At 34.0% G+C, this 144,179-nt stretch overlaps 2 protein-coding genes across 2 annotated transcripts; both read left to right on the forward strand.

Annotated features, from left to right (window-relative positions):
* The first annotated feature begins 19,360 nt into the window (after positions 1 to 19,360).
* Positions 19,361 to 19,894, forward strand: LOC145263023 (uncharacterized). The gene has a single exon (XM_080119857.1). The coding sequence runs from the start codon at positions 19,361 to 19,363 to the stop codon at positions 19,892 to 19,894; it is 534 nt and encodes a 177-aa protein (XP_079975983.1).
* A 6,064-nt stretch (positions 19,895 to 25,958) lies between these two features.
* Positions 25,959 to 114,555, forward strand: LOC145260181 (very-long-chain 3-oxoacyl-CoA reductase-B-like). Its single transcript, XM_080118008.1, has 11 exons — positions 25,959 to 26,337; positions 43,506 to 43,552; positions 55,988 to 56,063; positions 58,156 to 58,266; positions 70,212 to 70,276; positions 77,510 to 77,554; positions 87,503 to 87,619; positions 96,891 to 96,956; positions 110,469 to 110,618; positions 111,919 to 112,079; positions 114,308 to 114,555. The coding sequence occupies exons 1-10, from the start codon at positions 26,142 to 26,144 to the stop codon at positions 112,027 to 112,029; spliced, it is 984 nt and encodes a 327-aa protein (XP_079974134.1). The 5' UTR covers positions 25,959 to 26,141; the 3' UTR covers positions 112,030 to 112,079; positions 114,308 to 114,555.
* The last annotated feature ends 29,624 nt before the right edge of the window (positions 114,556 to 144,179 follow it).

Below are 144,179 nucleotides of genomic sequence, written 5' to 3' on the forward strand. Positions count from 1 at the left end.
CAGTAAGTTGCTGGAATCCATATTAAATAGAGAAATAGTCAACCACCTTAGCAGAAACAATCTTCTTAGTGACACACAATACGGTTTCCGCTCTGCAAGATCTACCGCAGATGTGCTAATGGTTATATCTCACAGGATTAGTGAATCTCTTGACAAAGGCTTCCTTTCTAGGGCAATTGCTCTTGACATATCAAAGGCCTTCGACAAGTTATGGCATAAGAGCCTACTTCCCAAAATTTCCAGCTATATGGTATAACTGGAAATGTTTTCTCAATCATTAAATCATTTCTCTCTGATAGGCTCATAAGAGTAGTGGTCGATGGACAAAAATCAGAGGCCTGCTGTATTAATGCTGGAGTCCCTCAAGGGTCAATCCTGGGCCCAACTCTCTTCCTGATCTACATCAATGACCTCCCTAAACACATACTTAAATCATTCGTTGGCATCTATGCTGATGACATGACCATCTACGGCAGCACATCAAAGACTGTAAATGACAAAGTTCTCTCTGATTCACTCTCCTCTCGTGTGGTTCAGTGGGGGAAGTCGTGGCTGGTTACCTTTAATGCATCTAAAACCAAACTCCTATCTTTACATCATCAACGCTCTGATCCCCATCTGGCATCAATTGAAATGGATGGCTCTCGTCTAGGAGAAGCCCCATGTTTTGACAAGCTTCTGGGGTTGTCCTTTACTCCTGATCTGAAATGGAACACGTACATCAAGTCTGTTGCAAAGATCGCTGGAAAGATGGTGAGATCCTTCTACCGCTCCAGAAGATATCTCACTACTGATGCAATTCTCTATCTATATAAAAGCCAAGTACGTCCAAGGATGGAATACTGTTGCCATATCTTAGCAGGAGCTGCTAAAAACAGCCTATCCTGCCTTGACAGAGTACAAAATAGACTTCGTGGTTTAGTGGAGAATGCCCTTTTCTCTACCCTACAACCTCTCTCCCACAGAAGAGACGTTGCGAGCCTATCTTGTTTTATCGTTATTCTCATGGCAGGTGCTCGTCTGAACTCCAATCTCTGGTCCCCCCTCGCCAACCTTTCACGAAAAACACCCGTCTAGCTGAATCCACTGTGAAAAATTTCCCCCACTCTTTATCTGTGCCTAAATCAAAACGTGGATTCCATGAACAAAGCTTCTTTCTTAGAACTGCACGCCTGTGGAACTCTGTTCCATCTGCCTGCTTCCCACCTGACTACAACTTGGATGTCTTCAAGTCCAACGTTAGCAAATTCCTAATGAACCGCCCCCTTAAGTAAACACTTCATCAAATCTCCACACTAACGTACTGTACTTGCAATAACCCTTATCCCTGAGTGGCTTCCGGGCCTTGATAAGTGGTGACCACTGTGTAAAAAAAAAAACAACAACAACAAAGTATAAACTTTAACAGATTTATTCAACAACTTACAGAGCAAAATGCTAATGTAGAAGCGATAGGTGATGGCTAAAGTCTATATTTTGAAAAATATTTTTGTTGACTTCCCCAAGTGTCATAGTAAAGGCAATGAACCCCTCCTTTTTCAATCCAAGGGAAATAACTATTAATTTTTAGGTTGTAACTAACAATTTATAAATTCATCATATAGGTGAGAAACATGTATGGAAACTGGAATGGCCAAACACATTTATAAACAATTTATTTAACTAAAATAACAATAACCTTAAGGGATTTTTCCTCCTCTGACTAAGCGTAAGGCAGAAATTAATGGGAGCTCTTTGTAGAATCTGAAAATAAGTAGGAATCGAATTTCTTAAATACAGATATATATCACCGAAGTTAAGCAATGATGAGCCGGGCCAGTGTCAGTAGAAATTTCCATTGGTATTGGGGGGGGGGGGGGGTTAATACTCAGGGAGGGATGCATCCTCAGTCTTCATTAAGGCATGCATCTAGGAGAAGGAAAACTGATGTAAAACCTGAAGTCTACTCTCTTGAACTGATGAAGATTAGCAGTTGTATGAAAAAGTGTAGCGGGATCTGCACAAAGCCTTCACGACTGTAAACAAATCATCTGTGCTGATTTCTGAACAACTTAACTGTTGTGGCAGAGCTCATATGTCAAAATCAACGGGAGGATTCATCAGTTATATATATATATATCTACTATTATATAAAATCAACTTTGTCTATGTGTGTGTGTGTGTGTGTGTGTGTGTGTGTGTGTGTGTGTGTGTGTGTGTGTGTGTGTGTGTGTGTGAGAGAGAGAGAGAGAGAAAGAGAAAGAGGGAGAGAGAGAGGGAGAAAGAGAGACAAAAAGAGTTCCATATAGACTGCACAAACGCTAGGTCGGCTTTTATGAAATTTCATACAAATTTACTTTTATGTATCTGGCAGTGTTCTTAGATAGGTTTTGTATTGAAATGTCTATGATAAACATTGATAATTGATAATCCAAAAAATCCGATAAAAGAAGAAACAGGTGATTTTTACCAAATTTTAATCCTATACAGCCTAATATCACAAGTGCTTTTGAGAAATGTTATTACCACACAAGCAGAAAGGCCCAGCATGTAAAATTAACAGTATATTCTCTGAGATGACAGAGGCATGTTTAAAATTAACGTTTCTGTTTAGAGCACACTTGAACCATGATATTTGTCTTTTGCATTTTAAACTTTAATGCAAGCTGTTAGATATAAAAATAATTTTATCAAATCAACAGTAGGTTCTCTACAGTGGAATGTCGATTACAATGTATTATGGACAAAGTGCAGGCATGTGAAGTGACCGCCCAGTGCAATGCGATGGGTCTCCAACTAGAGCACAAGTAATCAATCGATTTGATTGAGAAATGGGTGATTTCACTGATTTTGATGGCAATAAAACTATCCGAGTGAGCAACATTCCTTGATCATCATTAATCCCAAACAACGTCGGGTCTCCTTGCTGGTAAATGTATATATATATATATAAATATATATATATATATATATATATATATATATATATATATATATATATAAACATGTACATATATATATATATATATATATATATATATATATATATATATATCAGGTTAAAGGTAGTCAAGAGTGATAACTAAGGAATTTAACAAGGTTATTAAGAGTGTTCAATAGAAGAAGAGCAAGATATATTCTAATAATTATTATTTTTATTAATATAAACAAATTAACATATTTGCGACACTGAATATGCTAATATTTTGGATAAATGATCAATTAAACCCAGAAGTCCTCGTCAGGCATCTTAATAAATGGTTGCTTTCCAAAAAAGAGACCAGTCCTCAAAACTGATTAGTTGCATCCCAATGACCAAAGGAAACAATCAGATTAAATGGATTACGGATCAGCTGGATCTTCTCAGCCATCTCACTGATTCCAACCTCTCATTCTTTTGGGGGATGTTTTTTGGGAATGTTCCTAGTGCTCATAATATGATTGGTGTTATCTTGACTCTTTTCATCTTCAATATCCTTTTCAGTTCTCAGGCCAGTTCCTTGAATTTGCTTGATTCTAGGTTTCCTTGATATTGAACCTGTGGTCTGCAGGAATGACGAAATCTACAATCTGACAGAACTTTTTCTTCTTGTTTACTATTATAACATCCAGTCTTCTTGCATGGATACGTTTATCTGTTTGTATGTCCATCTCCCATAGGATTCTGTGATTTTCGTTTTGCAGCTGGTCTGTGCTTGTAGCATTTGTTTCTTGCTGCAGTGATTAGCTTTACTGTTATGTGTTCTTCTAGTTCTTCTTTGGGTCATTCACAGTCTTCTACACAAACTAGTCCTCTTCCTCAATCTTTCCGTTTCACGTAGAATCGGTCAGTATCATCCTTTAGGTGTAGTGCATTGTGCATGGTCATGAGTTTCCTAGTCTTCTGATTGAGGTGACTCGGTTCTTATTTGGTCCAGCCTATGAATGGTCCAGAATATCTTATTTTCCTATGTGTTTATACTTTTTATTAAGTTCATACTATGTTGTTTAATTTCTAGGAGTGTACTTGTTCTACTCAAGTATTCTTTTCCAATTTTATCTATCATTTCTGTTGATTTGATAGTGTCTGCCTCCAAAAGTCCCAAATATTTGTAGATCTTATGTTCATTAGTATCCTCATCTTTGATTGGTTGGGTAGTTCCATACCATTCGTTGCCTCCAGTTTTTCCCTTCTTATAAGAAGCAGTGCACACTTTTCCATGCCGAATTTCATTTTGATATTCTGGCTGAAGATTCTTCTTGAGTTGTAAACCATGTTTAGTTTCAGAAGAATTTCTGATGGGTAGTTATTCTGTACAAGTCTTGGAGATGAAGAATTTCTGGGGCAGCTGTTCTGTACAGATTCTGGACTTAATAATTTCGCAGCCAAAGAGCAGAAGATCCTTCTCATGTTGACACGAAAAAATTATGATTATTTATTTTCAATAAAAGTAAGAAGATTTTTAAAGAAAAATTTGCCAAAAGGATGAAAAATTGGGGAATGGGTGAAAGGCCGGTCATGAGTAACTAATGCTGCCTAAGCTAACTTAGCTAGTTCCTACTTTCACTCTACTCTCACCACAATACTATACATCCGTCAGCGTATACATCCTTCTTCAATCACCAAAACTCATACAATTTTATATGTAAAAAGTCTGTGTGGGGGACGGAGGTGAATGAAGAAAAGAAAAGTGATATTTACAATGAAAAGAAAGGAAAAGGTGTAAGTATAAAGACCCTCCTTTTTAAACTGTCACAGATACATGACTGCCAGTCGAAAAACATGATGCGGGTATGATTGCTTTATTACTAACACCACTTATGAAAGCATTACAAGGGAACCCACATTTCTAGCAAATCGCATGACTGTCACTTAATTAAGGTCGAAAAAAGGGGGGGAGACCTAATGATACCTCTCACACACAAGCAGTTATGAACTTAAGGTGTCTAAAAATGAAACCTAAACTAAATTATAGACTTGACTTTGAGAACCAAGTCAAGGTTAATGTTTGTTTTTGGCACCCAAAATCCTCTAGCCTAAGGCATGTCCAAATACCACTTAAGTCTTGCACCATTTACACAACACACATGTGCAACAGACACCCACCTTTCAGCAAAGTCAGACGAGAAGAGTCTATCCCTTTGGGCCTTAATACAAACCTTCAAGTAAAAATGGAAGATTCAAATAAGGTTGAGAGGAGCAAAGTCCTCAACTCCGTAAATCACTTTCATATGAGTCCTCCATATCACATCCCTCATCATTGCTAGCAAGATCAGACATATTTGTCTTCTAAGCTCATCGATTACCGGGACTCAGTTGCTACAAACATTGATGAGTTCCATGTTGAAAGACTGTACGTTCAGGATGCGAACCATCTCACTCAGTGGCACAACGATGTAACAGTAGCAGAAGGCATGATTTAAAGTCGTTTCTTCATCACCACACTATTTATAAACACGCGAACTTGCCAAGCCAGCTGAGTGAAGTCTCTTACTAACCCAGAGAGCACTTTGGATTACTAACCAGGTCAAAGATGCCTCGTCGCTAGTGAAACACCCCAACCCAGGCGGCCAAGGCCAAATCAAGCTATGTTGCCACCCCATCAAAGCAAGCCTCTCAATAGTATCATTCCCAACGAAATCCATTCTGATATAATGCCTTTCATAACAATAGCAGGATGTCAGAGAGGTGTTTTTTCACCCTTAGAAGCACAACAGCACTCTTTATAGAAGGCGCACTTGCTTCAAGGCAACATGTGTGCCTCTCCCTCACCCGAGTCCACACTTCCCAAAGCTGGGAAGGCTTTATTAGTGTCTTCTTTCCAGAATGAATAATTAAGCACTGCACAAAACATCAACTTGTGTACATATTCGATCTAGGAACTACAGCTTCATTGTGTGTTGATGAATCTCCACATGTGGTATACTTATCTAAATCATCCCCACCATCTTTCTTTTTGCATAACAGCTTCAGAATACTCATGGAAAAGTGGTTGGGGATTGAGCCATTCTTCAACTATGAGTTAAATAAAACTGCCAAACATGCTCAAATACACTTCATAAGGCAGACCATTGATACCCTGGAGACTTGTTAAGGTCAACCTGCTTCAAGGCCTCGATGACCTCATCCTCTGTAATACCACCTTTGCACCTAGCCGTTTAACTCGCCGAAAGACGAGAAAAGTCAGCCAAATAGGTGCTGAACTTTCAATGACAGTTCCCTGGTAATAAGCTCCTGAAAGTGAGACCCACACACCTCCAGAATACTTTCATTTGTGGTCACGGTTTGTCCATCCGGTAATGTGACATGTGCAATGTGCCGATCGATTTTCAAAACTCCTCTGCACACAATTCTGTGGCCATGTTTGTCGCCTCATGGGGCATTCTTTTTAACCTATCCCTAATTGCTGGAGCTTGATGTTCCTTTTCTGTCAAGGAGGCAAGCTGAGCCTTAATTATGTTTACGTTAACACTATCCTCTTCCTCCACCGCCTGATCTAAACTAAACTCAAGTGTCGTTTTAGCCGCCCTAGATTCTTGGGTGAGTCATTTGCTAAAGTTGGCAGAAAAGGACCTAATGGCATCCTTAAGATTGGCCACCCACTTATTCCCAATTACAGGTTTAGCTCTATCTAAGCTTAGCCGAGTGCAAACAAGTCGATGGTCCACCAAGTAATCTATGTTATGGAAACTTGGACAATTTAATACTCCTACATCAATTTACCTAACTAAGAATCAGTCGATATAACTCGAAAGTTGTACCGTGCCGGACTATCTATCCAAATCCACACAACATCACAGGGCCTTTCATTTCGGAACTTATCAATAAGATCAAAGTTATCAAGAAACTCTTGAAAATAGAAGGCATCCTGATCGTTGTTAGTGCTCCTAGATGTAAAACCCAAGGAATCTAAATCGGCATCCAGAACCACGTTCCAGTCTCCCACTAACATAACAGTCTGGGAAGCACTCATAAACTGCTCAATCCAACAAAGGAAAGCAGCAAGCTCATTATGGTTATTAGGCACAATAAAACGAAAAGCCCTACCTTTTATGGTAACATCCAGAATACTTACTTTTCAATAAATAATTCACCACGTGGCCTTATAATTCTCCACATGATGAGCAACGTAAAAGACGTGTTAACACAAAAGAATTATGTGCTAGGATGCTAAAAGTTCTAAGTAGCTCCTCAGTTTTTAGAAGCAGGGTCATCTGGTAATTCCGATTGGTGGTGGTAGGAATATTTTTCAGGGATGTTTGGAAGTTAATTTTCTCCATGTTTAGGTAAAAACAAATCCAGCTACTTAGGAGAATGAAGTGGAAAGCTTTTTTCTTCCTGAGAAATTCAAATGAAAACAAGAATAAGGATTACCATGGTTTTAAAAATCGAGATTCGGCACCACATATCGACCAATGCTTTTGAAGCAGACATTATGGATCTTATTAGAAGCCTGTCTTTCCATAGGAAAAAGAATCATTTTCAAAAACAGTTGGATATTACCATTAAGAAAATCAACACCTCGGATTACCTTTACGTTAAAGCAGATAAGATACAAAATTTCTACAAACTAACTACACATGAATATAAAAAGCTTATTAAAGAAAATATTACAAAAAATTACAAAAAATCAAATATAGATATTTGCAAAAAGATTGACAAGGATAGTAAAGAAATAACTGATAGACTTAAAATTAGTAATAGAGTGGGAATTTTACAAAAAAAAAAAAACAGTCATATATTTTGCTTAAAGACCATAGGATAAATTTTGAAAATAAACCTACAACTAGGTTAATTAATCCTACGAAACCCGAAATTGGTAAATTAAGTAAAAATATACTAGAAAGAGTTAACTATCAAATTAAATCAACATATAAACTAAATCTATGGATTAATACAGCGGATACCATTAAATGGTTTTCCAATATACAAAATAAAAAGAATTGTACTTTCTTACAATTCGATATTGTGAATTACTATCCCTCCATATCTAAGGAACTATTCGAAGAAGTGATGGAGTTTGTTAAACTCCTGTCTGATATAAAAGACACTGAAATTGAAATTATATGGACATGTAGAAATACTACATTGATTAGTGGAAATGATCAGTGGTTGAAAAAAGATCAAAATGACCTGTTTGACAGTTCAATGGGGTCTTTGGATTCTGCTGAAATGAAAGACTTAGTAGGTCTATTCATACTATACAACTTAACCAAAGACATCAATGTCATGGATATAGGCTTGTATCGTGATGATGGACTGATGATCATCAAGGAATCCAACGGCCCTAAATGTGAAAGGACCAAAAAGATTATCTTAAATGAATTCCGTAGAATTAAATTAAAAGTGGATATTATATCAGATGGTAAAGCTGTAAATTTTTTGGATGTGAACTTTGATTTAAGGAAAGGCATCTACCAACCATATAGGAAGGAAAACTCAAACCCAATTTATGTACACCCCCTATCAAATCACCCAAAATCTATCATTAGGCATATCCCCAAATCCATTAGTAAAAGAATCAGTGACAATTCTTTCAATCTTGAAACATTTAATAAACATAAATATTTCTATAACAGGGCCCTTAAGGATAGTGCATATAAAAACATGCAAATTGAGTTCATAGAACCAACACACCCAAACACAAATACAAATAGAAACAGTAAGAGAAAAATCCTGTGGTACAATCCCCCTTTTAATCCGAAACTTAAAACAAATCTAGGAATGAAATTCTTAAACTTAATTAAAAGCACTTCCCTATCAGTAACATACCACATAAAATTTTCAATAAAAATACAATAAAACTTAGTTATAGCTGTAATGAAAACCTTGGAAAATAATTAAAAAACATAATAACAAAATATTAAACAAAAATAGCACATCCATTGCTACCGAAGGGTGTAACTGTAGAATTAAATCAAAATGCCCTCTTAAAGGAAATTGTCAAATTACTTCTGTAGTGTACCAAGCAACTATTTCTACTAAGGAAAATCCTAATGAAAAAAAATATTACATAGGAATGACAAATAACAATTTTAAAGAAAGATTTACCAGTCACAAGTGCTCTTTTGAAAATAATGAGTACAAAAATAGAACTTCCTTGTCTAAATATCACAATGAACTAGTAGAGCAAGGTTACTCCCCAATAGTAAATTGGAAAATTTTAAAGAAAGCTAAAACCTGTTCATCTTTAAACTCACCTTGCTACCTATGTCTTTATGAGAAATTATTTATACTTACTTTTAGAGAAAGAGGTAAATTATTAAATAAGAAGCACGAAAATTCAATTAATTGCAAACATTATAAAAACCATCTTTTAAGTAATTTAGTTTAGATATAAAAGTTAAATAAATTTAAAATTGTCACTGATTTCTATAATTTATTAAAATACTATTAATATACTTTCTCCTCGCCTGATTTCATTCTTTACTTCCCCTATCTTATATACCTGTGTGTCTATGTGTATATGTATGTGTCTATGTGTTTATTTTATGACCGTGTGTACTTAGATTTCTATATTTCTATATTATTTTGTATACCCTCCTTTGTTGTGTACTCCCCTACTAATGCTTATTCAATCCATTTGTATGCTTTTATATGTGTATGCATCTATCTGTACTCTTGCCAAATAATTTGTATTCGTATGTATTTCTATATATATGGTTTATGTGAATTATACATATTTATGTGTGCGTATATATATATGTGTGTGTGCGTTGTTGTATATTAGTATATGACTGTGTGCATATATTTGTGTATTTTTTTTGTATGTATGTGTATACATAAAATTATATATATATATATGTATATTTGTATGTCTGTTGGTTCTCTATGGGTATATACATATGTATTTTATTATTTTTAATTTTGCTACTATCTACCTGTGTGTCGCTACTTTTGAGTATTTTGTTGATTTAATTACTTCTTTTGCCTGAATATATTTATATATTTATATGTAAGTGTACTTGTATCTATGTTTTTAGTAATACTGTCTTGAATGTATTAATTTGTGATTTAATATGACTTTATATTTATACTTAACTAGCTTAAACTTTCAACTTAATAGTATAGAGTTACACCTTTACTTATATATATATATATATATATATATATATATATATATATATGTATTGTATTGTTTTTATATACATAAATATTAGTAGATTATTATTTATAATTATTAGTCCTATTTAATTTATTTAATCCCCTCTCTAGGCTAAATATGTTATATTAAAAAGATAATAAATATTAATTTTATTCTGTTTTATTATTATTATTATTATTATTATTATTATTATTATTATTATTATTATTACTATTATTTTTATTATTACTATTATTATTATTAATTTTAATATTGTTTTATCATTATTATTTTTTTCTTTTATTTATATATTTATTGAATAAAAACGCGAAAACTTTAAACTTATATAATTTAGTATAAAGGGCTTAATTAATTGTAGACGTATGTTTGAACGGCGTTGATATTACTCATGGACGTATGTGAGATGATAAATATATTGGTTGGATACATTCGCTGTCTTTTTTGACATGTTCATTTCTAACGCTTTGATTGTATTTTCTGTTTGTATTTGTAATAACGTGTCTCATTACTGAATTGTATAATTTTTCATAAATTGGTTGACACGGAGATCTTTTTCTTTTTCTTTTTCTATATACTGTCAACTTTTTAAGATTCCCTTCCTATTAGTTCTTACTTTCTCTCTTTCTCTCTTTAACTATATCTCATCATTCTTTCTTTTCCCTTCTAGTCCTTATTCGCTTTATAATAACCATTTATTTTTTTTAAATTTTTCTTCTCCATATTATATATATATTTTTTCTCTCTATTTTCTTTCTCTATTTATTTTCTTTCTCTATTTCTTTTTTTCTCTTCTTAATCACTCTCTCTCCATTATAATCATTTAACTTTATTTAAATTGCCCCTCCCTCTTTACATCTTATAATTAAAGTTCTGTGTTTTAAGTTTTTTAACTCCAACTTTTAAAGAGTTCCTAGCTAAAATAAAAATCCATTATTCATTGAACTTTGAATAGTCAAGTCGCTGCCTGATGATATCTGTTGTTTGATTGAAACAAGTGGCTATTTGTAGCAACGGGATGTGAGCATGTTTATATAACAGTAAACAAGTATATATATATATATATATATATATATATATATATATATATATATATATATATATATATATATATATATATATATATATATACATAAAAAAAGAGAATTTATTGTTAATTAAACAAAGCAAAATGTAGGAAATTTTCGGTAAATTAGAAAGAAATTATAGTTCACAAATTAAAAGTAAAAAAAGACAATTGTAATTTATGTAAGAAGTATTTGTAAAAAAAAAATATACAAAGAAAATTTTTTCAAAAAGTGATTTTTTTAAATAAACTTTTCTTTTATTTCAGTAAAAGTATTAGTTACACATAAATATGTTAAAGTGTTAATAAAACTACATGGATACAGTTTAACATCTCGCCCAGGACAATTCTTAATATATATATATATATATATATATATATATATATATATATATATATATATATATATATATATATATACTAGCATTGGAAGTGTATGCTAAGCAAAAAGAAACCCCCAAAAAACGGTCAATTTTTTTAACTTTGACCCCTATTATGACCCCTTAAAATTTATTGTTTTGGGCTCAAATAAAGTTATTAAGTTAGATCCATGTCCAAGGAACCTTTATCTAAAATTTTAAGTGTTTAGACCTAAAATTGTTGGAGGAGTTTGGTCGTTGAACTTTGACCCCTTAACAGCCACATTTCTGACCGAAAACCGATCACATAGATTTTCCCAAATCTCAGTACCCTGTATATCAAATTTCGAGTATGTAGACTTAAAATTGTCAAAGTTATTGCATAGGGAAATGTACACACACACACACACACACACACACACACACACACACACACACACACACACACACACATGTTCACTTTTATATATATATATATATATATATATATATATATATACGAGCAAGCAGTTAATAAAACATGTTAAAAAACACTTTGAAATGAGTTTAAAACATATTTAATCTGAAAAGGAAACACTAGATAAGTGGATAGTCCTTAATCCGCGGAGTTTCGAAGAAATACTTTCCTTCTCATCAGAGGGTAGGAATTAGCAAAATACGGGATCGGATTTTGCATGCAAAAGTATTTGATGAAACAACAAGTAAGTCAAAGATCTTACTTGAAAACAAAAAAAGGGAAGCAGAGGGAATATGGTGAAGAAAAAGGTGATTACACATGAATGGATAGTCTGGTGGAAGATAAATAATCTGGCTGAGATAACTTTATAAATATTAATTCTTTAATATTTATAATATACTTTAATTTTACCATCTTGGATCATTTTGGTAAATTTAATTGTAATTTTTATATATATATATATATATATATATATATATATATATATATATATATATATATGGGGTTGTAAAAAGTAATTTAAAGTCAAATCTCAACACGTTTAGAGGCAAAACGTTTCAACTTTATTTTTGCTGTAGGTTTTGTGAATATATCTGTGATATTTTGTTCCGATGCTATGTAATTTACAATGATAGATTCTTTTTTTTTTACTTCATTTCTCATGATTTGATATTTAATATTTTTTGTTTAGATCTTTGGTAAATTACTGTGTTCTGTGCTAAAACTATGCTGGCTTGATTATCACAATTAATTACTACAGGGGTTTTAGTTAATTCTGGTTCTAAAACAGTCTTAAATATACTTTAGGTAAAGTGCTTCTTTTACAGTATGCATGAGCACAATGAATCCCACCTCACATGTAGAGAGAGATACAATCAGTTGCTTTTTAGATTTCCATGAAATAATAGGCCCATTTTTTGATAATCCGAAATAATATCCAGATATACTTTCTCAATCTTCATCGTTTCCTAATCTGAATCTGAAAACCCTTAAAATTTTACAGGACTTGTTGATTTTTTAAATACTAAATTCTGTTCCTTAGTTCCTCTTAAATAACGAAGGACTTTATTAGCTCTGTTTAAATCCTTCATTGTCGATCTTGATAATTTTTGCAATAGTTTTGTTACTGTGTAGCATATATCAGGTCTCGTAGCAGTCATTAAATAGATAAGACTTCCTATCATGGTCTAATTTATTGTCAATTATAACAGATTTTGTGTCTATATTTTTAATATCATTTTCGACCGGTGTAGAGCATTTCTTGCATTCTTGCATTCCAAATTTTAATAGGATTTATTTAATCTGTTCTTAAGATCGATTAACATTATGTCACAGTAAATAAACTGTCATCAGCCATAAAACCAAAAATCAGTAGTTTATTTTGTTTTTGGTATACAAACAGGGGTCACTGATCATTGTTTGAATTGTTGTTCAATCATATAATCATGAAATACTGTATTCCAACATCGACTGCTTTGCTTTAGACTGTATAGTGATTTGTTAAGCCTCCACATGCAATTTTTCATTATGAATTCCTCTGAAAAGATAATATAAATTTCACAGTCTATTGGGGCATTTAAATAAGCATTTTTTACTCCCATTTGATGGATGAATGTTAAGGTTAGATTGGGATGCGATTTGCAATAAAATTCTGATTATTGTTAGGTTTGTGGTTGGTGAAAATGTAGAAAAATATTCTATACTGTAAATATGAGAGTATCCTTTAGCAACAAATCTAGCTTTGTACTATTCAACGCCTGACACCATAGTCTTTTTATAAAGACCCATTTTATAGAAATGACATGTTTATCCTTTGGGCGAGGTACTACCAAGTAGGTATTATTTTTTGTTAAAGCATCTATTTCGTTTTTCATTGCTATTTTCCATTGCTGACAATGTTCTGAATTAATTGCTTCATTAACGATTTTTGGCATACTATCCATGGAATAGCAATAGTCGATTTGATAATCTTTCAAATTGTTGACCACAAAAAAATCGAGTCATGTTCTACTTCTTTTGGGGTAACACTCGACTTTAACATCAGCATCATCACTGTCTTCATTATTAATACTGTAGTATCCACCAACAACAATTTCATTGTCATCATTTGTTTTATGAATTTGAAGAAATATTAATTCATCCTCTTCATATGATGAGTTTCTGTCTTTGAAATTAAATGTGTCTGCGAATTTTCCACATTGAATTCTTTTTATTTTATTTTTCTCTGGAAAAATACTAAATAGGTTGGGCCGTTTTTATCGTACCCAAGGAATATACTACTACTGGTATTAATATTTAATTGGCTCTTTTTATTTATAAATGTGAAGCAAGTTGAACCAAATACATCCATTCTGCTTGAATTTGGTTTTCTACAGCAGAAACCTTCATATGATGTTTTAGACTTTTGTTAAAGGACCGGTTGGATATTTACGCAATAGCCATAAGTGCATATCTCCAGAGCTTTTTGGGGAGTTTTGATTCAATGAGTAGACATCTTGCCATTTCAAAAAGTGTCTGCTATGATCTTTCAGCAGTTCCATTTTGGCGAGGAATTAGGGGTCGATTTTTCGATGTTTAATAAATAAAAGTTTGACATCTTTATTAGTGAATTTTGTACTGTTGTCAGAGCAGAATACACTTTGCTGCACCGTAGGAGGCCATGTCAGCTAAATATTTTTTAGTTGCTAGCAAGGTATCAGATTTGACCATTATTAAACCGGAATAATCGTCTTCAAAATTTAATGCATCCTTGAAGTTTTCTCTACCCATTGCTTTCACAGGACCGTTCAAGTCACAATGTACCAGTGATAGGATTTTCGTGCCCTTCTTGTCTGGTATCTTTATTTTTTATACTTTGTCATTTTTCCCATTGTACAAACGTTGCAGTTTGTCAATTTTTTTGAAGTTTTTATTTTCATTCTGTCAACCATATTCGGCAACTTTTTGATATCTGGAATATTGCAGTGCCCAAGAATTTTATGCCATGTCTGTAATTCATGGCAGGTGTTTTTGGTGGGACTATGCTATTTAAATAATATAGTCTTCCATTTTCTTTAATGTCGAATACAATGCCATTCAGGTACACCAGTTTTGATTTATTGGGGCTAAAGTAGTTTATATTTGCACCTTGTGTAATAGTGGGTTGTACAGAAAATATATTTTGTTTAAATTTCAGGATTAGAAAAGCGTTTTCCAGAATACAGGAACAAAGTTCACCTTTATTGTTCATTAGCGAGATTTTAGCATGGCCTCTCTTCAAAATGATAACATTTACTTGACTGCCATCAACCAGCTCTACAAAATGACTTTGAGGGTTAAAGTTGGGATCAAAATTGATAAAATCTGATTCCTTCATAATTATATGTTCCATTGCATCACAATCAACAAGAAAGTTGTTACTGTTTGATGAAGCATCAAACGTAAATGAAAATGTATGTTTGCTAACGGAGCTCTCCACATATTTAATGAAGTCCCCTTTGAAATTTGTGTATCTCCATTGGAAACTCTTGTGATTAGGTTGCCCACACAGCGCAAAATAATTTTCATACTTTTCTTTGGAGAAAAATTGTTTTGGAAAAATTGCGATTTTTATTCAAGGTAAAGGTATAATTAAATTTTGGTGTTTTTAAGTGCGCATTTTTAAATTTCATGATATTTGTAGATTCGTTTTTTTCTGTGATCATTTTCTCAGTTTCCTCATAACTCCTAAGTGCTACCTGGAATTGACTAAAAGTCATGGGTTTTTCTTTCTGAGTTATCACGGTGGTAAATGGCTTAAAATCACCTGGCAACCCTTTAAGGAGTATGGAGATTAAGAGACTGTCGCTAATAACTTTGCCGGACATTTTTAATGCTATTGTTTCAGCCCTTATAATATAATCTATAATCGTCTCGCCTTCCATACATTTTAGTGATATCAGTTCAGTATATTAAGAGATAATTATGGGGTTTCCTTTTGATAAATAATGCTCTCTTAATACGTTCAATGCTTTGCAGCCATCGTCCAAGTCTTCTCTTATTACCAGAGATAGACTTCTGTCACCTAAGCACTGTATGAATTCCACAAAGACAGTTGCATTCTTCGTCGAGGTCGTTTCTGTTTTCAGGTCGTGCTTGAATTATTTTGCGTAACTTTTGGATTCATAAATATCCAAAAAATTTCACTTGCTACAATTTGAATTTGGATTCTGATCTATCCAAGTAAAGTCTTCTGCTGAGCTCATAACCTCTTGAGTTTCAGAAGAGTTTCCAATGGGTAGTTATTTTATACAAGTTCTGCAGATGACGAATTCTCATTAGACAGCTGTTCTGTACAGGTTCCAGACTTTATAATTTTGCAGCCAAAGAGTAAAAGAGCCTTCTCGTGTTGACACGAAAAAATTATGTGCTGGGATGCTAAAAGGTTTAATTTTTATGGAGCAATTCTGGTTTCTGATTGCTTGATAGCAGAACGAGAAATGGTAAATAAATTTCCTTTAATGTACCAAGTCTGAATATTTATTTTTATTAATTTTTCTAAAAAATTATTTTAAGGGAGTTGTTCATCATTTTGTCTGGCGACCAGCTCGCTTCAGTGGTGACCCCTTTTCTTCAAACTTTGGTAGAATATGCGAGGAGCTGGACATTTCCAATTTGGCAGTTTAAAGACCTCCAAACAACTTAACAGTTTCTCTCGGCACAGGCCTGGACGGTTTTGGAGGAATACCACTCATACGGACCTATATGGGGCTTTTTTCTTCAAGTTGAAACCTGCATCTATTCATGTTACCTCGCACTTGATGACAACTATGGACAGTGATACCTTATCCGCGACAACGACAATACAGGCCGTTCTCAAAATTCTGCCTTTCTGGACACACGACCTAACGTTGTGGCTCACCCATGTGGAAGGACAGTTTTTTACTCAGCGAATTCACAGCGAATTGACTAAGCTGAACCACGTAGTGGCCGCACTCACGCACGCGGTGATGGCTGAAGTCCGCGACTTGATAATGACACCCCCAGGATCTATTTCCTATGACACCTTTAAGTCAGAGTTAATCAGAAGAACGACCGACTCCCAACAAAAGCGTCTCCGGCAACTGCTGATCGAGGAGGAACTCGGTGATCAAAAACCATCTCAACTACTGTGTCGGATGAAGCAATTAATGGGCGAAAACGTTCTACAGCCGGATATCCTCAGACAATTATTCATTAGCAGGCTGCCGTACAGTATTCAGATGATACTAACGTCCTTTAAAGACATCACCTTGGTCGAGGAATTGGCGGAGTTGGCAGACAAGATCATGGAAGTAACGGTCTCCGTAGCCCCGGTGCACGCACAGGCCTTAAAGGATTCCTTTCCCAAAACCTCAGGCACCTCCACAGATATTCGTGAAGAACTGGAGAGACAGGCCCAGCTAATTCAAAACTTAAGTGATCAGATTCGTGATATGAAGCTCAGACCAAGTAGATATCCGCGTCCGAGCAGACAGGACCGTTCTCGGCGACAAAGTAACAGTCGAAATGGTGACAGGCTGTGTTGATTCCACACACGTTATGGCGAAAAGGCTTTCCGATGCCACAAGCCTTGTTCTTTCGTGAAGAACGATAAACAAGCGGGAAACGGCCAGGCCAGGTGGTAGGGGCGGCCGATACCCCTGGCAGAAACCACATTTGTCGTACCTCAGACAAGAACACTGGTACACGATTCCTCGTTGATACTGGTGCAGAAGTCAGCATAATCCCCAAGGAACTGGTGAAAGAGAAATGACCCCAGTCGACTTTCTGTCTACAAGCTGTGAATCACTCATCTATTTGGGGAGAAATCGTTAACGTTAAACCTGGGACTCCGACGCACCTTCCAATGGATTTTTACTATCGCGAAACTGCCCGTTCCAATTTTGGGAGCGGATTTCTTGCATCATTTTGGCATACTTGTGGATGTCAAATGCAGCAAATTAATCGACAATAGCACTGGTCTTACCATGCAAGGGAAGATTAATAGAATGATGAAGATAAGCCCGGTCATATTGAAGAATGCTACGGACTCATACACAGACCTCTTAAAAGGTTTTTCTGATATAACACGTCCTGTTTTTAGTAACGACAAGGTTACACACAATGTTACCCACCAAATCCAGACCAGAGGACCTCCTGTGAGCGCGCGCCTGCGCAGACTCAAACCTGATTGTCTGAAAGTCACCAAGCAAGAATTTCAGCACATGTTGGACTTGGGCATTATTTGACCCTCTGACAGTAATTGGTCATCGCCACTCCACATGGTGCCTAAAAAGTCAGCAGGCGACTGGCGCCCTTGCGGGGATTATCGAGCACTCAACAGTCGCACGACTCCAGATAATTACCCCATTCCTCACCTCCAGGATTTTTCAAACTCTCTCCATGGTAAATTGATATTCTCCCAAATCGATTTCGTCCATGCGTACAATCAGATTCCTGTGGACTCTGAAGATATCCCCAAAACTGCTAAAACTACCCCATTCGGACTCTTCGACTTTCTACGAATGCCCTTTGGACTGAGAAATGCTGCACAGTCTTTCCAGCGATTTATAGACGCAGTCTTACGTGGATTACCGTTCATTTATGCATACATTGATGATCTACTCATAGCGAGTTTATCCGAGAGCGAACATGTGCAATATCTACAGCAATTGTTCCGCAGATTATCGGAATACGGTGTTATCATCAACCCTGGCAAGTGTGAGTTTGGAGTCTTTTCACTTTCCTTCCTGGGACATTTAATTGATTCGGAGGGTATCCGCCCTCTCCCAGAAAAAGTCCAATCCATTGTTGATTACCTGCCTCCCACTTCCCTTCGTAAACTCTGGCAATTCCTTGGGTTGATAAATTTTTACAGGCGTTTCGTTCCTCACTGTGTCGAAATCGCACAGCACTTAACAGATGTACTCAGGAATAAAAAGGAAAAAAATGAGCCAATCACTTTGAACAGACCGGAATTACACTCCTTCAATAAAGTAAAAGAACAGTTAACAGCTGCCACCATGTTGGTTTTTTCCCCACCCACATGCACCCCTAGCCCTGTCAGTAGACGCATCTGATGTGGGCATTGAAGGGGTATTACAGCAGTCCGTAGACAACACGTGGCAGCCACTATCCTTTTTCTTCAGGTGACTTCAGAATGCTGACACCAAATATAGTACCTTTGGCAGAGAGCTTTTAGCCACTTACTGTGCGGTCAAGCATTTTCGCTACATGCTAGAGGGATCCAACTTCATGCTTTTTACGGAACATAAACCGCTATAACCAAACCCGGCAAGCATTCACCATTACACCATTGCCTAACATCATTACAACCGACAGAGGTAGACAATTCGACTCTTACCTCTTTTCAGAACTGTCTCACCTGCTTGGATGTAAACACATTTGCACTACATCGTACCATCCAGCGGCAAACAGCATGATTGAGCACTTTCACAGGCAATTGAAAGCATCCTTCAAAGCATACTCTGACCCTAACAGATGGATGGAATACCTTCCTTTCGTTCTCCTAGGTGTTAGGTCCACCATCAAATCAGACATCGGTCTGGCCCCGGCTGAAATGGTCTACGGAGCCTCATTGACCTTGCCTGGACAGATGGTTGCACCAACCACCCCCGAACGCATGTCAGACCCAGCAAGTTTCACCTCTCGTGTAAAAGAATATATGGCAATACCTCTCAACATCGCGCCAAGAGCACAAGACGTAAATACGCATGTTCCCAAGGACATAAACTCATGGACCCACATGTTCGTCCGGAATAGTAGCGTGACTGCCCGTCTTCAGTCGCCGTACTCCGGCCCTTACAAGGTACTGAAAAGATACCCGAAGTTCTTCATAATCGAGATTAACGGCAGACGTGACTCGGTCAGTGTTGATCGCCTAAAGAAAGCGATTTTGACGATGTCGTACACATGCAGAAACCAAAGACTAGGTCTTTTTCGACAACCCTAACCCATCAAGCACAACCATTTCTACCAGATCGGGTAGACACATCTAGCGCCAACACCGATTCGCTGTTTACACTCAGTGACATTCTGTTCTTATCTTGTCTAGTAGGGGGTAATGTAGCGCCTATCTCGGAACTAAAATTTGACAGGGAATTTTTGATATGTTACCGTTTCCGGAGAGCTCTAAAAAAGAGAACAAAGAAAACTGTGGCGCAAAATTTGAGGTGTTTCTCTTCCTCTTTCCTTCCACTGGACTTCATGAGGTAAGACATGCTTTTCACTGCTGCGGCCTTTTTTTTTGCACACGCCCAAACCAAAGACATTATGATAATTTCTTCTAAATGAAACAAGAAAAAAATATTTTCTTTATCTCTTTGCTCCACTTTTTACACAAAATGCATTCACAAAGAAAAACATTAATTTCTCTTTTCTCTTCTAATTATTTTACACTCAAAAGGAACATTTACCCAGTCCATAAGGTTTTCTTTGTTTTCAATGGACACAAACATATGAATGTAACGGAACGTCGAGAAATGTTAAATAAATTTACACTTCCTTTAATGTACCAAGTCTGAATATTTATTTTTATTAATTTTTCTAAAAAATTATTTTAAGGGAATTGTTGGTCATTTTGTCTGGCGACAAGCTCGCTTCACCTTTGAATGATGGATATAGAAAGTAAATTAACCTCTCCGAATTGTTTTATTTACAAAAATATTTCTTTATTAAAAAAATTTGTTGAACTTTGTAGTGTGTGCAGAAGGGAATGCGTGTTCATCTCACGTTTGGGTGTCACCAATTTCTGCAGTGGGGGTCAGAAATTAAAGTGAGATTAAATTTCCTCGTCCCAAACAAATAAAAAAAAGAATGAGAATGAAACGTACGACACCTCCTTCTGATTTAAATGAACCGCATTTATTTTTTAAAAAACAACAATAAGGTGATTACACAAAGGTAAATAAATGAACAGAAAAAGTTGTTTTCTTTGTGAAACGGTGACTGAGGTAATTAAATGTTTTTTATGTAAAGAAGAAAACAGTTCTTTTTCTCGCTTACTTAGCGGGGAGATATACAAGGGTAAAAAGAGTCCATTAGGGTAACAAGTCCATCTCCACGCGGAGGAATTAATTGTTGAGCGTATGCGTGTTTAACGTCAAAACATGGATGGGTTGACATAGATGTTCACGCCATGCTCAAAAGGTTGACTGTCTCGTTTGGGCGCAAAATGCTCTTTTTATAGATCCAGACAGGCTCCAGACAGCATTGGATTCTGCTGATATTTTCGCGTTTTGAAATTCGTAAAAAAGATTATATTCTTAATTTTTTCATTGGCTATTTGTGTCACGTGACCTGCTTTCAACTACGTTCGCCAAAAATATGTTATTTTTACTTTTGTTATTTTGAGCAAAGTGTGTGGGCATATTTGAATTTGTGCCGTTGCTGAGAGATTGTTTTTTTCTCAAAATGCGCGGGGAAAAATTGCAATGAATAATGTCTCGTTATTGGCATGCGAGTGTGCGTGTGTGTGTGACTGTACAAATACTCCCCCCAGATTGAAAAAAAGATATAAAACTCTTTTTTTTTCCTTTTTTTTTTAATATGTCAAAATATGTTGAAGCTTCCTGTAGGCAAGGAAAGGTGTAAGAAATATCCGAGATGGTTGGTTGAAAATGTTCATGTTTACGCAATTATTCGTTGTTGGGTTGAAAGCGAATGCAAGTGAGTTTGCAGAGCCAGTATAAGTGAGTCTGTACCGAGGTTAGTGTGCATCGTTTGTGTTGATTGGATGTGTTGGTTGAATCAACGAACCACCAGTTGTGGAGTTTTTAGTGTGTGTGGAGCATCTAACTCGAACTGGTGTGAGTTCAATGTCGGTTGTTATTGAAGAGTTTGGCTTTTGTGCGTGTGGCGACTATCCATGAGGGTTCAGGTTTGTTGAATGAAGTCGGCGAACGTTCGAAAAATATTGTTTGCAGAGCTTTGACTTTTTCTGCCTTGTATGAAGTCAAGAACTCAGTGTCGGTTCATGTTGAGAGACATCGGTAATAAGTCGTTGTCGTTCCTTGGTTTGGCTGCGAACTGTTAGAGATCGGCGGTATCAATGGCTTGAATTGCATTGTGTAAGCATGCGTGTGGTTTATCGGCATTGTTGGAGAAATGCGACGTAGTCATGCTTATGCATGCGTGAAAACATATCGGGACTGCTTACGAATCCGAGGTGCAAGTGATACTGAGCTCTTTCTGAAATGTTGGATAACCGCTGGCAATGTAGGTACAATTCTGTCAGTTGGCGGTTTGTTTGACATGTAAGCTACATGACCATTATTCCGTAGGAGGTCTATGTGTGTTTTTGGTGCTAATTGGCTGTAGTCGGCGTTCGATTCGTAGAAAATTGAGTTGTTTAATCTTCGATTTTTGAGCAATTATTCGCAAAAAAACCCAGTAATTTTGAGAAAACAGTGTTGACATTGTTCAGGTGATCAATCGGCATACTCAGTGGGTCAGTACGAGTCTGGACGCCCAGGGATGAGTGTATCAGTGTGCATAATGCAGCTTACTCATGTTGGCTGGGGAACTTCAGTGGCGTGAGGTGAGATGAGTCGTTGTGAGATCCAGATGTTTAGTGTTTGATGAGCATCTTTGTGAGTTAATGTCAGAAAGAGTTAATATGCCGTAAGGTATTGCTGAGGGTTGATATGCCATAACATGTCGGTGTAAAAGGGTTGATATGCCGAAACCAGTTGAGCTTGACTTATTTCAAACATTGATATGAAGTCAAAAACTCAGTGTTGTTAAGATGATTTGTTGACGAGACAACGCAAGTCGCGTGTGTATATACGCATGTTCTGTCTGTGTGGATGCATGAAAATGAAATTATTGCTATTTTTGCTTTTAAAGTCGTGTGGTGGCTGGAGATATTTCTGAATATGATGAATATGCTCTCATTTTGCGTGATTTGGACGCCTTTGAACTGCCGGTCTCTGGTTTTCATGTCGGCGAGTAGTCGGTAAGACGGACGTCTGCGGTGTCACCAATTTTTGTAGGATGCAGGAGGGTGTGCGTGTCTCATTCACAATTGTAGGGTACAAAAGGAAATGCATGTTCATCTCACGGTCGGGTGTCATCAATTTCTGTAGTGGGGGTCAGAAATTTAAGTGAGATTAAATTTCCTCGCCCCAAACAAATAAAAAAAAAAAGAATGAGAATGAAACGTAGGACACCTCCTTCTGATTTAAATGAACCGCATTTATTTTTTAAAAAACAACAATAAGGTGATTGCACAAAGGTAAATAAATAAACAGAAAAGGTTGTTTTCTTTGTGAAACGGTGACTGAGGTAATTAAATGTTTTTTATGTAAAGAAGAAAACTTCTTTTTCTCGCTTACTTAGCGGAGAGATATACAAGAGTAAAAAGAGTCCATCAGGGTAACAAGTCCATCTCCACGTGGAGGAATTAATTGTTGGACGTATGTATGTTTAACGTCCAAATGCGGACGGGTTGACATAGATGTTTAGGCCATGCTCAAAAGGTCGACTGACTCGTTTGGGCGAAAAATGCTCTTTTTATAGATTCAGACAGCATTAGATTCTGCTGATATTTTCGCGTTTTGGAAATTCGTAAAAAAGATTCTTCATTTTTTTCATTGGCAAGTTTTTCATTGCTTTCAACTACGTCCGTCAAAAATATGTTATTTTTACTTTTGTTATTTTGAGCAAAGTGTATGGGCGCATTTGAATTTGTGTCGTTGCTGAGAGATTATGTTTTTTCTCAAATTGCGCGGGGAAAAATTGCAATGAATAATGTCTCGTTATTTGCGCGCATGTGTGTGTGTGTGACTGTGCAACTGCTTTATGCAAACAAACATATGAACTTTGCTGTTTAAAAAAATCTGTTTTCCTTTTTACGTTGACTTATCTTGCCTTTGGTTGCAATTATTTATTTTTTTATTTCCTCTTGTTCATTAGCAATAAATGTTCGAAATTTCTTTGAATTTTTTTTATTCTTTGAATTAAAAAAAAATACTTTTAGCTTAACTTTATATTTCACCATTTCGTTTTTTCTTGTGCCTAACTTTGCCCTCGTGGGGAGGCAAGTAAATAGGAGGTAATATGGCGACTGAAAAACGTTTTTTGACCACCATAAAAGCATTACAATACATTTAAACCCTGAAAAAATTCCGCCATGCACCCTTGTTGTTTTAAGTTAAGTAGCCAGCCACAAACTTTAAAAAAAAAATGCGCTTTCGTGCGCCCCTATTATCCCAAAGAACCAGCTATGTAAACACTTTGCAATATTTTTCAATAATTATTTAAAAAAAAATGGTAAATGTTACCTTACGCTACAACAGAACACAGATCACTCTAATTTGTTTTTTTAGGGGTATTCGAGGTCGCTTACAACGAATCTGATAATCAAAGCATGGTATGAACCCCTACACCTTTGGACTATTTTGTGCCATTTCACCGCCTTCGGTAGTGTTTTTCTTAAATGATACATTCGCGTGCGAAGGGGCGTAGTCAAGTGTCTTACCACATCACGTAGGAATCTTTCAAATAAGACAGTTTAAAAAAAAAAAATTTTTAATGTGGTTCATTTTATTTTTTCCGTCTTACGTAGTTTTTTAATTGATCCAAAAAGTTTTCACGAGCGGTTTGCAAAAACATAAGCACCAAACACATTTGTTTTTCGTTCTTTTTTTTTTTAGGGGGGGGGGGATATTCCATTAACAGGTGCTTCTTCTGCAGTTTAATTAACCGTTTTTCCGTAAGTAACGCGTCGACATTTACCATTTTACAATGTAAACAGAATCTTTGTGAAAAGGTAAATGTCGACGCGTTACTTACGAAAAAACGGTTAATTAAACTGCAGGAGAAGCACCTGTGAAACTACACAAGTCCTATAATTGAATGCCTCCACCCCCCAAAAAAGAACGAAAAACATAAAAATATATTTGGTAGTTATGTTTTTGTAAACCTCTCGTAAAAACCTTTTTTAGATCAATTTAAAAGCATTAAAACTACGTAAGGCAAAAATAAATAAATAAATAAATAAATAAATTTTAAAAAATAAATAAATAATAAATAAACCACAATTTTTTTTTTTAAACTTTGAAATGACCGCTTACAGATTATGGCATGCCAAGATTCCTACGCGATGTGACATGTGACACCCCATACGCCGTTCATGTAAGAAAAACACTACCGAAGGCGGTGAAATGGCACAAAATAATCCCAAGGTCTAGAAGTTCATACCATGCTAACGGTAAATTTGCGGTAGGTTTGATTATCAGATTCGTTGTCAGCGACCTCGAATACCCCTAAAAAAACAAATTAGAGTGGTTGGGGTTCTGTTGTAGCGTAAGGTAACATTTACCAAAAAAATTCTTTACAATCAATTTTTATTTAAAATTAAGAAATTATTTTCTAAAATATTTTGTTTATATATGCTTGCATTTTGTTTTTAAGTAAAATTAAGAAATTAATTTTAAAAATATTGTTTATATTCATCTTCATTCAAAAGGGTTACTTTTTGGTAGCTTCACCGGTTGTTAACCTAAATTTTGCGAATGTCAGAACGAGGCTCGTCTTATGCTTGCGTCACCGAAAAATTTATTAAAAAAAAAAATCTTTGATGTAGGTACCCGTCACGGAAAGAAAATGTCATATTCTAAAAATAACACAAATTGCTCAAATATTTCCAAAATATATATATATATATATATATATATATATATATATATATATATATATATATATATATATATATATATATATATATGAAATCATTTACAAGCCTGATTTTGATCTTGGTAGTTCGCATTGAGTTGTCTCTCCTTATTCATTAAACATGGCGAATCAAAACAACGTCTGGCTGCATTATAAAATCTGATTTTCTTAAGTTTTTTTAATCGCCTTACGTAATTTTTGGAATATGACATTTTTTGTTCAGTGACGGATACGTACAACATTAAGATTTTTGCGTATTTTTTTTTTTAATTTTTTAAATTAGGTTGAGTTCTACACAAGCACCAAAATATAATGCGTAGACGTGTAGGGAGATATTTACTAATCAACAAATACCCACGTGGTTTCAACGTGAAGTTTTCTTTACTCCTAGGCGGCGCTGCTGCGGTTGCTATACGACCTTGACCTTGCAAACGCAAACCCCCACGCCCAAACGAAGTGAGAGACTCTACACTTTTCATTTTGAAATAACTGAAACTTTTCACCTCGAAAAGCAAAAAATCAAAATGCATGAAGAATTTAGAAATTTCGTTCGAAATTTCCTCGGTCCAACGACTGAGTATTTCTGTTGTTTTGGATTTTTAGTCTACGGATTCGCTATGTGCCGTCTTATGACGTCCGTTCTAACGTACGCTTCCCAGTCCGTGTTTTCCCACTATCTCGGATGGTTATCCAGACTTCCTAATCTTGGCGAATGGGCAGGTTGGTTCATTATTTTTTATTTTTTTTTATTTCCTTTATTGAATTTATTCTATCTAAAAATAAATTTGAATTAATTCAGTAAGAAAACGAAAAGGCGAATACAAAACGTTGACACTTCATCTGTTTTATAGTTTGTATGGAGGCATCAAAGGGCCAAAATAAACATAAAAGTTGAACTTTTTTTTTAATAATAAAAAAAAAATTGGCAAATGTGTATTTCAGCGGCGTAAATTATTTGACAGACAAAAATTTATAAAAATTATTTATTTTATATAAAACACATTATTAGACCCTAAGGCTGAAATACCCGCCCCCATTAATTTTTTTTTTTTTTTTTTACCTGTTTTAGACTAAATGTACAACAATCCAGGCCGCCATTCGATTAAACTTGGCTTGCCAGATTGGCCTTTTTGAGGCCAAATTTGGCCTTAAAAATGCCAATCATTAGAAATGCCAAATTTTCAAAACGTTGGCGGCCTCCTCCCCAATATAAACAGTAAAATCTTCTAAAAATGTTAAATGGTGTTCTAATCGGTAAATGTTGGCGCGTTACTTACGGTTGATTAAACGTTACTAATGCAGAGAGTGATCCGCGCTATTTTTTAAATCCTGTTTCCACGTTTAATTAAAGTTTTATGTTTTTTTTTTTTAATTCAATTGTAAGGTTAAAGTACAGAATAGGTACAAAACAGTAAACACCCTCCCCACAGCCTCCCCTCCCCATGTTAAGAATGGCTTTTAAAATGATAACGTTATTATTTCAGCACGGATCACTCTCTGCATGAGTACCAATTAAACTGCAGAAGCACATGTTAAGCCACACAAGTATTATAATTGACCCCCCCACCCCCCAAAAAACTGAAAACATTTATAAAATGTTTGGTGCTTATGTTTTTATACCTATTTACTATGCCTCCCCACGGGACAGAGTTAGACACCAGGGTCGTTTTTTAACGTGGAGTAAAGGTGCAAAAATAAAAATTGTCTCAGTCGTGAAGGATTTCTCCCCCACTGAAAGAGAACAAGAAATGGAAGTGCAGCATCTGAAGAACAGATACTACACTTTGAGATATTAAATCTTTTATTCATGTTAAAAAATACAGAAAAAAAAATCAACGATGAACAAAAAACTTAGGCACATGGCCACCTCAAAAGGGGGGATTTTGGGGGTCGTTGGTCATCCTTGTCACTCCAGAACTAAACAAAGTCAAAAGTTTCTCCCAGCTAGTATCTTCTTTCACCATAATACCGCATTCACCCTTTCATATTGGGGGACGTCCTAGTAACTCCAAATTTTTAAAACTTTTTTTTTTTTTTTTTAAACATTTTTTTTAAAACATGATCTTGTCCCGAAGGCCACGGCACATTTTGTAAACCGCTCATGAAAACTGTCTAAAATGCATTAAAAACTACGTAAGACAAGAAAAAAAATTCTAGGGATGTAGCTAGCTGTAGGATTGCATGGTGTGTCCAACTGTTCTTTCTGGTATATGTTTCCAGGACTTGCTGTTGCATTCAAATTTCAACTTTTTACAGAGCGTCCAGTGGAGATATACACACTGTGACCTATCGCGTATACTTTAAAATTTATTTTATGTTAATCTGTTTTAATCGCGTTTCTGTATTTTTTGTAATGTAAACAATATTTTTGGTTCGTATGGGCTACCGTAGTTTTTCTTACCGGCACTCATTTTCACTTTTCTTTTCGGATCCGCACGTTTTCTTTTTAGACCTTATTCTGTTATCTCCTGCCATAAAAGCTGGCGTTAATTTTTCTTTTAATCATGTAAATTCGTTATCTGGAACTTTTCAACTGTAAGATAGCTTCTATAGTGCATTTTATAGTGACTGTTGAATTTCTAATAGCCGCTACCAAATAGAACGGATTCTCCTCTTTTACCAAACGTTTTAAGTTTAATTTCGTCGGTTTCAAACCTATATAAATTTAAAGGTGAAATCGGGGGCTAGTTAAGATAGTCGACAGCTCGATTTTTTAAATTAGCCGTTTCAAGCGAAAACAACAGTACTTATTTAACTGTTATGATAAAAATAGTAATATATCCAAAAATTACGAAAATTCATCGAGTAGAACTACTGTTGTGTTTGCAATCTCCAAGGTGTTTACATCTAGGGAAAATGCAATTTCCCTCAATTTTCCGTAAAAATTACTTTTAACTATAAATAATTGCCATTCGGGCATATTCCTCGAGATATTTCAATAGAAGTGCAGCCAGCACATTTTTTCCACCCTAAAAAAATCCGGTACTTGTACAGTTTAGTCAAGACATTAAAAAATGAAAATATCGAAAAAAGGTTATATTTCACGTATCCGTTATGGAACGAAGTTCTCCGAAAAAAAAATTCACTTAATTTCATCAAGTAGTTTTATTTTATTTTTTTTTTTTTACATCGAAAAAAACAATTTATGATACCGAGCAAAAGGTTCGATTTTTAGGAAGAAAAGCTAGAATTAAAGATGGGAAGGGAGTGTCGGCACTTTACATTAAGTTATCTCCCCGTGGCATGTTGTTCAGCTTCAGCAAATTTCACAATGGCTGATTTCAACGTGCTCTAATAAGAACGTGTTTTTCCGCTGTAAAAAAAACCTACTCGATCAAATTAAATAATTTTTTTTTTCGGAGATCTTCAGTACAAAATGGATACGTACAATATAACCTTTTTTTGATAATTTCATTTTTTAATGTCTTGACTAAACTGTACAAGTGCCAAAAATACTTTAAAATGACCACTATTATAGGTTTTCGGGGTTGCTGAGAACGAAGATAACATTTAAAATTCCAGGAAGCAAATAGTCTCCAAGATTTAAAGAAATGATATTAAGCAATGTAATTCTTTATGCTGATATGCACTGCATCAGTGATGCAGTAGTGCAGTGCTAGCAGTGTCAGAAATTTCGTGAAAATAGTGAATAATTCCACCCCATCTTTCCAAGCTTATAACTCCTCGAAAAATGTAATTCAAGCCCTAATTTTTTTTTTCAATTAAAGGAGTAAGGACCAAGGTTTTATTTAAAAAAAAAAACAAAACAAAACAATGTGTTTTTTTTTTTTAAAAAAGGTTTTAAACTTCGGACTTTACAGGTAAATTTCTAAAAAACTGATTTTTTTTTTTGTTTTAAATTTGAATATATTATTTATTGACCTTTTCTCTTCAATTTGTGATATATAAACCTATTAAACATAAATTAATTATTTACTTTTTAATAGACATTTCAAAATGAGAGGCGTAAATTATTCGACCCCCTATCTTTCTAAGCTTATAACTCCTCGAAAAATGTAATTCAAGCCCTAATTTTTTTTTCAATTAAAGGAGCAAGGACCAAGGTTTCATTAAAAAAAAAAAAAAAAAGACAAAAAGAAAAAATGTGTTCTTATAAAATAAGGTTTTAAACTTCGGACTTTACAGGTAAATTTCTAAAAAACTGATTTTTTTTTTTGTTTTAAATTTGAATATATTATTTTGACCTTTTCTCTTCAATTTGTGATATATAAACCTATTAAACATAAATTAATTATTTACTTTTTAATAGACATTTCAAAATGGGGGGGGGCGTGAAAATGGGGGGGCGTGAATTTAAAAAAAACGTTTGTCTAAAATATTATATTCGGTTTATTGGAAAGAACATAAAATTTCACATTGACCCTGAAAATATCGTAAAAATAGAATCAATAGAAAAATTTTGATAGATTTTTAAAATTTAAAAATATTGAGTTTAAAAATTGAAAAATATTGAGTTCGGAAAATTCATTACTGTTTTAAAAAAAAATAAAAATATTTTTATTACTTTTAAAACAACTGTAATAGTTTATTTTGGAAGTATAATCCATAAAGAAAATAAATAACCCACTTTTAACAGAGAAATTACGAGATTTTTATATTGTATTCGCAGTTTCGTGTTAGGGGTGTCAAAAATTCCTACAAAAATTCTGATACTGCTAGTGCAGTGCACTCACTGCACTGCACTGACTGCACACTGCAGTGAATGCACTTACTGATCCGCGTTATTTTTTAAGTCGTATTTCCAAGTTTGATTAAAGTTTTATGAAATATATTTTTATTCAATTGTAAGGTTAAAGTACAGAATAGGTACAAAACACCCTTCCCGCCCCATGTTAAGAATGGCTTTTAAAATAACGTTATTATTTCAGCATGGATCAATAAGTGCACTGCATGAGTACCTAATTCTTTATAAGTGGTGGTGATTGTTGTGCGCGGAAGCGCGCGATATTTTCGCCGCGTGTGCGGCAAAATTATGCGCGCTTGCGCGTACCACAATGGCCACTTACATTGCTTAATATCCGGAAAACTACTTATTTGCGGAAAATTTAAATGCGATATTTTATGTTATAAGTGGTGGTCGTTGTTGTACACACAAGCGCGCATATATATATATATTTTTTATTGCATGAAACCTGCGGAAAAGTATCTTTTCAGTATCGTGAAAACTACTTTTTGGTCCCAATTTTAAATACGATATTCGTTTTCAACACACTCGAAAACAAATTTTTTTTAGATGAGTTTTATGATGGGTTACTAGGCCACAATTACCCATTTTTTGTTAAATTGTGCTTATTTTACATCGACTAACCTCCCCCACAACAAAAGGTGGCTCAAAAGTGGGTGCTCATTTTACGTTAAATTAGAGAAATAATTCCCCCATATTTTTGAAACTATAATTTTTTCACATCTTGGAAACTTCTTGTTTCCTGGAATTTTAAACTTTACTTTCGTTTTCAGCACCCTTGAAAATGTATAATAGTGGTAAGTTTTAAGGATTTTTTTGTAGGATGAACTGAAATGTCTCGAGGAATATGCTGGAATGCCAAATTTTCTACTTGATGAATTTTCGTAATTTTGGGATATATTACTATTTTTTTACATGACAAATACTGTTTTTTTGCTTAAAACAGCATATTTAAAAAAAAGTCGATCTATCTTACCAAAAAGCACCTAAAATCGATTTTGGACACAAGTATTTTGTGAACAAAATGAAAAAGTATAAATATATGTTACAAAAGGTAAGTTTTTAGTTATGTTGACACATACAGGCCCCATGTCAAAATATAGATGTCATCGCTATATGTCACATGACTTGTGCTTAGGTAAAACGCGACCTCAGGAAATGTCTGAAACTGCAACGAAATCTGCTTGAATAGTTTTTACATATTGCTTCAATTTTGACTTTTTTAAAAGTGAAATGCGATTTTTTTCTGACTTAATTATTCAAAAATAAATTTTAAGGTTTTTAACTTAAAAACAACAGTTACAGAGGAAATGGAAATTAAATGGATATTAAAGAAAACTGAGATGACGTTTTTGTAACTTCTTTTTTTTTTTTTTAAATATTAAGGTTTTTTTTACTTAACGATAATTATTGGGTGAGTTTCTGCCAGTTTTTTTTTTTTTTTTTTAATTTTGTGCAAAGAAATTTCACATAAGAGACAGATCCTAAAGCACACAAAATTTGCAATGCTAAGACACCTACCTTTCATGGATTTCTCTATTCTGTCGTTGCTTGCATAAGTGATATACTTTGCGTGCTGATTGGGCGGGTAGAATCCTTCTCTCACCCATCCTTCTTGACTGAGACAAATCAAGAATTTGGGAGAATAGTGATTATTCTTATCACCATATTGGTTGAAACGTTCTTACAAAGTCCATGACAGGGATTGTGACCATTCAGTAATTCCTCATACAAACTTCCGACCGAGAGCAATTCAAGCTCCCCACAATGGGGATTCAGTCACAGAAACCAAGAGTTCCTGATAATGCTCTCTGCTGGATAAAATGGAAAGGTTTCCGTAGATGATTATTTTGCATCTTTTACTTCGATGTCAAAATTGTAAACTTGGGAATCAATTCAAATTCCCCACATTGGGGATTCAGCCACAAAAAGCATGAGTCTGAGATGCTTTCGGCCAGAATAAAGCAGGAAGAGATCCCTTGAAATGGAGACGATTAAATTATGTCCGTTCAGTTCGACAGCAAATTAGAAAATAATTTCTTGTGCTTCTTTGCAACTCTCGAGATAACCAAATGTAAAAAAAGAAAAAAAACAGAAAACATTCAATACAACTTCTGAGATGCAAAAGCAGAAGTGCCCTAAGCATTTGCCCATTTCAACAAACTCCCCAAACTAGATGTAGTGAGTCTATTCACGAAAGTACCCACTGATGAGACTGACAGTGGTATGGGATAAGCTGACATCGGATGCCTCACTGAAAGAATGCACTTGCATCCCAATTGACAATATAATGGAGATGTTGATCTTCTGTGTAGAAACTACATACTTCGTGATGGGATCTGATATATCGGCAGGAAGAAGGTCTGGCGATGGAATCATCATTGTCCTTAGTACTGGCCAATGCATACATGGAATACTTTGAGGAAATGGCATTAGGATCAACATCACTAAAGCCAACAATGTGGTTGCGATATGTAGATGACACATTCATACTCTAGCAGGAAGATATTCAAACATTATTATACCATGTGAACTCGGTCTGTCTGACTATACAGTTCCTGATGGAAAAAGAACATAACAAATTATCGTTCCTAGATGTGCGTATAAATCGCACTGGTTAGGGGTTTATGTCATGTGTATACTGAAAGCCGACTTTCACTGGACAGTATCTAAACTTCAACTGACACCATCCATATAATGTAAAGAAAGGAACAATCCATTGCCTACAATACCGAGCAAAAGCAATGTGTAATAACATCAGTGCATATCAAGAGGAGATGGACAGTTTAAGAGAAACCCTCCACCGAAACAACTATCCAGAGAGCATGACATTAGCTCCAAGAAATCTGGACCAAACACAAAAGAACACCACCCAGAAACTCACCACAGTTTGTATACCATATATGGAGAGCTTGTCTGAAAAACTTCAACGAATATGTAATCCATATAGCATCAGGACAGTATTCAGGAGTGATTCAACTCTCCAGAACAGCTTGTGAGAATCAAGCCCCTTACAGAAAAAAATCATGATTAAGAACTGTGTATATGAAATCCCATGTGAATGTGGAAAACTATACAGAGGTGAAACGTGTCTTCCGTTGAAAGTACGGTTAGAAGAACACCGAAAAGCTGTAGTGTGTGGAGAGACTGAAAAGTCAGGTATAGCTGACCATATCTGGAAGGAAAAGGGAAACCATCTACCATTATGGGACGAAGTAAAAATTCTAGATGGAGAAGAACAGTGGAGAGTAAGATGACTCAAAGATAATGATACTACACTTCACCTTTTCTGTGCTCTGTCAATAGAGGAGAAATCCTTCATGACTGAGGCAATTTTAATTTTTGTTTCTATCCAGAGTGCCCCATTTTGGGGAGCTGGACTTCCCCACATTAAAAACCGACCTTGTATCTAACTCTGCCCTCGTGTGGAGGCAAGTAAATAGGAACAGTGGTTGTAGCCAGACAAGTGTTTGTTTTTAATGTTTTATAGAAGAGTGGGGGGGGCATAATTTGAAGCTCGGTGAAAAACTTGCCATGAAAATAACGATAGAGCAGAGATAGATTTTCTATTTCTCTTCTGTGAGATAGAGGGAGGAGAGAAGAGACATAGACCACAAGATTTCAGAGCCGGTTTTTTACCTTGTGAAGCAGGCCTCTACATTTCAAGAGATTTTTTTTTTCCAAGTGGTAACTAGAAATAATGAAGTGCTTATCTGTTGGCGATTGTATTTCTTTTACTGACAATTTTCTAAAGCTCATTACTGAGTGAAAAATATTTTATCAATTTTTTTTCTTTTTAATAAAACGAATGTTTAATTTAAACAGTAAAAGTTTAATAGAACAATGAACAATATACTTTTTTTTTTTTTTTTTTAAACAAAAGCTGTTTAAAAAAACATCTGACCATGAAGAGAGTTGGACTCAGGATAGATCCTTGAGGCATATCAGCATTGATACTATAAGCTTCTGACTTTTGCCCATTGACAATTACTTGTATAAACCTATGAGAGAAGAAGGATTTAATGGTTGAGATGATATTTCTAAATATTCTGTAGCTGGAAATCTTGTGACGAAGACCTTGATGCCAAATCTTTCAAAAACCTTTGATATGTCAAGAGTATTGCTCTAGAAACGAAGTCCCCATTAATAGATTCACTGAAATGCACTTTGAATTTAGAGAATAGATCAATTATTGGCCAAGATATGGCTTTTTTTTTCTTTTCTACATAAGAAGTGTCAAATTTGTCTAATAAAACTCGTATGCAATCATTCACTAATAGTAATTTCATTGTGATACAACTCCTCAGTGTAGCTAGATGTAACAAGTATACTAATCCAGAGATTTAAGCCAACACAAGTCACTAGTAATCATGACAACAGGTATCCAATGCTCTACCAATAGTCAATAAACCTGCTAGTAGAAATGGAAGAAATTATTTTTCTCAGACTAAGGGATAAGAGGTGGATGTAGTTTGCTTGAAGCATTGTATAGTATGTAGTTAAATAGAATGTTTAGAACGCAGTACAGTGCAGAGGTAACGGAAAGACACAAGCTTAAGCAGGTGAAAGTTTTATTAATACAATTTACAAATACATGTGTACATATTCATATATTTCTATACACATTATATTTATATTTGCGCAGTGGTCACCTGGGAAAGTCGGTCTGGTGGTATATCCGTGTTATGTAATATTTCGAGAAAGATCTCTTCGTCAGATATTTATTTGACTTTGGTTCAAACATGCTGTTGTAAACAATAACAGTATCGCGGCAAACAATTGCCCGGAACTTGTAGATAGCATTTTAATTTAATATGGTTAGGTTTTTTTTTTATATTCATTTCTTTATTTTTATTTTTATTTCTAATAAATATTTGACGAAGAGATCTTTCTCAAAATATTATATAACACGGATATACCACCAGACTGACTTTCCCAGGTGACCACTGTGCAAATATAAATATAATGTGTATAAGAAATATATGAATATGTACATATGTATTTGTAAGTTGTATTAATAAAACTTTCTCGCCTGCTTCAGCTTGTCTTTCCGTAACCTCTGCATTGTACCACCTTCTACACATTTTATTTGTTTTCATTTTTACTATGCTGAAAACAAGAATTTTTTTTTTACACATACACACACATAAATACACATTATACCGGTTGTGATAGGAGCAACTGGCTTAATAAAAAAAAAATCTTCAGAAATAGAAGTAATCATTGGAAGACCGAGCTGTAACAAAATAGAGATAGCAGCCACAGGGGGAACATTATCTGTCCTTCAAAGAGCCCTTAGATATAAATTTAAATCATAATGGAATCAAGAGTTAAGTCCGAAGGGAACCCTTTGATCTCTTTAAATGGAAATAAAAGAAAATAAAAAATAAAGTTTGTGTGTTTTTCTCTCCCCTTTCTGCATATACTCTCTCACTAGGCACGGGCAAAAATGGGGGGGGGGGGCAAAGATAGGGGGACCTAGTTTTGAAAGCCGATTTATCATAATTTTTTTGTATGTTTCCGACTACGTTTTGATTTTATTTGAAAGATAAAAGACTAAACTTAATTTCCAAAAGGAAAAAAACATTTGTACATGTGAAAAAAAAAAAGTTATGGAAAATCTTTTCACGGCAAACTAATCAATTCAGCTAAATTTTGAAGTTAAATAAATTCATTGTAAAAATCCTTTTAATGATAAATATTTTTCTGGCTCTATTTCAAAGATAATTAGTAAAGTCTTAAGATATTGAATTAAATAAAAAAGAAACACCTTGTTTGTACAAAACAAATTAATTAGCTCAAAAACCGAGTGATTCTGCCGTTCGCAAAATGCAACAAACAAAGTTTTGTAAACACGGAATGTATGGAAGCCCAAAATTTCAGCCAGTCGAAAGACTGTGAAAATGACGTCATGTAATTAAAAGGGAGGAAGGGGGATGCTAGTTTTCTTTCTTTTTTTCCCCAGATGTGCATCCGTACATTCCTATTCTGAATTTTTGTATAATTTTTTCCATTTTTTTAATTATTTTTCTATGTTCTTGTTTGTAAATTAAATTTTAAAAAATTATTGTTCATTATTATATAAAAATTGTTATGCCGAAAGTTTCACATTCTTACAAGAAAGGAAAATATTAAAATCTTACATATAAAAATTATGCAAAACCTGTAATTTAAAAAAAAAAGTAGAAATATTTTTTCCTATTATAATTTTTTTGTGTGAAAATATTAAATAAACATTGCTTAATTCAATGATAATATTGGTAGTTCGAGAAATTCATTTTTTTTTTTGAGTTATATCGAATTCATTAATACAGATTTTAGGGGCTTTTATCGTAATGTTCCTGTAAAAATTAAATTTTTTAAAAATTATTTTTTACAATGCTTTATTTTCATAAAAAAAGCAAAAATTTTTAATTTTTTTTTATTACTGAAAGCCATAACTTTAGTAAAGGTATTTTTTGTTTAAACAAAATAATACATTTCCACTAAGATTAAAATAAAAATTGTTGGAGTATTGTTGTCATATTTGGGCTGGTGCATCTGCTACTAGTCTCTCGCTCCTAGACAAGGTTCAAAAGAGAGTCGCGAATCTGATAGGTCCTGAACTGTCAGGTAAACTTCAGCCTCTGCCACATCGAAATGTTGCATCCCTCTGCCTGTTCTACAAGTACTTTAACGGTGAATGCTCTGACGAATTGCAAGCACTTGTGCCCCCTCGACGTAAATACCTCTGACAAACCCGACAAGCAGCTAAATCCCATCCCTTCACAGTAGAGATCCCTAGATGCAAGAGAGCCTTCTACTCCAGTAGTTTCTTCCCCAGAACAGCTAGACTTTGGAATTCCCTTCCGGGTCCCTGCTTCCCCGACTGTACTGACATGCAGAAGTTAAAGTGTAATGTTGCTGCCCAACTCTTCACCTAGTACCACTGTACCCTAGCCTCCTACATCAAAGTGGCAATGTGCCTTGTTTGGGGTGAAAATGTAATAAAAAATAAAAGATAAATGGTTTTTTTTCCAGGTATAATAATTTTAAATTGCTAGTTACCATAAGAGAAAATAACATACAATTATACTTTTAGTGGGTAAAAACAGTGAAAAGATTGATTTACTTAACAGTGGGTGTCTGAAGAAAATGTTTTCAAAATTTTCAATACTTATCATGTTGAAGTCTTTTTTTTTTTTTTTTTTTTTTTTTTTTTTTTTTTAACACAACAAAAAAAAATCGAGTGGTCAAAAGTATTTTGGATACCCCAAACTATTGAAATTGATGTCTCTTCTGGATTAGTTTCTGAATTTCATGACAAAATTCTTCATACAAACGTGGTACAAGCATTTGCAAAACCTTATCAAAAACGTGGTTTTGTGATCTCTTTATTTGCTTAAAACTCTTAAAATATATAGTGTACATTATTATTTATTAATTCATTTGAAAAATATATTTATTTCTGAACAAAATGGTAGTATTTTGAGGACTTAAAAGTGCTTTGGTTTTTAAAATATGACTATTTTAGCAGAATCCTCTTGAAATTTGTGATTATTCAGAGCGTTTCATCTTCCGTATGTATTGCTAAAAGAAACATTTCTGAATCTCTACCCTCCCCACAGGCAGAACTTGAATCTTCATGCACATCAATTTCTTTTAAAAGAGGCCTGAACACCAGTTTGATTTTAGCAATGAACTTTTCTTTTTTTTGTTTTGTTAAACAAAGTGTCACCACTTATCAAAAGTCGTCAAATTACTCGAAAAATAGGGGTTACATGAATTTCAGATGAATGGTGAGACAACACAATGATGATTGGTAACAATTGTTATGATTGGACAGAATTTGATTATTTAGTGTTGCAGACAGTACGGTTGATTTTTTTTTTTTTTTTTTTTTTTTTTATGTATTTCTCAACTGTACGTCAACGGAGTTGTAATCCGGTGAGTTGAAATTGGTGAAATCATGGAAATTCTCTGACAACTATTGATTTTCTCGTAGATGTGACATGAATCTGAGTCATACTGCCACATGTATGGCCTTTTCACAACTACCTATTCCACTGATCACTTAACAATGGACAGCAACTCAATATAGTCATTTGAACTGCGTTTAAGTTCCTTTTCAAAGTTCTGGGGCAACATGATATAGTGTTTGCTGGAAACGTGCTCAAAGGTATCAAATTTGAGTGAACATGATCTTCATGACGTGTGGAACTTTGTACAAATTGTAGGTTGATATCTGTTCTGTGTATTGTTCAGCTTGTCCTGAGAAGACTGACAGTATCCCTGGCTACTTTTTTCAATAGTTTTTGATTTCGTAAGGCGGTTCTCTTGCAGGTATGTAGTTTCTCTTGTGATTGTTGCATTAGATGTTATGAAGATGATTGTTCAGGAACCAACTCAACATCCGTCACTCTTGCTAAGGTTTGGGAAAAAAAAAGGCTAATTTTTTGCTCTCATGATAGTTCGTTTTGAAAATGCTAATTTTGTATGAAGGCTTGGACTTAAAACAATTCATAAAGGGATAGAAGAGCTAGATGACTTTTGCTTCAATAAAGAATGACTTCCTGTTTCTTATACTTGTATATGAATTCATTGTCTTTTAATTTTGACTAGTTGAAAATGATTGAATTTTTATTTTATTTTAAGGAAAAAAGTTGTTTTTTGCGCTTCCGTCTCTCCACTTACATAGAGGGCTGTTAGCCCTCAGGTTGGACAATTATCTTGATTTAAGCATTTTAAAGATATTTTTGGTTTAAGTTTTTTGTGCCACTGGCTACTCACGTCCATGAGAATTTAATAATTCACTGATGATAGAGGTGACAGTAGCTAAGTGGTTAATGGACTGAAAACCTGAGTGTGCCAGGTTCAAATCCTGCTCATTTCATAGAAACATTGTCATCTAACCCATATCCTGACCTTGTGTCTGACCTTCTCCTTCAGAGAAGGTAAATAAATTAATCGCATCCATAACACATACATACATACATACATACATACATAATGTTTTTGTAATTATGTATCTCGGCTATTTAGTAGGAAGAATCATGGCAAGTGACGTTCTTTCTTTTTAACTTAAGATGCATTTAAAAATTTTTTTTTTTTATATTAACAACATAATTGCTAATCCTAGTTACAAACTGAAGGTCAAGAATGTTGGTGTTTGAAAAGAAGAGTATCTTACACAACGCTATATCTGAAACTATGGCATGCCGAGGTGATGCCTGGGACCAACTCCTTGATTGTATGCCTCAGAAACTCCCATTATTAGTTTTAGTACTGAAAAATATTAAGAGAAGGGGAGATAGTTTGATTTAGCGACCTTTATGTATTATTTTGCATGTTTTTTTTTTTTTTTTTTTTTTTTTTTAATTATCCTATCTTGTTGCATGTAGAGGTATTGATCAAGACCAACTTATTGGTTGTATGTCTCAAATATTCAAGTCAAAGTCCTAGTACTGAAAAATATAAGAAAGAAAAATAGTTTGAATATGATTGAAGCCCTGCATCCCCCCAATTTGTATATACAAAGAGTAGGTATTATTTTATTACTAATCGCTTGAGGCGCCCTTACCGGGGAATGCCAACAGGCCTACCAGGCATTTTTTGCAGGTCAGTGTCTCTCCTCTGGCGCGCTGACTTCTCAATCCCACTTTCCACCACTGCTGTCACAGTTTTTGCAGTGGGAGACAACTAAGTACCCTCCCATTTTGATATTTGATCCTGTCATTCTGCCACACTTCCTCCACTCTCCATAGCACTGATTTCATGTCACCTGAGCATTGGATCATTACAAAAGTAAACAAAACATGCATTTTTAAAAATTCTGATTTGTAGAAAAAACAAACTGAGAACAGATGTTCCTGACGTACTGCAGGCCACAAAATGGTCACGATTGCTTAATCTTCATACATTGAGGAACACAAGAGAAAAATGCTGTTCTAGAAGACAAAGCAGTCAGCACCTTTGCTACAGAATTATCCCACAGGTGCCTTATGCGGGTTATCCTTCAGAGTTTGGATCTGATTGATGAACCATATCTGGACCCTTGAAACAATTACATGATCATGTTCTTTTTCACAAGCGATGGACGATCATTATTATTTTAAAAGTTCAGAATAACCTTTTCTTTTTTTTTTTTTTTTTTTTTTTTTAATTTTCAAATAATTAAAACACTTATTGATTTCTTACAAATGAATACTTTTAACCTTTGTGATGTAAAAAGAAATTAAAAGCAAAAATATTACTACTTTTTCATCCTGTCTCAATAATTTAATGACGTTAATTTAGCAAAAATTTATTGCCTTTTTTGAGACATTTACTTGTGTTTTACTCAAGAATGTCTTTAGATAACCAATACAGCACAATTTTTAAAAATATATTTTCTTTTTAAATTAAAATGAACTTCGTTTCGACAATATACGTCTTCAAAAAAAAAGTCTACATTGTATTTGGCTTCTTAACTTCTAAATTCAATTCAAATTCACACAACACTTACATTGAGAAAAAGAAAAATCTAATGAATTTCCTGCGATCTTTCTGATTGGAGCATTTGAAAAAACTTTACTTTTCTAATGATGTCATGCCATAAGCAAGGAAAAAGAAAAACAAATTTTCTAGTACGGCTTCTTATAAATTCTAATTCAAATATGTTTTATTTTTGAAATTTTGAGATGAGAATTCTTCATATTATTTGTATTCTTCGGACTACCGTTCTCATCTTGATCGTTATCCTCAGAATATTTCGGTCAATGGAACCTCAGACATTCTTCAGGTGTATGTTGCCAAACTTTGAAATCTTTCTGTCAAACTTTGTAATCTGCATGAAATTTCAAATGGAACCCTTTATTTTCATCCATGGGGATAGCAGAGACCTATGGCATAGTGAATAAAGCATTTGGTGAATTCAGTTGTAAGTTCTAGAGGTTGTAGGTTCGATCCTCAGTGCGGGCAGCATTCCAAATACAATTTCGAATTATCAAATTATTTAAGACTAGCCTAGGTGCCGGCATTACCCAGTTGTTTGGAGGTGTGTGTTGAGCGCAAAAAAATAAAAAGTCGTAGTAGGCAGGCTCGACCGTGAAGGAGGAAAAGAGTGTAAAAAAAAAAAAAAAAAAAAAAAAAGAAAGAAAACCTGGTGTCTTTGCCGTTGCGTCCATCACCAAACCGGAAGTGGTGAAGGTTTAAATTAAGGCTAGTCAATCAAAAAGAGGGGATAACCTTCGAAAATATTCAGCGAAGAAAGCGATCCCTCCCTGTAGAAAAGTGCCCAGTTAAGGGTGAAGGAATTAATGTTTTTAGCCAATTTTTCTATATTTGTTGTTCGAAGGGCCAAGCTTCAAAACGATACCAATCTCATGAAAATTTGTCGCCTCTGTCCAAAATTTTAGCAGACATATAAACATACATACATTTAAACAGGCAGGTGAGATTTATATAATAGATTTCTACCCAGTCATGGCTGATGGAATGAGAGCATGTGACCCTCATGGATTAAAGGGTTTTTTTTAAAAATTCTTTTTGGACTCCCAAGTTTGACAGAAAGATTCTAGAGTTCAAGAAAATACACCTAAAGACCAAAATGTTCTGAAAATAACACTAAAGATCAGTCATCTGAAGAATACAAATAATGTGAATACTTATTTTTTATTGCAAGAAAAATAAGTAAGTTAGTGGGTTTTTTGGTTTTTTTAAATGGTTTCTGAAAAATCAATCTGAAAATACACAAAACCTGTTCCTTTAAGCTGATAACATAATTGGGTTATTCAAAAAATATGCAATCCTAATTTAAAAATCTGAATAATTTTTATTTGTCAATCTTATTGATTTTATTTTCATTCTATATTTGTATTCGCTATAAAAAAAAAATCCTATTTGTCCAAACCGAAAGATAAGTCTGATTAACTTGGTTTCGGCTGTTAATTCTGAGTCTGGATTAAGTTTCAATCCTTATTGTGAATAATAATCCTCACAAACATTTATTCATACAATTTAAATCCTTTTTGTTATGGAAGACCTTAATAATACAAAATCTTATGTTTCTCCAGCTCTCTTGAACGGTAGCCCAATCTAATAGTAAACCACCGATGAGAAATATATATATATATATACTCTCATTAATAACATATTGGTGCTAGAAGAAAGGGGGGGGGCAAACAGGGGAAGAGATAGAAGTTAGACTTTTTCCCAAGCCAATATTGTGTGGCCCTGCTAGTTAAAAATATGTTTTATAATAAAGTATGCTTGCAAGATTGTATAATATTGTCTGGGCAGAGATATAACACAAAATTAATTTTGATAACATGAAAAAAATAAAATTAAATTTGAATGAGATTTTGTTTTTCTGATCAAATACTAATTGCATAAAAATTCTAAAGTAATTTTAGCAAAAGTTGATGTTCAATTTAGGATGAGCACTTCTCATTGTAAAAAAATGGCTATGAATTTTGTAACAACTCCATTCTATATTTGATTTATTTTTTGTCCTCTTTCAGTGAAGGAGAAATCTGTTTTTGAATGAGTCCATTTTTATTTTTGTTCCAATCCAAAATGCCACGTTTTGGGGAGCTGGATTTTTCCTCACATTAAAAACTGAACTTGTGTTTCTCTCTCTGCCCCCCCCCCCCACCTCTCATTGGGTGGCAGGTAAAAAGGAACACAATTATGCCAACAATTCTGCAAATTTTTTTTTTTTTTTTGATTTTTTTTAAACAAATTGATCATGACTTTAACAAAATGGACTCTTGTCTAAACCCACAACTTCTGTCATGTAAGCTCTATTTCTTACAGTTTTCATTATTGCAATATATTTTAAAATGTTTTTGTGTTCATTTTTTTCCATTTATTATAGGTGCTTTTATATGAATCTATCCTTGCATGAGTATTGTAGCTAATCTTTTCCATGAATCGCACCCAAATTCTTAAATAATTTTTGCATTCAACATTTAATTATTAGTCTAAGGGTGCCTTAAACATTCATAATATGAACCTGTCATGGGATGGGTATTTCTGTTAGTCTCTTTATAAAAAAGCAATCAAACTATTTTTTCCTTGTTAATGAATGTAACTCAAATTCTAAACCTTGATGCAGATAGATTAACCAGTAAATCTACAACTGAATTTATTCAATTTCAAATCCTTTACAAATTGTTTTCCTTAGTAAGTTTTCCTATTTAATTTGATGCCACTTTTTTTCTAGTCGTAACGGGATCAACAGATGGTATTGGAAAAGCTTATGCTGAGCAGGTAAGAAGTTTTGTCTTTTCTTATTTCAGATTTTATAACCGCAACGTCTTGTCCATACTTCTGTATGAAAGTGCAACTTGGCATCTTAAAATCAGCCAAGACAAGAAATTAGATATGGTTGATTCCAAGTGACTTAGAAAGAATCTAGGGATCAAATGGAATGATTAGCAATACCCATGAAAAAATTGAAATAGCTTAAAATATTTTAATAATGGCATTCAAAGAAAAAGAAACTAAGAATTAAAAATTTTTTTTAAAATCCGATTAAAAATAAGGAAGTTGTGACTTTTTGTGTCTCACGTGTTTGGGTATTTTTCCTCTTTAAGATCCTATACGTTTCATCACAGTTTTGACAATACTTTACCAGTAAAAATGCCATATCTTTGTTAAAACACAAGATTAAGCATTGAAATTTGCCATGTAAGTATATTTTTGTACAATGAATCAGAATATGCCCCTGAAGATCTCCAGAAATTAATGGTTTTCAAATAATTTGCATAAATGAATAATTAACATAAATATGCTGCAATTCCTTAAAAATGCCATGTACCCATTAAAAGAAAAGAAGTTAGAGCACTCAAAGTTGAATTGTAATGCATTTTATGTACAAAAAACTGAAATCGAAATCCAGGACTGTTTTAAAAATGAATATAAGCAATATTCCTTTGGTATTGTAGATTAACACCTTTCATTACTCTCTCCAAAGCCATCTGACCACCTCTCCAAAATATGTGATTTTACCTTTTTAGACAACTACGTGTGAACACCCTGAAAAACTTTAATGAAAAATAAACAAAATTATTTTACAATTTAATGCAAAATGATTCCCCATTTTGAGCCATTCTAGCGTTTTAGAGAAGTTAACCATTTTTTTCAATGAGAAATAAATTCTGTGCATCTTTTTTTTTCTAAAGACAATTATGTGTGGTTTAAGAGGGTATTTCTGCAATAATTGGAAGATGGGGAGGCTTGCCACTCTGCCTTTGGGTTAATAGTTGGTCTAAGGGAAATTGTGTCAACATCCTGAAGACTTAATAGAAACAAACAAATACATAAATTTTAGAATTTAGAGTGGGGGTTTCACAAAGATTTAATCTAAAATAAGTCACCATTTCAAGACAATTCTAGCATTTTTGAACATTTGACCAAGTTATTATTTTTATGGGAGATAAATCGTGTACAAGGGTCTTTTTTAGCTGCTTATATGTAGCTTACAGAGGAATTATTTTTAGTGGGGAGTATGCCACTCTAACTTAGTGTTATTGTTAGGACTAAAGAAGGTTTTAGGAGGCTTGCCACTCATACCTGGAGTTAGAGGTAAGATTAATGCAATTTTTTTTTTCATTAAGAGGGTGTTTGACACTCATATTTATGGTTTGTGGTTCATAGTTAATGGTTTTTGGAAATGTTATGGCTTAGATTTTGAGCATCAAATTACTTTGAAATATGTAAATGAGGGTGTGAAACTTTACAAGAATTAAAGACACAGGCAAAAATAAATTTTATTTAAAGCAAGTGACATCACTCTAACAGAAAATGGACGTTTTGGAAAATTATCAAGTACTTTTTGCCCACCTATTTAAATATCAAAAAACTTTTTGCTAAAGCTGACAAATACATCACAAATTTTGGATGAATTTGATTTTTCTTTTTCAATTACATTTCTTGTTCGAGTGACACATTATTTCATTAAACTTTCCAGTTTAAGACGTTTTTTATTTCTCAACTTCACACTCTGAAAATCCCCAACAAATTATTTAAATATTGATTTTGCATTTTTTTTTTTTTTTTTTTTTTTATGTAATTAGGTAGATCAGTGTCCATCTGATTATAATCCGCTGAAAAAATTGTAAAATACAGAAAAAAAAAAAATGGGGGGGGGGGGGGGGTACCGCTCGCACATGTGAATAAAATAATTTCACATTTTCAGTTGTTCAAAACAAAACACTGTTTAATTCAGTTAAAATCTAATGCAATGGATAAAGGGACACACAAGTTATACATTTAGAAAGCTTATTTTTGTCTTTTCAATCATATAAATATTTTTTTCAAATTTGACCAGAAATAATGCTGGACTGGTTGAGATTGCTTTAATTATATATTCTGATAACCAAATAGCTCTAATTAAGCTAATTATGTTTTCATAAATAAATAGCTGTAACTAAATATGTAAGAACATTTTTTTTATAGTCATATTTAAAAACATTTTTTCAATTTGTTTTGGAATAAAAATTAAAAACCATCTATTTACAGCCATGCCATCACTAATAGTATTGCTGCTGCTATTACAGATAGTTTTTAGATAGTTTTTTTAAAATAGAAATGATTTTTTTTTTTTTTTTTTTTTTTTCCGGTATGATAATTTTAAATTGCTAGCTACCACAAGAGAAAACATAAAGTAATACTTTTAATCGATAAAAAACAGTAAAAAGATAGATTTATTTAATAGTGGGTGTCCGAAGAAAGTTTTTTTTTTTTAAATTTTTAATACACGTCATGTTGAATCTTTTTTTTTTTTTTTTTTTTTTTTAACACAATAAAAAAAACCAGTGGTCAAAAGTATTTCAGACACCCTAAACTATTGAAATTGATGTCTCCTCTGGATTAGTTTTTAAATTTCATGATAAAATTCTTCATACAAATGCAGTACAAGCATTTACAAATCTGGGGGCATCTTTACAAAACCTTACTGAAAACACCGTTTTATGATAGCATTTTTATCACTTTATTTGCTTTAAAACTCTTTAAATATATAATGTACATTATTATTTATTAATTTATTTGAAAGTATATTCATTTCTGAACAAAACGGAGGTATTTTGAGGACATAAGATGCTTTGGTTTTTAAAATATGACTATTTTAGCAGAACCCCCTTGAAATTCGTAATTATCAAAAGCGTTTTATCATCCGTGTGTATTGCTAGAATGAATAATAGGACTGTGACCACAGAATATTCTTTTCATTCTTTTGACTCTCAGGTATATATCCAACACAGATACACTTAATCATACGAGAACCACATCCGTCTATATAAAAACTTATAAGATATTAACGGATGTATACTCAAGAATCAAAACAATGAAAAGAATATACTGTTGTCGCAGCTCTAATGATTAATTACTAACCAAGAAGTCATAGATTGCGCTGACCAACAGGTAGTATCGTCCATAAACATAAATGTCTAGGCTAGCTTGGCCATACTTTAAGATTGGCCCCAGAGAAAATTGCCAACCAAATAGTATTCAAAATATAGAACTGGCCCAAATGGGATAAATTATAAGTACTACTAAATACTCAGAAAGTAATATTGTTAGATAGTTCAATACAAATAATAAAATCACATTGTAAAAAACAATCTTTAATTTACTTCTTCAGTTTAGTACCTCTTGACAGACAATGTTAAATTGCCCTGTTTTTTCCCTTTTTATGCAACATTTCACTGACTTTCTTTGAAGGAGAACTGCTGTACATCAAAATTGGGTAGAGTTCCTTTCTCACATCATTACAACAATGACCATATATTATTATAATGGTATTTGAAAACAAGGCAAGATCCAAGGGAGATCACTCACATTCTTGTCCAGGGTCGACAGATTGGTCTTTTTAAAGCATAATTTTTTGAATTGAGCCTTTTTTGAAGCAGTTTGTATTTGGCCTTTTTTCAAAACATCATATATAAACTAAGGAAGGAACATGCAGGATATTATATCGATTAAATAATAGATAAAATTGTATCATCTCGCTTTATAGTCTCACAATATACTGAAAACCGACACATAAGTGCAGTCAATATACATCAAAGAGGAGGTGTAATTTGAAAGGCACTGCAATGTTCATTACTAACTAGATAACTCTGTAAAATATGAATGTTGCTGAATAAGGTCAAATCAAATTTATTTGGCAAATAAAATTAGAGTGCAAACATATTTGCATCCACATACAGTTTAAATATTTGTTGAAACTCGATTTAAGCATGGATGCAGTAGTCATCATTATAACCTCCTCTGATAGGTTGTTTCACAGGCTTCTGTAAACATTTGGAAAGTTCTGACGAAGCTTCTGTAAACGTTTAAATGTATAACAAATACTGACCCCAGACGTGATCTTATTTTGTATGAAGTTGTCAAGTAATTTCCTTCTCAATTCAAAATTGAAAGACATATGATTTTTTTTTTTTGATTGAACACTAGTTGAGACTGTATTGTATGTATGTATAGTATTATCTGTCTCCATAAGAGGAGGGTTAATTCAATTCTTACCTTTCCAGATATTATGTATGCTGATAATCATAAAAGATCAACTAGTCAGAATTCTGCATAACTGATTGCATTATTTACAACAGTATTCTAAAAGAAGGCTTAGTGTTATATTAACCATAACTGCATAATTTTTATTCTGAAAAAAAAAAAAGAAAAAAAAAATTATTTGGCAAAGTGAAATCTGATTTGTCAGTTTGGACTTCTGAAAAAAAAAAAAAAGTAAAAACTGACAAATCAGACTTCACTTTGCCAAATAATTTTTTTTTTTTTTTTTTGCTATGGCATTTGGATAATTTGATGTGGAATGTTTTTTCTTTGCCATTTGAAGTCTACATGATTCAACTCGCTACATGATTCAACTCGCTTCCATTTAACTAAGCACTAAAAATATTTAAATGTTTAGAGGTTCGTTCTGTCATTATGGTATTTTCAGTATATATTTTTTTACCCGAGAAATATTTATATATAAAACAAAAATCTTGAACGTCTCCCTGACCACCACCTTTTTAAAAATGGAAATTGCTTCAGACAAGGCATGAAGCCACTTGATGTAAAAGGCTAAAAAAGAAAATATGATTTCAAAATCAAAAGCTAGTCAAATATTATATTTAAATGATAAAAAATAATGTTAAATGGCCATTGAGATAGGATGAATTTCTAGCAGATCAACGGTTCTATGGTATTAAAAGTTATGTTGTTCGACTGCAGCTATGCGGATGATCTAAAGACAACGGATAAGTGTAGACAGGTGAGTCAGATGCCACTGCACTGGGGAAAGTAATGGTAACCCACCCCATGTATTCTGCCAAGTTCAAAATCATGTGATGTTTTCAGAGGAATTGGACCAACAATGGATCGAAGCCTATAGAGAACACTAACATGATTTCATCTATGGCATGAGCATGCCACGATATAAGAAGACCATACTCCTCACTATTTTATAATGCAGACTCTTACACTTATGTATGTAATGAGATAGACACATACTTATATACTTCCACTGGAATATATATACATATATATATTGTGACGAACTGTGCCAAGCAACACCGGAGAAAGAAGGAAGAAACAAAGCGGTGTCCTGAGCCAACGATGCAGTGGTAGGTATCGCCATTACCTCATGGTTAGGGATCATATAGGCAACCAAAATCCAGCAGACACCCGACCTTCTATTTTTAGACATGATGCATGATTGAAGTCAAGAATTTGAAATTTTATATTAATTACAATACCAACCTTTTTATTGTGTTTGTAATTTATGTATTCCTATTTGCTCGTCTCCCTATGATGGTAGTTATAACAAGGTCAGTTTTTAATGTGGGGAAAATGCACTTCCCAAAAAGCGAATGACTGGATTGAAATACGAATTAAAAATTGTCTTAATGTAGAAGGACTGAGACTGAAAAGATATGTAATATCAGAACACTTTAAATTATTTATTTGTAAAACAAATATAAAGATAATTCAAATTTCAATGGCACAACAATAATCAAATAAACAAATTAAAAATAAATAATGAATAATGAAAAAAATGAAAACGATAAAAAAATAATTTTGTAAATTTATAGAAGTGTAAACCTATTTGTTAATAAAGTTTGAATTGTAATTTTCTTACATGAAACGAAACCAGTATCAACTGAATTTCTAGTTGATAATATCTTATTGCTAACAAAAAACAACGTCTACACATAGACATAAAATTTCGATTTTATATATGTTCAAAATAAAATTAGAATTTTGTATCAGAACAAACAAAACATTCTATTTTATAAAAATTTGTTATGTTGTAAAAAATATTTCAAACTTTAGGGAAAACAATCAAGTATTTGTGTTTTTGTTTAATACTAGCAGTCGAGTGTCCAACCTCACCAATTGGAAAATATGCTTAATATATTTTTATTCAAGCAAATTTCGTATTTATTATTACAGAGCCAATTGTCTAATGCATATTATATTGTACCTAATATATAGTACTGATTTCAAAAGTAAAAAAAAAAAAGACTTGGATGCTATTAGCTAGAATCGAAATCAAAACATTTAGTGTTTCAGCCATGTTCACTACTCTTTGAGCTAACCCAACAGTTATAAAATTAAAATTTGAAAGTTATAAAAGTAAGTTTTTAGCTATGATTAGCTTATACATGTGTTAACTAATAGAAATGTTGGCAAGTTGAAGTGAATATTTGTTATTCATTCATCCAAACAAAGATTTTACTCATTATAAATCATCCTTGGTGTAGGATTACTGTTTCCTTTTAATCTCAATGTTATAAGATTTTATTTATTTTATGTGCGTATATATATATATATATATATATATATATATATATATATATATATATATATATATAGTAATTTATAAAATATATATATGGCGATTAAGCTACACTGAATATTCGGCGTTTCATCCACTCTAGGATTCGTCAGGCTTATGCGCATAAGCCTGACGAATCCTAGAGTGGATGAAACGCCGAATATTCAGTGTAGCTTAATCGCCATATATATTTTATAAATTACTAACTAGCTCTTCCTACATATTGAGCACTTTTGAAGTAAATACTTAAAGTTTACGCATAAATCTATACTTTCGTATATTAATTTTATGCGAGTAAATGAAGTAGTTATATATATATTTGTGTGACTGTTCATTTCGAAGCATTTCCTTTATCTTCTTAGACGTGACTTATTACAACAGATAAATGAGACTTCTTGGACAAGTCTACTTTATGGAGGTGCGGTTTAGCTGGCTTTAAATGAGTACACTGCATCTCATGTTGACAGCTGAGTCCTTGGCTTTGCATACTCCTCCAGTCTCATATCCAGTGTCAAACCCCAAAATTGCACCATGTCTGTCCTATCTAAGTCTTCAAGTGGATGCTTCTGCACTTTCTCAAATTTGTGAAGATTTTTGTGCAGCAGCTAGGTCTCTCAACTCTACATCAGTATTGGATACGTCAGCACTTGGTATATATTCAACTTTGTTATTTTATTTCTTGTTGTGGTAGATGACGGTGGTCTAGTGTTTAATAACATGAACTGACAACCTGGGTGTACTAAGTTTGAATTTAGTTTGTTCCACAGAAATTGCTCTCACTTAAAATGTTGGCAACTTTGACATAGTCCATCTTGTAATCCGCAATGTCTTTCTAGAAAGAATTCTGATTAGAAAAATATCGGAATCTTCGGATTCATACAATATGATGATGATTTCTTGTTGCAACCACAATCTATTTTGGAGAAAGCAGAAGACTGACTAATACGATAGGAACAATAAGTAACCGATAATTATCTATAGTGAGACCAGGTAGGATTAAAGGAAAATTCCATTTGTGTTTTTAGAGTCTGAAAAATTTAAACCTTATTGAAACTTATTTGAATGTTCATTTAACATTAACTTTTATAAATAAACTAGTAGAGTTACCCAACATTGTGAGGGGCCATATAAAACTAGTGTATAACATCTTTATATTAAAACTTTATCTTTACTTCTTTCTTCATCCGTTTATTTATCTTTCTCCCCCCCCTCATTATTCCATCTTTCTTAATCCTTTCTGTATCCTCTGTCCAACCCATTCTTCCTTGTTTAAATGTGCTGAAAAAAAAAATTGTAATTCATATACTAGAGATATCCCTTTTAAATGTAATACTATTTTCTCATATGGACAACAAAGTAGAAAAAATATTTTTGACACCCTTACTCAGAAATAGCTTTTGTTAAAGAAAGAATTCTATGTGAACTGTATACAAGATGAAAGCCAAAAACCAAAACAATTGGTGCTGTCAAGAATCTTCTGCTTTCTCCTGTTAATTCCTCTAAACTGTACACACTGACATAGTAGAAAACTTGATGATTGCAATCCATTCAAATTTGATGGCTTGCCTGCAAAATTCACGTTTTTCTCTCTTTTTGTTTCATAATCTCCTTCAAACTAATATTTACGAACCAAGTACAGACACATTAAAAGATTGTTATTTCATTGATCTTCATTTCCATACGCAGCTCTTTCTCTTGCCGTTTTGTATGAATTATGTATAGCCTGCCTCAGAATTAATAAATAAATGCATGAGAATATCGTATAGGAATGATTGTATTAAAGTCTACCATTACTTGGGTTGTTAGTGACACCTGACAAATTGATTTAAGGCCAAGATTACCTCCCTTGATTTTTGACCTCATCATATTCATCTCCTTCTACTGATGTTGATCATAAGCCACCAGCCTCTCTCTTATTCTGATTCCTCCTTCCCTTCTTGTTAGTACCTTAGTTTATTTATAAAATTTATTAGGTCCTAATATGACAAAGATATCAACATTATTTTTGTGTCTACGTATAAGTTGCAAATGAATAATAAAAAAAAGGACTTGAAATTAGTTTGGTCGAAGGGGACTTAAAAAATTATTTAAATAAGCTCTTTATTTAGAATGGATCCAAAATAAAAACAAAAATACTTGGCATATGTCACAATAATAAAAGTATTAATGAAATACAATCTGATTTCCTATTAAACGTTTTTTTTCCTTTTTCTAAGGAATCTATACTATATTAAGGTGTCTCTGTCTAATGAAAAGAAAGCTCTATATCAAAACCGAACAACTATTTAAATTGTGTGTGTATTGTATTTAAATGAAGATATGTTTACTGATATGGCAGTAGTTTTAGTGAGAACTCTTGAAATATGTACAACTTAATCTCTGTGCAATTTTAAATGAATAAATGGGAATTTAAAAAATTTTTTTATTGTGCCATCAAGATGGTCTACTGTTATTTAAACCAATAATACAACAGTATTATTTGAAATACTTGTATAGTACAAATGAACGATTCAAAGGCAACTATTTTTAAACAATTAATAATGAATGTTTTGTGTTATACATTTGTAATTTTATTGTTCTACTTCTATTCTCTCTCTCTCTCTCTCTATATATATATATATATATACACACACACACACTTTATGATCCAGTCAATGATGTAGCTGAAAAGAACTGGATGTCAAAGCAGAGGAGAGGAGCTAGTGTTCCAGGCGTATAAGTTAAGCAGAACTTATCACTGATCTTGGCTTCACTGACGAGATTGCAGTATTAGGTAAGACATAGGCAGATATCTAAACTGCACTTGATGTATCAGTAGCGCAGTTGGCATGAAAATTTCTATCTCAAAAGCAAAGATTCTCTTGGCTAACACCCTTCTAGCACATGGAGTCACTATTACCCTTAATGGCAAAATAGTTGAAGTCGTTGAGACTTCGACTATCTCTGTGCCATTTTTTTTAGAGGACAGGAAAAAGATGAAATCTCAATTAGAATCAAGACTTGCTCTGCTTTGTGTCAACTTCCTAATTGTCTTTGGTCATGAAAATAAATCCAGCTAACAACCGAATGTCGCATCTTATTTGCATGATCCTTCTCTACAACTGCAAAACTATTCCCCCGCAAGTAACTGATGTTCAAAGGCTGAAAGTTATTAGTGATATCTTCAGCATATTCTCAGAATTTGTCTTTCCGACTATGTTCCAAAAACCACAATCTGCATGTGATTTAAGCTTCCTAGACTTGAGGAAATATTTCTTATCAGAGTTCAAAATAGACTTTGTAGCCTAGTGGGAGATGCCCTTTTCTCTTCCCTGCAACCTCATTCCCACAGAAAAGACGTTTCTGCTTTATCCTTATTTTCATGGCAACTGCTCGTCTGAGCTCCAATCTATGGTCTCTCCTCGCCAAACTTTCACAGAAAACATTAATTTAGCTGAAATCACTCAATAATTTCCCCAACTCTTTATTTGTGCCTAAACCTAAATGGAGATTCCATGAACAAAGCTTCTTTCTTAGAGCTGAACGCCTGTGGAAGTCTGTTCTGTTTCCTGACTACAATATGGTTGTTATCAAGTCCAACGTAAACAAGTTCTTGATGAGTCATCCCCTTAAGTAATTCAATTTACCAAATTTCAACTACTAATGATTGCTATGATATTGTCCCATTGACTACTGTACACTCATTAATTCTTATCCACGAGTGGCCTTCAGGCCTTGATAAGTGGTAGAAAACAAAGGCTCTGATGGTTTGGGCACACCCTTTGTCATCCTCCAAGTGACCTTATTCACAAAGCATTAGCATAAACACTGCTACTGGTATAGCACAAGAACTGTCAAAGGCGACTTTGAAGCTGTGACCGGCCTTCACATCTTGGATGTGCAACAATGGAATTGTGAATGGCTGAAGTATGCTGAGGAATCTGCATTGGACAGACGTGGACGAACTGCCTTAATTTTTAATGCAGCGAATTCACTTGGAGCCAGTTCAGTCCACCTCGGGTGAATGCTATCACAAGTCTATATAAATATGCACTCATTTCATTAATATTAACAGTAATTTAAGTGAGTTAATAAAAAAAAAAAATGGGTAACTTATGAGAAACCCTTAAATTAAGCTAATATCGCTTGATAGAATTCTTAACAATAAGCATAAGAATAAAAAAGGGCAGGAAAGAATAACTCACTTTTTCTCTTGTTCTCAACATTTTTTTTATTCTTAAATTCAGTGATTGTTCTGATCATTTAGACAAACCATTTTTGCATCTGTGCTTCCATGTTCATTTCCGGCCTTTTGAGATACTGACTTGATTTTCAGCAACTAAATCTTGTGTTAAAAAAAAAGAAAGCTCCCACTCATGCACACCAATGCTCAGACGAATTAATTTCTTTTTGTTTTCACAAAAGTTTTTATTTCGAAGATAAATTTGTGTAGACGTCACCTAAATGTAAATATCTGTTTATACAAATATGTGTAAGTTTTAGTGTTGTGTTTTTAAGGAACTTATGAATTAAATTTTAATGAAATATATATATATATATAACTTGAGTTCCTTCAGCCATAATCGAAACCAAAACTTATGAAGAATTTTATAAAAAAAAAATAGATTACTTGCCATCAGTTATAATCAAAACCAAAATGTATGAAGAATTTTTGGTAAAATTATTTATTACAAGAAATGGAAGTACATAACAACTAAACAACCCGGGTGTAAGGGTGACACAGAAAATAACACACACACTATCATATTAATATATAGATTAGAATTTTGTACTCTGCTTTTAGAGCCTTGTCTAATTTATATCATATGTTAATGTGCAACTTATGCTCTCTTTCTCGACAAGAATCGCCATTCCCAATGCTCTGTGCCCTGGTCTTATTTTCTTTCATCTTGTCTCCTTCCAGTTTTCTCACACATTGGCGACCGCCGAGTAGGTGAGCACAGATTGATACTTACACATTGTACGACCAGCGATTTCCACAAAGTTGGCCTGTGCTCGCTCAGTAGCTGACGGAAATGACTGGAAAAAGCCAAGTGTTTTTCCTCAACTTTTAAAACTCTATGAAAAAAGATAAACTGAATTACAATGGTAAAAAAAAAAACATAGAAATATAATAAATCAAAATATAACATGAGCCATAAATAGTAAAGTGTGGAAGTACCTCATTATGTTGAGAGATGAAATTTGACCAATTATTAGTGCTTGGGACGATATTGAAGATTTGATTTTTATGCAAGATGGAGCTCCTCCACACTGTTATTGCTGTTCGTAAATGTCAGAATGGCCAATTCCCTGGAAGATAAATTGGTCGTTACGATTGACACGAATAGCTGATCAGAAGACCTGACTTAACACCCTATGACTTTTTTCTCTAGGGCTGCCTTAAAGAGCAAGTCTACTCAATCAAACCAAAAAATTTAGAACTTGAAGGCAGAATACGTGAACTAATAACTACCATTCCACAAGAGTTTCTTGTGAAATCAGTTGATGCGATTCTTGGTTGACTTGAAAAGCTGGTGGCAAATGAAGGCGCCTATGTTTAAATTTAAATAAAACTCCATGCATTATACTTTCTTCTCATATTCATTGTATAAATTGTATTTAAAAAATATTTTGTATGCATTTTAAAATATAAAGTTACTTTACAATCACCCTGTATATTGATCTTTATGCTTGGTTCTTTGTCCCAGTGACTGTCACCTTGATTAATCATCTTATTGGTTCACCGACAAGAAAGAGATTGGACCTAGTAATTCACTCCTGTTCATCTGTTTGCACTTTTGTCAATAACCATGCCTTGGATTTTTAAAAATGTTGCACATTCATTCATTAATGTCTCAATTTTATCCATTCTATTTCAGTTGGCTGCTCTCGGTTTAAAAATTATTTTAATCAGTCGGTCACCTGACAAATTGTCTACCGTTGCACAAGAAATTGGTTAGTAGTTTTCTTATTCTTATTTTTTTTTTCCGCGTTTCAAGGGAGACAACTCCTACGCCCAGAAACGTCATATGGTGATTTGTCTCCCTTTAATTATTACTGACATCAGCATTTATGTAAATTTCAATTGACAGTTTTCTGAAAATCTTTTGTGAAATAATTTTTAGATTTAGACCAACGACCCCCAAAATCCCCCCTTTTGAGTTGGCCATGTGCCTAAGTTTTTTGTTCATCGTTGATTTTGATTGTATTTTTTTAACATGAATAAGATTTAATACCTCAAAGTGTAGTATCTGTTCCGGCAGATACTGCAAGCAAAGACCATATGTGTGGGCAACCTCACATATAAGACCTTGGTCAATGTAGGGGCAACCCTTCATACCAATTGTCACTATCCAACTCCCCTACTCCCCGGGGAGTTGGTCCCTATTTCCCCTTCACTCCTCACATTAAAAATCGGCCTTGTGCCTAATTTGCTCGGTGGAGGAGCAAATAAATACAGCTTTTCTTGGCCAAGATCAAAGTGTAGTATCTGTTCTTCTACATGCTGTATTTATGTTTGTAACTTTTCTGTATTAATTTAATGTAAAATGATCACCCACTTTCCAACCAGTCAGTCTCAAAGCCATTCAAATCATTCTCCAGATCGTTCAAGTTGTTTTTGAAGAATTCCAGTTATTTTTTAAGCATTCAAGTCATTCTTAAGGTCATTCAATTCATCCTTAACTTCATTAAAGTCATTCTAAATCATTTACTTTTTATTTATTTAAATCATTTCAGACCATTTTTCAGTCATTTTAGTTTATCTTTAAGAATTTCATGTCAATCCTACATTCACGCGTTCAGTCATTACACGAGAGCACGCGACTAATGGCTATCGGCCTTGTTTATGTTACTGTAAATTAAATTTCTTTTAATAGCATTATATATATTCTAATTTAATGTTGTTTTTGGATTATTGGACAACTGTTCTTATCTTTGATGTTATTCTCACAACATTTTGTTCAATGTAAACTAAATTTCAAATGAAACCTTTTATCTGATACCTAGGGGTAGATTGTCTAGCTCCATCAGTCATATTTAAGTAGAATTGTAAGTGATTATTAATTATATTCTTAATATCATCTACCTTTTCAAATTAAATAAAATCTGGAAGAGGTACATACCTGTGACAAAATGAAAATATCATATTCCAAAAATCATATGAAATAATCAAATAGTTTTATTTTTATATAAAAAAAAATCATTTTTAAGCTAGTAATAGTGATAACAAAAATCGCACAAATTTGAATTATTATTAAGTTATTTTCTTTTGTTTCTTAAGATTGTTTTTAAAATGACAGGTGAAATGGTCACTCTTCAGATACTAATTAAATTTTATTTTTTATTTGATCAATTTTGTGATTTTTGAAATCTAATATTTTTGTTTTGTCAGAGGTACATACATCATACAGATTAAAAAATATATATTTTTTTATAATATCGGGAGAAATTCTGGACAAGGATTAAAATTTCATGCAGATTCCAAAGTTCTATAAGATGAACCTGAAACTGTTTCATTAACTAAAATGGTGTGAACATAGCATCCAATATGAAAACAGTAGTGAGTGTTGTAAAAAAAATGATCAATTGTTATTTCAAAAAAATTCTTAAACAGTTTGATTTTATCCAATGTGAAGATTTCATTTAATTCAACATTTCATTTTTGTTTCTATCCTACATTCGTATTAACAAATTTAGTTTCTGTTTATTTTTAACTAATTTTGTAAATTTGAAAATATTTTTCATTTCTATTTTACACACATTTCTTTGAAATATTTTATGAACTGGTGAGTTTTTAATTGATTTATTTTTAATTTTTAAATGATCAAATGTGAGTCAAACAAATCACATTTCACAGAAATGCTTATATATGCTTATATATGTATACATTGATTTAATATAACAGTTCCAAATTTTTTTGTAAGCAATTTTGAATTTTAGTTTAGTTGATGATTTTTAATTTTCTGAGTTAATTTTAATAACCATTCATGTTGTTGTCTAACTATTTTCAGCGTTTTCATCTGTATTTTCTCATTTTCTTTTACAGAAGAAACTTATAAAGTTGAAGTACGGACGATTGCTGTTGACTTCTCGGATGATGAATCTATCTACAATAAAATTAGATCTAAACTTCACGGTCTTGACATTGCAATATTAGGTAGGTATTTCTGTGTATATGTGTGTGTGTATGTATATATATATATATATATATATACTAGCAGGGGTTACCCGGCGTTGCCTGGGTGATCCGAGGGGTAACAAAAAAAGTCACCCCTCTGGATTTACATGCTTGGTGCCGGCCTTCCCCCTTCAGGGAGAGATAATCCCCAACCCCACCTTCAGGGAGGAGGGTGCCTGGAGGCTTCTCCCCCCCCTCCCCCCAAGAAAAAAGTCACCTCCTCCTGGCCTCTTCGCCCCCCCCCCCTTTGGGGGGACACCGGCTCCCTCCTTTGGGGGGAGAAACTGCCAAGCTCCCCCCTTTCGTGTGAGAAAATGCCAGGCTTCCCCTTTTGGTGGGGGGATGGTGGCGTGGCCTTCGTTATAAAGATGGCCGGCCAGCTGAAAAAATAACGTCATCGCCGAGGTCCCAACAAGCAAGATATGTGGAACTCTTAGACTGCCAATAATGAACAGTAATTTTTACAGACAGCGTTACAAAACTTCAAAATTGGATTGAAATAAAGAACACGATGATTTATACTGAAACTCATCTAATATTAATAATAAAAAAATAATTAAAAAAACACAAGTTGTTTGTTTAAGTATTATAAGCAATTGAATATTTCGTTGTATTATAGATTTTAAAGATTAGAATGTGTTCTTTAATTACTTATAAATTACATTTTAAAAAAGTGAAGGAACACGATTTGATTTGTAGTAAACTTGAAGTTTATTTAATATAATTAAATGAAAATTATGCATGTAAGATTATGAATATTTGAAGCAGAACAAGCAAAACATTTGATATGAGTTAAGACAATAAACAAATATTAAAATTAAACTATTTTTTTAATCAAAATGAATTTTTTTAAAATCAAAATGAATGTTTTTTAATCGAAATGAACAATATTTTTTTTTTAAATCAAAATGAATATTTTTTTTAATCAAAATGAATATTTTTTAGGGTTTGTATTACTGTACACATAGATTCGAAAAAGTTGTCAAAAAACAAATATATAACAAATAAATGTTATCAAAGGAAAGATAAGTTACTTTTCTACCAAACTGAATATATTTTTCGTATTTTTATTCAATGTAACATGTTTATTCAGCTCGAAAACCATACAGTGTTTACCGATGTATTGGAAAATTCAAGATGGCGTCTGACTCCCTCTTTAACACGGTAAGTTTGGGAAAAGGTATTATAAATAAAAAACTGGATAAAATACTGTTAAAAACTCGCTCGATATATGTTACTGTGACATAGATTCGGCGGGTTTTTAATAGTATTTTTTCTAGTTTTTTATTCATAACACCGTTTCCCATACTTACCGTGTTAAAGAGGGAGTGAGGCGCCATCTTGAATTTTCCAATATATCGGTAAACACTATGTTTTTTGAGCTGAATAAACATGTTACATTGAATAAAAACACGAAAAATATATTCAGTTTGGTAGAAAAGTAACTTATCTTGCCTTTGATAACATTTATTTGTTATATATTTGTTTTTTGACAACTTTTTCGAATCTGTGTACAGTAATACAAACCCGAAATGAACAGTAAGACCACGAGTGAATGCGCGTTTTTTTTTTTTTTTTTAGTTTAGTTTCATATATATATATATATATATATATATAAAAATAAGTATTTTTAAATTTTATCTTTCTAGCTTTAAAAAAAAGTTTTAAAATTTTATCAGCCGGCATAATTTATTTTTAAATATTGAAAAATTTCAGGAAAATTAATTTTTGCTAGATTTTTAAAACGTGTGTCAACAGCTTAAAAAAATCGTCTCTTCAAAAGAACGTGTTTTAAAGAGGAGGGTAGTGAACGTGTGTGTGTGTGCGTGTGTGCGGGGTAGTAGTACTAATAGTCTTGTGTTGTGTGTACGTGTGTGCGGCTAGCGCCAGAATGGCGGACGTGGTGTCGGAGGTTGGATTGTGATGGCTGGTGTAAGTTTCGTAATTTTGTAATTTGTAAATGGCAAGTTAGGGAAAATATAGACCCTTCCAAGATGAACAATAAATAAGGGCACATTATTTTATGGTAAATTTAAGAACGTAGGAAACATAGTTTTTTAGGAGATGTGATTATTGGATTAACCAATCAGAAATTGTCTGTGGCACACACATCTCTGTTTTTATAGATATATAGATATAGATAGATAGATATATATAAGAAATTTATTACTGTGAGTCCAGAATGAGTTTACATATTGTTTCAACTAGAGGAAGATCCTCAAAGAGAGGAAATATCCAACTAGCATTGTCAGAATTCATAGATGGACTAAGTTATAAAATCAAATAAGAATGGAAAAATCGTAGATGAAGGGGAGTTAGAGAAGAAGTGGGGAGTGGAGGGGAGAGGACGTTGGAATTTAAAGTAGTAGGAGTGTATACGATAAGAGAGGGGTTTATAATTATTGATTATGTGTTAATTCTTATTAACGTTTTTTTTAGTTTATAACGGTTTAAAATTAAAAGACGCTATTTATATTTATAACGGCATAAGTAACAGTTAATTTAAAGGATCACCATGGCAACAGGTTGGAGAGTTAATGTTAGTGGGCATGGTGTGGTGGGAGGAGGAAGGAACGGGTTGAAAATGGGGTTTAAAGTGATTTAGCCGGGCAGGGAGAGATTGAAAGATATTTATTGTTTATAAAAAAGGAAAAGAAAAAGAAACGGAAAAATAGAAGGATAAATTAATGAATTATACGTTACAGGTTTATTTTGATAGTATAATGATAGGTAAGAATATCAGTAAGTAAATAAAACTCTATCAAACTCCTCTGCCAATTTCGGGTATAAACACTTGAAATTTTATGTAGGTTCCTTGGACAAACTTTTTAACTTGATTTGAGCCCAAAACCATAAATGTTAATATGTCAAAATTGGGGTCAAACATTTGAAATTTTACATAAAGTATAGGCAGACATACAGCAAGCTTTTTAATCGGTTTTTGGCCAAAAATTTGCCTACCAAGGGGTCAAAATTAAAAAGATTTGACCTTTGCAGTCTCTAGCAAACTATTCAGCAAGGGTCAGTTTGAAAAATTAATTTTTTTTTTTTTTTTTGCGTTCCTGAGGCGTGTGATTGATATTATTGGTACAGTCACAGACTATGGAATCTGCTATTTTTATATTAAACTAACAAAAATAAAAAAATCTGTATGATATGTATACCTGTGAAAAACAAATATCATATTCCAAAAATTATGTAAAAGTAGTTTTAAATTTATAAAGAAAATAATTATGTAAAAGTAGTTTTAAATTTATAAAGAAAATAATTTTGAAGCGAATTTGTGTTTTCCAATGCCCCCACCATGCACATGTTAAGAATGGGTTTCTAAAATCTTGCAAAAATTTTGAATTATCTGGAATTACTTCTTGTATTATTTCAGCGGGTTTTTAAAATGGTGCTGCGAGATAGTCCCTCTTCAGTTAGTTATAAAATTTGATTTTCTTTTTTTAAGAATAAAACTATTTGATCAATTTACGTGAATTTTAAAAGACAATATTTTCTTTCCATCATGGGTATATACTTCATACATGTTTTATTTTTGTTTTTTAATACAGTGGAAATTCTGGAAAAGCACTAGAATTTTATCGGATCTATTCTGATAATTATTGCACTAGTAGTGGTTACACATGTGAAATATAAGTCTGACATGCTGGGTTCAAGATCAGTTGTGCTACTGAATTGTTTTTCACTAATATCTTATGAAAATATATGAATCCATATACCATTCCTCCAATTATAGATTAAATAATAGGGTAGACTTGACTTTTAAGCCTTGGTAGTGCAACTAGTCTAATAACACTAGTCTTCCTCTGCTTATCCTGCCATTGTTTCTAGTCATTTTAGACTTATTACCATTGGACTTAAGCAGTGCCAGTTCAAGAGAGGTGCTACGCTTGTTTTGCTATAGATTCTACATGATAGCACCCTTGCAGAAAATATACATTATCATCTGAGACTGAGAGACCAATAAACTAAAATGAATTGGAACAAATACTTTAAGGTCATTGCCAAGGTTGCTGCAAAAAAGTTGGGCTCCTGCTACCATGCTAGAAAATTACTTGCACTAGAGAGCATCCTATATCTTTACAAGATCACAATTCATCCATGCATGGAGTATTGTTGCCACATCTGGGCTAATGCATTTACCACTAGTCTCTCATTCTTACATAGGGTAAAAAAAAAAGACTCTAATTTAATAGGTCCTCACACTGTTGGCCAAGTTCCAGCCTCTGTCCTATCGCTGCAGTGTCGTATCCCTCCTGTGTACTTTAATGGAATGCGCGCTGATGAACTTGTAGCACTTGTGCCCCCGTGACGTTCATACTCCAGACTAACCTGACAAGCAGCAAAATCCCACCCCTTCACTGTTGAGGTTCTTAGATGCCGGAAAGCCTTCTCTTCAAATAGTTTCTTCTGTCAGACTGTTAGATTTTGAAATTGTCCCCATTTCCTTCTCTGACTGTAGTAACCTGCAAAAGTTTAAATGTAATGTGAATAGATATCTTGCTGCTCAACTCCCCACAGGCCCCTGTCAGACATGATCCCAAATAGTAGCTTCTTACATTTTCAGGCAATATGCCTTGTTTGAGGTGACAAAAATGAAACAAAAAAATCTTTTGGTAATGTTATGAACTTGCAACTTATGGGTACAATAGCAACTTGTGTTCAATTAATCTTATACAATTAATTTTATGCAGTAAATTGTTTATCATATTTATTTTTATAGAATTAAATCATCCAAAACAGGTTGATATTATGTAAATGACAAGTCAAGATCAAACTCTTTGTCTGTATAAATTGTAAAAATACTTGTCCGACAATAATATTAATTCTTTATTTCTCCAAATGGAATATTTATTACAGCTTTTGCAAAGAGCACTTGAAAAAAAAAAAAAAAAAAAATTGTTTTTTTTTTTTTTTTTTTTAAAGCATGAAATCAATACGGATTGTTCTCTATACATTGATCTTACTGAATCATAAATCTTTCTGGTCTGCGCTATAGATTCCAGCATCTTTTTCAATGACATGAAAATTAATATCTGCACACACACACACACACACACTGTATCGTGCTTTTCATTTACAATGGTTCATCATTTGCTTTAATGTCTGCTCTACGTGCTGGCATGTGTTTGACGACCTTTAGAAATTGACAAAACTAACCTATTTCTTATATTATTTGCATTTCTCATCTTGAGTGTTATTTTTACATTTCGGTTTATGTAACCTCTGATTTTCTCCAAATCTAAAACTCTACATATACACTTGACAATAAACTCCAATCTAATGCAAAATAAAGTGATGAAATTATGCAAATGACCACATCCAGATACTGATAATTTTACAAACTCAGATAGTGAAATGGAAAAAGTAACCACTTACTATCCAACGTATATAATTTTTGAGTTGATGACAAATTCATCACCAAACTCTCATCCTTCATAATAGAAAAATATCTCATAGCCGTGGTCCCAAATCAAAATAACATTTAACAATACCTTGATAGTAGAAGTAAAAAAAAACAAAAACAAAGTATGTTGAAGTAATTTCCAAAGGGAGTTGTGAGAAACCCAGATAACTGCACAATAAATGATATCAAACAAAACTTAAAAAAATAAAACAGTTTATAACAGATGTAAAAAGAATAACTAAAGAAAAATGGTTAAGAATTCAACACCAAAACATACATCCTCAAATTTAACTTTCTCAAAACTCCAACAAAAATTAAGGTCAGTTACATAATAATGAAAGTGGATATCTATATTCCTAATCCGTAATTCACTTAGATGTTATAATTGCCAGAAGTATGGGCACGACAAGAACTAGTGTACCAGAAATAAACTATGTAAAAATTGTGGAATTGATGAATCTAACTTCCAGGAAGCCACTTATCAATGACTGAAATGTGTAAACTGCTAAGGAGAACATTCATGACTCAAGATTCTTTGAAGAATGTAAGAAAGAAAAAGAGGTAACAAAAATCCAATACAACCAGAACATCATCTTCACAGAAACCCCCAAAATTGTTGAGAATACCCATTCAGCCCGCTTTGCTCAAGAGTAACTCAACCATTGCAAGCTACTTCTAATTCTGAATGTCAAAAATGTAATCACGTCGTAAGAAAACTAGCAAATATGAGTATGAATCCAAACAAACTCCTGAACTTCATGAAAGAACTAGACAGCCATTTAACAATCTAAACAATCTTCACCCCAAAACCCTACTTATGTGAAGGAGTCCTTGTCACAGCTTACCAAATGTGACCTTTCCAGGTCACATTTGGTAACAGGTGTGAACCTTCACACATATGTCCTTATCGTCTTACACAGAGAATTCTCTGCAAGTTGGTCAGTGTCGATTTCACCTTCGGGTTGATATGCTGTATCACGCTGGAAGTGAATAGATTTTCATGCACACAAAAGAAAAACAAACTCGGATGTCTCTATTCTACGAGTAAATTCAAGTCAAATTTACAAAAATATGATATAACTTATATACAATTGTCCAGTGTTGATTTCTTACAAAACACGATTGAATCTTACTCTCTGTTGTTTGCGGTAGCGACAGACGGTGGAAGGGGTGTGGCAGCAACCCTTCAATTAGTGTTAGGTTCTCTCAAGACTCAGCTTCAACTGACTAATTTTGGCGGGAATATTTGCTGATATACACAGTATCGGGGTAGGGTAGGTTGTTCTCTTATACCAATCACAACTGGATACGTCATCTCCGAGGGAATTCCCGATTCCCATTATGTGTGCTTGTGATTCTGCAAACACTCGCAGTTTCCGGTTCTCACAATCCCCGTGACCTCTCGGCTGGCCCCAGAAGCAAAATTATATTTGTTATGTTCTCAAAACGACATCAAATTGTCACTTTTCCACCAAAAATAAAATGTATATGTCATTTTCACAAAAAATATTAAAATTCACAACTTAGCTCTTCCTTCTTGCAAGGTTGGCCGCCACTGTCCGGACACACAATAATGCTTAATAATTAGTACAAGCATAGTTGTCTGGCATCCTTCAGCGTTTCGGGAGTCTTAATCCCCCCCCCCCTCCCCAATGAGGAGCCCTACCACTCTCGGTGGTGGTCATGTCACATTCCGCCCCCCCCCCCTTAGGCTCATTGGTTTCTGCACAAATGAATGAGTCTAAGTAATCCACCCACACCATCTCCGTTCCATCATCCTCTCACTGTAGTCAATACCAGCTGGATTTCATTCGTTGTTTCTCCTTTCCATTGTTGGTGTACCTGTTAGAAAAGAGAAGCATATATATATATATATATATATATATATATAGTCCGAACTCGAGTTCACAATCACCCCACAGTGGCTGGTTCTCCACACCAGCTTGTCACGCGAGCCATTCCCCTTCTGGTTTTGAAAGTTCAAAAAGTCAATTCAATAAAGTCAAAAATTCAAAAAGTTGAAAAAGTCCAAATTCCAAGGAAATCCAAAATTGGCAAAGTCTCTTGCTTTTACCAAGATTATAGCAGTTATACAATCCCCTTCTCTCTCTGTTCAACACAATTATACAGATTTTTTTTCTTAAGAATCATGAGTCACTCGTTTTTTTTTCAACTACAAGATAGTTATAACACAGTTATAAAAGTTACTCATGATTTTTTTTTTTTTTTTTACAAATTAAGTCACCCGTTTTTTTTAATAACCCACCATAGGGTTACAGATTTTTTCTCTTCAATAGAATTAGAAGAGTCACTTACTCAGAATTTTTCACAAACATTATAAAATTCAAATTTTTTTTTTCCATGCATTATGAAAGATCTCTTTTTTTCTTCAAGTTACAGCGATAATTCAAGAATCTTCTCAATTAAAATTTATAAAAGTCACTCAGTTTGTTTTTTTTTTCAATCAAAAATCCATAAAAGTTACTCAATTTTTTTTCAATTAAAAATTTACATTCAAATATTTTTTTCATTAAAAATTCACATTCAAATTTTTTTTCAATCAAAAATTTATAAAAGTTACATGGGTTTGTAGTCTACTGAGCCTATTCTGGGTAATTAATACCCGCTTTTTATTGAACTAGTCTACTTCCTCTCACCTTTACCGTCATGATCAGGATCTTTCTTGGTAGTTTATGGGTCAGTGCCCTGCAAGAATTCCAATAAAACAAAAGAAGAGAAAAAGAGAAGAAACAATCAATGTCGCTCTCAATGCACCCACATCTCATTTTCTGGAGGAGTCTCGATATGTGTGCTGCCTTTCCCTGGTTGCTCATCAGGAACTGGGTTTTCTTTAGGTGGGGTTGAACTTGAGTTACCTCTGTCATCAGCGCAGACAGCCTGGAGATGCTTCTCATTGTCTTTCACCCTTATTCATTCTCTTACACACCACACCACTGCCACATCTTATCACCTCTACTCTCAGATATAACTGCCCCTCCCCCCTCATGAGTGTCAACAGTGTGTCCGAGAGTCACAAACGCTACCCCGCCGCTGGTTGATCCCCGATTAGGCCCTAGTCGAGAACCACCCAACGCACATTACGGGGACACGCCCTGCCCCCCAGATCAACCTGAAAATCAGCTCGAAGGTGAGAAAACACAAAAAGAAATAATTTTGGTTATTAGCCCCTTGGTTCATCGCTAAAATTGCTTTGAATGTATTATTTATCGATTTCTCAATCCACCGCTTTTCTATAGAGTTTAACAAGTAGACACCTTAAAATAAGTGGAATAAAAAAATGTTCTCTTAACACTACATTCATCACATTCGCGCAGGGGTTTCCATTCACACCCACAGCTCTATCCATTTTCATTAGTTTATTTTTCAGCTTGTTTTCGGATGAATTTAACTTCTCGTCCACTGAAGGAGGAATCCTTACAGACTGAGGAAAAATTTTTCCCTCTCAAAAATTAATTTAATCCTCCCAAAATAATACTCTTAATTATTCTCGATTAAATTCAACTAACATCTGTTTTTATTCACGAAAGAGAAATCCTTCCAGACTGAGGAATTTTTTTTTTCTTCTCAAAAATTAATTTAATTTTCCCAAAATAATACTCTTATTTATTCACAATTAATTTCAACCAGAGCAGAGTGCAGCCTCGGCTTTTGTTTGCTGAAGCAGAAATCCTTTCAGACTGAGGAAATTTTTTCTTCTCAAAACTTACACAACTAAAGATATACAAGAGCAGCAATTAATGCCATCACAAGGCTCTTCAGTAGAAAATCTATTACAAAATATTCGAGTCCCACTGAAATCAAGATCATCAAGAATCTCAAAAAAAAAAATACAGCATTGTTGTATGGAAACTACAAACAAGACTCAGTATGAATAGCTCTCACCCAAATCTAAATGTCACAAGTCACATCAACAATCCTAATCCAGATACAAACAAGAAACAAAAACTGTGAATGATATGCCAGAGATATGAAAGATATAACACCAATAGAAAAAATTTAATTGGAAGAAAACCGTCCAAATACCACAAACAAAACCCACAGAAAAAAACCCCTCAAAAACATGATCTGACACTGTCCTGAGTCAAATAGAAACAGAAAAAGTCTCCTGTTCTGCACACCTCACTTTATAAATGAATTGAGTATTAGTATTTTTGTAAAAAAATTTATCAAAATGGATTCATGTCAGTGAAACTGTCCAGAAAAGATCTGTCAACAGAAAATAATTATTTGTAATCTGTCACCTAGAATGCGATGGCGCCTCTGCTATTCTGCACTTTCAACTAACCATTTCCGGGTTAAATTCGACACGCTGCTGTTTAAGCTCGCTATTTCACAATTTGAATCAACTAAGTGTTGGAAAAATTGACTTTTTATTTAAATTATAGGATCTCATTTGCATAAAAGGTGATAAGAAATCTTATTTTATGAAATCACCAGCAGAAGCAGTAGCCATTTTTTTTTTCTTTATTCTTTTTGTCTGTCCCCAGACACTACAAGCTGTAGAAAATCTGGTTTGTACCAATTTTTAAGACATTTAATCACATTTAATTATGTCTGGAGCATGTAACCAATGTTCAGAAAACTAGTAAGGGGCCTTCTGGAGTTTTCCATCTAAACTAGTTGACCTAGCTAAGTTTAGGTCTACCCTACTATTTTCTCCATAGGAGGAGAAGAGATAGTTTCATACCTTTCCTGCACATATTTGTAGAAAATAATTTTACAGTCTTTTAACTTACAGTGCCTGGGATTCCCAATTGGTTACCCTTCTAAGTACTATGCAGGCTGATCATTGCTTAATTGTAGTGATCTGGCAAAAACCAGTTTTGCAACTTGTGTAAGAATATGCTCTCTGAAAGAATCACCCAAACTCTATTTTATGGGAATAAGAAAATCTTAATTCTGACTTAATTGAAGTGTTTTATTAAAAAGCATAACCAGGAGAAGGTGAATTTTGACAACCAGTTTGTCTTGTATTGGAGAGAAAAAATAATCTAAGACCAAATTATGTATTTTCCTGATTACACTCTTCAGTCGAACACAGATAATTAAAATCAATTTATTTTTCAATTTTTACATGCTATACACAGAGCTGGTATTATGACTTATGTTGGTGCTGTGACCAGAATTTTGAATTAATTTATTCAAAATTGATTTTATCTTTGACAATGCTGAATAATATTTCTGCCTGTCTTAGGCCAGAGGTAAAGATGTTGCTGAGAATTCGTTTCTCATGTAGATTGGTATATTTTTGGTGAACAGAATCCGAACTATATTTTATTCACTTTAACTAACGGCATTCCATTTTCTTACATCTGAGTTGCTTTGGAATTTACATGGAAGTTTTTAACATGATAATGAAATAATAAAAAATTAATCCATAATAATCATAAAATATTTAAAAATTAATAAATTTCTTTTGAATTCAGTGCAAAAAAAAAAAAAAGATTGTCAATTGTGAAATTAAACACTTGAAATGTTGAATGAGCCTTATTTAAAACTTTAAAGAAAGTGAATTTTCCGATAAATGTTGGAGTTGGATATCACCAACAAATATTAGAAAGAATTTAAAATGCTGTATTAAGATTTAGTGAATTTGCTATTTAGTCAGCCAATATTTGTATATTGCAGCGTTTATATCAAGATTCACTTGCATTTGAAATAATGACAATTTCATCTATTATATAAATCTCACCTGTCTTTTTAAATGTATGTATGTATGTATGATTGTCTGCCTAAAACTTTTGACAGAGGCAACGGATTTTCACAAGATTGGTATCGTTTTGAAGCTTGACCCTTTGGACGATAAATATCGAAAAATTGGCTAAATACATTAATTGCTTCACCCTTAGCTGGGCACTTTTCTACAAGGAGGGGTTGCTTTTTTGCCGATATTTTCTGAAAGTCATCCCCTCTTTATGATTGACTCAATTTGAACCTCTGCCACTTCTGGTTTGGCGATGGATGCAGCAGCAAAGACGTCACTTTTTTTTTTTCTTTCTTTTTTTTCTTTCACATTTTTTCCTCCTTCATGGTACCAGTTCAAGCCTGCCTGCCTACTACCACTTTTTTTGCTCAACACACACCCAGGCAATGCTGGGCACCTAGGCTAGTTTCTTTCATAGAGAGGAATTGTGATGCAAGTATTTATTGAGTTTTGGTTAGGCACATAATCTGTATCCTAATAAGATACCGGAAAATCATACTTGTATAAGTATAAAAAAAAAAGTAAAGAAACTTATTTTGCCATGTAATTTACACATGTGTGAAAAATTTTCTCAAATCTAAGATGTTACATTATTTGAACTCTAACAAGAATAAAAAAAAATGACATCAAAATAATTCACAACAAAGTTTCAGCAAGTTTTGGTATTATGCAAATATTATATTTTTCTTTATTTTAATAGTTTCTTTTTTCAAAATGTATTTTACCCTGACCTGACAATGTTGGTCCTTTTTGGATTCTGAAAATATTTTCTTGTTTTATTTTCAGTGAATAATGTTGGGATGTCGTATAACTTTCCAGAATATATTACAGAACTGCCCAACAGAAATGAGGTAAGTTTTCATCTGTTTCCTTTTCGTCTGCCTCCCTTTTTCCCTCCTTTTTTTTTCTTCATCTCTTTTTCTTTGGGTTTCTTTTTCTTTATCTCTCTCTCTTTTTTCCTCATCTCTCTCTTTTTTCTACTTTTTCCTTTTTTTTTTCTACTTTTTCTTTTTTCCTTTTTTTTTTTTTTTACTTTTGCTTTTTTTCAACTTGATTTTATTTGATCATATAATTAACAACTTTAGTACATCCAGAAGTTAATATCACTGAAGAGGAAAGCTAAAATAAATGATTATCTCTTCAGTAAAGACAAAAGTTGTAATTTTATTTGTGAATAGTTGACTGAAGTCGGAAAATACTTAAAATATACTTATAAACTTTACATTCTTGGATTTCAATATGACCCTCCTGAACCTGGTTACAAAACAACTAATCAATATTCATTGCTTTGGGTAACATTACAAGTTGATTTTTCCTTTTTAGATAATTGTTATTTTATCATGTAAAATTGTGCTTTTTCTGATTATGCAGTCAAATCTGATGTATCTCTTTATCATAAGCCATGAATTATAAATTAAGATGTATACATTTCAATTTTTAAACTGGCGCATGGTATCATACAGTGGGTGTCTATTCATGAACAAAACTAAGTATTATAGAGGTATTTGAATATAGCTTTATTGGGAGTAGGTATTTTCCTGCCTCCTCACCAAAGGAGAGCTTGATCTGGGTTGTAGCCATTGAATAACTAAAGAGCATTCATGGCTGGTATATACTACTCCCCTCAAGGAAAAGAAAAAAAAAATGAGTAGATATGAATTAATCTCAGAAATAAATCAAAGAAAATTTTTCATATAGATTTTAGATTTCTGTAAAAGATGGAAATTCTCATAGTCAACCAGAACTTATGCATTTTGGGACCAGTCCAATTTTCAATGCTGTAAATCATCTTTATCTGGCCCAAAATATATCCCTATTTTCTGAAATGCAGCCATAAATCATACTCTACATGAATCCACGATGTAGCTTTCACAGTACCAGGATACCAGTAATCCTGATAAACAACAACTATATATTCAGTTGATGGCAATTTTTTTCATTTCTATTGCGTTGTTTTACCGAAAATTCAACTATGTAAACAAAGAAATAAAATGGTAATATTTTTTTAGCTTGTTTCCAGCTTAATATTTAAAATGAGAATATATATGGGTTTTAGGGTATGCTGTAAACAAATATCACATTTAAATTTTCTGCAAATAAGTAGTTTTCTGGATATTAAGCAATGCCATTTCTTACGTTATCGCTATTGGCGAGCTTTGTACGCGCGAGTGCGCAAACGTGAGAAACTATGCGCAAATGCGCATACAAGATGGCCACCAGCAATAACATAAGAAATGACATTGCTTAATATCTGGAAAGTTACTTATTTGAGGAAAATTTAAATGTGATATTCATTTTCAGCATACCCGAAAACCTTAAGAGGTAGTCATTTTAAAGAAAAATGTTAAAGTGGAAACAAGGTAAAAATTTACAAAATGCATCACAATGAAATTCTTTATCAAACCATCTAATTATTATTAATGTTATTAACATATCCTCATTTAAAAAAAAAGATCTGGTTTGTTTTACAGATTCGAAAAAATGGTCTTGACAATGAGTTAAAAATAAAAAATTATACAAAATACTATTAGAAACCCACCCATTAAATGTCACAAGGACATTTATTGGTTGGAGTTCTGACAGTATTTTGTATATTTTTAAGTCATTGTCGAGATTTCAATAACATGAGATACCACGTGGCTATTTTTCTTGTGCATGTGTAACGCTCGACACTAATTTTCGAAATAAACAAACATTTTACTTTTAAATAAATACACTAAAAACATATCCAACTAGGTAGAAGAGTAACTTATCTTGCCTTTGGTAATATTTGGGTGCTTATACACTTATGTTACTGTGCTATTTTTTTCAAATATTATTTTCAAGTTTCACAATATCTTTTTTTAATTTTTTTATTGTTAGGTGAAAGTACAGAATAGTTAACAAAACACCCTTCCCTCCCCATGTTAAAAATGGGTTTCTAAATGATAACATTAGTTCAGCATGGTAGCATAAGTGCACAAGTACCTTTTTTTGTTTTTCTTGATCACTAAAAAAACACACCTTAAGTACAAAAAACACACCTTAAGTACAAGTAAGAATTTATAAATACAATGATAGCAGAAACACATGCACTTTGTACATTTTTTTTTTTTTTTTAACGCTTTTAGTGCATTGTACTAAAAGCGTTAAAAAAAAAAAATAGTATTGTTTGGAAATCAAATTTGAAAAACGTGAAAATACTTTTTTTAAACTGACAAAGTCAGAATAAAAAGTGAAAAATAGTTTTCTATTTTTAAGAGAATACAAACAAAACTTGTTAATATGCTAACTGGAGGCAGCTCAGCGCTGGTCAGCGCATTAACGCATAGTGAGCCGTTTCCCCCGTTAAATTCTATATTCTGTAATTTCTATAAAAGATAACATTTTAAAGAAATTTCCGCACAATTAATAATTATCAAATATTTACATATTATACATGAAAATAATTCTGAAACTATTATTTATATGAAAATGGATGATATATACCGATTTATCTTATCAATTTAAAATATTTTTTGTCAACTTTGCTTGGTCGTAACTTTGTTTCCTGTGGTTGAAAAAATATAAATCAAAGTGCAGTAGAGGTGGACTTCTATATTTATATAGCCTGTAAAATTTCAGCCATATCCTATCAAATTTGACCCGGCGCATGTGTATCCAAATGTAATGTATGAATTGTAAACATAAAAAAAAAACTGTTTCCTTTTTTCTTGTCATTTTTTACCGTTTTTTTTTTTTTTTTCATTTATAACTTGGAACATAAAAGAAAAATAAATTATCATCATTGGAATGCTTATTCTATTCTCTTTCCATCAATGTAATTCTTTTAAAAATTGACCCACAAATAAAAAAGATATGACTTGTTGAAGCAAATTAGGCAGCATATGCTTGTAATGCTACCTTAACTCTTCTACATCTACTAACACAAAACTTGTCATTCATTCTTCCAATTAACCATACCATCAAAATCTTCTGTTATACACACATCTATGTTTATATTCAGTCTTTCTCTGAGGTCACTAAGACGAATCCTATCATTAAGACTCGTATTATAAACCTATCATATCATTCGCATATTGTTTTTCTCCATGCAACATATGCCATCAGGTTTCACTTCCATACATCACACTGACAGTAGTAACATTCTGCTGATAAACTTATTCTATCCATTATTAATTCTTATCATTACACTAGCACCTGCTCCACCGTGTGCTCCAAACAGATGGGAATAAATGTCAGAAATCACAATGATGAATCTGAACCATAAATATTTCCTTCAACAACCTTTTAAAATTGAAATGAATTGATTTGTTTGTTTTTTTTCAACCCTTTTTGTGTTATTTAATGCCAAACCCAATGACTTTGAGTATAAAAACTTTTTTCCAAAGTTCTTTATATCATCAAATACTTATTTATGGTGTTTAGTATGTTTTTTTTTTCTGTCTTTGTAGAACATAATTGAGCTTTACAAAGGGAAAGGAAAAAAAATAACATCAATGTTTGGTGCATTTAAGTCAGAAAGCTGATATCTTCAGACCGCCTGATCAGGTAGCATCAGAAAAGTTAAAATAGGATTATCGGTTAAAATGAAAGATACCCAGATAAGATGCTGCTGCTGAGTAATGGCAGAAGTTCTGTATAAACTGAGAATATGAAACCATCTTTTCTATTCTTTTCTATAACTATTAGCTAAAATTGGTTTACATACATGACCAGCAGTGCTATCAGGCGTTTTCATAGAAAATGTCACATCTTTTTAACGTCACATTTTGTTTTGAAAACCTCTTTCTCAATCTCTACTTTTCTTTTCATTAACCACTCCATCTTCATACTTCTAACTTCCACAACATCTGGAAACTTGTTGAATATAATTCAAAGAAAAAGCTGGCTGACCTAGTGTCAATATTTTTTAAACAATTAGAAACAATAAGAAAAAAAGTTTGCTTTTTGGGTTTTTTGTTTTGTTTGTTTTTTATCCTCCTCCTGCATTTATTTGGCTCCTAGTGACCCAAAAGGTAACAGGATCAGTTCATGTGGAAGGAAGTGATAAAAATGAGCTTAAGAGTGATAAAGTCCTGGCCAGAAGTAGATTAGTTTTTGAATTTATTAAAGCCATCAAATGCATACCTGCATGTAAAATTGGTGTTAAACTGGATTTGCTGATGTTATTTAATCTTACAGAATGTCTGTTTAATTAAAATTGTTTGATTCATCTTTCTAACCGGCCAGTTCACGTGTGTTTGAGGTGTTTTTTTACGTATTTTCTTAAATGATATTTAAATAAAGTTCCAGTGAAACGTTTGGAAAGCTAACACCTGCCTCCGTTTCAAAATGATTTAATGATCAAAGTCTTCTGATTTAGAATTCTATTTTTCCGAAAACTGTGTTATCCATCCAAGTGTTTTTGCCACAGCTGGTCATGATTAACTTTAAATAACTAATTTCTCTTCAGTTTTCATGTTGAGATTTGTATTACAATCGATCTGAAATGTAATGACCATCCTGAAAGGTTCCGTTACATCTGCTCTGCATATGTAATTGTTCTAGATCATCAACAAACAATTACCAATTCTTGGAAGAATGTATATCTTTGTTGCTTTAGAGTCACGAGTAGGGCTGTGACAAGAGAATATTCTTATCATTGTTTTGACTCTCGAGTATATATCCGGCACAGTTAATCAATCGAGAACCACATCACTCTATCTGAAAACATAAGATCTTAACTGATATATACTCGAGAGTTAAAATAATGAAAAGAATATTCTCTTGTCATAGCCCTAATCATGGGTTGCTTCTTTTGTATGTTGTAATCTTTATCAATTAGAACCATTCTGTAAATGTGATTGCAATATACATATCATTTATATACAAATAGGTTGAAGTATAGGAATTTTTGCCATCTTTGGTGTAATGAATATGAATACATCCTGGTTCCTCCTCACAAGAATATAATGGCTGGTGTAAATACGGACTGGGAGAGCTGTTGAAATATACATGAAAAAGTGTAACATTTAAGGATATTATCAGCTACAACTACAAATATATGTTCATGAAGGTGACTCATTTAATTATATTACTCAGTTATGCATGCTAAACCACACAGCTACTTTAAACAAATATATATATATATATATATATATATATTTCTTCTTCTTCAGGACATATCAGTCTTGTATATCAAAACTGTGGTCTGATTAGGTAAAAATAACAATGACGTTTTGAGTCAGCCCTGCCCTCTTAAATAAAAGTCACTTAAAACTAAAGTTTTTTTTTCTTGATAAAAAGCACAGATGAATCTAAAAATAGGCCCCCTCCCCTCTGTTTGCATGTTGAGAAATATGCTGTTACTATAAGTGTTAATATATTGCTGATCAGAAATGATCTAAAATATAGTCATGTTTGTAATTCTTGACAATATAGTAAAGTAAAAAAAAATAACATTTGGAATATGAGGTCAAGTAATAAAAAGGAGAGGATCAGCACTTTTGTGTTTGTGTGCAAACTCTGTTTTCAGAAGACATCGTCATATTTGGTTTAACGTCTATTTTACATGCTGACATGTATCAAATAGTTTTGTCAGCTTTAGCAAAAATTGTTTTTCTTTTTATATTTAAATAGGTGAGACAAAAAATACTTGATACTTTTTCAAAGGTCACAGTTTCTGTTTGTGATGTCACCTGTTTTGAATAACATTTATTTTTGTCTGTTTGTCGTAATTCTTGTAAAGTTTCACAGTGGGTGTCACACACCCTCTTAACAAAAAAAACTCACTTAATCCTACGTCTAACCCCAGATACGAATGGCAAGCCTCCTCCTAAAAAGCCTTAGCCCTACCAATAATGCTATGTCCGAGTGGCAGAGCTCTCCACCAAACAAAATTCTTCTGTAACCTACATGTAAGCGTAAAAAAGACCTTTCCTTAAAGAAAAGTGCACATGATTAATCTCCCATAAAAAATAAATTGGTCAACTGTCCTAAAACGCTAGAATGGTCTCGAATTGGTTGTGAAACCAACCTCCACTCTAAATTCTAAAATTATTTTTGCTTTGTTTTTATTAAGTCTTCAGGATGTTCATACATAATTTCTCTTATACCTATTATTAACCCAAAGTCAGAGTGGCAACCTCCCCATCGTCTCATAATTACACAAAGACCCTCTTAAAACCACACATAATCACCTTTGGGGGGGGGGCAGCCCAGGATTTATCTACCAAAGTTAAAAAAAAAAAAAAAAAAAAAAAAAATGGATTAACTGCCCTAAAATGCTGGAATGGTTCAAAGTGGGGAAGTCATTTTACATTAAACTCTAAAATAACTTTTGTTTATCTTTCATTAAAGTTTTTCAAAGTTTTCACACGTAATTGTCTATAAAGGTAGAATCACATATTTTGGAGAGGTGGTCAGATGAGGAGGTGTAACGGAAGGTATTAATTTACAATAATACCAAAGAAATATTGCAATATATTCATTTTTATACAATCCTGGATGTAGATTTCAGTTTTTTGTACATAAAATGCATTACAATTCAACTTTGAGTTCTCTAACTTTCTTTTAATGGATACGTGCCATTTTTAAGCAATTGCAGCATATCTATGTGCATTTACTTCAGATTATTTGGAAACCATTAATTTCTGGAGATTTCCAGTAGCATATTCTGATTCCTTGCACAAAACTACACTTATATAGAAAATTTCATTGCTTAATCTTGAGTATTTGACAAAGATATAACATTTTTACTGAAAAAAGTGTAAAAAATGTGACAAAATGCAAAATAAAGAGGGGAAAAATATCCAAACATGCAAAGTCATAACTTCTTTAATTTTAATCGGATTTTAGAAATTTAAGATTCTTTCTTTAGCTTATCAAACTCTTTCTATTTATGTATTATTGAAATATGTTTCAATTTTTTTCATGTGTATTGCTATTATTAGACAAAATCAATAGTTAACGTGTTGAGAATATGTAAACACCCAATAAATGCAGATATTTGTTTTGAGAGACTTTGCAGATATACAAAATAAAACCAACATTGAGAAAATTGTGTATGAAAAAAAATGTTGAATAATGAAAGGATGTATTATTTTGTTTATTTCTTCTTTCAGACTCTGAGCACATTGATCAAATTAAATGTTACCTCCATGACAATGGTAAGTTCTAGTCTCTTTGGTTAAAAGGTTGTTTTTTTTGTTTTTTTTTTAAATTTTTTTTAGAAATTCACTAAATTAGCAGGAAATTGTATACGAATGCATAAAAAAATATTAGACGCGCAGTATACATTTTAAATTGATTAGGTTGAGGCTAAATCTTCTATATTGTAAATTTGCAATATATAAATTAAATTGTTTTCACTGTATTTTTGCTTGGGAGCACATGGTGTAATTCGATTGCCTAACAGCATATTATATAGTCATAGCAATTAACATTGTTTCATTGTATTAGTTACATTGTTATGCAACCATGCGTGTGTATGTGAAATAGCACTAACCCTATTTGGGTTTTAACTGGCTTCCTCTGAAAGAGGAAGTTCCATAGGAGTATGAAATTCACAAGCAGTCCCAGTTGCATGTATATCCCCATTAGGGGTGATGATAATGTTAGGTTTTTGCAACTCTTGCAGGGAGATGTCGACATCCTCCTACATACAGCGCCTGGAATTCCCAAATTGGTCACTCATTTTAGTAATGACCAGGTTCAACGTTGCTTAACTTTGGTGATCTGACGGGTGTGTGTGACACCATCAACCCTCTGAATGCTAAAGTCCACATGTACATTCTATCAGAGCTATCTTTCAGTTCATCTTACTCTCGAAAGCTCTCACAACATGGTCGGGAGACGATCTGCTTTCTTCTGTGTCAAAGTCACAACAGTCTCCTCAATTCTGATCGTTGCAAAAACGCATCGTCATTATGAACTAAATATGTATCCATCGTTCGGTCCTTTTGTTACAGTCGTTGCTCCATCCTGACCAAAAATCCCATGTCAAGTTTCTTCTGTCTATCCCAGTGAACATCTTCGTATCCATTGTCTACTGATAAACCCTACTTTTTTTTTCTTTTACTTTCCAACACTTGGGGTGGAGATGCCTGTAATATCACAAATCAGCATGATCTGATCTGAAATCACAGTACCAAAACATTGCCTCAAACAGCACTAAAACAGGTCGATGATTATAAATACCTAGGATTCTTTATCACATCCTCACTCAAAGATTTCAATGTGAGAAAGAAGATGGCATGATTCAAGCAAAATATGAACATCACATCTCGGCAAAAACACCAAATTGAAAATTTTTAAATTTAAAATGCAACTCACCTTTCTCTATGATTCAGAAACATGGACACTTTCCAAAAAGTGGGAAACCTGCCTGAATGTTACATATTTCCTGGCTTCTCATAAGAGCCCAAAATCTTTCATGGAAGACTCATTCAGCCAAACAACAAATCTACGACGAACTTCTATTTGCATCATCTATTGTCAAAGCAAGATGTGTTCAATTTGTAGGCAATTATTCTAAAACAAATGAAAATATTCCTTCCCTACCTCTGCGGAATCCTACCTTCCACTCCAGAAGTCGAATGCTCACGTATCCAGATATCATCAGGACTGGTTTACCTGGCATAAACTCCATCTCGGCTACATTTGAAAGATGATGTAATTAGCATGTATATGTGTGAGATATGTTATATATATATATATATATATATATGTTAAACTCTCAGCTAAAAAGAATAAAAGTTGTAAAAAGATAAAATGGATACCAAAATAGATAAAATAAAAAGAAAAGCAGACTGTCTCATCACCACAATTTGCATCGCTGTGCTTTTACAAATACTTCAATGAAATCTGCTCCAATGAGCTTATTGCATTTGTGCTCCTCCACATAGATACTCCCAACGAGTACAGCAGCAACATCCCACCTCTTCACTCTAGAGGTCTTCAGATGCCAGGAAGCTTTCCACTAATGGTTTCCTTTCTTCGAACTGCAAACTTTTGAAATTTTCTCCCCCCGTTTCCTGTTTCGCCAAGTCTACTAATCTGCGAAAATTTCAGTGTAATCTAAACAGACATCTTGCTGCTCAACTCCCTATTTAGGCTATCCATGTAAGTATGACCCCTAATTCATAGTAGTCCTTTACATCTCGGTGGCAATTTACCTTGTTTGGAGTGAATGAAATAAGCAGAAGTTTACTATCTACGTTTCACCAAACTAAAATCATCAGAAAATTCTGTCAGAACTAAAGCCGAATCATAAATATCTATATCTAAATCAAGCTGAGTTTTACGTCACACTTACATTGATATTAAAAGCCTACTTTTCTATTTAAAAATTATTAAAACTAACTTGATATTCTCAGTCATGGATATGCGAACGACTAAATAAAGGTTAACTAATTGCATATTCTCTGAAAAACAAACTTTCATTAATTTTTTTATGTTTTTTATTGGATGATTGTTTTAATTTAACTATTATGCTCAGTTCTATTTATGCATATTTTCTACATTCTGCTTAATTGCGTAGCATTTAGAATGAAAGCATTCAAACAAACACACACATATATAAATATACTAGCAGGGGTGCCCGGCGTTGCCTGGATCTTTGGAGGCGTAAAAGAAAAAAGGTTTTGGTAGGAAGGTAGGCTCGAACGGAAAAGAAAGGGTGAAAAAAACTGTCATCTTACCGCTTGGCCACAACGGGAAAGGAACTGAAAAGAGTTTTAATTTAATGATTAAAAAGTTAGTGACAGGTGCGAAAATTCAAACATCACGCCATAGGGGAATGAAATCCTGCCAGTTTTCCCAAGATGTTGGGGAAAACCAGCTCCCTATAAAAAGGAGTGTCCAAATGAATAGCAATTGTCTGATACAAGGGGTTTACCCTGCATTGATCAAAGCTCATTGCTTTTCTGGATGTGCCTGGCATGAGTGCCAGGGAGGTTTGTTTGCTATGGATTCAGTTTCTCTTATATATGGAAAAGCCAAACAAACATGCGGAGATTTAAAATAAAAACGCAAAAATAATGTGTAAAAGTCGCCCAAATTAAAGATATACATGATTTCGTTCATAGATATTATAATCTAGGTAGCATATAAAAAGTTCTAAGAAACAGTGATCTCCCCCGAGTGTCTCCCAAAAAAGCCTTTGCTAGACATACACAAAAAAATGCACACATGCTAACACACATTTTTCTTTTATTTATATATATATATATATATATATATATATATATATATTAGTGTTGCGATGAATTATTGGAATCAGAACTCGGAAAAATCTTAACTTTTGGGGGTATCAGATTTAGTATCAGAATTGGAAAAATTTGAGCCTAATTTCCAATTCCAAAATGATTTTTTTTTTTTTCTTCAATAAAAAAAAATGAAAGAAACACAAATTTATTTATTAGAAGTTGTTGATTTACAACAAGATTAAGGGCCACAGAATGGGTTAGAAATCCCATTCACAAATTTAAGTGATTCTCAGTTGAATTTATTTTATTGGTCAATTAGTGTAAACAAAGCAAACATTCGAGAGTCAACTTGCTCATTCCCTTCGTAAATCTTTAAAAATTTTCGTGTATTGACTTGAAACTTGATATATAGATGATTTGAACCTGTGGAACAAATTTAATTTGTTTTAGCTGGTAAAAATAGCTATTGATGGATCAATATTAAAAAAAAAAAAAAATAACATTCACCTTGGAAGGAGTAAATGGACTAAAACCTGTTACTTTTGTGCGGCAGTTATCGATTAAACAATGTAATTTTTTGCAATTTGGTACATGTTTGGATTTAGGTCATAAACTAACAGATTAGGCTGGAAAGCTATATTTTGGTTTCGATTCTGGCTGATGGCATCCAAGTTATATATTTTTTACTTTTGAAATCACTACTATATGTTGAGTGCAATATAATAATTGATAGAGAATTGACTATAATAAATTTGAAATCTGCATAAATTAAAATTTTAATTCAAGCGTATCTTATGACTGGGCAACACTGAGTCAACGCCTCTATCCACTGCACCACAGGCCCCGAAGGGAGATCAATCACGGTTGAATTTTTTGGTCTTATAAATCCACATTTATTTATTATCTGATCTTCCATGGTCGGGTCCGTACCGAATTTTATATATATTTTTGAATTGGAATTCATTATTGAGATGAGTATTATTTATTAATTTATCTTGTTAAGTTTTGAGACATTGTGTTGAACAAAGATGGCGACGTAGTTTAGATCAGTAACCAAGATGGCAGCCAAGAATCAAATGCAGTCCGTGGCGTAGTTAACGGCGAACTGATTGAATCCAAAATTCGACAATTTTCATAATTTTTTAAACGTTTTCATTGGTTGTTTAGCACAGCCGGTGGTTATAAAAATGATTGGCGAATCCATTCGTCTCATACCCCCATTAGGAGTCAAAAACATTTTACACGCCCCCTTTTTTTTGATATAATGGAAAAATCCTTTTGGATTCAATTTTGGTTTGACTTGAGAAAAGGAAAGAAAAATAAATAAATAAAAATAAACAATTAAATGAACAAAGAAAAATAAACAAATAAAATAATTGTTTTTTTTTTGTTTTTTTTTTCTTCTGGTTTTGGGGGAATTTGTCTTTATTATCATTGGTCAAAAAGAATTATTAATATATTGGTATAATGTGTGTAAAAGGAAGCCATTTTTTTATGAGTTTTTTTTTTTTTTGATATATATAAAAATAAACTCTTTTTAAATATATATAAACATACAAATAGAATACTTTTCAAATACATATAAACATATGCACAAAAATTCACAAATATACATTTTTTCTTTTGTTTTTTAACAAATGTTTGGCAAAAAAAGATACAAAAAAGAATTATTTGACAAATAGGAAATTTACAAAAAGGTTTTAACAAGTGACTTTTTTTTTCTTTTTTTTTTTTTTAAACAAAAACTGGAAACATTATGTTAGGTATTAGTTGGTTAATTTGGTTAGTAAGGTAGAAATGGTCGCAGTTTAACTTCGTGGCCGGGATAATTTACAATTTTTTTTTTGGTGTGATTTTGACTATTCATGCTTCTCTTTTGGGTTTCTGAAAAGAGCTTTATTCCAAAAAGTTTGGTTATAAAATGTCTTAATTTTATTCTTTTTATAGGTTTAGTGAAAATGTCGGCTATATTATTTTCAGACATCACATAAATAAGAGTAATAGATTTTTTCCTTATTTCATCCCTTATAAAATGACATCTGATATCAATATGCTTCGACCTTTGATGAATCATAGAATTATTTGCTAATAAAATACTGCTCTGATTATCACAATGAATTACTGTAGGTTTTTTACTTAGATCTGGTTTTAAAATAGATTTTAGAAAGGTGTTCAGAAAAATTGCCTCCTGTGCGGAATGAGTAAGAGCCACATATTCTGCTTCACAAGTAGAAAGGGCAACAATTTGTTGCTTTTTAGTTTTCCAAGAGATCATAGGTCCAGTCTTTGACAGTCTAAAACAATACCCCGCTATACTTTTTCTATCCTCAGTTACCCCATTCTGAATCTGAAAATCTTTCTAAATTTAGAGGATATGTAGACTTTTTAAATATTAAAGACTGTTCCTTGGTTCCTTTTAGATAACAAAGGATTTGTTTTGCACGATTAAAGTCTTTAATTGTCAGTTTCGATAAGTTTTGAGATAGCTTTGTTACAGTGTTACATATGTCAGGCCTAGTTGCGGTCATCACGTAGACAAGGCTCCCTACCATTTCCCTGTATATTCGATTATCTATGGATTTTGTTTCGGTTCCTATATTTTTATTTATGTTCATTTTGACGGGAGTTGAACGCGGCTTACAATCTTGCATTCCAAACTTTAGCAGAATTTTTTCAATGTATTGTCATTGGTTCATAGATACAGTTTCATTTTCACAGAAAAATTTTATACCGAGGAACCATGACAGTCATCCAAGATTGGCCATTTTTAATTTTTTATTTAATTCATTTTTAACATCTTTTAAAGTGTTGTCACAGTTTGAGGCGAGTAATATATCATCAACCCAAAAAACCAAAATCAACAATTTATTACCTACATTTTTGGTATACATGCACGCGTCTACGGGGCATTGTTTGAATTCCTGTTCTATTAAAGAATTATGGAGTGTTAACTTCCAATTGTGTGCACTTTGTTTTAGTCCATATAACGATTTATTTAATTTCCACACCCAATTTTTATTTTTCATTTTAAATCCCTCTGGAGAGTAAATGTAGATTTCACAGTCAATCGGAGCATTTAAATAAGCATTTTTTACATCCATTTGATGTATTTTTGAATTGTATTGAGCGGCAAGTTGTAATAAAATTCTAATTATTGTTAAATTTGTCGTTGGTGAAAATGTTGCAAAATATTCCACTCCAGAAATTTGTGAAAAACCTTTTGCAACAAATCTTGCTTTAAATGTTTCATTGCCAGAAGCTGTGATTTTTTTTTTTTTTTTTTTTTTTTTTTTTTTTTTTTTGAAAAACCCCAGCGTGAAGAAATTATTTTTATCTGTTGGTTTTGCCACTATTTCGTATGTGTTATTTTCAGATAAAGCTTTCAATTTGGATACCATAGCTTGTTTCCATTCTTGGTGATTTTCTGAATTAATCGCCTCATAACTTTCCGGTGCGCTGTTCAACGAATAACAGTAATCCACGGCATAATCTTGTACCTTTTAAATTTGTAAGAAATCTGGCCTTTTTCGCTCCCTTATTGGGTATCGACGTGTCTAGTTAATATTTTCGTCAGAAGTTCTACTGTAATTGTCGTCGTTATTAATATTTTCATTGTGATCGATTAAGATGCTAGGTAATATTTCACGTTTTTCATCCACTGGATCGCCATTTTTTAAATTTAATGTATCATTGAATTTTACACATCTAACCCTTTTTATAGCATTTTGCGTTGGAAAGTAGATTAAATATGCCGGACTATTTGTATCATAACCTACGAAAGTACCTTTTTCGCTTTTAGTATTTAGTTTACTGGTGTTTTCTATAAATGCAAAACAATCAGAACCAAATAGATGCATTCTGTTAATTTTAGGTTTTACACCGCAAAATGCTTCATACCGCGTTTTTCCTAACCTCTTATTGAACGATCTATTTCTGATATATGCTGCTGCCATTAAAGCGTTTGTCCATAAACTATGCACTAATTTCGATTCGATAAGTAGGCATCATGTCATCTCAAAAGGGGTTCGCCATGCCCTTGCAGTGGTGCCATTTTGGAAGGGGGAATACGGTGCTGATTTCTCGTGTTTAATAAGGTGGTTAATTAATAGAAATTCAAAGTCTTTACTAGTAAATTCAGTCCCATTGTCGGAGCGAATACATTTTACTGAACCGTACGGGGCAATATCAGCTAAATATTTCTTAGTGGCGAGGATAGTATCGGATTTGTTTTTTAGAAAATAAACCATAATTAAACCGGAAAAATCATCAATAAAGTTCAAAACGTACCTTAGATTATTTCTCCCCATCGGGCTGATCGGACCTGCGAAGTCACAATGCACAAGTGAGAGAATTTTCGTAGCTTTTTTGTCTGGCGTTCGGCTTATATCTTTTGTCATTTTCCCCTGTGCACACACATCACTATTTGGGAGATTGTTTTTTTTGGACAAAATAAATCAAAATTGATATACCCCAATGTGTAAAATGTTTTTGACTCCTAATGGGGGTATGAGACGAACGGATTCGCCAATCATTTTTATAACCACCGGCTGTGCTAAACAACCAATGAAAACGTTTCAAAATTATTATAAAAATTGTCAAATTTTGGATTCAATCAGTTCGCCGTTAACTGTGCCACAGACCGCATTTGATTCTTGGCCACCATCTTGGTTACTGATCTGAACTACGCCGCCATCTTTGTTCAACACAATGTCTCAAAACTTAATAGGTTATGCGCCCAGTCATCGTCTTTTCTTTGACGGATCGGAATCTAAATTCGAATTGTAGCAGGTAAAAAATAACATTCATCTTGGCAGGAGTAAATGGACCTGTTACTTTTGTGCGGCAGTTATTGATTAAACAATGTAATTTTTTGCAATTTGGTACATGTATGGATTAAGGTAATAAACTAACAGATTAGGCTGGAAAGCTATATTTTGGTTTCGATTCTGACTGATGGCATCCAAGTTATATATTTTTTACTTTTGAAATCACTACTATATGTTGAGTGCAATATAATAATTGATAGAGAATTGACTATAATAAATTTGAAATCTGCATAAATTAAAATTTTAATTCAAGCATATCTTATGACTGGGCAACACTGAGTCAACACCTCTATCCACTGCACCACAGGCCCCAAAGGGAGATCAATCACGGTTGAATTTTTTGGTCTTATAAATCCACATTTATTATCTGATCTTCCATGGTCGGGTCCGTACAGAATTTTATATATATTTTTGAATTGGAATTCATTATTGAGATGAGTATTATTTATTTATCTATTGCCGACTATTATCCTCATCTCTATTAGTTGTTGTTTCACAATGTTTCGGCCAACTATTCCTCTGGCCTTCGTCAGGTGGTAACCGCGAGGATAATAGTCCGCAATAAATTAATAAATGATACTCATCATCAGGAAAGTGGGATTTGAAAAGCCAGAACCCTAGAAAAAGAGCACTCTAGCTGAACAAAAATTTCCTGTGCAGCCCTATTAGCATTACTCAATAGGCTCACTGTAGATGATTACCAATATAAACTAAACCCTTCTCAAAGGGTAAGAAAGCAAAGCCTGAGAAGGTGAACTTAGAGCTGATAGGACTATATCTCAGACTGATGGAGAATAAGCCATCCTCAAAATTGGCATGGATTTGGACTGTCTGATTTTGCTAATTGACCCCTAAATTGTTGAATTTGAACTAACCTTCAAGTTTTTCTCACTATCTGAATTGGGTGAAGCTCTGATAGTAATCTTTTGACATTTTATTTTAATATATAATGTTGATTTTATGATGTATGATGATTAATCCTGTCAAATAATTCTCCCCCGACAAAATTGCCTCTGAGATGGGTATATATGCTGATGACACTACACTCTATGGCAGGCACGGCAGGAAGATGAATGAACACATTTCTAAAGAAATGGCAGAAACACTAGAGGAAGACCTCCAATCTGTGGTGGAATGGGGACAAAAGTGGTTGGTCGCGTTCAATGCTGCCAAGACTAAACTAGTTTCATTCAATAATTACAAGAAACCCTCTCTACCACCTATAGCAATGGCCAACGACTCTTTATCTGAGAGTACATCTTTCAAACTCCTTGGCCTAACGTTCACAGGAAACATGAGTTGGAACAATTACATTGAAGGCATTGCCAGGGCCACTGCAAGAAAGGTGGGCTCTCTCTACCGTGCTAGACAACTACTAACACCCGAAAGTATCCTGTACCTCTATAAGGCCACCATTCGCCCATGTATGGAGTATTGCTGTCACATCTGGGCTGGTGCATCTGCTACTAGTCTCTCGCTCCTTGACAAGGTTCAAAAGAGAGTCGCAAACCTGATAGGCCCTGAACTGGCATCTAAGCTTCAGCTTCTGTCCCATCGACAAAATTTTGTATCCCTCTGCCTTTTCTACAAGTATTTTAGTGGTGAATGCTCTGACGAACTGCAATCAATTGTGCCCCCGCGACGTGAGCACCCTCGATAAACCCGACAGGCTGCTAAATCCCACCCCCACACTGTAGAGATCCCTAGATGTAAAAGATCTTTGTACTCCAATAGTTTCTTCCCCAGAACCACTAGACGCTGGAATTCCATTCCAGGTCCCTGCTTCCCCAACAGTACTGACGTGCAGAAGTTCAAGTGTAACGTGAACTGACATCTTGCTGCCCAAATCCCTACATAGTACCCCAGTAGTTGTTGCCCCTGATAGTAACCCCCTACACCAAAGTGGCAATTTGCCTTGTTTGGGGTGAAAATGTAATAAAAAAAAATAAAAAAAATTATAGCATGGTCTAATAGAAAGAGAGAGTCGTTACTTTCCATTAATACTGCCTCTTCCAAAATTGGTTTTATTTAAGAGAATATATATGTGAGAGTTTATCAATATGTAATTATTTTTTCAATCTAGATGACCAGCATAGTTTTGCCAGATATGGTGAAGAAAGATTGCGGCATAATTGTGAATATCTCATCGGCCTCTGCAGCTGGTCCATGCCCACTCTTGACTGCTTATTCAGCTTGCAAGGTAATCAGTTTTTTTTCTCTTAATTTTTTTCTCTTTTTCGTCTTGTAGTTTTTATTGTTTTCCTCCTGTTTCTGAAAGATATTAAGAACGTTGTTTCATAAATTAGTGCTTAGATAAAAAAGAAAATAGGATATTTTTTTTTTGCACATTTGACAAATGGTTTCTTGTCCAGAATTCCTCCTCTATTAAAAAGTAAAGAAAAATCTGTATGATGTATGTGCTCATGATGAAATGAAAATATCATACCCAAAAAGTCACTGGTGCTACCAGATCAGGCTGTCTACTGGCTTCCTGAGATGAAATGCACCTACATTGATGTCCTTTTTTGTTTTTCTATTCTCTTTTGTAAAACTTGATTATGTTCTACAAAAACAAAAACAACAGCCCCCTTCCCTCCCTACCTCTTTTTTTCTTCCCCTACTTCCCAACTAACCCTGTCGGTGGGGCATTAGAATACACCGACTGCCCCCCTGCAGAGAGTAAAAGTCTCTCAATGGGGTCACCTGTTGACCGTAGGTGGCAACCTGTAATGTCCAAAGACGGGATCCTGGTGGTTGAGCAGGTCATGTTCAAGGTCCTATTAGGATATGAGGTGCAACACGCCACTTTGACCCTTACTTGGGTTAAGACAGGCGGTTGGATAGGCCCGATCCAATCAATCAGTTGGTCATGACTAGCACTAAATCAGACAAGCACAACAAGAAAATACGCTCCCTAGATTAGGCAAAAAACTGATTTTAGTAAGCGGTGGCTGGAAGGTCAATCAACTTGCTGAAGAATGGATAAAACACGGCTGGAAAACCAACATCTTTTCTAGAAATGAGGCCATTAGAAAGGACGAAGGAAACACGGGTGCTTGAGTCCATCAACAGGAAGAGTATACTTCTCCTGTATCCTTGTTGTGTTGGGGCAAATGGCCCCCCCCCCTCCAACACTTCCCAAATAGGGCTCCGAGGCAGGTGGGGAGCAGGAGAAATAAAAAAAATATTTAAATGGCAAATAAAAAGCCTAAAAAAAGAAACCATTGTGAAGTTTCAGACAAATCTAGTTCAGATTCAGAAAAAGAATCACAAAACCAAAATCTCGTTCAAAATCTTTTTTCATAATTATTGAAGCAACCGAAGGAGAGCCGATAACAAGTGTCTCCCTTCAAAATAGAGAAAATAGTCAAAAAACTAAATAACACTACTAGTGGAAGTAGAAAGCCAAACACATATCACAGAAATCTTAAAGTGGAGACTTTTTAACAAACAAAAAGTAAAAATCTATGCCCACAAAACATTGAATACTAGTAAAGGAGTAATCAGGAGTTTAGAACTATCGCTGCGTTCCTTGGAAGAAATTAAAATAAACCTAAAAAAATCAAAACGTTATCGATGTAAAAAGGATCCAGATTAAAAAAATATGGTGAAACCCTCGATACAAACTTCTATATTCTAACCTTTTAATACCCATCAAATCCCAAGTAACATTAAAATAGGATATGAAAAAATAAATATAGAACCATATATACCGAACCCTCTCAGATGCTACAATTGGCAAAGGTACGAACACCATCGAAACCAATGCACACGCTCTCCAGTATGCATAAGGTGTGGAGAAAACGAGACCCACACAGATTGCCAAAAAGGCCATAGTGCAAATTCAAAAGAATGTGACAAATGGAAGAAAGAAAAAGAAATCATCAAAATAAAATATACAAAAAATATAACCTTCCAAGAAGCTCGTAACCTGGCCGGAAATATAAAATATTCAGAAATAACAAAGAAAAACATACAGCATACCACCGGACCAAATAACCAAACAACAAAAGCAGACCTATTAAACATCAAACAGAAGACATTATGAAATTACTTAATGAAGTAAAGGGAACTCATGGAAGAATTAAAAGAAACAAACTATAAAATAAATCAACAACGAAAATAAAGATAACAAAACTTCCAAGCCAAAAAAACAGAACCAAAAAACTCAAATTAAATCAAACAAAGAAAAAGAAAAAAAACTCACCAAATGAAAACAACCCTCATAAACAAACGAAATGAAACACCATCATCACCCAATAAAACGAAAACTAAAGAAAAAACAATTAACAAACCAAGATCTAGATCCCAATCAATCTCAAGGGGAGGAAACAAAATAGGAACACTGGAGGAGATGGAGGTAGAAGACAAAACACCCCCAGACAAAAAAAAAAGACACAGAAGAAGAATAACACAAAACTTAAAACCAACAACCAATCATAGGGAAAAAAAATAATCCAATGGAACTGTTGTGGTTTGAAAGCAAGTATGAATGAACTACAACTATTTATAACACAGAAACAACGTACAATAATCTGCCTTCAAGAAACCTTTCTGAAACACGACAGCATCAACATCAAGAACTTCCAAACATTCAATTACACCCATAATTCCGGAGGCAGAGCCTCAGGGGGTGTGTCAATTCTGATCTGAAGCGACCCCCTCTCCCCCTTAGTAAAGTAAATATCACTACAAATATCCAAGCAATTGCCATCAAGGCCACTCTGCACAAAACTATAACAGTATGCTCTACATATATCCCACCAAATGAAGATATAGACAAAGACAAATTGAAAAAACTAATCGATCAACTGTCCAAACCCTTCATCCTGTTAGGTGATTTTAATAGCCACAATATACTATGGGGGTGGAAGGGCATTAACAAAAAAGGCAGAACAATAGAAGAGATCATTAACGAAAACAATATATGCTTACTTAACAACAGTTCACCCACAAACATCAGCTAATGGAAATTACTCCGCCATTGATATAAGTATGTGTGACCCCAAAATATATTTGTATTTCAGTTGGAGTGTGCATGATGACATCTGTGGCAGCGACCACTTCCCAATTCTAATCAAAACCCCCGAACCCAGTAGTCAAAAACATCCACAATGGAACTTAAACAAGGCCAACTGGCAAATATTCAAGGAAAAATACAAAACTAGATTGAACCACATCGAAACTATCCATGATACAGTGGAATCTTTTACCAAAACACTGCTAGAAATAGCAAATGAGTGCATTCCAAAAACCTCAACAACCAAAAAACACAACAGACCCTGGTTCAACACTAAATGTCAGTCAACAAGCTATCAAGTTACAGAAAGCTTCCCTAACCAAAATTCCAGAAACAACCTACTACTCCAAATCTTATAGAATACAAACAAAACATAGCTAAAGCCCGTAGAGTTATAATAACAGAAAAAAAAAATGCTGGCAAAATTACGCCAGCAAACTGAATTCCTCCACTGAACCAAGAGAAATATGGGAAATGATCCCAAAAATTGCAGGTAAACAACAATGCATACCAATCGAACACCTCGTCATAAATAACTCTAGCACAACTGATGAAAAAAATATAGCAGACTTATTAGCTGAAACTTTTTCACAAAATTCTTCTAACCAAAACTACAGTACAAAATTTACAACAATCAAACAAAATGCAGAGAAATATAAACTCAACTTCAAATAAAAAAACCTTGAAAACTATAATAAACTCCTTTCACTAACTAAACTAGAAGATGCCATCAGAAGATGCCATAACACTGCTGTAGGACCAGATGAAATTCACTACAAATTCCTGACACAACTACCTACTGAAACACTAAAACTCCAATTAAAAATCTTTAACAAAATATGGATAGAAGGCGAATCCCGAGATATATGGAGATTAACCACAATAATAGCAATCCCCAAACCAGCAAAAGAAAACTCAAACCCGCAAAACGACCAATTTCACTAACCAGTTGTTTGTGTAAAATAATGAAGAGAATAGTCAACGACAGACTAGTGTAGTACTTAGAATCCAACATTGTCTCTAACCTATAGTGCGGCTTCTGTAACAAAAGAAGTACAATCGATTACCTGATTCGCCTAGAAGCAGTTGTAAGAGAAGCATTTATAAGGAACGAACACCTCGGCAATCTTCTTTGACTTGGAGAAAGCATATGCCTTTACCTGGAAATTTGGAATAATGAGAGATCTTAACAACCTCAATCTAAAAGGCGACCACAATTTATAAAGTGTTTCTTATCAGATCGCAAATTTCAAGTCCGCATTGGATCAACCTATTCAGATACCAACATCCAAGAAGAGGGAGTCCCACAAGGGAGTATTCTATCTGTAACTTTGTTTAGCATTAAAATAAACAACATATTCTATCTGTAACTTTGTTTAGCATTAAAATAAACAACATATTCTATCTGTAACTTTGTTTAGCATTAAAATAAACAACATATTCTATCTGTAACTTTGTTTAGCATTAAAATAAACAACATATTCTATCTGTAACTTTGTTTAGCATTAAAATAAACAACATATTCTATCTGTAACTTTGTTTAGCATTAAAATAAACAACATATTCTATCTGTAACTTTGTTTAGCATTAAAATAAACAACATATTCTATCTGTAACTTTGTTTAGCATTAAAATAAACAACATATTCTATCTGTAACTTTGTTTAGCATTAAAATAAACAACATATTCTATCTGTAACTTTGTTTAGCATTAAAATAAACAACATATTCTATCTGTAACTTTGTTTAGCATTAAAATAAACAACATATTCTATCTGTAACTTTGTTTAGCATTAAAATAAACAACATAACAAAGTGTCTAACCCCCAGTGTTGATGGATCTTTATATGTGGATGACCTCCTGATATATTTGCAGGTCAAAATATATACATACCATAGAACAACAATGCCTAAATAGATTAAAAACGTGGACAATAGAAAATGGATTTAAATTTTCTGAAACAAAAACCAAATGTGTACACTTCTGCCAAATGAGGAAACTCCATAACGACCCTTGTTTGAAACTTGAAAACACAGAAATTCCTATTGTAGACTGATATAAATTCCTAGGTTTGATAAAAAACCGACATTCATCCCCCACCTGAAGAACCTGAAAACAAACTGCAATAAAAGACTGCAGCTGCTGCACATTATAGCCCACACAGAATGGGGTGCAGATCAAAAACCCTTCTGAAATTATACAGTTCATTGATCAGATCAAAACTTGACTATGGGCGTTTCATTTATCGGTCGGCCAGAAGAACTTACTTAAAGACACTAGACCCGATCTACCACGGAGGGCTGAGACTGGTACTGGGAGCCTTCAGAACGTCCCCAGTGGAAAGTCTACACCTAAAGGTCAATGAGATACCAGCAGATATAAGGAACCATAAATTAGCTACCCAATACTATACTAAACTAAAATCATGACCAAACAACCCTGCATACAATGACACATTCCATCCAAGACACTGAACTATTTGAAGCAAAAGAAAAAGCTATAAAACCGTTCAGTCTATGAATGAAAACGATATTACAAGAATCAGAGATAACAACCCAAAATATCCACGATCATACACTATGTGAAATCCCACGTTGGATACCAAAAATGATCTTCGAACTAAGTAAACTCCCCAAAGCAAAAACCCACACTAACATCTACCAGGAAAAACTGCACGACATACTTCTAGATTACTCCGATCATCTGCACATCTACACAGATGGCTCTAAGCACCACTACAGGACAGCATGTGCAGCTGTTCTGAATGGAACAACTCACCAGAAGGCACTACCAACTGAAAGCTCCATTTTCACCGCAGAAGTTTGTGCTATTGACCTTGCTCTCAACATTCTAACAAAAAACAAACACAAGAAGTTTATAATTTTCTCAGATTCGCTCTCTGTTCTATCATCATTGAACAAAATAAAGCTTGAGAACCCACTAATCACCAAACCATTGAATAGACTAAACTCGATGACTACCCACAAAGTGGTAATCATGTGCTGGATTCCAAGCCATATCGGAGTGAAAGGTAACGAAAGACCAGACTTAGCTGCCAAATCAGCTTTAAACCTAAACCCTGAACTCATCAATATTCCTTACACAGACTTAAAATACAGAATCAATAAACTGTTCTATGCAAAATGGCAACAGCGCTGGAATAATAGCATAAATAGCAAGCTCTTCCAGATTAAACCCACCTTAGGAGAATGGGGACCATCCCCACAAAAATCAAGAAAAGAACAAGTGGTTATAGCCAGAACACACATTGACCACACAAACCTTACTTACTCCTAAATACTTGGGCAAGAGTAACCACCACAATGTCTAACCTGCCAGAAGACCTACACAATAAAACATATCTTTGCGGAATGTGGAGCCTACACTACCGCGAGAAATCGCTACCTAAAAAACAACAATATGAAAGACATTTTTAAAAACACCTTCACAGACAACATTCTCATTTCTGAGAGATACAAATATACCAAAAAATATAACATCAAGGCCTTACAAAAAAACAAACAAATTTTCAACTAAAACAGATAAAACTTGTTCCCCCCCCAAAAAAAAAAGAAAAAGTACTAAGCAAACAAACACTATGAAAAAATGAACCAAAACGATCGTCAACATTAAATGACCCAATGAAGGTCGATATGCTGGTTAAATAAATAAACCAACCACTAGACGATCTGAAAACCACCCCTGCTCAGGTGCATGCTATCATAAAAAACCTTGACACCTCAAAAGCATGTGGACCCGATCTTATCCCAGCTGTGCTATTAAAAAAGTGCTCAGCCGAAGTAGCTCCAGTTCTCTCCAAACTCTACAACAAATGTCTTAATGAAGCTTGCTTTCCGGGCTGTTGGAAAACTGCTTCTGTTGTACCAGTATTCAAGAATTCTGGCGAAAGGACAGACCCATCAAATTATCGCCCCATTAGCCTCCTCCCACTTTTTGCCAAAATATTTGAGACCATAATTAACCATGCTCTAGTCCATCATCTTACAGATGCTAAACTACTGACTGACAAACAATATGGATTTAGACAAGCCCGTTCCACAGCAGACATCCTCACCGTGATCTCTGAACGTATATACCAATCACTGGACAAAGCGGGGGAAGGCAGAGCGGTAGCTCTAGATATATCTAAGGCTTTTGACAGGGTATGGCATGAGGGTCTCCTCAGGAAGATTAGATCTTACGGTATCACTGGTAGAATACTTAACATAATTAAATCCTTCTTAGATAAGAGAAAAATCCAGGTAGTCCTCGACGGTCGCACATCTAAACAATATGATATAAATGCGGGAGTGCCCCAGGGTTCTATCCTTGGACCTCTATTGTTCCTGATATTCATAAATGACCTCCCCGACAACATTGCCTCTGAGATGGGTATATATGCTGATGACACTACACTCTATGGCAGACACGACAGGAAGACAAATGAACACATTTCTAAAGAAATGGCAGAAACACTAGAGGAAGACCTCCAATCTGTAGTGGAATGGGGACAAAAGTGGTTGGTCGCGTTCAATGCTGCCAAGACTAAACTAGTTTCATTCAATAATTACAAGAAACCCTCTCTACCACCAATAGCAATGGCCAACGACTCTTTATCTGAGAGTCCATCTTTCAAACTCCTTGGCCTAACGTTCACAGGAAACATGAGTTGGAACAATTACATTGAAGGCATTGCCAGGGCCGCTGCAAGAAAGGTAGGCTCTCTCTACCGTGCTAGAAAACTACTAACACCCGAAAGTATCCTGTACCTCTATAAGGCCACCATTCGCCCATGTATGGAGTATTGCTGCCACATCTGGGCTGGTGCATCTGCTACTAGTCTCTCGCTCCTTGACAAGGTTCAAAAGAGAGTCGCAAATCTGATAGGCCCTGAACTGGCATCTAAGCTTCAGCCTCTGTCCCATCGACGAAATGTTGCATCCCTCTGCCTGTTCTACAAGTATTTTAGTGGTGAATGCTCTGATGAACTGCAATCACTTGTGCCCCCACGACGCGAGCACCCTCGACAAACCCGACAGGCTACTAGATCCCACCCCCACACTGTAGAGGTCCCTAGATGTAAAAGATCTTTTTACTCCAATAGTTTCTTCCCCAGAACCGCAAGACTCTGGAATTCCATTCCAGGTCCCTGCTTCCCCAACAGTACTGACGTGCAGAAGTTCAAGTGTAACGTGAACCGACACCTTGCTGCCCAAATCCCTACATAGTACCCCAGTAGTTGTTGCCCCTGATAGTAGCCCCCTACACCAAAGTGGCAATTTGCCTTGTTTGGGGTGAAAATGTAATAAAAAAAAAAAAAAAAAAAAAAAAACCAACAAAAAAGTCATGTAAAGTAGTTTTATTTTTAAATTAGAAAGTCAAATTTTATGATTAACCGAACAACAGTATTCTTGTCCATTATTTAAAAAAAAAACAAAAAAAAACATAATTCAAACTTGCAAGATTTATGTTGCAATGTCTATGAATTCCCATTAATTGATTAAAAATAATTTTCTTTATAAAAAATAGAATTACTTCATTAACTGATATGATTTTTGGAATGATATTTTCGTTTTGTACATGCAACGTACAGAATTTTTCTTTATTTTTGTTTTTTAATACTGAGAATCTGGACAATATCTGACAAAATAATATCAGAGTATGTTTTACAAAGAGTTTCCTCACCATTGTACACAATCATTGCAGTTGAGTTTTTAGCTAGAACACAATTTATGTTTGATTATACTCATCAAAGCACTTTTCTTATAAATTATTTTTTGTTTTATTCCATGCAAATCAAATTCAAAAACGTTTAAAATAAAATTCTAGATTTTAAATTTTCATCTTTTTTTTTTTTATTATTATTATTATTGTTTGATTTGAAGAATTAGATTCATCTTAACTCTTCAAATTCTTAGATATTCCAAGAAATTATTGCAATATGTTTGTTTGGAGGAAAATGATCCCATTTTTATTTTTATTTAATTAAAAAAAATTTAAGTTAAAATTTTTTAAATATTTTTATCTTATTTAAGGAAAAAAATTGATTAAAAAAACAATTTCTTAATTGTTTTATTAAAGAAAAAATTACACGATATTAAATCCTGGTGAGTTTTTTTTTTTTTTTAATGCCCATTTTTGTAAATCCCAAGAATAATGCAATAATTTTGACATTTTGAGGGGATCGGTCAACATTTTCATGGTTTCTCTTATGACTATTGTCTTCATCAACAATTATATTTACTTTTTGTGTTTCCGCCAGTTTCTTTTAGTTCTCAACGTAACTAAACCTTATTTTTATTTAAAAAAGTTACCTCCCTTTGAACTTAAAAATAAATTTCGAATAAAAAGGGAGATAATTTTAAGTTATTTCCCTTGTTTTTCTCAAGTCGTGTAGAAAAAATAATTTTCGAATTTTGGATTAATTTTTTTCTTCATCTGTTTTTTTTAGGCATATGTAAAATATTTCTCTGAAGGATTGTCAGCGGAATATAAACATACTGGCATTGTTGTACAGGTAAAATATTTTTCTGTTTTATAAAACTTTATTTGTGTTATTACAACTATTTTTTATGTTTTTTTTTAATTCTGTTCTAAAAATATCGTTTTTTAAACTTTTTTCTTCATTATTTTGATAATTTTAAAAATATTTCATTTCTAGACAAATTTATTGTTTCAATTGTATGTTAAATGTTATTACTGTAAACAATGGCGGATTTTGCAGATTTGTTACTGATTTTCTAAGGGAGATAATTCGCAGCTTTGTTACTGATTTTCTAAGGGAGATAATTCTTTTGCAAAAATTGTCTCCCTTGATTTTGTTCAACTTGCGAAATAAGATAAATACGATTGCGAAATGAGTCAAAAACAATTAGGCACCGCCAAAACTGGGGGGGGGGGGGCAGGTCAGTACTTTTTGACGGACCGTCTTTTTAAAAATCTACCAAAAATCAGGTAATTATCCGATCAATACGAAATTTTCAGCGATTATTAGGAGAAGAATGAATTTTATAACAGTGTACTTATTTTTCATAAACGATATTTATATATATATATTTTTTTGCTTACAATATATATAAAAAACAACAGATGACGTGACCCCCATCATTAACGTTAATGATGGGGGTCACGTCATCTGTTGTTTTTTACCTGATAATTTTTAAATAAAATAGAATTGCATTGCATGGGTCCGAGCTCTGATGCGGTAAGTGCCTCGGCCTAATATCATAGTCATTGCTTAATATAGTTTTTAGCTGTGACCTAATTCCTTGACCTAGTTTTGTATTTTTCAATCGTCGCTGACGCTGATTCCCTGATGCCTCCTTTGAATTTCTTAAACGATCCCATGTCTGATGGTCGATCTGAAAGAGAATATCGAACATGCGAAATAATATTGAATCATGCCAATGTCATATCAGTTCAAGATGCAGTATTATAAGAACGATTTGAGTTTAGTGTATATATATAGTTTATTTACAATAGTTACATCAGTGTCAGTGCGGTTTAGAAAATATTTACAGAAGTCTATGTGATCATTGATCAGTGTCATTGATAGAATACTTTATCAATCGGAGTCACTGAGCACTTCTTCACATTCTAAAAATAGCTGTGACGTCGGCCCTCGTCCGTTGATTTGTCGTTGGTATATTGCTAATGTGTAGTTTATTATGTTTTTTTTTTTTTTTTTGGTGTGACGAAGTCGTCCTCCTCCGGTTCCTCTGTTTCTGAGTCGCTGAGCACTATTACTCCGGAGATGGGAGAGTCCTCTATGGCTGTGTCCTGAGACATGGTTGGTGCTGCGGGGCTGGGTTGGTTTGTTGCTGTAGGACATCTGTGTGCCTTGCAACCGTGGGTTTTACAGTACTGCGTCGGCTGGTTTTCGTCAATTTCGCATGCCTCAGTCATCCAGTCTTCGACGTCGGAATCGTCCGAGATGCGCAGGTTTTGTACCTCCTCTCCTCCCATGAGTTCTTTGAACAGTTGTCTTCGCGCCTTCATGTAACCCGCCTGTTTGTCCGGTGAGAGGCCCTCTACTGCCTGGACAGTGAAGTTTGTCGATGCGGCTGGTTCGTCGATATCCTCCTCCTCCTGGAATTGGTACGTCTGGTTCGTATAGTCCATCACGTACTGTCTCCAGACGGTCAGCCACATTGTCGGATTGAGTTCTCGGACTCCCCATCCCTTTAGGGCACGCATGGGCCTCTTGGTCTCGTAGAGGAACATTCGGTTGTGGTCCCATATGTGTGTGCCGTGATTATGAAGCATTCCTTTTGCTGATTGGCCGTGGAAATGTCTATTGGGCGGTACAATGGTGTGGTATTCGTAACTGAAGTCCGCCGATGTTGCTGATAGTGCTTGTTTGTGGGTGGTGACTGGGACCTTCTGCGGGTGGATAAGTGCGTCACAGACTATTTCAATTTCTAGCATGTAAGTTATTTCGAAGTTGAAATATAAAATACCGGCGGTGCTGTTCGGGCGCAGTATCGGCGGAACATGTATTAGTACCATTTCTGGTGAGTCCTCGTTTGTGTAGAGCACCTTGTTAATCACTGTTCTGTCAGACATTGTTGTGCAACCGCTTGTTTGTATGTAAGTTGTCGCCCCGATGTCCACTTTTCCACTGTCCTTCTTGCCGGCGTCGCTCGTGTTTGTTTTTCTCCCTCTTTGGTGATCGAAGTTTAAGTCCGACACCTCTGTTTGTACTAGGTCCTCCTGCACTTCCTTACGTTGACGTTTTCGTGCACCCTGGCGGACGTTGTCCTCAGCTTTTCTCAGTATGGTACCGTAGGCCGGCGCGGTCGCTACCGATAAACCGCAGTCCCAGGCCGTTTTGACCCCCGAATTTAACAGGTTAGTCATTAGTACCGGGTTTGATATCATACCTGCCTGTATTGTGTAGTTGCCCTGCATTGTAGTGTTGGTTAGTGGTCGTCTTAGTAAACTGTGGTTTCGCCATACGTGTGTGAATGAGTCACCCTGTCGTAAGTTTTTTACGTTTGGCATTTCTCGCCAGTCGTGCAGGTCGATCATTTTCACCTGTGTTTTGTTTACTGAGTCCGAGAAGTTTCCAGTGTTTGGGATCGCATTGATTAGTTCGAACGGTGCCATGTAATTATATGTGTAGGTTGGTAACTCTGCGTCTGCCCCTACCATGGGTTGGATTTCTGAGAAACCTTTGTTTGGGATTTTAGATATTCCTTCCAAGTTTCCGTAACCGATATATGAACCGTTGTCGATGTAGATGTCGAAGTAGGGTTCTGGGTTTGGTACGAAGACTTCCTCGTTGTTTTTTGTCAGCCATTCACCGCATGTTATTTTCGATATTTTAAATCCTTGGCTGACGATCCTGTACGCTGTCGCGTTTGACATTATCGCTTCCCATTTCGGCGGAGTTACCCAGGTAGTTAGGAAGTAGGGTACTATGTAGTCTTTAGATACCGGCTGTGACCATGAAAACCGGGCTGCTCCGTGTATGCCTTCCTTTGGGTCAGTGTCGTAGATCTGGAATATAGCTGCGCAATCATTCATGTTTGTCGTTTTGACCTGATTTTTGAAGCTCCTCTGTAAAACTACTCGTCTTACGTTGTTGTTAGTAATGGTTGGTAGCTCTCCTCCCTCCTCGTTTCCTCCCTACGCTCCGCTGCCGTTGTCGTTCGCGACAGTGCTCGCCTCCGAATCGACTTCCATACCTGCTTCGCAGCTAGCAGTGTAAGTAGGATCAAGTTTAATTCGTTTAGGTGGGGGATCGAAGTAGTCGTCCAGTCCCAGGTAATGCTTTGCTCTGAGTGCCCCTCGCGATAAAGCTCCCAACAGACCTGTTCCAGCAGAGTCCTTGTAGAATTGGTCATCTGCTTCTTTGGTCTTACCTTTTCCGTAGTTGAAATCGTGTCTTTTTGCTGCCCAGTCTAAGCGATTTAGGGGAGGCAGGAATTTTTTGTAATCGAGGTCAGTACCAGGCCCTAGGAACCTGTGGTATGGTACCGTCCACTCCGCCCTCTTCGCTTTCTTCTGGTGCCTTACCGGTGGCATTGTGGTTATATACGTTGTAATTGCGTCATTTCTATTTATAGATTACAATTATTGCGTCATTATGACGTCATCATTAGTGAAAATATTATATTAGTCGCAGCAATGAAGTAGTGGCACTACCCAAATTATTTAGCAGTCACAGGTCTGACGTGCAAACCTCTCGTAATTTCATCAGTCACGGATTATTGTATCGTATTCATCAGTGACTGAAGTCCTGTTTTGAAGTGGGAACAAATATGCTTAAAATAATCATCTGAAACTGAAATCAACATATTGTGTTGTTGTAAGGGACAGAATTATAGATTAAAAAAAAACAAAAAAAAAAAATTGTTTGCATACCTTATTTTGACGTCTGAATACCAGAACTTCGATTGTGTTTAATTATCCCGCTTTTGAGTTTTGAAGTGTGAAATTCGGTGAATATGTTAAGTAAAATAATTAATTTAAGTTAAGCAAAACAAAAAAAAAATTTTTTTAATATTTATACGAAAAAAGCTATTTTAAAATTTTTGATGAATAAATTAACAATTTTTTTTTAGCGAGCCGAATAATGCATGACCATTATTAAACAGGGCATGCTTTGAATAATCGATACCAAAAAAAAAATTCGATAAATATTGTGCCCTTTGTGTTAAAAATAGCATCATTTTTTTCGATCCCGTTTGAAAACGTTTGCCGCCTTTCGACTACGGTGGACCAAACGCGCTGAAATAATTTTTTTTTATTCTGCTTTAAATTGCCCCCCCCCCCCCCATTTTGGGGAGCCTGGCCCCATACACATTAAAAACCAAACGCATACAAATGGTCACCCATCTGGTACTGGCTAGCCTCAGCTTAATAATACATTGAAATTTTCGTCACTGAAAAATAAGTTTTTTTTGGCCTGTTTGGTCTTCCATAGTTTGCTTTTTATCAAACGAAAACGTAAACAGAGTCGATCTGAACTCTACGTCAACGCGAAATATCTGGTTACCTATATGAATAAGTGGAATTATTTGAAATTCAGGTACTTATATTATAATATTTTTGCATATTCTCTTAGAAAATCATCCTAAATCTTAGTTAGACAATAAATAAATTAATTAATTATTTCAAAAACCCTTTTTTTTAAATATTTAAGTACGTTTTTTGTGCAAGACAAAAAATGTCAATTGTTAACTTTTTGGGAAAATTTAACATTTAAAATTGAATTAAAAATAGTAGAAAAAGTTTTACATTATTCTGTTTTCTATATGATAAAATTCAGGGTTTTATCTTTCTGGAAAAAAAAAGTTACTCAGAAATAATGGATTTTAATAAATGTAATTTCGTTTTAAAAAACAACAACAACTTGATTTTGCGGCCATTTTTGGCGGTGCCTAAAAACAATTTATTCTGGTTTATGTACTCGTAATATATTTTTATTAAAAGCAATTTCATATTTAATAGAAAATATAAACATTTGAAGTTATGTTAATATTAGCCATAAGTAAGTTTCAACTGTCAGCCATATGTAAGCAGAGCCATGCTAAAACTATATCAGTTATTTTACTTTTAATACAAAACCGTAAAAACCTTGCTAGTGTGTATGGAATATATTTTAAAAATAAATATTAATTCAACTAAAATCAACTTGAAGAGATTTTTTCAGGTCTAAAAACTTTTTCTTTATCTATTTCCTTCCTCATGGCATGGTATCACTAGAAAAGTTATGTGTGGTCTTTCATTGATGATTATCTATTTTTTTGTTTTTTGTTTTTAACTCAGAAGGGTCGTGATGGCATAATGTAAGCATAGTGTTATTTGCATTTGGTTTTACACATGCCAGCTCAAGTTCCTGATTAAAGCATTAAAAAAAATCACACTTCTAAACCTTATAAATTCAAATAACGTATTGCTTTTATCAAGGAATGATTTCTCATATACACAGGCGGCAAAAAGAAAATCTGCACTTGTATTTTTTCAAAACTTGTAAATTTAAGCTAAATTTAATGTAACTGTTTAAACAACCAATACCTCATTTGATTGGCCTTTTATTCTTCTATAGTTTTATCTGTTCATATTTGACTTTTAATTGAAATATTCTAGTGTTCATAGCAATTTAAAAAAATAACTTCAAATTGAGGAGGCAAAAAGAAAGTCCGCAGAATGGAAAATTGTTATTTAAATGTAATTTTAGGACATTAATGCAACAGGAACACAATGAACTAGTTAATATTTAGTAGCATAGCCCTTCTGCAATTTGACAGCCTGCAATCTTTTTGGGAATTCCTTGAATTAGACTGCAGCAATACTCCGGGGAAAGGGCATCCAACTTTAATTTTTGTCTAAAGTTCTTCCAAATTTGAAATTTTATCATTGCGTATCTGTTGCTTGATTTATTGCCATACATTTTCGATACGATTGAGGTCTATAGATTGTGCAGGCCAATCCAAACACGGAATATCATGCTCTTCCAGGAACCTCTTGACATTTCTAGCTGTGTGAATGAGAGCATTATCCTGCATGAAGATGGGATTATCATCCAAATTCCGACCAAAGTAGGGTAGAAAATGCTCAGTCAACATTTTAATGTACTTGGTTGAATTAATTCGACCTTGCAAGCAAACTATAGGCCCTGAACCATTGGTACTAATAATGCCCCACACCAAAACTGAACCTCCACCACCTTGCAGCGTTGAAACTGAGCACCTAGGATTAAATTCTTTGTCTTTCCTATCATCACTGCTTAGCCTATTAAACTTGCTTTCATTGCTAAAAAGTAATTTTGACCATTATGAAGAGTCATGATCTTCATTGCATCTGACAAAGTTCAGAGGGCGCTTTCTGTTCTTTACAGAAATCATTGGCTTGCGTCTTGTGACATATCCTCACAAATTAAATTTCTTTAATCTGTTCTTGACAGTAGAAAGAGAGCACTTTTTAACAAGATTGCAGTGTTGTTGGATTTGGGGAGCCGTTTCAAATTTGTTTCTTAGGCTGCGGATCTTGATAGCATTGTCTTTCCTGTTAGAAGTTAGTCTAGTACGACTAAATTTAGGGGCATCACAAACACTGCTGGTGTTTTGGTGCTTTTGCACAGTCTTTTGTACCGTTTTCTCATCACATTTCAATCTGCTTTGGATAAACCAGAAAGGTGGAGATTAATGAGCTCCTGACGATCACTAAGAGAAATTCGTGGCATATGGACTAATGTTATGTTGTATAACCTGGAACAACAACAATGACGATTAGAGATGCTTTGTTGCTTGTTAGTGGATATTTTAAACTGATTTAGAGGTGATAATTTAAGCTGGTGTTAAGCAAATTTGTTGCTGCTGACATTTTTTCCTCCTCAATTTGAGGTTATTTTTTTAAATTGACATGAACTACAATATTTGAATTCAAAGTCAAATATGAACAGGTAAAATTATAGAGGAATAAAAGGCGAATCAAATGAGGTATAGTTTGTTTGAACAGTTACATTAAATTTAGCTTAAATTTGCAGTTTTTGAATTTTTGAAAAAATTATAAGTTCAGATTTTCTTTTTGACGGCACTGTGTGTGTGTGTGTGTGTGTGTGTGTGTGTGTGTGTATATATATAAAGCCTACAGAAATTACAATTATAACTAAGTCTTGTTAATTAATAGAAACAGTGATTTTGTTAGGTGAAATGCATTGATATGCTTATTTTACTGAACAAAACAGAATTCGAAAAGAGGAAGGTCAAAGAAATCGATAACAATGGATGTCTGCTGTTTTATGGTGCCGAAACATGGAGAATCTGCAGTGACCATTACTGCTTTTGTTGCATCCTAAGAATATGCCACTTCAAGCTCGTCTCCAATGCCAGTAAATATGCCCATTGCTGAAAGAACAAGGCCGATAGCAATTAGTTGCGTGCTCTCGTGTAATGAATGAATGCGTGAATGTAGGATTGACATGAAATTCTTAAAGATAAACTAAAATGACCGAAAAATGGGCTGAAATGACTTAAATAAATAAAAAGTAAATGACTTAGAATGAATTTAATGAACTTAAGGATGAATTGAATGACCTTAAGAATGACTTGAATGCTTAAAAAAATAACTGGAATCCTTCAAAAACAACTTGAATGATCTGGAGAATGACTTGAATGGCTTTGAGACTGACTGGTTGTAAAGTGGGTAATCATTTTACATTAAATTAATACAGAAAAGTGATCCCCCACTTTATATCACAAAGTTACAAACATGAGTACAGCATGTAGTAAGAACAGATGCTACACATTGAGATATTAAATTTTTTATTCACAGGAAAAAAATACAATTGGGAAAATGAACAAAAAACTTAGGCACAAGGCCAACTCAAAAAGAAGGGGGGCGGTTGATCCATCTCGTCTCTGTTGTGAATTTTAAATGATTTTTCTCTCGGCCAGCCTCTTTTATCATGGTGACCCCTTTAAATTTGTATTTATGTGTGTGTGGTGGGAGGGGGGGGTTGTCTACTTAAGCCCAATTTTAAAACATTTTTTATTTATATAAAAAAAAACAATCTTAATAAAATTTCATTTGTGTCGACTTGGCCAAAAGGGGCAAGAAAAGCTTAAAAAGCTAAGAACAGCATCTATTAACAACAGACCTTTGATCTTAACCAAAAAGGCCAAGCACAAAAGTGTTACGGACAGACCGACCAACAGAGTGACTTATAGAGTCGCTTGCACGCGACTAAAAACATCAACTTTTCAGACATCTTCCTGAACTTGGTGATGCTCTACGTCATTCTGCTGAAGAGTTTTAAATTTAATCCATGGTGCCAAACGCACCTCAAAACTGATTAAAGCAGGGGAAATCAAAATCATGGAATCTGACTTTCAGGCAATTTGTAACCTTATATCTACAGTCAATGTGTGAAATCATGAGTTGCTGGATATCACTAGATTAGATGTTGAAAATTCTGCCATGAGTATCTAGTGCTATTAGATCAGACTGAAGATATTAGCTTCCTTGCCTAATATGTAACAATGTTATTGTTTCTTTCCTTTCTTTTTATAAAACTCAATCATGTTCTGTAAAGTCAAAAACAAAAGCAATTTTACCTTACAAAACAACTAAACACAATGAATATTTATTTGAATATATAAAGAACTAGAAGCATAAAACTTTTTCCAAATTACTGAATTCAGCATTAAATAACACGAAAAGAGTTGATATGCCATAAATCAAAACAATCAAACTGCCATGAGTAACACTCATATACTGTCATAGAAAGAGTTGGTTCCTGCTGTCTTTGGGGAGAGCGAACACATTAACAAATTGACATGAGTGTATAAAAGCTGATATTTCATAGCTATCTCCTTTTCATGCATATTATTTCCATGGAGTATAATGAGTTAATTGCAGCATTGTGTATTAAAAGATTAGAGTTAGCCATGCATTTTAGCAGTGACAAATAATGCAGCATCTACTCTCCTTTTGCTGGCAGTTTTTAAACTGAAAATCCATTTTGATTAACTTCAATTTATCGATTTTTATTGTTAATTGTTTAAACAATATTTTTTTAAAATTTCCTTTCAAATTATTTTCAATTCTAAATCTAACATTAATTCTAGCTCCAGTTGATTAAAAAATAAATTAGGCGGTTAGTAATATATTGAAAACTAATGTAAATTTCTCATTTTAATCAAATCTGTTATACAATATTTTGACCACTAATTTTATACAATTTTGAGTGTTACTGTTAGTGTGTGTGTATGCATATAGATATATATATAAACTCTGTGTATCGCTTTATTGCAGGTTAATATTTATTTAATTTTGAAATTGCTATGAAATGCAGAGGTGAAATTTGGTACACTGGAAGGGCATAACAAGGTGCCTTATTTCTCTGATTTTTGTGGAATTTGAACAAATATTTTGGAAGTTATGCTATTTTTCTATTTTCTCGTTATTTTAAGCATGTATCACTTTATTGCAAGTGTCTAAAAATGTATATTTTCAGTAATAAAACAATGTTCTAACTTCATATTTCCATTTATATGAAATAAAGAACATATCCAGTAACAATATTAACCAAAAACAAGAATGAATTTAAAATTAAAACGGTAAGTTGAACTTTACAATCAAAATTTATTGTTCGACTGAATACTCCAAGAAACAATTTACAAAGTCCTTATTCCGCAGAGTTTCAAAGAATGCTATTCTTATTCTTCTCATCAGAGGACATAAAGAAATCAGCAAATTATATTTGTAGCAATGTTAGAATTTGCTAGTTAAGGCATTAAGTGAAACCGAAATTTATTGTAGTTATAAATTGCCAAATAAAAAAAAAGAAAAAATATTGGATATGTAAAAAACTAATATAAAAACAAACCGCGCATAATATTTCAGCTTGAATGAAACTCCTCTTTAGTTGATCCAAAATGCAAAATAGTTCTTTAGATGGAATGTATTCCAAAATAAGTCCAGCGTGACGATGCCTATAATCCGATTGGAAAGTTTTTCAAAACAGCTGAAAGAATGAAAAATAAATATATATAATGTAATTATCGATGGACACATGGTTCATCGTTTATGACATCAGCATGGCCGAGCCTAGCAAAATTCAAAACCAGGATCCCAGAGTATGAAGCCTGAAGTTCCACCACTGAGCTTACTTGTGCTAGTGTTGGAATGTACCAAGTTTTTTTTAAGATGTCTTTTATTTATTTTTGTTTGCGATACTTTTGAATGAATTGAATAATTTATATGAAAAGATATAAAAGAGTATTTTAACTTGATGCTAGCTAAAAATAATTTCCCCTTTTAGTTTTTTAAGTCTTGATAATGCCAACTATGCTAAGGGAACTCCAATGTAATACCTGCAAACAAGTAATCTGATATTTGGCACACAATGTGTCCCTTAAACTCCATCGTTTACCTTTTGGAGAAAGGGTTTTTGCCCTCAGATCATATGATTCACACACAGGGGTCATATGACATTTTCTGAATATAACAAACAACACTAGTCTCTTTTTTAGCCATCTTTATTTATCTTGCACATGTTTGATGTCTATTTACAGCAAAAAATACTGATGCTTAGGAAATATAGTGTGAATTTAAATGGTGGTTCTTGGACAAGTGTCCATATATCACCTAGCATCTGGTAATGAGTTGACTGGTCAGAAGCAATCCTCTGCTTCGACTTGTCAAAAATAGGAGAGACTTCTTATACTGTGTGATGTCACAGTTACACTTAAACCTATCAAGTCTCAGTATCCTTTTGTTTCCACCTCATATTAAACTATAATAGAAGAAAAAAGAAAATGTTGCATATTTAATTGCACTGGCCATATTTTGTTTTTACTTTTAAACTAAAGATCAATAAGAAAATTATATTAACTGGGCGATGAAAAATGACTTCTTTAAGTTTCTGGTTAAAGTAATTTTATTTTATGAAAAAAATAATTTTTTTAGCGATTAATGAGAACTTTTCAACTTAAAAAAATAGCTGAGCAAATATTTCAAAAGTTAGAAGTATTTGTAATTATCTCCCTTGTTCTGTAAAATGACATTGAGAGATTGGCAATCATTATTAATTAAATTTTTTTTTTTTTTAATAAAATTACTTGACGAATTAACATGATTTTTTTTATGTATGATATTCTTTTCCATTATGTGTACATACATAAATATTTTTCTTCACTTTGGTTTTAGTATTTTTGTTTTCCATTGGGAATGGGGTATTGACTTGCATTGGCAGAAACTAGGCCATTTTGGTGGCCTTTGACTTGTCATGCTGAGGTATACATCCTGAGCAATCCTAGGAGGTTCACTTTCCTAAGCCTTACTTCCCTCTTTAGAGTGAAGTAAATTTATTGCTAATTCCCTGCAGGACTCTGACAAGAAAAGCTGACTGGACTGCCTAGGCAAGTTTTAGGTTTAGAGGAAGATGAGGAGAATCGCCAGTGCCCTTTAGGGTACTGCCGATTCTCCTCATCTTCCAGTGTTGTCGCATTTTACTGTTGTGGGGGTGGGATAAATACCATCATTGGTGGCAGTACTTTAATGTGGTTACTAGTGCCAAAACCTTTTGAGATTGTAAGTACGTAGTTGAGGAGTGAAAATCCACTACTAGTGTAATCATTTTTTTTAGTTTGGCTTTGATAATTTTAGTTTTTGTGATTTTTGAAAAAACTTGTGCGACACTATTTTTCGGACATGACAAAAAATCCTATTTTATTAAGAGCTATGTTCATGTATATGTTGCTGTATGCAAATTTTCAGCTTGTACACTTAGCTGTCATCATTAGAATCAATTACGTTCTATTTTACTGGCAAAACAAGTTTAATGAGGTAAAATGCATTCAAAAGAAGTTGTTTGTTTGGCATGAAAGAAGCGGGAAGATGGCCTCAGCATCAGAAGGATCACCATGAATTTGAAGGTGTCGAAATCAACGGTCAAATACATGCTGAAGACGAGCTTCGAGTGGAAAAAGAAGAGAGGATGGAAAAGATCAATTAACAAGAGGAATGAAAGGACAATGAAGAGGACTGTGACACGGCTTTTGACATCTGGAAAAAAAGTTACAGCAAGAAAAGTGAAGGAGAAATGTGAATTGTATGTAAATGTCCGAACAGGACAAAGAACGCTACAGAGGATTGGTTTGAAGTATGCACAGACTAAGAAAAATATTACACTAACAAAGAAACACAAAGGAGCAAGACTGGAGAGTGCTAAAAGGTTAACAAAGCATGTTGACTTTAAGAAGATTATATTTATTGATGAGAAGCGTTTCAAGTTTGATGGGCCTGATGGATGGTGTACTTGGTTGAGAAGGGGTGAGCCTGTTGTACTGAACAAACGACAGATGGGAGGAGGAGGAGTTATGGTTTGGGGTATGATCTTTGCTAATGGAAATATATGGTTAGGGTGGCTGAAAGGATGACAGGACTGCGAAGACTACAAACAGTTGCTGGACAAGAAAGCCCTACCAAAGATAAGAGAGATGAGGAATGATTTCGTTCTACAGCAAGACAATTGCAGCATCCATGTGTCAAAACTCGTGAAAGAATAGATGGCTAAAGTAAATATGACTACTTTGGAATGACCTGCAAAAAACCCAGACCTTAATTTAATGGAAAATGTTTGGGAAATGCTTGCGCAACTTGTCTATGATGGACCTGAAATAACAAGAGGCTCAACCATAGGAACTAAAAAACAACTAATAGAAATACGTAGAGATGTTATTGTGCATATGTTTGATCATTATGAAGAGAGATTGATAAAAGTTATTGAGAAGAAAGGTGATATTACAGACTATTAAGTTTTTCAACAATGTCCGAAAAATAATGTTGCGTGTGGTTTATAAAAAATGATGAAAATTAAATATTTTTTCTTACCTAATCGAGTTTCTTCCATTTTTATTACAGGTATTGTCTTTATATGTTTATGCTATTCTATTGAAGGAATTTCTCCACTCTATGGTACTCGGAAAGTCGAATACTAAAGTGTCCGAAAAATATTGTCGGGCCCTTATACTTGCTGCTTGTGTTCAATTCATATAACAATCTTTGCTCTCTAATTTGATTCGATCTGTCAACAAATTTAGAAATGTTTCACTTGTAAAATTCTTTAAGTTTTGATGTGAAATATAAATCCAACTCATGTTCCATTTTCTTGTGATGTTAATCTAAGGCTGCTTGAATGGTTTTGTAATCCTCAAAATTAATGGATAATCTGAGGGATTTAGGTCAGGAGAATATGCAGGATGGGACAAGATTTTCCAACCAAATTTTCATAGATCTTTGCTCAGTAGTGCTGTGTGAAGTAGAGTATTTGAAGATGGAACCCTTTCTGTTGACTGAAGAAATTTGTTTTCAGGTCAACATGGGAGAGAATAATGCAACAAAAATATATGAACGATGCTTTAATAATCTGAAAGAAAAAAGTTATAAATTAATCATACGTTTAAGTAATAATTTGTATAAATTAAATTACAATGGTTTAAAACAACACATTAGAAATTGAGTGGAAACTTTGACAATTTTTTTTTGTTTGAACTTTTTTTGTTCCTTGTTGCAGTGTTTGATGCCGTTTTATGTGACAACAAAGATGAGCAAGCTGCGCAAGTCTTCTGTAATGGTTCCCACTCCAACAGCATATGTAGAAAGTTCTTTAGCAAATCTCGGCATATCAACTTGCAGCCATGGTTATTGGTCTCATAATTTATTGGTAAGTCTTTTGTAAACACTGACATTTTTGGGTTCATTTCATCTGTCCTCTAAAACTTCTTCAATACCTTTTAGGAATCACAGTCAGCCAAGGGAACGTTAAAAGCAATGAGGAAAGACACTCCAACATCTAATATATTTGGCCAAAGACAAGTGCTTCAATAGCCTAAAAAAAGTTTTAACTCTTCATTTACTCTGAAACTGTCCAACTTTCTTCCGATTAAATTCTTAGGTTATAAAATATTACATAGACCTAATATATATAAGTGCATCTAGTTTCTGTAACTTTTCTGATTGCTGACTGAATAAGCCATAAATAAGCGGAATTAAAATGGTCTGAAACTACTGTACACTTCCAGCTGCGAGAACAAAGAACCCATGTCTGTATAACGGATCAACAACAGTGACGAAAAAAAAAATTGATGACGAGATATTTTAGCTTTAATTCTTACTACTCTCCCATTCTTATCTTGGTTTTTATCTATATAAATAAAACAGATGGTTGTGTGGGTGTGGGTGAAAATATTCAACTGATAAACTCTTAAACTACTGATCACATAACACTGAAATTAACAGGAAATAATAATCATACACCAAGGATGGTTTATAATGAGTAAAATCTTTGGATAGATGAACAATGCATATAGAAATATGTCGGCAAGTTAAAATGCAAAATGTTCATTTCAACTTGCCGACATATTTCTATTACTTTTGTGCATGCGCAAATTCATAACTTGAAGTGATTTAATTCTAAATCTTTGCTATCTGTTTGGCAATAGTTGAAATGGTTGGGAACGTTATGTTTTGATTTTGATTCTAGCTGATGGCATCCAAATCATTTTTTTTTTTTTTTAACTTTTGAAATTAGTACTATATATTAAGTACAATATAATATTCAATAGAAAATTGGCTTTGTTAGAATAAGTACAAAATCTGCATGAATTAATATATTTAATCCTACTTTACAATCATGTAAAGCTAGTTGAAAAATAAATAAATGATAGAATTTTGTATGTCAAATAAATTCAGTCTGCAGTTGCTTGTATATCCCCGTCAAAGAAGATGACAAGGCTTTTGCAAGGAAGTGTCAGTGTCCTCCTCTTACATACAGTACCTTATATTCCCAAATGGTCAGCCCTTTGATATTGACTCAATGTTGCTTAACTTGCAAAGCACTGAATTGCTATTTTGATTTTTTTTTTTCTGTACAACTTTGTCTTAATACCCCACCCCCTCCACCTGAATGTTATGTCATTCTTTTGATTGTGATTTTCTAATCAAAACATCTGAATTTCTTTCAGGGTGCGATCATGAGAATGTTGCCTAAGTTCCTTGTGACTTGGTATGTGAAGAATCAACACCTCGCAATCCGATCGAGGGCCTTAGCGAGACAACGAGCGAAGAAAGAGTAGATGCATCAGTGATACCAGCACAAATTGGCTGCTCAGTAAAACAAAATTTTGTGAGTGGCTTTTTCATTTATATATTGTTTCTTTATTCATATCTCTATTTTCACTTTTATGGAAATCGCTTCAGACATGATATGAAGCCATTTGATGTAAGGAGCTTAAAAAAAAAAAACGAAATTAAAAAAAAAATTAAAAAAACTCATTTCATGGTCAAAAACTTGCCAACTTGAAGTATTACATGGATAGATTTTGACCTAGAAAATAACAATTCTTTCCCCTTTGTCAGAAACATCACTCATGAAATGTGACAACTAAAAGAAAAAAATTAAGGAAATAAGAGTTACAAGGCTGATAAAAGTAAACTGAAGGTCCATATTCTATCTTTATTTTATTACAATGAAGTAAATCACCTTACAAGAAATTGTCAATTAATTAAAAACTATATATATATATAGAGAGAGAGAGAGAGAGAGAGATATGCACGCGCATGCACACACATTTATTGAATCAATAAAAGTGAAGCTGCATAGTTGGTTCCACCATTATGTTTTAAGTTGCTTCAATTTGGAAGTGAAGTTAATAGAAATAATGTTAAACTGCATCCATTTCCTTTGTATTAACACTTTAACTAATACTTTTACTGAAATAAAAAAAAAAAATTAAAAATAAAGATGTAAAAAAAAAAGTTTTCTTTGTAAATTTCCTTTTTGACAAATAATTTTTGCATCATTTTTTGGCAAACATTTTCTGTGCAAATTTTTTTTTTTGACAAATACTTTTTGCATGCTTATTTTAAGGCGCGCATAAATTACAATTGGTTTTTATTTTATTTTTTTCTTGTGCACATTAGTTTTCTTTCATATTTATCAAAAATGTCCTATTTTTTTTTTTTGCATTGTTTTAATTAACATAAAAAAAACAACTCTCTTTTTAAACGGGTACATATTGCATGTATGTTTATTTATATGTATGTTTTTTTTTGTTTTTTTTAACAAAACTGCATAATCAAATTTTAAAAATGGTTTCTTTTTCACATATCCATCCCTTTTTAAGGTAAAAATACATTCCATTTTTCTTCTATTTCTCTTCTCTGTACACACATATATCTGTTTGACATTCGAACACAATTAAAAATGGCGTCTTTTTACACGCTAAAATTTTAAGACCCCCATGGTATTGTTTCATGTGTAATATTATTGATTATAGTTAGTTTTTTTTTTATTCATTAAAATTTAAGTGGTGATGCCTAACACATAAATAATATATTCTGAAACCAATTAAAATTTTTTTTAAATACTTGAGGCTATTTTTATTAAAATCTAGCTACTTATAATTAAATATGTTTAATGTAATACAATTCATTCTATGATACTATATCTAGTGTCCCAAAATTTAAATTAACATTTTTTTATTTTGATATTTGATTGACTCTTCTCTCCAGCTCTTTTGTTTTTTAATACCTGTTGGTAATTTAACGAGGAATCGAAAATGTTAATGATACTTATGGAATATTTTTATTTTGATGCGCAAATAAATCATCAGAAAATTTGATAAATAAAAAAGAATCACGCAGATTAATTATTTCTGTTATATTTAACTATATTTGCTTAAATAAAGAATGTTGTCTGAATACACATTCTCTCTCTCTCTCTCTCTATATATATATATATATATATATATATATATATATATATATATATATATATATATATATTGCCCAGATGAGATATCATCACATGTATCAGTATAGTGAGGATTATAGTCATTTCTAATATGCTTTGTCTAAATGCATTTTATTTAAAATAGATTTAAGATCTACTTCTAACGTTCATTATCTTGATACTGAAATCAAATAAAAATAGTGACCCATAAGATTTAAACTAATCCTCATTTGAATGTAGGAATTTCTAAAACGCAATTATGTGTTGTATATTCTATAAAGATTTTTGGTAAGTTATAAAATCCTTACCGTCACATGACGTCATTGGGAGGTAATTTGCGTGTATGCACAAAACATGCCCGTAACAGGGAACATAACTTGATACATAAAGTGATATAATTAAATTTAATGTTTTTAAAGTAATAAAAATTATTTTTTAACAGTCAAAAATATGGGGGGGGACAGTTGTGAGAGTGAATGATTTTTTTGAAGATATGAGAGTTCATTATCTTAAAAATGTCTTTATTTCATATTTTAATTTTTTGCTTTTGTTTAAAAATATACTTTTGTTTTTAATGAAAAGTGCAGATGATTTACTTATTGCATCCAAATTTTTTGCAGGTCCATTTATTGTGCCAATGACTGCTCAGCGAACACTTTTCAAGCGGATTGCATTCCAGTTGATGTTCACTTTCATTGATTTGCTATCATAAAACAAAGATCAAAATAAAAAACAGATTTTGTTTTTAATAAGCTTAAAATTAAAAAAAAATATTTTCTAATTCCAGAATTTAATATTTTTTATCATAATTTTTTTAATCACATTTTGAAATTATTGCCTTTACACTGAATAAAAAAAAAACACTTGAGATATTTTTGTTCTTTATTCATTGATTACTTTAATTTGAATGTGTGCAATTTAAAAGAAAAAAAAATTTTGAAACAAACAAAACTTCTGTTTAAAAAAAAATGGATTCTCTAACATGATAGAAACACATGTCTTATAATACATTGCTTTTAGTTATAAATTAAGAGTGCTTAATTTTTTTTTTTATTACATTTTCACCCCAAACAAGGCACATTGCCACTTTGATGTAGGGGGCTACTATTAGGGACACAGGCAGCAAGATGTTGGTTCACGTTACACTTGAACTTCTGCATGTCAATACAGTTGGGGAAGCAGGAATCTGGAAGGGAATTCCAAAGTCTAGCGGATCTGGGGAAGAAACTACATCTATGGATCTCAACTGTGAAGGGGTGGGATTTTACTGCTTGTCAGGGGTATTTACGTAGAAGGGGTACAAGTGCTTGCAGCTCGTCGGAACATTCACTGTTAAAGTACTTGTAGAACAGGCGGATAGATGCTACATTACATCGATTTTGACCTGAATTGAGATTGTCGGACTGACTTCCTCATCTTGGTTGTTATTGTCACAACGTTTTGGCTGTTTTGCCCTCCGGCCTTCATCAGGTGTTTTGTATCGAACTGGGGAACCGTTTGTTAGGAGTCTCGAACCCAACTCGTTATTATTATTACGGGGGTACCGTGTTCGGACTCCAGCTAGGCTCTAGTTGCTGATTCTCTGTTTTGAATGCTACTTTTTCACTGCCTTCGTTCAGGATTGAACTCAGCACCTTTGGGTAACTGTAAACTTTGATACAACGTCTAGGACCACTCGACCATATGTCACTAGGACAATTCTTAGTTGTTTTTTTGTTAATGTTAAACCTATGTTGTTATTCAAGGTTTTCTCTCTCTCTATCAGAGGTGTCCAAATTGCATTCAGCTCTATGCTTGGTTTGCTCAGTAGGTTGTTATGTCCGAGCATGTGAGCTGTTTCTTTAAGTTTTCTCACTTTCCAGTGGGTCTCTGTTTATTATTTTTACTTCATCCCATAGGGGGCGATGGTCCCCCCTCTCCATCCAAACATGGTTGGCTATACCCGATTTTTCCGTCTCCCCTTTAGTTACCGCAGATGGTAGCTACGGTAAAATAAAGAAGGACCCAACTTTGAACAACCAACCAATCCACTTTCTTCAATGAATTGTATAGTTTCTTTTGGCTTTTTAAATGTCTTTAATGTTTTAATACTTCCAATGTCTTTAAACAGATATTAATTTTTTAGGTTGACAAGGTTCTTGTGAAATTTTCAATTTTGATTTCAAATAAGTTTTCATTATTAACCTTAACTTTATATATTTTAAAGAGCATTTTTCGCTTTATCTAATCGTTTATATTAAAATTTTTTTAAAACAATTATGTCTTCTTTTCAGAACTTTGAATTCAAATAAGAGAATTGTGCGAATGTGCTTTTTTCCATCTTGTATTCTATTAGGCTGAAAAACTGCTGAAAAGCTCAAGATATCAATGAAGCTTCTGGCCCGGGAACTACTACTGAACACAAAGATCAATGGTGGTTTAAGAAATTTTGTGGTGGAGACGAGAGTCTTGAAGATGATGAGCATAGTGGTCAGCTATTTATCAATTTAGAGCCTTAGTCGAAGCTAATTCATACACAACTGCTTCTGAATTAGACATAACATATACAACGATTTCCAACCACTTGAGAGAGATTGAAAAGACAAAAAACTTGATAAATGGATGCCTCATAAATTGACGATAACCAAAAGAAACGCCATTATGAAGTGCCATTTTTCCTTTATTTTTAAAGCACAAATATGACCCTTTCCTCGACCGGGTTGTAACTTGCAATGAAAATTGGATTCTTTATGATAACCAATGACACTCAGCTCTGGTTAGACGCCGACGAAGCTCCACAACACTTCCTGAAGCCAGAGTTGCACCAAAAAGAAAGTCATGCTGACTGTTTGATGATCTGCGATAGGTCTCATCCATTACAGTTTTTTGAATACAGGTGAAACCATTACGATGGAGAAGTACTGTCAACAAATAGATTAAATGCATTAGAAATTTTGACAACAACACCCAGCATTTGTCAACAGAAAAGACCTAATTTTCCACAACAATGCTCGACTGCATGTTGCTAAACCAATCCTGCAGAAGTTGAACGACTTTAGCTCCAAAACTGCCTCATCCGCCATACTCTTGAGATCTCTCACCTATTGATTATCACTTTTTCAAATATCTTGACAACTTTCTGTGTGAGAAATGCTTAAAAAACCTAAGCGATATTAAAAACGCCTTCAGCGACTTCATTGCCACCAAAACGCAAGATTTTATGTTACTGGCATAAATACACTTGTTTTGCGTTGCCAAAAGTATGTGGATTCTGATGGTGCTTATTTCAATCAATCAATATTTGTTTGAGACGAGATATGATCATCTGAATTTAAACATAAAAAACCACAAAAACTTTGTCAACCTGATGTTTACTAATACACGAGCCAGTGTGAACTACAGTTGGAACATACATTAATACCAGCTGTTTTTACAAGAGAACTTGTGTTATTAGTATGCAGCACTTGCTGTTAACTACCACCAATGAAGAAAAGAAAAATATGTTGTGTATGTCCAAGAAAGGCTTTTGTTCGCCGAGGTTCTGGGGGGGGGAACTACTATATCTTAGAACTCTTTATCTACCCCCTAGATCATAATATGTATAATTTGCGAATGCACGTCGTTTCTAGATTTATTTATATCGACTTTTATAAAATTCTTGCTATTTTGGCTTCTCCCGTGTTCGTTCAGCTTTTTTGTATAAAAGCCAAACTGATCTGAAGTAAAGGTGTTGTTCCTGGCACGAAGGCAGAGAACATCCAGAAAGCAATAGGCATTTGATCAACATTAGGGAAACTCCTTATATCAGACCATTGCTATTTATATGGACACCCTCCTCTTTATGGGGAGCTGGTTTCCCCCCAACATTTTGGCGAAACAAAAAGTTGGGAAACAAAACCAAAATAACTATCCTGTTCATTATGGGACTTCTATGGCGTGATCATTAAAATCGCGCACCTGTCAATTTAACTTTTTCATCGTTAAATTTGAACTCTTTTTAGTTACTCTTCCTTCGTGGGCGAGTGTAAGTTGTCAGGTTTTGTTCACATTTTTCTTTTCCACCTTTGCCTCAACGTTCCGGGTTCAATCCTACCTACTTACCAAAACTTTTTTTACCCCCTCTCCCCAAACACACAGACCTACAAACACCCAGGCAACAATGGGTACCCCTATTAGTCTATTATATAAAGGGCAAAATGGGCACGAGGGTTTGCGTATGTCCACGTAAGGCTTTTTGCATCGGAGTTCTCGCGTCAGCTGGATTCCATGAGTTTTTGCATACTTCCCAGATCATAATATCTTGCACTCGCAAATGGACATCCTTTCTTTCCTTTTTTTTTTGATCGCGTTAAAAAAATTCCCACTGTGCCGTTGTCTCCAGTGTTTTTTTTGTCTTTTTTCGTATAAATAAAACAATTGTTCAAATGCAAACGCCTGGCCTTCAGGCTGATTAGTATCTGTTCTGTAATTGGTCCTTGGTCAATGTAGAGAAAACCCTTCATACTGAGGCAATTACTATTTATTTGGATACTGCCAGAGTGCTCCCTTTATAGGGAAGCTGGTTTTCTTCCACATTAAAAACGATCTTGTGTCTAATTTGCTTTTGTGGGAGGTTTAAAAGCTATGCCATTTCTGCAAATCATCTTTTGTTTTTGATTGACTATGTTAAATTTGAGTGCTTTACACTTCCAGTCGCGTCATGGAGTAGCGGTAAGACGTCAGATTTTCTTTCATTTTCTTTTCTGCCTTCACGTCACGGGTTTGAGCCTGACTTAACATTGTTTCATTTTTAGTTAGTTAATTAACTTGTTTCCAACTTGTTTCATTTTTCGATTGATTAACTGATTATAATTGTTCAGGTATTCCTGTATTAATATTTTTCATTTGTATTCATTTTTGTTATTAAAAAAAAAATCGTGTATTCGTTTTTGTTAAAGTTTGTTAATTGACGTGTTTCACTTTTGACAATTTTCGATACTGTTTAGCGTCCTAAATTATTTATTGCAAAATATTCTTTTTTTTTTTAATCAATAGGAGTTATCACCCTCAGATTTATCTGCTTCTAGCACTGTACCGCTCATAATAGACACTATGGCCGATGTTGAAGTCAATGACTGAACGATCATGGCCAGTGAAATGAACGTACAGCTACAGTTAAAAAAATAATACTATGGAACTGACTGGATTTGAACTTGGCACACCAAGGTCATTAGTCACTGTGATACTATGGATGTACTCCCACCTCACCCAGAGTCAAGATCCCTAACAATAGAATGAAATGATTCATTAGCAGTATAGGAAGTGAGATGAATAAAAAGACGATGGGGTGGGGAGCACCAAGGTCTTTTAGAACTTTCAAGTCATGAAGATGTCTCACAGACGATATTCAGTTTTTTTGAATGGTCAATTGGGAGTAGCTGACAGAGCAAGCATAAAGGTAGTCATTTTCTATTAATCAGGTGTGATGGTGACTAAGACAAAAGACCGGACATAGGATTTCCGATTTTGGGTCAATAAATTTAAGTAGTCAGACTTAGTTTAAGACAGATTTCAGTTTGGAACAGTTGATGACAGTTTGTAGTTTGGAGCAAATCGAAGAGAGCTTTAGCAGATGAGGAGATTAACTGATCAACTGTCGGCCAAAGATACCTCAACAGCCAGTTATCAGCAGAAAATGTTTCGAAGTCCTTTATCATACACATTCAGTTCATAACTGGTTTATACACGATGTATTTGAGTTGTTTTCTTTTGTGAATTTTGTTCTATTTTACTTTAAAATTGTCAACCGCTGCTGGTGCTTTCGGCAATCGTCATGACAACACGACGAAAACGAGAGAAAGTCGATTAGAAAACCATGGCAAATAGCGATTTCAGTTATAGCAATCTTTTCTAATTTTCAGATGATTGGTCGGATGAAACCTATAATGAATACAATGATGCATTTAAATAATATAAGTATTTGTTTTTTTTTTCTGCTTGTACCAGCCACATACCATATATCTACATGTCTGTATTTTAGATGTTTTCGTTAGGAAAATTAATTATTAAAGAATATAAAAACAATCTTTATCATAATAATGAAAATAAATTATAATTTTATTAAAACAATTGTTTTTAATTTAAATCTAAAATCGTTAATATAGCTGCACAGTGCTTGTGAATCGGCAATATATATATATATGTATACAAATACTGAAATGGAATCCATTTTAAGTGACTAATTTATCATAAACTGTCTTCATCCGATGTCGCCCGGGATTTCTTTTACTTTATTTTTGTTAGTTTTTTTTTTTAAAGTTTTTTTTTTTTTTTTACATATATCATTTGTTCTTTTCTAAAAAAAAAATTAATGTTGAAATCGTTTAACATTTTCGATTCAGTAATAGTTGAAAATTTGCTAAGAATTTCAAAGCAAAGAATAGTTTTTTATTCAGAAGTGTAAATGCTTTAAATTCTGTTCAAATTTTGAAGAGTCCTGAACTAATTCATTTTTTCTAAACTATTCAAAGACAGAATACAGAGACTAACTTGTTTTTTAACCGCAATGCATTGTAGTGGATTTAATTTCTTTGCTTGATTGGTAAAATTAAAAATATAGGAAACAATCCATTATATGATACGATTGCATTTTTGGGTTATGTTAAATAAACTTATTTCATGTTTACTCATGCTGCTCCTATGCAGTTCTAGGAGGTCCACTAGCAGTGTCAGATGTCGCCATTAAAAATGAGTGATAAAAATTTGAATAATTAGACTCACTGTCTTTCGAAGCTTATAACTACTTGAAAAATGTAATTTAAACCCTAATTTTTTTTCAATAAAAAGAGCAAAACCAAATTTTAAAATAATAAAAGATTTAATAGAAAAATATGCAATATTTTTTTAAAAATCGGTTTTCTTTAAAAAAGATTTTAAGAAAATCAACGAGTTTTAGCTTACCTTGAATATAAAAATATATATAAATTCCAAAAAATCACTTACCTATAAAAAATAATAATCAATGAGTGCTTTCATTCTTCATTTTTAAGAATTTATCCATATTTATATTTTATATTCCATGTACTTTTTAAATAAAAAAATAAGCAAGTATTCAAAAATACCGCGATTTTAAATTGTAACATGAGAGGTTCCACAAACAGAGTTGTCTCTCTTTCTTCCAGCTGAGAATTACGGAGACTGAAAACCGCCATAATTAATTGTATCAAAAACGTAAAAACAAATTAGACCAAATATATTTCCCGGTAGTAACTATATAAAGAAACAAATATTTGAAGTGTTTATATGTGTCTTATCTCCCCTTTGAATTTCTGACATATGTTTGCTGTCAACAATCATATTAGTCAATATGGGTCACCGTATTTGAAAAAATTATCACATTTCAAATTTTCCATTTTTTTATTCTCTTAAAGAATTACATGAGTTTTTGATTTAAAATATTTTATTTCTTCTTTATGCAATTTAATTTTTTTTTTTCAAAAGTCTTAAAAAAAAAACAAACATTTATTGAAATAGAAAAAATTGATGTAAGTGTCCAATTTTTACAGTACAATATTTTGAAAATGTGAGGCTTCTTGAAAACCACGTTGATTTTTTTTTTTCTTAAGTTTTAAACTTTTGACTTTAAAGGTAAATTTGCACATAACTTTTCTTTTGATTTTGTTTTAAATTAGGCTATTTTATTTATTGATCTTTTATCTTCAATTTGTGAGATTTTATTTTTTATCTTCAATAGGTGAGGAAATTAATTATTTTCTTTGTAATAGACATTTCAAAATGGGGGCGAATGAATTAAAAAAAACAAAAAACGTTCGTCTAGAATATTATGTTCAGTTTATTGAAAAGAGAATAAAATTTCACATTAAACCTGAAAATATCTTAAAAATTGAACCAATAGAAAAATTGATAGATTTTTAAATTGAAAAAATTGAAAAAAAATTGGTAAAATCCATTGAAAGCGGTCGGTGGTCTATGAGAAAATAAAGCTGTGTACGCATGATAAATGTTTCTTTTCTGTGTCTTACGTTATACATTAGTACATTAGGGGTCATTTCGAGTTAAAAGTTTATTTACTGCCCCCCATCTGAACTAGAGAAAATCATGATTTAAATGTGTATGTCTCGTCTAAATAACTAACGATAATTCTCTGATATGGCCGACCAGACGGGTGATCAAAAAGTCAGATCGAGCGTACCGGAAAACGAAATGAGATCAAATTGACAATTGGCCCCCTTTTTTTTTTGTTTTTTGGCTTGAACTTTGCGCTTTTCAGATTAATTTATGTTTTATATTTTTAAATTTAAAAAACATTTGAAAAATAATAATTAAAAAACATTTGAAAAAAATTAATTAATTAAAATTAATTATAATTATTTTCCATGTTTTCTTTTGTTGTTGTTGTTGCATTTATTCTACCTAAGTAGGAAATAAATTTTTTTTAAATTGTTTCTTTTAGAATTTCCGAGTTGTCAATTTGGTCTCATTTCGTTAGTCTCATTTCGTTTTCCGGTACGTGGTACGGGGACGCTCGATCTGACTTTTTGATCACCCGTCTGGTCGGCCATATCAGAGAATTATCGTTAGTTATTTAGACGAGACATACACATTTAAATCATGATTTTCTCTAGTTCAGATGGGGGCAGTAAATAAACTTTTGACTCGAAATGACCCCTAATGTACTAATGTATAACATAAGACACAGAAAAGAAACATTTATAATGCGTACACAGCTTTATTTTCTCATATAACCACCGACCGCTTTCAATGGATTTTACCAAAAAATTAACTCGTAAAGTTCAATTCATTTCATTACGTATAAAAATAGCTGAATGAGCGCGCGCATGCACTTTGAAAACACTTTTTTTTTTTTTTTTTTTTTTTTAAATAAAAAATAATATTTCTATTATTTAAAAAAAAAAACTTTAATAGTTTATTTTGGACGTATATTCCATAAAGAAATTAAACAACCCACTTAAAAGAAAAAAAAAAAAAAAATTACGAATTTTGTATATTTTATTCGTAGTTTTGTGTAAGGGTGTCAAAAATTCTCCCAAATTCTGACACACCTAGAGGTAGGTCCACCCTCCCAGGCTTTTCCTTCTCTTTTTTTTTTACTCCAAAAAACACATTTTTGATTTCAATAAATAATTAAAAAAATATAATAGTGGACAAGTTACATGTATGCGGGAAAAACGCACATACACAAGAAGTGGTAATATAATTTTCTTAATATAGAGATTTTGTTACCGTGCGTGCATAAGCGCGCTCATAGTTTATGTATGTATTCTTTCAAATCTCAAAAAACTGCAAATTTTAACCAGGGGAAATAACTTTTGAAAATCACATTTTGTCAAGGGAGATAACTTTAGAAAAATACATCTGAAGTAAATCTCAATGCATTAAAAATTACAAAACTCTGTAAAACAATCGTTTTTCTTGGAGTTGAATAGCATATCTGAGAAAATTGACCACATTCTGTCTGCTCATCCTTTGGCTAACATTTACGTCTGTGGAGACTTCAATGTCCACTATGTGGAATGGTTAACCCACTCAAACAAGACAGATGATGAGGGGAGGTTCTGTCTTGATTTACCCATTGCTTATGACCTAACTCAGATTGTTCACAAACCCACCTGTGTGCCCGACACTGACGGTCAATATGATAGTCTCCTAGACCTTTTTCTTACAACTTGCCATGAGCTATGTTCATTCACGTTTGGTCTCCTCTGGGACCATTCGATTGTCTCTTAAGATAAAAACAAAATGTAATAAATCTGCAGACGTACCTCTACATCGTACAGTATATTGATATTCTATGGTCGACTGGGATATCTTCCATACATTTATATCAGATCTACCTCTGCATTCCATGTTTAAAAAGAATGTGCCATCTATAGTATCAGACCTGATGGAATGGTTAATTATAGGCATAGACCGCTTCATACCCTCCAAAAAATTCCAGCAAGTGTGCACAGAAATCACTTTTTCGATTGATTTCAACATAATAGATGTACTGAGACAAAGGCTGTCTTCAGGACTGCCAACAATCACTGTAAAAGAGTAATCAAGAATGCGAGAGTCTGTCAAATCCAAAGTAGCTGAGCAGTGGCTTGATTCCCACTAGTTCTCTAAAATAACAAACATGGTCCTGAACAGAAGCGCATATTCTATCCCAACCATCATCATCAATGGACCTGAGATAATCACGTCAGCATCAGACAAAGCCAAACTTTTTGTCAAGAACTTTGCAGTGCGATCTGGACTGCCAACCCCCTGCATCTAAAAACATGCCATGCAACATACAGATATTTTGTGTGATATTGTCAAGCTAATCAAAAACCTTGATTCCAATAAAGCAACTGGCTCTGACGGTGTTCCAATTATAGTGCTGAAAAACCTCCAACCAGAACTAGCTCCCATACTTACAAAGCTGTTTAAGCATTGTTTTAAGGAAAAATGCATCCCAACATCCTGGAAAACCTCGTCAGTATACCATGTATTTAAGAATTCAGGTGATCGGTCATCTTCTCAGCACAAACCAATAAGTCTCCTGTACGTTAGAAGTAAGTTGCTGAAATCTTTTAATATAGAAGTAGTCAACCACCTCAGTAAAAATAACCTCCTCAGTGACATGCAATATGGTTTCTGTTCTGCTAGATCTACAGCAGGTGTGCTAACAGTAATATCTCATAGGATTAGCGATTCTCTCGATGGATGTCTCCTTTCTAGGACAATTGCTCTTGATATATTAAAGGCCTTTGATAGGATATGGCATAAAGATTTACTTCACAAGATCTCCAGCTACGGTGTAGCTTGAAATGTCTTCTAAATTCCTAAAACATTTTTCTCTGATAGGTTCATAAAGAGTTGTGGTTGATGGGCATAAATTAGAACTTCACAGTATTAATGCTGGAGTCTCTCAGGGGTCGACCCTGGGCCCAACTCTTTTCCTGATCTACATCAATGATCAATTATTACTTGGCCTTCGGGACAAGATCAAAGTGTAGTATCTGTTCCGGCAGATACTGCAAGCTATGACTGGCTATGACTAGCAAAGACCGGATGTGGGGGCAACCCCACATGCCTGACCATAAACCAGCTCCCATTTCCCACCTCTCGGGAGCTGGTCCCCTTTTTCCCTTCCCCCTCCCTTCACTCCTCACATTAAAAATCGGCCTTGTGCCTAATTTGCTCGGTGGGGGAGCAAATAAATACCATCTGTTCCGGCAGATACTGCAAGCTATGACTAGCAAAGACCAGATGTGGGGGCAACCCCACATGCCTGACCTTTAACCAGCTCCCATTTCCCACCTCTCGGGAGCTGGTCCCCTTTTTCCCTTCCCCCTCCCTTCACTCCTCACATTAAAAATTGGCCTTGTGCCTAATTTGCTCGGTGGGGGAGCAAATAAATACCATCTGTTCCGGCAGATACTGCTAGCTATGACTAGCAAAGACCAGATGTGGGGGCAACCCCACATGCCTGACCTTTAACCAGCTCCCATTTCCCACCTCTCGGGAGCTGGTCCCCTTTTTCCCTTCCCCCTCCCTTCACTCCTCACATTAAAAATTGGCCTTGTGCCTAATTTGCTCGGTGGGGGAGCAAATAAATACCATCTGTTCCGGCAGATACTGCAAGCAAAGACCATATGTGGGGGCGACCCCACATATAAGACCTTGGTCAATGTAGGGGCAACCCTTCATACCAATTGTCACTATCCAGCTCCCCTACTCCCCGGGGAGTTGGTCCCCATTTCCCCATTCACTCCTCACATTAAAAATCGGCCTTGTGCCTAATTTGCTCGGTGGGGGAGCAAATAAATACCATCTGTTCTTCAGATGCTGCACTTCTATTTCTTGTTCTCTTTCGGTGGAGGAGAAATCCTTCACAACTGAGACAATTTTTATTTTTGTACCTTTTCTCCACGTTAAAAAACGACCCTGGTGTCTAACTCTGTCCCGTGGGGAGGCATAGTAAATAGGTACATCAATGATCTCCCAAATCACATCCAAAGATCGTTTGTAGACATTTATGCTGATGGCACTACCATCTATAGCAACACTTCAAAGGCCGAAAAATACCCAAGTTCTCTCTGATTCTCTCTCCTCTGATCTTGAACACCTAGTGCAATAGGAAAAGAGCTGGCTGGTTACTTTTAATGCATCTAAAACCAAGCTTCTATCTTTACATGATTAATGCTCTGATCCCTGTTTGGCATTAATTGAAATAAATGGTTCTCGTCTTGGAGAGGCTTCATGTTTTGACAAGCTTCTGCATCTGACCCTTTACTCCTGATCTGAAATGGAACATGTACATCAAATCCGTTGCCAATGTGGCTGGAAAAATAATGGGATCTTTCTACAGCCCAGTAGATATCTCACTGATGATGCAATTCTCTACTTGTATAAGAGCCAAGTAAGCCCAAAGATGGAGTACTGTTGTCACATCTGAGCAGGAGCTACTAGAAACATCTCATCCTGCCTTGACAGTGTTTAAAATAGACTTCTAGCCCTTTTTTCTTCCCTGCAACCTCTTCCCCACAAAAGAGACGTTGCAAGTTTGTCTTTGCTTTATCGTTATTTTCAAGCAAGTGCTCATCTGAACTCCAATCTATGATCCTTCCTTTGCTAAACTTTCATGAAAAACACCTGTCTAGCTGAAACCACTATCAACAAGTATTTGTTATACTGTCTAATAATGTGTTTCCTTTAAATATAGTTCTAATAACTAGACTACTCGGAGTGTCTATATTATTTAAACAGTCTATAAACTTATAATCTGCATCGATTGTATCGATACTTGTATCATAGTCTAAATCGTGTGTACGACAACATGCATCAACTGCATTCAGAGGATGCTTAGAAAAATCTGTTGTCCACAATAGTTAGTGCCAGGAAAGTGCATCACTTACCTCCATATTTGCCCAATAATTGTAATATTTATTTAAAAAAGTGCGAGGACGTTTTTTTTTTTTTTTACTGTAACAAGGTTTATAACATTAATAATAAAAAGAAAAAAAATCGGTACTCTTGCATAATTTGACCCGAATTCTCATGAATTTCCGTCAAGCATGGATCGGACGAAATCGGCAATCATTGGTCTCACCCGAGTGTTGTTCAAATGTTGAAACACTAACTCGACTTTTTATTTTATTTATTTAATTTTTTTTTTCTGTTATGCTTTTAGTAATTTTTAAGGTGATATTAAGGGTAGGGAACTTTTGATTTTCTCATTAGTTACTTAATTTTTAAAATTATTATTTTTTTTGTAATTTAATTTCTGGGAGTTTGATTAGCCAATGAAAAAGCGTTATCTAAATCGAAGCAGACGACATTCGAATTGGAAGAAAGCGACTACCCCCCCCTAAAAAAAAAAGCTGATAAACAAATATATTTTCAAACTCACCAAACAGAAAAATGACAGGCAAGGAAATAATTCTATGCATGTTAGAAAAAGAAATGAAAACACCGATGCAGACAATCTCATATTGTCAGGAAAAGAAATTTCTGTCCCCAAAAATGAGGTGCAACAATTGTAAACACAAATATTTGTTTAAAAAAAGATTGTGTGTTAAGGATAGTTTTTCCTGGAGATGTACAGTGCAGACAATGGATATCCTTGTGCACAAGATCGTTTTTTTTTTTTTTTTGCGCGATCTAAGTTGGAGATTCCAACAATAGTAAAAATCATTTATTTATGGGCGTTCGAAATTGCAACCCTAAAAAATGAAGAGAATGCGGTATTATATCCGAACACACTTACACTGATTGGAAGAACTTTCTGAGAGAAATTTGCCAGGAGTATTTCCTGAGGAATCCTCGGCAGATTGGAAGCCCAGGGCACACAGTTGAAATTGATGAGTCTCTATTCAACCGAAGGAAACAAAATGTAGGGAGAATCCTTGAACTGCTGTGGGTCTTTGGTGGCTATAACATCACTGACAAGAAAGGTTTTTTTGCTGACCATGCCAAATCGCAACGCTGAAACCCTCCTTCCAATAATAAACAAATAGAAGACTATAACAAAGTTGGAGGCGAAGGATTCCACCACCTGACTGTGAATCATAGTATTCATTTTGTAGACCCTGCGATGAAGGCAACAACGAACCACGTCGAGAGGATGTGGGATGGAAGCAAAACAGCGAAACAAGCAAGAATGCGGGACCAACCGGGAGCTTCTGGGTACATATTTACTTGAATTTATATGGAGACAAAAATCCCATCTCCTCCCTCTTTGCTGTCGATGAAGTAAAAGATTCCTAAGGAAATATCCTCACCTCAAGAAAGTTTTTTCGCCGGCAATTAACAACCGAAAAAATAAAATAAAATAATCTCAAGTTTTCTTGAAAAAAAAAAAAAAAAAAAAATTTCAAATTTCTGTGGATTCCCCACCCCACCCCCAAAAAACTCTTGAAAAAAAAAAAAAAAAAAAAAGTAGACAAAAGAAAACAAGAAAAAAAAATACGGTTACAAAAAAAAAACAAAAAACAAAAAACAAAACAAAAAAAAAACTTGTGCTTACACCTAACAATTATACGGTTAAAAAATCTTTTCTTGAAGAAAAAAGAAAAAAACAACAACTTTCTGTTGATAAATATTTTGCAAAAAATTTAAATACTAAAATAAAATAAACAAACATATTTTCATTTTTCAACGTAGGTTATTTTGTTATTTTTTATTTGTATTTTTTCCTTTTTTTTTTTTTCCTCCTCCGTTAGTCTGCGTCTGTTACGACGCTCAGCTGACACCGATGATTGCCGATTCATGCTTCACGGGAATTCACAAGAATTCAGGTCAAATTATTCAAGAGTACCAAAAAAATCATTGAAAGGAAGGCAAAAAGGAATATAAAATAAGTTAGTTTAGTTGCATGTTTTGTTTTCTAAAAATTACAATATCGTATTTTTCAAGTTAACTAGTTTAGCGTCTCGAATTCTCGTATGAAAAACAATAAATCCATTTGTAGAAATATATATATATCAACAACGACGATTGCAAAAAGCGCCTTTCATTTTACCTATACTTTCATCTGACAATTTAATCAACAAAAGATTACGTAAAAAAATCAAGTAAAAACGAAGGAGCAACTAGAATTTAAGTGAGAACAATAATCACTAAGATAACCAATAGATCTCAGCTAGTTAATTAATTGATAAAATAATCTGTAATATTTAATGCAAAATTTACAAAAATTTATTTATTTAAACACATCGCTAAAACTTGCAAGACAAGGGAGATAACTTAATATGTTTTTAATGCAAGGGAAACAACTTAAAAAATATTTGAGTTATTTTTTTCTCACAATTCGTCTCTTTTTTTAAATTACAAAAAAATAAATAAAATTAAAAAAAAAAATGCAATTATGTTATTTTCTGAATTTGAACAAAAAATAAAATAAAATTTACTCTATATATTATTGTGGATATAAATACTGTTGAGACCAAGTACCCCAGGAACAAAGGAATCCTTTTAATCCTTAAATAACTATTATGTAATGTAAAAATATATAACATCTTTTGGTTACGAATTTAGGAAAACTCATACCCGGAAAATCCATACCCGGAAAACTCGTATTCGGAAACACCGCACTCGAAAAACTCGCCCCTTTTTGCTAGGTAAGAAAACTGGCCCCTTATTGAATAAATGTCGATTGAAAACACATTTTATGACCGTTCTTGAAAACATTGTCTTTAAAAGAGAATACACATCCCATAATATTAAAAAAAAATATTTTTACTTGTTTACTGTGGTTAAAAAAAAAAAAAATTAAATTGATTTTTCTAAGTGTTCGTTTTTTTACCTAGCTTTGAAAGTTTTTGGTGGTTCAACTTATTTTAAAGAGTTTATTTAGTAAAAAACAGACAAAAAACAACAACAACAACAACAAAACAACAGCAACCCCCCCCCCCAAAAAAAACAACAACAAAAAACAAAACAAAAAAACGTAATGTAGAGTGTTACTTTTGAACAAAAAATGTCCGACATGAGATAATCACGTCTTAGGAGTCTCGATAATCAGCCAAAAATAGAAAATTAAAGAAAATACTGAGGTAGATATAGTTTTAAAACAAGCTCCTTCCCCTCTCCAAAAGAAAATAAATTTGTATATTTTTAGGTAATGTCTAAGATCACTGCTCGGAAAAAAAAAAAATCAAGCTAACGGAAGTACATACGGTTGATAATCAATGTAACGAAACCGAACGGAAGACACGAAAAACGAAACCATATATTTATAAAAATATTACTTTAGTCTTTAATATTTCTTGTGTTCTTATGAAACCAACAAAAAAGAAAATACTATTTGTATTATCAAATAATAAAACAAATATTTTATTTAGAAAATTTGGTACTTCACGGGCAACGTGGACCCTGCGTAAACGGTGTTTTTATTTAATGATTGTTCTCTCAAAACGCATGTGCAAAAGGTTTTCTTTGGTTTATTTAAACACGAAAACTTTTCGAAGGTACTATTTTAGGCCAAAAATGGGGGGGGGGGGTCAGAAGCATTATTTGAATATGTATGAAAAAATAATTTAACAAAAAAATAATAGTTAGTGGAGAAAATAAAAAAAAAATCAAAATAAAATGAAATAAAAATAAAATAAAAACAAACACGAACTAAAATTTACCCAAAGAAAAAAAAAAAAAAATAATACACGCGCGATTAAAAATAAAGCCTGAGATATATATACGAAGAAAGTGAAAGAAAACGCTTTGACGGAGCAATCATTAAATAAAAATACCGTTTATGCAGGCCCCACATTCTCCGTGAAGTACAGAAAAAATATTTTAGTTTTAACACTTTTTGTGTCCACGAAACAACAAAAGGCACTTGTGCAGTATGAGGACGGCGGCCATCTTTTCTTGACGCATTTCTTTAAACTGTCGCCAGGTGGCGCTTCTTGGCCAAAAACATTTAAATTATTAATTTGTTGATCCTTCAAAGTCGTTTTAATTAAAAAAAAAAGTTTCATTTAAATTATTTATTTGTTCGAACAAAAAAAAAAAAGAAAAGAAAAAAAAGCTATTTTATTTTACAAAAATCCAATGTTGTTTTTATGACAAAATTGTTTTATTAAAATTATATTTGTTTATGCAGACTTTTAAATAAATCTTTTTACAATTTGATCCATTTTTATACATCAAATGTTTTGGTTTTCAAATATTTTTCTGTTCGGAAAAAAATCTTGTTTGTTACTTATTTGCCACGTTATTTAACCCAGAAGAAATTGGAATTATTGCCCTCTAACAATAGCCGCCGTCTGCATGCTGCAGAAGTGCCTCCGAAATGACTTTTAAGCGATACCTCCCTTCCCATGCTAAGAATAGCTTTCGAAATAACATTATTTCAGCGCAAAATACATAAGTACCGTTTTTTCTATTTTGTTGTTTCGTAATAATAACACCAAAAGTGGTAAAACTAAAGTATTTTTAAAAATAAATGTATGGTTTCTGTTTTTCGGGTCTTCACTCCGTGGTCAAGTTTATTTCTTAAAACTAGCTGGGCTACCCAACGTTGCTCGGGACCATATAAACAATGAGAAAATTGGAGTTGATTTTGAATATAACTGTTTTTCTTTGGAGAGAGGAATTTTTAATGCGTATGTGTCATTTGCTATTTCGAGCAAAAGAATATTTAACCTACCCTAGGACGGCTATTACACATATGAAATAATTGTACCTTCCCTAGGACAGGTAATTTACAGAATGTATATGAAATAATTTTACCTTTTTTGGACGGGTAATTTACAACACATATTTAAAATATACATATATGAAACAATTTAACATAGTCTCAACAAGTATTATACAACATATATGAAATAATTTCTCTTTCCACCAAGGCGACCATGATTTTAAGAAAATTGAAATCATTTTTAGAAGATGGATCATTAGGATTTCCAAATTAATGCATAAATACATTGTGTTGGTTAATGAGTTTGCAACCTTTGCTTCATTACTGCGTTTCTTTCCTCCCTCGCTATCAGCACTATTATTGTAAGATAAATTGTCATTTTTGGGAGATGTCTTAGCAGGATTTTAAAATTAATGCATAAATACATTGACAAAGTTAAGTGATTAGACAACCCTTGCTTCATTATCAAATTCTACATTACTGTTTCATTTTTCCCCACTACCGACAATCAAAATTTTTTGGAAAAAAGACATCATTTCCAGAAGATTTACAAAGCCGGCTTTACAAACAAATAAACAAATATGTTGAGAAGCCTTGTGATTAGGCAACCCTTGCTTCACTACAAAATTTCACATTACTGTGTTCTTTCCATCCCTACTACTGACACCATCATTTTAAGCGAAATGATATCATTTCTTGACCATAACTCAGCAGGTTTTCCAAATAATTAAATAAATGCATCGATGCGAATGATCATTAAGCAACTTTTACTTTACCACAATTTTCAATATAATATAGTTCTCTCCCCCCCCCCCTTACTACCACAACCGCCAACAACACATTTGTAAGAGAAACAATGTCATTTCCGGAATATGATTCCATAGTTATTCCATATCTTGTGGGAGATTGCCCCACCCCCAAATGGACATTACTCTCTCCAGCCCCACCCCAAAACTGAAGGGTTGTTAATTCAAAGAAAACTCCAAAGTACGTAAAAAAGCAACATAATCATGTTTCTTTCTACTCATCACTACAACAGTGACGTCATTCCCAGAAGTTAACATTGAAAATTCAGAAAAATATTGTTGATCACTTACAGAAACTGATAAATTGTCTGGTCTTATTTCATTACAAACAGACCAATCAATTAACTTACATTGCATTATTTTTATAAATTCTTGAATATGTTACTAATTTCGACAATCATTTTTCATAATTTTTACCCACATTATCGCCTCCCCCCTCTCTTACGAAAAATAATAGCATTGGTGTACTGTTTGGGTTGATTATTTCATTACAAACACACCAATCAATTAACTCACATTTCATCATTTTTCATAATTCTTGGATATGTTACTAAGTTCGACAATCATTTTTCATAATTTTAATCGACACTATCGCACCCCCTTACGAAAATAATAACTTTAATATATAGTCTGGGCCGATTAATTCATTACAAACGCACCAATCAATTAACTTACATTTCATCATTTTTTATAATTCTTAGATATGTTACTAACTTCAAAAATCATTTTTCGTAATTTTAACCCATATTCTAGCCACCCCTTACGAAAATCACAACTTTAATATATTGTCTAGGCCGATCATTTCATTACAAACACACCAATCAATTAACTCACATTTCACCATTTTTCATAATTCTTGGATATGTTACTAATTTCGGTAATCATTTTTTATAATTGTAACATACATATCCTTTACGAAAAAAATAACTTTGATATATTGTCTGGGCTGATTATTTTATTACAAACGCACCAATCAATAAATTAACATCTTATGATTTTTGATAATTCCTGGATATGTTACTAATTTCAACAATCACTTTTCATAATTTTAACCTACGTTATCACCCCCTCCTTACAAAAATAATAACTTTGATATATTGTTATTTATTTCATTAAAACACATCAATCGATTTATTCACATTTCATCATTTTTCATGATTCTTGCATATGTTACTAATTTCGACAAACATTTTTCATAATAGTAACGCACATTATCGCAACCCCCCTTTACGAAAATAATAACTTTGATATATTGTCTGGGTATATTTTTTCATTAAAAAAATACCAATCAATTAACTCACATTTCATCATTTTTCAAAATTCTTGGATATATTACTAATTTCGACAATCATTTTTTATAATAGTAACCAACATGCAAAAATGATAATTGCGAAAATGATAAACCCAGACAAAATATCAGAATTATTATTTAATTACAAACACACCAATCGATTAATTCACATTTCATCATTTTTCATAATTCTTGGATATGACAATCGTTTTTTTTATAATTTTAACCCACATTTAGCCCCCCCCCCCTACGAAAATAATAACTTTGATATATTGTCTGGACCGATTATTTCATTAAAAAAAAAAACACCAATCAATTAACTCACATTTCATCATTTTTTATAATTCTTGGATATGTTACTAATTTAGACAATAATTTTTCATAATTTTAACCCACATTATCGCCTCCCCCCTTACGAAAATAATAACTATGTAATAATGTCTGTTAAAAATATACATGAAATAAAGTAATATTTAAATCGTAAACTGTTTCAACCATTTCCGGCACTGACTTCTTATCCCCACCACTCTGTTATAAATATACATTAAATAAATTAATGTCTAAAACGTAAAATGTTGCACCCATTTTCGGGACTGACTCTGTAAGCCCCACTCCACTGTTAAAAATATGAATGAAATATAGTAATGTTTAACTCGTAAATTTCCTGGACTGATTTTATATCCTCCACCTCACTGTTTTAAAAACATACATGAAATAATGTAATGTCTAATTCGTAGACTGTTTCAGCTTTTAATATTAGATAAAGTAATTTTGAGATCGTAAACTGCTTCAGCCGTTTCCGAGCCTGACTCCGTATTCCCACTTCTTTTAAAAATATATATGAAATAAAGTATTTAGGAGATTATAAACTGCTGCTTCAGCCATTACGGGGACTTACTCCATATTCCCCTCCCCACCTCTTAAAATATATGCTGTGTCTGTTATTTTTTATTTTTGGAGGAGATAATGCCTGGTAGAAAACTATATTACGCTTACTTGGCCTTTTTGCTGAGATCAAAGTGCAGTATCTGTTCTGATGCAGCATTCTGGCTAAGATCAAAGTGTAGTATCTGTTCTGACGCAGCATTCTGATGCAGCATTGTTCACGAACCCACCCGTGTGCCCGATACACCAGGTCAATTTGCAAGCCTTCTAGACCTTTTCCTCACAACTTCCCCTGAGCTGTGTTCATGTTCCGTTCTATTTCCTCTGACCACTTTGTTGTAGCAGTTAAGATAAAAATGAAATGTAATAAGTCTTTAGACGTACCTCTCCACCGTACTGTATATCGATACTCTATGGTTGACTGGGATAGCTTCCGTACATTCATATCTGACCTACCTCTGCATTCCATGTTTAAAAAGGATGTGTCTCTATAATATCAGACCTGATGGAATGGTTAATTGTAGACATAGACCGATTCATACCATCCAAAAAATTCCAGCAAAAACCTAACAGCCAGCCATGGTTCTCCCCTGAATGTGCTGCTGCTATCGCGCACAGAAATCACTTTTTCCATAGCTACCAACGTAATAGATGTACTGAGACTAAAGCTGCTTTCAGGACTGCCAGCAACCACTGTAAAAGAGTAATAAAACATGCAAGAGAGCTATATGCTCAGTCTGTTAAATCCAAAATAGCTGAGCAGCGGCTTGGTTCCCACCAGTTCTGGCAAATAGCAAACAGGATCTTGAACAGCGTGCGTTCTATCCCAACTATCATCAATAGACCTGAGGTCATCTCGTCAGCATCAGACAAGGTCAGACTATTTGCCAAGAACTTTGCAGTTAATTCTACCCTATGTGACAATGACCATCAACTCTCTGTATTTCCTCCTATAACAGACAACACTATGCAACGTACAAATATCTGTACGTGAGGTCGCCAAGCTAATCAAGAACCATGATTCCAGTAAAGCAACTGGCCCTGATGGCATTCAAGTTATAGTGCTGAAAAAGCTCCAATCAGAACTTGTCCCCATACTTACAAAACTGTTTAAGCGTTGCCTTAAGGAGAAGTGCTTTCCAACACCCTGGAAAACCTCATCAATATGCCCTGTATTTAAGAATTCAGGTGAAAAGTCATCTCCCTCTCAGTACAGACCAATAAGTCTCCTGTGTGTCATGAGTAAGTTGTTGGAATCCATATTAAATAAAGAAGTAGTCAACCACCTCAACAGAAACAACCTTCTTAGTGACACACAACATGGTTTCCGCTCTGCAAGATCTACAGCAGATGTGCTAACGGTTATATCACATAGGATTAGTGAATCTCTTGACAAAGGCTTCCTTTCCAGGGCAATTGCTCTTGACATATCGAAGGCCTTCGATAAGGTATGGCATAAGGGCCTACTTCACAAGATTTTCAGCTGCGGTATTACTGGAAATGTTTTCTCAATCATTAAATCATTTCTCTCTGATAGGCTCATAAGAGTAGTGGTTGATGGGCAGAAGTCAGAGGCCCTCAGTATAAATGCTGGAGTCCCCCAAGAGTCTATCCTGGGCCCAACTTTCTTCCTGATCTACATCAATGATCTCCCAAAACACATACTTAAATCATTCGTTGACATCTATGCTGATGACCCAACCATCTATGGCAACACATCAAAGGCCGTAAATGACAAAGTTCTCTAATTCTCTCTCCTCTGATCTTGAGCGCGTGGTACAATGGGGGAAGAGGTGGCTGGTCACTTTTAATGCATCCAAAACCAAGCTTCTATCTTTACATCATCAACGCTCTGATCCCCATCTGGCATCAATTGAAATGGATGGCTCTCGTCTTGGGGAGGCTCCATGTTTTGACAAGCTTCTAGGTTTTACCTTTACTCCTGATCTGAAATGGAACACGTACATCAAGTCTGTTACCAGGGACGCTGGGAAAATGGTGGGATCCTTCTACTGCTCCAGAAGATATCTCACTACTAATGCAATTCTCTATCTGTATAAAAGCCAAGTACGTCCAAGGATGGAGTACTGCTGCCACATCTGGGCAGGAGCTGCTAAAAACAGCCTATCCTGCCTTGACAGAGTACAAAATAGATTTTGTGGTTTAGTGGTGGATGCCCTTTTCTCTACCCTGCAACCTCTCTCCCACAGAAGAGACGTTGCGAGCCTGTCTTTGTTTTATCGTTGTTTCCATGGCAGGTGTTGTCTGAGCTCCAATCCCTCGTCCCTCCCCCTCGCCAATCTTTCACGGAAAACACCCGTCTGGCTGAAACTACTGTCAATAATTTTCCCCACTCTTTATCTGTGCCTAAATCCAAATGTAGATTCCATGAGCAAAGCTTCTTTCTTAGAACTGCACGCCAGTGGAACTCTCTGCCGCTTGCCTGTTTCCCACCTGACTACAACTTGGACGTCTTCAAGTCCAACATAAACAAACTCCAGACAAACCGCCCCCTTAAGTAAGACACTGTATCAAAACCCCCAATACTAATGATTACTGCAATACTATCTCATTGATTACTGTACACGCAATAACCCTTATCCCTGAGTGGCCTTCGGACCTTGATAAGTGGTGACCCCCATGTAAAAAAAAAAAGAAAAAAAAAATTTCAGCGAAATCCTCTACTGGCCTTCTCTCATAAACAGAAAAAGTGGTGGTAATGCTTGGGAGAATGAACAGGCACCCCAACCGCACCGAAAAAAAAAAGAAGTTTTGGTAGTCCTTGGCAGCCTCCAGAGTACTTTTAATAGCAAAATAATCGTGCTTGACCCTCCATCAACATATGACGTCACTTCCTGAACATGACTCAGCAGTTTTTCGAAATACATGATTTCATTATAAATAGTTTGTATATTTAAATATGCGTACTACACTGTAGAAGTACCTTATTTAAAATTCATGCTACTCAAAAAATAGATATTTCAAGGTGCAGTTAGTGATTAGGCAACACTTGCTTTACAATAAACTAATCAAGAAATTGGATTGAGAAACAGATCCTAATGTTAACTAATACAACTAATACTAAACAAAAATAGATAATACATGTCAGTTTCTTATTTAATAAATTGTTAGGTGAAAGTACAGAATAGTTTGAATAATACCTTCCCCTCCCATATTAAGAATGGCTTTCTAAATAATAACGTTATTATTTCAGCACTGTCCATATTCCGTGTGTCATCCCCCCTCCTCCGTTTTAAAATATGGTTGAAATTAAGTAAATATGAGATCTTAAAAAAGATTTATAGGTTTGTTTTCATATTTACAAATTTCAAACCGCGAATAAAATGTATGTATGGTTTCGTTTTTTTTTTTATTTTAATTTTTTTTTTAATACAAAAACATAAAAAAATGAGTTGGTGTCATTAGTTAGAATTGAAATTAAAAAGAACCGAGCGTTCCAGACTGAGAGAAAAACCTCAAGAAACGAAAGTATGCGCGTGCGCGTACAGAACAAAATGTCGGCTAATGTTTAATGAACATTTTACATGTAAATTTGCCGATGTCTGTATGCAATATACATGCATGTAAGCAAATATATTATTCGCTATAAACCACCCTTGGTGCATGAATATTATTTCCTGAGAATTTCAGTGCTATTTGACCAGTAGTTTAATAGTTTACCCGTTAGATATTTACACATACACACGTCGGTTTTATTTATATAGACAAGAGTTAAAAATAAATTTTTTTAATATTATAGGATGCGTAGTCTCTTTTAAAGGCAATATTTTCTTCAAGAGCGGTCATAAAATCTATTTTCAATCGATAATAAAATAAGGGACCAGTTTTCCTACATAGCAAAAAGAGACGAGTTTTCCGGGGACCTTTGCTGACATAAGTATATATTTGTAATATAAATTTTAATAAAAATCTATCTAATTTGTTTTATTCACTTTATTTTAAAAATGTTAAATTTTACAGAGAGTATGTTTTAACAATAAATTTCTAAATAATTTTCATTTTATATAATAAAAATTGCACACGTCCGGCTCACTTCAATAATCACGTTGCAAATGCAATTTTCTGAGCAAAGAATGGGCGATTTTATATTAATATTCTAACCGACTTGCAGAACATGTGGAAATTCCACAATGGACTCTTTCATATGTAATATATTGATGTTCAGCGTAAATGAAAAGGAGGGATTCCTTCTTTTTTTTTTTGTAACGCTGCAAAATATTTATCTAAGCTAGCAGGGATGCCTGGCGTAGCCCGGTCGTAAAATACGCATTTATGCAGATTTCGTATATATTATTAAACAGTCAGTTTTCTATTGATTCTTATATATTATAAAGTTGTGATTTAAATTAAAATAAATATATCTACAAGATTTAGATGCATCAGCTGGAATCGAAACTGAAACCAAAAGTTGTGAAGAAAAAAATGTATATATATATATATATATATAAACTTGAGTTCCTTGAGCTATAATCGAAACCGAAACCAAAACTTATGAAAGTAAAACTCATTAAGAATTCTTGGCAAAATTATTTATTACAAGAAATGGAAGGTCATCTATAATATAAAGCTCACCTGCCTGTTTAAATGTATGTATGTATGTATATATGTATGTTATGTTTGTATGTTTACTTTATTTATGTCAAATTTAGTTTAAATTTGCAGTTTTTGAAAAAATTACAAGTGCGGATTTTCTTTTTGCTGGCACTATATAATATATATATGCATATATATATATATGGTGACTGCCACTTTTTTACAGAAGACGGCCAACCCTCACGATACGATGGCGTGTGAGTGAGTCCGCATATGATTCCACATAGCCCCACCCGGCCTGCACAGTTTGCCGCATATTCTGCAGGATAAACTTGTTGGTGACCGCCCCCCTCCCTCCCGTGCTCCCAGTTCATGTCCCGCGTGCGTAGTTCCATGACTCTTGAGGCCTGCCTTTGACAGGCACACCCTGCCGCATATCCCGCACGAGTACACGGGGTCGAGATCAAAGTCCTCTGTATCCTCTTGCTTTCGTAAGGCTCGCTTTATAGTGGCGTGCTCAACTCTCAAAACCTCAAAATTCTCACATCCCGCGTAGACGTAGCGCCTCCAACCTTCCCGGTCTTCAGCTATCTCTTCCCACCTTGTTATTTCTATGCCAAGTGCCCGCAGGTTTCCCTTAACTACATCTTTGTACCTTTTCCGAGGTTTGTGATTGGGTCGTTTGCCACATTCAAGCTCCCCATAGAACAATTGCTTAGGTATCCTATAATCCTCCATTCTCACTACGTGACCCGCCCATCGAGTCTGGTTTCGAAAGACTCGAGCCTCTATGCTGAATGTGCTCGCCTTCTTGAGCACCTCTTCATCGGACAAGAGAGCTTGTTTGGTGACATTAAATATCCTGCGTAGGCATGTCTGGGTTGAATCTTTCCAGAGCCTTGATATGACAGCGATATGTCGTCCATGTTTCCGAGGCATATAGGAGGACAGGTAGTACACAAGTCTCGTATACTTTTATCTTTGTTTTGAAGGTCAGGGCTCTATCTGCCCACACTCGTTTTTCGAGATTACCAAAGGCCTTATTTGCCTTATTGATCCTTCCTAAGATTTCCTTATCGAGGGTTCCGTCGCTCGATATAGTACTGCCAAGATATACAAAGTCATCAACGGTGCCCAGTTTCGTTCCATTTACACAGATGACCGGTTCCTCGTAGCGGCTGTTTGGAGCTGGGGTGAACATTACCTTGGTTTTCTCCAGGCTAATTGTGAGGCCAAAGGCAGTGCACGCCCTGGAGAAGCGGTCCATGATGCCCTGCATATCTTCTGCCGTGTGTGCGACGAAGTCTACATCGTCAGCATACAGCAGCTCCCTGACAAGTGAGTGAAATGTTTTCGATCTGGCCCTGAAAGGAGTAAGGTTGAATAACTTGCCCGTTGTCCGAAATCGAAAGAGCACTCCCGTTTCACAGTTTCTAAATGCGAACGCGAGTGTTGTTGCGAAATAGATTGAGAACAAGGTTGGAGCTAGAATATCTCCCTGTTTAACCCCGTTGTCGATGGCAATGCCCTCTGAAACTGTGCCGTTTAGCTGGAGTCACGCTTTCATGTTTTCATGCAGTTGTCTGATCATATTTACGAAACCAGGTGGACATCCATGTTTCCCCAATATTATCCACAGGGCAGTTCGGTTTACAGTGTCGAAGGCTTTTTTCAGATCTACAAATACCTGGTATAGAGCTAGCCTTTGTTCTTTGCATTTTTCCTGTATCTGACGGACTGAGAAGATCATGTCCATTGTGCCACGCCCGGGTTTGAACCCACTTTGGGCTTCGGGCAGTACTGAGGGGCAAATATATTAATTTAGTCTGTTTAGTAGGAGTCTGGCAAATACCTTACCGACTACCTCCAACAGACTTATACCCCTGTAGTTCCCACATAGGACTTTTTGTCCTTTTCCCTTATACAGTGGGATTAGTATCGCGTCGATCCAATCTTGGGGTACAGGAGACCCAGACCAGACCTTGGATATCAATCGGTGTACTTCAGCTGTAATTTGATTGCCCCCATATCGGAGAATCTCGACAGGAATGCCGTCCAGCCCCGGCGACTTTCCCGTATTTATCTCGCTAATAGCTTTGCTGATATCATGTTGCGTCGGGTGAGCCAGCATCTTTTGTCTGATTTCCTGCTGTGGCAGATTCCTGATGACTTCCTCATCAATAGTTGAGGGGTTGTCGAACAGATCTCTGAAGTGTTCTGTCCAGCGCTGCATGATTTTGCCCGGGCTCCTATTTAGCGACGCCCCATCCTTTGATCTGAGGGGCACCATCACTGAGGATTGAGGCCCAAATATCTGTCTGATAAGGTGGTACATAGTTTTTGCATCTTTGCTATCAAACGCCAGTTGCACCTGGTTGGATATGTTCTTCCACCATTTATTCTTCATGCTTCGTATGTTGCGTTGTAGCGATGCTTTCGCTTCCTTGAACTCCTGCTTTAGTCTCGGCCGGTCCCTTTTGGGCGCTCCGAGCATTTTCTGAAGTGCGTTATTTTTTTGCTCTATAAGTTCATTGATTATGGCATCATTTTCGTCGAACCAGTCTTGATTCTTTTGTTTCACGACACCTAGTACTTCACAGCTGACACTGTGTACGGTCGACTTAAATTTCTCCCATGAACCATCGTAGTCCGCACTTCCGAGAGCGACTTGTAGTTCTTTCTGCACGGCCTTGGACTTTAGCTTACGTGTGGCTAGTCTTTTGGGTGGCTGCGCACCTTGTGACCGGAATCTCCTCCTAATGTGGAGTTTCAGCTTGGCTCTAACAAGCATGTGATCCGTTCCACAGTCCGCACCCCTCATCACGCGAACCTTGCAGACATCCTGAATGTCTCTTCTTCTGGTGATAACATAGTCCAGGATATGACCGTGTCCAGAGCGAGGATGAAACCATGTCGCTTTATGGGCGGCCTTTTGCTGTGAGAACGTATTGCATATCACCAGCTCAAATTCAGAGCAAAGCTGTAAGAGGTGAAGTCCATTCCTATTCGTCTTACCCGTACCATATTTTCCCAACGGTGACCAAATCTCATGGTCATTTCCCACTCTAGCATTGAAATCCCCCAGCAGTATTATTTTATCCGCTTTCGTGGTTGAACATAGGGCTGCTCGTAACTCCTGGTAAAATGTAATGGTGTCTTTTTCGTCCCTGCAGAGCGTGGGAGCGTAGATGGAATATACGCTACCGAAACGATTTCTCCCTATGGGTGCTCTAAGGTACATAATCCTATCAGACAGATATATATATATATATATATATATATATATATCCAAGATGAATTCAAACAAGGAATTATAATAAAGAAAAATTCTTAACTCATCAATTTTAAAAGATAGTCCCTTTTTTTTCATCAATCTTTGTTTCATAAATACGCATTAAATTTCGTAGTCAAAATAGTGTTACTTCAGTAAAGTATATAAGTTTATAATAGAATGACTCGCCAACATATGTTCTCAGTTTATACTATTGAATATTAGTTTCTCAAGTAATAGAAATGCAAACGATATCTACCAGAATTATCGGTAAATTAAGCCTGAGCTTGGCATTGCAACATTAACCAAAACCTGGCTTTTGGCATAAGATAATAATAATTACGAGCAGAACCCGTGGAAATTCCACAGCAGTTGAAAATTTTTTAAACACATGAATAAAATTAATAAAAATATAATAAAACAAATAACGAATTTAAAACAATTATTTTAGTAAGATTTTTTCCACTTTTAAAGCTAAAAAGAATTTTTTTAAATTTACAAAATTAAACACAACACATTTTATTTTCTGAATAAAGATAAATAGAAATGATGAATACAATAAACGAAAACTGAGCTAGGAGGGAAAAATAATAGAGCACAACAATTGTAGATCAAACAGTATTGGGATAGTTGTTAGAACGGTAACTCATGGAAAGAAAAGGAAAGATCAGTAATGTATTGTCAATAAACACCTCCAGTCAAAATTAACAGGTAGAAGTTTGACGCAACATAGACATCGGCACTGTAGACATCAATGACCAAGAGATAGCAACTCTAATCGAGGAAAAAGCAGTAGAAGTTAAACACATCGAAAGAATTATGAATGAGAAGAAAACGTAACTGTCATCAACAAGGAACGAAGAAAAGGAAACTCTGAATAGATTATACGTACACAACTTTAGCAGAAAATATTGCAAACCTAAATGAATTAAACTATGCATGTAAAAAATGTAACAATTAAACTAAAAATAGGAAAAGATGCAAAGAAAATGACAATAAAATTCCTCTGGGAAATTTAACTGGGAACACACTAAAAATCTAAAGCCGAAGGACCAGAAAGTTTTTCGAAGTGATTAATCAGGATAAAACCTGCGTTTATGACTATGATCACTACACCAAAGCTATGTTAATGTAGTGAAAGCACTTACTCTCACTGTGATACATCATCGACTCCCCACCGCCAAGTGTTAAGAAGTAAAAGAAAGAAAAGAAGGCAAAGAAATATAACAAAAAATAGGAAATAGTGTTCATCATAAAGGATCGGAATTTGCTCCTTAACGCAGATAAAAGAAAGTTGGGTTCTATTAAGGTGTAGCAATGACTATAATAAAAGAATCGAACATTGGTTGTACGAGGGGCGTGCAATAAGTAATGCCTCTGACCCACTTCCCATAGGAGTAGAGCAACGAAACTTGGCACAGTTAATAGTCTTTCTCTACATAGGAACCACGCAGAGTTATGCATTTCTCCCATCGTTTAATGCAGCTCTGGAGACCGTTTTTGTAGAACACCCCAGGTTGGTCCTCCAACCACGACGTGACTTCAGAAAACTGCATCATCTGGGAAACGCTTTCCTTTCAAAAACAACTTCATGGCTGGGAAGAGGTGAAAGTCAGAGGGTGCAAGGTCAGGAGATTAGAGAGGATGAGGGAGGATTTCATAACCACACGCCCGTGCGACATGCGAGTTATGGACCGGAGCGGTTACCTTTGCTGATCTTGCCCCGCCTCTTGATTTTGATAGCTTCCCTTAACTTCCTCAAAAGTGAAGCATAATAGGCTCCTGTAATTGTGGTACCCTTTGCCAGGAAATCTGTCATCATTACTCCGTCCTGGTCCCAGAAGACTGTGAGCATGACCTTGCCAGCGGAGGGCTGCACCCTTGCATTTTTTGGAGGTGGTGAGTCAAAGTGCTTCCACTGCATTGACTGAGCTTTGGTCTCTGGATCATAGGGATGGACCCAGGTTTCATTCCGTGTAATCAGTCTTTTGAAAAACTTTGACTCATCTTCTTGACACATCTCCAAATTCATCATCGAGCACTCGACGCGTTCTCTCTTCTGGAATGGTGTGAGCAA

The sequence above is a fragment of the Euprymna scolopes genome, chromosome 3 (genome assembly GCF_053919585.1).
Source record: "Euprymna scolopes isolate OS-2025 chromosome 3, ASM5391958v1, whole genome shotgun sequence".
Lineage (NCBI taxonomy): Eukaryota > Metazoa > Mollusca > Cephalopoda > Sepiida > Sepiolidae > Euprymna > Euprymna scolopes.

Bases quoted from the DNA above. Each gene is read 5' to 3' on its own strand.
- LOC145263023 (XM_080119857.1), top strand. From the start codon at position 19,361: ATGATTGAGCACTTTCACAGGCAATTGAAAGCATCCTTCAAAGCATAC.
- LOC145260181 (XM_080118008.1), top strand. From the start codon at position 26,142: ATGCATGAAGAATTTAGAAATTTCGTTCGAAATTTCCTCGGTCCAACG. The intron at 77,555-87,502 runs GTAAGTTCTAGT...TTTTCAATCTAG, and splicing joins ATGTTACCTCCATGACAATG to ATGACCAGCATAGTTTTGCC. The intron at 87,620-96,890 runs GTAATCAGTTTT...TGTTTTTTTTAG, and splicing joins CTGCTTATTCAGCTTGCAAG to GCATATGTAAAATATTTCTC.